This window comes from Podarcis tiliguerta (assembly GCF_965153285.1).
Source record: "Podarcis tiliguerta genome assembly, chromosome: 2".
Lineage (NCBI taxonomy): Eukaryota > Metazoa > Chordata > Lepidosauria > Squamata > Lacertidae > Podarcis > Podarcis tiliguerta.
In genome coordinates, this window is record NC_139535.1 from 112753859 (window position 1) to 112898037 (window position 144179).

Consider the following 144179-nt stretch of genomic DNA (forward strand, 5'->3'; position numbering starts at 1 on the left):
GTTCTGGAATTATCTCAAAAATGGTTCCACCCTGTTGCAAACGATCCCCTGAAAGGTTTTTCGATGGAAACAGATGGGTTTTTATCATTACAAACAGAATTAGCCCTCGACGTCTGAACAACTTTTTTTTGAAAAAATCCCTAAGCCGCGCGGTCAGAATTTCAGCAAAAATCTGACGTTCTGCAATTCACTCAAAAATTGTGCCAAAGTGTTGCAAACGATCCCCTGAAAGCTTTTTCGGTGGAAACAGATGGGTTTTTATCATTACAAACCGAATTAGCCCTCCACGTCTGAACAACTTTTTTTTGAAAAAATCCCTAAGCCGCGCGGTCAGAATTTCAGCAAAAATCTGACGTTCTGGAATTCACTCAAAAATGGTGCCAAACGGTTGCAAACGATCCCCTGAAGGGTTTTTCGGTGGAAACAGATGGGTTTTTATCATCGGAAACAGAATTAGCCCTCGACGTCTGAACAACGTTTTTTTGAAAAAATGCCTAAGCCGCGCGGTCAGAATTTCAGCAAAAATCTGACGTTCTGCAATTCACTCCAAAATTGTGCCAAAGTGTTGCAAACGATCCCCTGAAAGGTTTTTTGGTGGAAACAGATGGGTTTTTATAATCAGAAACAGAATTAGCCCTCGAGGTCTGAACAACTTTTTTTTGAAAAAATGCCTAAGCCGCGCGGTCAGAATTTCAGCAAAAATCTGACGTTCTGGAATTATCTCAAAAATAGTTCCACCCTGTTGCAAACCATCCCCTGAAGGGTTTTTCGGTGGAAACAGATGGGTTTTTATCATCGGAAACAGAATTAGCCCTCGACGTCTGAACAACGTTTTTTTGAAAAAATGCCTAAGCCGCGCGGTCAGAATTTCAGCAAAAATCTGACGTTCTGCAATTCACTCCAAAATTGTGCCAAAGTGTTGCAAACGATCCCCTAAAAGGTTTTTCGGTGGAAACAGATGGGTTTTTATCATTAGAAACAGAATTAGCCCTCGACGTCTGAACAACGTTTTTTTGAAAAAATCCCTAAGCCGCGCGGTCAGAATTTCAGCAAAAATCTGACGTTCTGGAATTATCTCAACAATGGTTCCACCCTGTTGCAAACGATCCCCTGAAAGGTTTTTCGGTGGAAACAGATGGGTTTTTATAATCAGAAACAGAATTAGCCCTCGAGGTCTGAACAACTTTTTTTTGAAAAAATGCCTAAGCCGCACGGTCAGAATTTCAGCAAAAATCTGACGTTCTGGAATTATCTCAAAAATGGTTCCACCCTGTTGCAAACGATCCCCTGAAAGGTTTTTCGATGGAAACAGATGGGTTTTTATCATTACAAACAGAATTAGCCCTCGACGTCTGAACAACTTTTTTTTGAAAAAATCCCTAAGCCGCGCGGTCAGAATTTCAGCAAAAATCTGACGTTCTGCAATTCACTCAAAAATTGTGCCAAAGTGTTGCAAACGATCCCCTGAAAGCTTTTTCGGTGGAAACAGATGGGTTTTTATCATTACAAACCGAATTAGCCCTCCACGTCTGAACAACTTTTTTTTGAAAAAATCCCTAAGCCGCGCGGTCAGAATTTCAGCAAAAATCTGACGTTCTGGAATTCACTCAAAAATGGTGCCAAACGGTTGCAAACGATCCCCTGAAGGGTTTTTCGGTGGAAACAGATGGGTTTTTATCATCGGAAACAGAATTAGCCCTCGACGTCTGAACAACGTTTTTTTGAAAAAATGCCTAAAGCCGCGCGGTCAGAATTTCAGCAAAAATCTGACGTTCTGCAATTCACTCCAAAATTGTGCCAAAGTGTTGCAAACGATCCCCTGAAAGGTTTTTGGTGGAAACAGATGGGTTTTTATAATCAGAAACAGAATTAGCCCTCGAGGTCTGAACAACTTTTTTTTGAAAAAATGCCTAAGCCGCGCGGTCAGAATTTCAGCAAAAATCTGACGTTCTGGAATTATCTCAAAAATAGTTCCACCCTGTTGCAAACCATCCCTTGAAAGGTTTTTCGATGGAAACAGATGGGTTTTTATCATTACAAACAGAATTAGCCCTCCACGTCTGAACAACTTTTTTTGGAAAAAATCCCTAAGCCGCGCGGTCAGAATTTCAGCAAAAATCTGACGTTCTGCAATTCATTCCAAAATTGTGCCAAAGTGTTGCAAACGATCCCCTGAAAGGTTTTTCGGTGGAAACAGATGGGTTTTTATCATTGGAAACAGAATTAGCCCTCGAGGTCTGAATAACTTTTTTTTGAAAAAATGCCTAAGCCGCGCAGTCAGAATTTCAGCAAAAATCTGACGTTCTGCAATTCAATCAAAAATGGTTCCACCCTGTTGCAAACGATCCCCTGAAAGGTTTTTCGATGGAAACAGATGGGTTTTTATCATTACAAACAGAATTAGCCCTCGACGTCTGAACAACTTTTTTTTGAAAAAATGCCTAAGCCGCGCGGTCAGAATTTCAGCAAAAAATCTGACGTTCTGGAATTATCTCGAAAATGTTTCCACCCTGTTGCACACGATCCCCTGAAAGGTTTTTCGATGGAAACAGATGGGTTTTTATCATTACAAACAGAATTAGCCCTCGACGTCTGAACAACTTTTTTTTGAAAAAATCCCTAAGCCGCGCGGTCAGAATTTCAGCAAAAATCTGACGTTCTGGAATTCACTCAAAAATGGTTCCAATCTGATGCAAACGATCCCCTGAAAGGTTTTTCGGTGGAAACAGATGTTTTTTTATCATCGGAAACAGAATTAGCCCTCGACGTCTGAACAACTTTTTTGAAAAAATCCCTAAGCCGCGCGGTCAGAATTTCGGCAAAAATCTGACGTTCTGGAATTCACTCAAAAATGGTGCCAAACGGTTGCAAACGATCCCCTGAAAGGTTTTTCGGTGGAAACAGATGGTTTTTTATCATCGGAAACAGAATTAGCCCTCGACGTCTGAACAACGTTTTTTTGAAAACATCCCTAAGCCGCGCGGTCAGAATTTCAGCAAAAATCTGACGTTCTGGAATTATCTCAAAAATGGTTCCACCCTGTTGCAAACGATCCCCTGAAAGGTTTTTCGATGGAAACAGATGGGTTTTTATCATTACAAACAGAATTAGCCCTCGACGTCTGAACAACTTTTTTTTGAAAAAATCCCTAAGCCGCGCGGTCAGAATTTCAGCAAAAATCTGACGTTCTGCAATTCACTCCAAAATTGTGCCAAAGTGTTGCAAACGATCCCCTGAAAGCTTTTTCGGTGGAAACAGATGGGTTTTTATCATTACAAACAGAATTAGCCCTCCACGTCTGAACAACTTTTTTTTTAAAAAATCCCTAAGCCGCGCGGTCAGAATTTCAGCAAAAATCTGACGTTCTGGAATTCACTCAAAAATGGTGCCAAACGGTTGCAAACGATCCCCTGAAGGATTTTTCGGTGGAAACAGATGGGTTTTTATCATCGGAAACAGAATTAGCCCTCGACGTCTGAACAACGTTTTTTTGAAAAAATCCCTAAGCCGCGCGGTCAGAATTTCAGCAAAAAATCTGACGTTCTGGAATTATCTCAAAAATGGTTCCACCCTGTTGCACACGATCCCCTGAAAGGTTTTTCGATGGAAACAGATGGGTTTTTATCATTACAAACAGAATTAGCCCTCGACGTCTGAACAATTTTTTTTGAAAAAATCCCTAAGCCGCGCGGTCAGAATTTCAGCAAATATCTGACGTTCTGGAATTCACTCAAAAATGGTTCCAATCTGATGCAAACGATCCCCTGAAAGGTTTTTCGGTGGAAACAGATGGTTTTTTATCATCGGAAACAGAATTAGCCCTCGACGTCTGAACAACTTTTTTTGAAAAAATCCCTAAGCCGCGCGGTCAGAATTTCGGCAAAAATCTGACGTTCTGCAATTCAATCAAAAATGGTTCCAATCTGATGCAAACGATCCCCTGAAAGGCTTTTCGGTTGAAGCAGATGGGTTTTTATAATCAGAAACACAATTAGCCCTCGAGGTCTGAACAACTTTTTTTTGAAAAAATGCCTAAGCCGCGCGGTCAGAATTTCAGCAAAAATCTGACGTTCTGTAATTCACTCCAAAATTGTGACAAAGTGTTGCAAACGATCCCCTGAAAGGTTTTTCGATGGAAACAGATGGGTTTTTATCATTACAAACAGAATTAGCCCTCGACGTCTGAACAACTTTTTTTTGAAAAAATCCCTTAGCCGCGCGGTCAGAATTTCAGCAAAAATCTGACGTTCTGGAATTATCTCAAAAATGGTTCCACCCTGTTGCAAACGATCCCCTGAAAGGTTTTTCGATGCAAACAGATGGGTTTTTATCATTACAAACAGAATTAGCCCTCGACGTCTGAACAACTTTTTTTTGAAAAAATGCCTAAGCCGCGCGGTCAGAATTTCAGCAAAAATCTGACGTTCTGGAATTCACTCAAAAATGGTTCCACCCTGTTGCAAACGATCCCCTAAAAGGTTTTTCGGTGGAAACAGATGGGTTTTTATCATGAGAAACAGAATTAGCCCTCCACGTCTGAACAACTTTTTTTTCAAAAAATCCCTAAGCCGCGCGGTCAGAATTTCAGCAAAAATCTGACGTTCTGCAATTCACTCCAAAATTGTGCCAAAGTGTTGCAAACGATCCCCTGAAAGCTTTTTCGGTGGAAACAGATGGGTTTTTATCATTACAAACAGAATTAGCCCTCCACGTCTGAACAACTTTTTTTTTAAAAAATCCCTAAGCCGCGCGGTCAGAATTTCAGCAAAAATCTGACGTTCTGGAATTCACTCAAAAATGGTGCCAAACGGTTGCAAACGATCCCCTGAAGGATTTTTCGGTGGAAACAGATGGGTTTTTATCATCGGAAACAGAATTAGCCCTCGACGTCTGAACAACGTTTTTTTGAAAAAATCCCTAAGCCGCGCGGTCAGAATTTCAGCAAAAAATCTGACGTTCTGGAATTATCTCAAAAATGGTTCCACCCTGTTGCACACGATCCCCTGAAAGGTTTTTCGATGGAAACAGATGGGTTTTTATCATTACAAACAGAATTAGCCCTCGACGTCTGAACAATTTTTTTTGAAAAAATCCCTAAGCCGCGCGGTCAGAATTTCAGCAAATATCTGACGTTCTGGAATTCACTCAAAAATGGTTCCAATCTGATGCAAACGATCCCCTGAAAGGTTTTTCGGTGGAAACAGATGGTTTTTTATCATCGGAAACAGAATTAGCCCTCGACGTCTGAACAACTTTTTTTGAAAAAATCCCTAAGCCGCGCGGTCAGAATTTCGGCAAAAATCTGACGTTCTGCAATTCAATCAAAAATGGTTCCAATCTGATGCAAACGATCCCCTGAAAGGCTTTTCGGTTGAAGCAGATGGGTTTTTATAATCAGAAACACAATTAGCCCTCGAGGTCTGAACAACTTTTTTTTGAAAAAATGCCTAAGCCGCGCGGTCAGAATTTCAGCAAAAATCTGACGTTCTGTAATTCACTCCAAAATTGTGACAAAGTGTTGCAAACGATCCCCTGAAAGGTTTTTCGATGGAAACAGATGGGTTTTTATCATTACAAACAGAATTAGCCCTCGACGTCTGAAGAACTTTTTTTTGAAAAAATCCCTTAGCCGCGCGGTCAGAATTTCAGCAAAAATCTGACGTTCTGGAATTATCTCAAAAATGGTTCCACCCTGTTGCAAACGATCCCCTGAAAGGTTTTTCGATGCAAACAGATGGGTTTTTATCATTACAAACAGAATTAGCCCTCGACGTCTGAACAACTTTTTTTTGAAAAAATGCCTAAGCCGCGCGGTCAGAATTTCAGCAAAAATCTGACGTTCTGGAATTCACTCAAAAATGGTTCCACCCTGTTGCAAACGATCCCCTAAAAGGTTTTTCGGTGGAAACAGATGGGTTTTTATCATTAGAAACAGAATTAGCCCTCCACGTCTGAACAACTTTTTTTTCAAAAAATCCCTAAGCCGCGCGGTCAGAATTTCAGCAAAAATCTGACGTTCTGGAATTCACTCAAAAATGGTGCCAAACGGTTGCAAACGATCCCCTGAAAGGTTTTTCGGTGGAAACAGATGGTTTTTTATCATCGGAAACAGAATTAGCCCTCGACGTCTGAACAACGTTTTTTTGAAAACATCCCTAAGCCGCGCGGTCAGAATTTCAGCAAAAATCTGACGTTCTGGAATTATCTCAAAAATGGTTCCACCCTGTTGCAAACGATCCCCTGAAAGGTTTTTCGATGGAAACAGATGGGTTTTTATCATTACAAACAGAATTAGCCCTCGACGTCTGAAAAACTTTTTTTTGAAAAAATCCCTAAGCCGCGCGGTCGGAATTTCAGCAAAAATCTGACGTTCTGGAATTATCTCAAAAATGGTTCCACCCTGTTGCAAACGATCCCCTAAAAGGTTTTTCGGTGGAAACAGATGGGTTTTTATCATTAGAAACAGAATTAGCCCTCGACGTCTGAACAACGTTTTTTTGAAAAAATCCCTAAGCCGCGCGGTCAGAATTTCAGCAAAAATCTGACGTTCTGGAATTATCTCAACAATGGTTCCACCCTGTTGCAAACGATCCCCTGAAAGGTTTTTCGGTGGAAACAGATGGGTTTTTATAATCAGAAACAGAATTAGCCCTCGAGGTCTGAACAACTTTTTTTTGAAAAAATGCCTAAGCCGCACGGTCAGAATTTCAGCAAAAATCTGACGTTCTGGAATTATCTCAAAAATGGTTCCACCCTGTTGCAAACGATCCCCTGAAAGGTTTTTCGATGGAAACAGATGGGTTTTTATCATTACAAACAGAATTAGCCCTCGACGTCTGAACAACTTTTTTTTGAAAAAATCCCTAAGCCGCGCGGTCAGAATTTCAGCAAAAATCTGACGTTCTGCAATTCACTCAAAAATTGTGCCAAAGTGTTGCAAACGATCCCCTGAAAGCTTTTTCGGTGCAAACAGATGGGTTTTTATCATTACAAACAGAATTAGCCCTCCACGTCTGAACAACTTTTTTTTGAAAAAATCCCTAAGCCGCGCGGTCAGAATTTCAGCAAAAATCTGACGTTCTGGAATTCACTCAAAAATGGTGCCAAACGGTTGCAAACGATCCCCTGAAGGGTTTTTCGGTGGAAACAGATGGGTTTTTATCATCGGAAACAGAATTAGCCCTCGACGTCTGAACAACGTTTTTTTGAAAAAATCCCTAAGCCGCGCGGTCAGAATTTCAGCAAAAATCTGACGTTCTGGAATTATCTCAAAAATGGTTCCACCCTGTTGCAAACGATCCCCTGAAAGGTTTTTTGGTGGAAACAGATGGGTTTTTATAATCAGAAACAGAATTAGCCCTCGAGGTCTGAACAACTTTTTTTTGAAAAAATGTCTAAGCCGCGCGGTCAGAATTTCAGCAAAAATCTGACGTTCTGGAATTATCTCAAAAATAGTTCCACCCTGTTGCAAACCATCCCTTGAAAGGTTTTTCGATGGAAACAGATGGGTTTTTATCATTACAAACAGAATTAGCCCTCGACGTCTGAACAACTTTTTTTGGAAAAAATCCCTAAGCCGCGCGGTCAGAATTTCAGCAAAAATCTGACATTCTGCAATTCATTCCAAAATTGTGCCAAAGTGTTGCAAACGATCCCCTGAAAGGTTTTTCGGTGGAAACAGATGGGTTTTTATCATTGGAAACAGAATTAGCCCTCGAGGTCTGAATAACTTTTTTTTGAAAAAATGCCTAAGCCGCGCAGTCAGAATTTCAGCAAAAATCTGACGTTCTGCAATTCAATCAAAAATGGTTCCACCCTGTTGCAAACGATCCCCTGAAAGGTTTTTCGATGGAAACAGATGGGTTTTTATCATTACAAACAGAATTAGCCCTCGACGTCTGAACAACTTTTTTTTGAAAAAATGCCTAAGCCGCGCGGTCAGAATTTCAGCAAAAAATCTGACGTTCTGGAATTATCTCGAAAATGGTTCCACCCTGTTGCACACGATCCCCTGAAAGGTTTTTCGATGGAAACAGATGGGTTTTTATCATTACAAACAGAATTAGCCCTCGACGTCTGAACAACTTTTTTTTGAAAAAATCCCTAAGCCGCGCGGTCAGAATTTCAGCAAAAATCTGACGTTCTGGAATTCACTCAAAAATGGTTCCAATCTGATGCAAACGATCCCCTGAAAGGTTTTTCGGTGGAAACAGATGGTTTTTTATCATCGGAAACAGAATTAGCCCTCGACGTCTGAACAACTTTTTTGAAAAAATCCCTAAGCCGCGCGGTCAGAATTTCGGCAAAAATCTGACGTTCTGCAATTCAATCAAAAATGGTTCCAATCTGATGCAAACGATCCCCTGAAAGGCTTTTCGGTTGAAGCAGATGGGTTTTTATAATCAGAAACAGAATTAGCCCTCGAGGTCTGAACAATTTTTTTTTGAAAAAATGCCTAATCCACGCGCTCAGAATTTCAGCAAAAATCTGACGTTCTGGAATTATCTCAAAAATGGTTCCACCCTGTTGCAAACGATCCCCTGAAAGGTTTTTCGATGGAAACAGATGGGTTTTTATCATTACAAACAGAATTAGCCCTCGACGTCTGAACAACTTTTTTTTGAAAAAATCCCTAAGCCGCGCGGTCGGAATTTCAGCAAAAATCTGACGTTCTGGAATTATCTCAAAAATGGTTCCACCCTGTTGCAAACGATCCCCTGAAAGGTTTTTCGATGGAAACAGATGGGTTTTTATCATTACAAACAGAATTAGCCCTCGACGTCTGAACAACTTTTTTTTCAAAAAATCCCTAAGCCGCGTGGTCAGAATTTCAGCAAAAATCTGACGTTCTGGAATTCACTCAAAAATGGTGCCAAACGGTTGCAAACGATCCCCTGAAAGGTTTTTCGGTGGAAACAGATGGTTTTTTATCATCGGAAACAGAATTAGCCCTCGACGTCTGAACAACGTTTTTTTGAAAAAATCCCTAAGCCGCGCGGTCAGAATTTCAGCAAAAATCTGACGTTCTGGAATTATCTCAAAAATGGTTCCACCCTGTTGCAAACGATCCCCTGAAAGGTTTTTCGATGGAAACAGATGGGTTTTTATCATTACAAACAGAATTAGCCCTCGACGTCTGAACAACTTTTTTTGGAAAAAATCCCTAAGCCGCGCGGTCAGAATTTCAGCAAAAATCTGACGTTCTGCAATTCATTCCAAAATTGTGCCAAAGTGTTGCAAACGATCCCCTGAAAGGTTTTTCGGTGGAAACAGATGGGTTTTTATCATTGGAAACAGAATTAGCCCTCGAGGTCTGAATAACTTTTTTTTGAAAAAATGCCTAAGCCGCGCAGTCAGAATTTCAGCAAAAATCTGACGTTCTGCAATTCAATCAAAAATGGTTCCACCCTGTTGCAAACGATCCCCTGAAAGGTTTTTCGATGGAAACAGATGGGTTTTTATCATTACAAACAGAATTAGCCCTCGACGTCTGAACAACTTTTTTTTGAAAAAATGCCTAAGCCGCGCGGTCAGAATTTCAGCAAAAAATCTGACGTTCTGGAATTATCTCGAAAATGGTTCCACCCTGTTGCACACGATCCCCTGAAAGGTTTTTCGATGGAAACAGATGGGTTTTTATCATTACAAACAGAATTAGCCCTCGACGTCTGAACAACTTTTTTTTGAAAAAATCCCTAAGCCGCGCGGTCAGAATTTCAGCAAAAATCTGACGTTCTGGAATTCACTCAAAAATGGTTCCAATCTGATGCAAACGATCCCCTGAAAGGTTTTTCGGTGGAAACAGATGGTTTTTTATCATCGGAAACAGAATTAGCCCTCGACGTCTGAACAACTTTTTTGAAAAAATCCCTAAGCCGCGCGGTCAGAATTTCGGCAAAAATCTGACGTTCTGCAATTCAATCAAAAATGGTTCCAATCTGATGCAAACGATCCCCTGAAAGGCTTTTCGGTTGAAGCAGATGGGTTTTTATAATCAGAAACAGAATTAGCCCTCGAGGTCTGAACAATTTTTTTTTGAAAAAATGCCTAATCCACGCGCTCAGAATTTCAGCAAAAATCTGACGTTCTGGAATTATCTCAAAAATGGTTCCACCCTGTTGCAAACGATCCCCTGAAAGGTTTTTCGATGGAAACAGATGGGTTTTTATCATTACAAACAGAATTAGCCCTCGACGTCTGAACAACTTTTTTTTGAAAAAATCCCTAAGCCGCGCGGTCGGAATTTCAGCAAAAATCTGACGTTCTGGAATTATCTCAAAAATGGTTCCACCCTGTTGCAAACGATCCCCTGAAAGGTTTTTCGATGGAAACAGATGGGTTTTTATCATTACAAACAGAATTAGCCCTCGACGTCTGAACAACTTTTTTTTCAAAAAATCCCTAAGCCGCGTGGTCAGAATTTCAGCAAAAATCTGACGTTCTGGAATTCACTCAAAAATGGTGCCAAACGGTTGCAAACGATCCCCTGAAAGGTTTTTCGGTGGAAACAGATGGTTTTTTATCATCGGAAACAGAATTAGCCCTCGACGTCTGAACAACGTTTTTTTGAAAAAATCCCTAAGCCGCGCGGTCAGAATTTCAGCAAAAATCTGACGTTCTGGAATTATCTCAAAAATGGTTCCACCCTGTTGCAAACGATCCCCTGAAAGGTTTTTCGATGGAAACAGATGGGTTTTTATCATTACAAACAGAATTAGCCCTCGACGTCTGAACAACTTTTTTTGGAAAAAATCCCTAAGCCGCGCGGTCAGAATTTCAGCAAAAATCTGACGTTCTGCAATTCATTCCAAAATTGTGCCAAAGTGTTGCAAACGATCCCCTGAAAGGTTTTTCGGTGGAAACAGATGGGTTTTTATCATTGGAAACAGAATTAGCCCTCGAGGTCTGAATAACTTTTTTTTGAAAAAATGCCTAAGCCGCGCAGTCAGAATTTCAGCAAAAATCTGACGTTCTGCAATTCAATCAAAAATGGTTCCACCCTGTTGCAAACGATCCCCTGAAAGGTTTTTCGATGGAAACAGATGGGTTTTTATCATTACAAACAGAATTAGCCCTCGACGTCTGAACAACTTTTTTTTGAAAAAATGCCTAAGCCGCGCGGTCAGAATTTCAGCAAAAAATCTGACGTTCTGGAATTATCTCGAAAATGGTTCCACCCTGTTGCACACGATCCCCTGAAAGGTTTTTCGATGGAAACAGATGGGTTTTTATCATTACAAACAGAATTAGCCCTCGACGTCTGAACAACTTTTTTTTGAAAAAATCCCTAAGCCGCGCGGTCAGAATTTCAGCAAAAATCTGACGTTCTGGAATTCACTCAAAAATGGTTCCAATCTGATGCAAACGATCCCCTGAAAGGTTTTTCGGTGGAAACAGATGGTTTTTTATCATCGGAAACAGAATTAGCCCTCGACGTCTGAACAACTTTTTTGAAAAAATCCCTAAGCCGCGCGGTCAGAATTTCGGCAAAAATCTGACGTTCTGCAATTCAATCAAAAATGGTTCCAATCTGATGCAAACGATCCCCTGAAAGGCTTTTCGGTTGAAGCAGATGGGTTTTTATAATCAGAAACAGAATTAGCCCTCGAGGTCTGAACAATTTTTTTTTGAAAAAATGCCTAATCCACGCGCTCAGAATTTCAGCAAAAATCTGACGTTCTGGAATTATCTCAAAAATGGTTCCACCCTGTTGCAAACGATCCCCTGAAAGGTTTTTCGATGGAAACAGATGGGTTTTTATCATTACAAACAGAATTAGCCCTCGACGTCTGAACAACTTTTTTTTGAAAAAATCCCTAAGCCGCGCGGTCGGAATTTCAGCAAAAATCTGACGTTCTGGAATTATCTCAAAAATGGTTCCACCCTGTTGCAAACGATCCCCTGAAAGGTTTTTCGATGGAAACAGATGGGTTTTTATCATTACAAACAGAATTAGCCCTCGACGTCTGAACAACTTTTTTTTCAAAAAATCCCTAAGCCGCGTGGTCAGAATTTCAGCAAAAATCTGACGTTCTGGAATTCACTCAAAAATGGTGCCAAACGGTTGCAAACGATCCCCTGAAAGGTTTTTCGGTGGAAACAGATGGTTTTTTATCATCGGAAACAGAATTAGCCCTCGACGTCTGAACAACGTTTTTTTGAAAAAATCCCTAAGCCGCGCGGTCAGAATTTCAGCAAAAATCTGACGTTCTGGAATTATCTCAAAAATGGTTCCACCCTGTTGCAAACGATCCCCTGAAAGGTTTTTCGATGGAAACAGATGGGTTTTTATCATTACAAACAGAATTAGCCCTCGACGTCTGAACAACTTTTTTTTGAAAAAATCCCTAAGCCGCGCGGTCAGAATTTCAGCAAAAATCTGACGTTCTGCAATTCACTCCAAAATTGTGCCAAAGTGTTGCAAACGATCCCCTGAAAGCTTTTTCGGTGGAAACAGATGGGTTTTTATCATTACAAACAGAATTAGCCCTCCACGTCTGAACAACTTTTTTTTGAAAAAATCCCTAAGCCGCGCGGTCAGAATTTCAGCAAAAATCTGACGTTCTGGAATTCACTCAAAAATGGTGCCAAACGGTTGCAAACGATCCCCTGAAGGGTTTTTCGGTGGAAACAGATGGGTTTTTATCATCGGAAACAGAATTAGCCCTCGACGTCTGAACAACGTTTTTTTGAAAAAATGCCTAAGCCGCGCGGTCAGAATTTCAGCAAAAATCTGACGTTCTGCAATTCACTCCAAAATTGTGCCAAAGTGTTGCAAACGATCCCCTGAAAGGTTTTTCGGTGGAAACAGATGGGTTTTTATCATTGGAAACAGAATTAGCCCTTGAGGTCTGAATAACTTTTTTTTGAAAAAATGCCTAAGCCGCGCGGTCAGAATTTCAGCAAAAATCTGACGTTCTGGAATTCACTCAAAAATGGTGCCAAACGGTTGCAAACGATCCCCTGAAGGGTTTTTCGGTGGAAACAGATGGGTTTTTATCATCGGAAACAGAATTAGCCCTCGACGTCTGAACAACGTTTTTTTGAAAAAATCCCTAAGCCGCGCGGTCAGAATTTCAGCAAAAATCTGACGTTCTGGAATTGTCTCAAAAATGGTTCCACCCTGTTGCAAACGATCCCCTAAAAGGTTTTTCGGTGGAAACAGATGGGTTTTTATCATTACAAACAGAATTAGCCCTCGACGTCTGAACAACTTTTTTTTGAAAAAATCCCTAAGCCGCGCGGTCAGAATTTCAGCAAAAATCTGACGTTCTGGAATTCACTCAAAAATGGTTCCAATCTGATGCAAACGATCCCCTGAAAGGTTTTTCGGTGGAAACAGATGGTTTTTTATCATCGGAAACAGAATTAGCCCTCGACGTCTGAACAAATTTTTGAAAAAATCCCTAAGCCGCGCGGTCAGAATTTCGGCAAAAATCTGACGTTCTGCAATTCAATCAAAAATGGTTCCAATCTGATGCAAACGATCCCCTGAAAGGCTTTTCGGTTGAAGCAGATGGGTTTTTATAATCAGAAACAGAATTAGCCCTCGAGGTCTGAACAATTTTTTTTTGAAAAAATGCCTAATCCGCGCGCTCAGAATTTCAGCAAAAATCTGACGTTCTGGAATTATCTCAAAAATGGTTCCACCCTGTTGCAAACGATCCCCTGAAAGGTTTTTCGATGGAAACAGATGGGTTTTTATCATTACAAACAGATTTAGCCCTCGACGTCTGAACAACTTTTTTTTGAAAAAATCCCTAAGCCGCGCGGTCGGAATTTCAGCAAAAATCTGACGTTCTGGAATTATCTCAAAAATGGTTCCACCCTGTTGCAAACGATCCCCTGAAAGGTTTTTCGATGGAAACAGATGGGTTTTTATCCTTACAAACAGAATTAGCCCTCGACGTCTGAACAACTTTTTTTTGAAAAAATGGCTAAGCCGCGCGGTCAGAATTTCAGCAAAAATCTGACATTCTGGAATTCACTCAAAAATGGTTCCACCCTGTTGCAAACGATCCCCTAAAAGGTTTTTCGGTGGAAACAGATGGGTTTTTATCATTAGAAACAGAATTAGCCCTCCACGTCTGAACAACTTTTGTTTCAAAAAATCCCTAAGCCGCGCGGTCAGAATTTCAGCAAAAATCTGACGTTCTGGAATTCACTCAAAAATGGTGCCAAACGGTTGCAAACGATCCCCTGAAAGGTTTTTCGGTGGAAACAGATGGTTTTTTATCATCGGAAACAGAATTAGCCCTCGACGTCTGAACAACGTTTTTTTGAAAACATCCCTAAGCCGCGCGGTCAGAATTTCAGCAAAAATCTGACTTTCTGGAATTATCTCAAAAATGGTTCCACCCTGTTGCAAACGATCCCCTGAAAGGTTTTTCGATGGAAACAGATGGGTTTTTATCATTACAAACAGAATTAGCCCTCGACGTCTGAAAAACTTTTTTTTGAAAAAATCCCTAAGCCGCGCGGTCCGAATTTCAGCAAAAATCTGACGTGATGGAATTATCTCAAAAATGGTTCCACCCTGTTGCAAACGATCCCCTAAAAGGTTTTTCGGTGGAAACAGATGGGTTTTTATCATTAGAAACAGAATTAGCCCTCGACGTCTGAACAACGTTTTTTTGAAAAAATCCCTAAGCCGCGCAGTCAGAATTTCAGCAAAAATCTGACGTTCTGGAATTATCTCAAAAATGGTTCCACCCTGTTGCAAACGATCCCCTGAAAGGTTTTTCGGTGGAAACAGATGGGTTTTTATAATCAGAAACAGAATTAGCCCTCGAGGTCTCAACAACTTTTTTTTGAAAAAATGCGTAAGCCGCGCGGTCAGAATTTCAGCAAAAATCTGACGTTCTGGAATTATCTCAAAAATGGTTCCACCCTGTTGCAAACGATCCCCTGAAAGGTTTTTCGATGGAAACAGATGGGTTTTTATCATTACAAACAGAATTAGCCCTCGACGTCTGAACAACTTTTTTTTGAAAAAATCCCTAAGCCGCGCGGTCAGAATTTCAGCAAAAATCTGACGTTCTGCAATTCACTCAAAAATGGTGCCAAACGGTTGCAAACGATCCCCTGAAGGGTTTTTCGGTGGAAACAGATGGGTTTTTATCATCGGAAACAGAATTAGCCCTCGACGTCTGAACAACGTTTTTTTGAAAAAATCCCTAAGCCGCGCGGTCAGAATTTCAGCAAAAATCTGACGTTCTGGAATTATCTCAAAAATGGTTCCACCCTGTTGCAAACGATCCCCTGAAAGGTTTTTCGATGGAAACAGATGGGTTTTTATCATTACAAAGAGAATTAGCCCTCGACGTCTGAACAACTTTTTTTTGAAAAAATCCCTAAGCCGCGCGGTCAGAATTTCAGCAAAAATCTGACGTTCTGGAATTCACTCAAAAATGGTGCCAAACGGTTGCAAACGATCCCCTGAAGGGTTTTTCGGTGGAAACAGATGTGTTTTTATCATCGGAAACAGAATTAGCCCTCGACGTCTGAACAACGTTTTTTTGAAAAAATCCCTAAGCTGCGCGGTCAGAATTTCGGCAAAAATCTGACGTTCTGCAATTCAATCAAAAATGGTTCCAATCTGATGCAAACGATCCCCTGAAAGGCTTTTCAGTTGAAGCAGATGGGTTTTTATAATCAGAAACAGAATTAGCCCTCGAGGTCTGAACAACTTTTTTTTGAAAAAATGCCTAAGCCGCGCGGTCAGAATTTCAGCAAAAATCTGACGTTCTGGAATTATCTCAAAAATGGTTCCACCCTGTTGCAAACGATCCCCTGAAAGGTTTTTCGATGGAAACAGATGGGTTTTTATCATTACAAACAGAATTAGCCCTCGACGTCTGAACAACTTTTTTTTGAAAAAATGCCTAAGCCGCGCGGTCAGAATTTCAGCAAAAATCTGACGTTCTGGAATTCACTCAAAAATGGTGCCAAACGGTTGCAAACGATCCCCTGAAGGGTTTTTCGGTGGAAACAGATGGGTTTTTATCATCGGAAACAGAATTAGCCCTCGACGTCTGAACAACGTTTTTTTGAAAAAATCCCTAAGCCGCGCGGTCAGAATTTCAGCAAAAATCTGACGTTCTGGAATTATCTCAAAAATGGTTCCACCCTGTTGCAAACGATCCCCTGAAAGGTTTTTTGGTGGAAACAGATGGGTTTTTATAATCAGAAACAGAATTAGCCCTCGAGGTCTGAACAACTTTTTTTTTGAAAAAATGCCTAAGCCGCGCGGTCAGAATTTCAGCAAAAATCTGACGTTCTGGAATTGTCTCAAAAATGGTTCCACCCTGTTGCAAACGATCCCCTAAAAGGTTTTTCGGTGGAAACAGATGGGTTTTTATCATTACAAACAGAATTAGCCCTCGACGTCTGAACAACTTTTTTTTGAAAAAATCCCTAAGCCGCGCGGTCAGAATTTCAGCAAAAATCTGACGTTCTGGAATTCACTCAAAAATGGTTCCAATATGATGCAAACGATCCCCTGAAAGGTTTTTCGGTGGAAACAGATGGTTTTTTATCATCGGAAACAGAATTAGCCCTCGACGTCTGAACAAATTTTTGAAAAAATCCCTAAGCCGCGCGGTCAGAATTTCGGCAAAAATCTGACGTTCTGCAATTCAATCAAAAATGGTTCCAATCTGATGCAAACGATCCCCTGAAAGGCTTTTCGGTTGAAGCAGATGGGTTTTTATAATCAGAAACAGAATTAGCCCTCGAGGTCTGAACAATTTTTTTTTGAAAAAATGCCTAATCCGCGCGCTCAGAATTTCAGCAAAAATCTGACGTTCTGGAATTATCTCAAAAATGGTTCCACCCTGTTGCAAACGATCCCCTGAAAGGTTTTTCGATGGAAACAGATGGGTTTTTATCATTACAAACAGATTTAGCCCTCGACGTCTGAACAACTTTTTTTTGAAAAAATCCCTAAGCCGCGCGGTCGGAATTTCAGCAAAAATCTGACGTTCTGGAATTATCTCAAAAATGGTTCCACCCTGTTGCAAACGATCCCCTGAAAGGTTTTTCGATGGAAACAGATGGGTTTTTATCCTTACAAACAGAATTAGCCCTCGACGACTGAACAACTTTTCTTTGAAAAAATGGCTAAGCCGCGCGGTCAGAATTTCAGCAAAAATCTGACATTCTGGAATTCACTCAAAAATGGTTCCACCCTGTTGCAAACGATCCCCTAAAAGGTTTTTCGGTGGAAACAGATGGGTTTTTATCATTAGAAACAGAATTAGCCCTCCACGTCTGAACAACTTTTTTTTCAAAAAATCCCTAAGCCGCGCGGTCAGAATTTCAGCAAAAATCTGACGTTCTGGAATTCACTCAACAATGGTGCCAAACGGTTGCAAACGATCCCCTGAAAGGTTTTTCGGTGGAAACAGATGGTTTTTTATCATCGGAAACAGAATTAGCCCTCGACGTCTGAACAACGTTTTTTTGAAAACATCCCTAAGCCGCGCGGTCAGAATTTCAGCAAAAATCTGACTTTCTGGAATTATCTCAAAAATGGTTCCACCCTGTTGCAAACGATCCCCTGAAAGGTTTTTCGATGGAAACAGATGGGTTTTTATCATTACAAACAGAATTAGCCCTCGACGTCTGAACAACTTTTTTTTGAAAAAATCCCTAAGCCGCGCGGTCCGAATTTCAGCAAAAATCTGACGTGATGGAATTATCTCAAAAATGGTTCCACCCTGTTGCAAACGATCCCCTAAAAGGTTTTTCGGTGGAAACAGATGGGTTTTTATCATTAGAAACAGAATTAGCCCTCGACGTCTGAACAACGTTTTTTTGAAAAAATCCCTAAGCCGCGCAGTCAGAATTTCAGCAAAAATCTGACGTTCTGGAATTATCTCAAAAATGGTTCCACCCTGTTGCAAACGATCCCCTGAAAGGTTTTTCGGTGGAAACAGATGGGTTTTTATAATCAGAAACAGAATTAGCCCTCGAGGTCTCAACAACTTTTTTTTGAAAAAATGCGTAAGCCGCGCGGTCAGAATTTCAGCAAAAATCTGACGTTCTGGAATTATCTCAAAAATGGTTCCACCCTGTTGCAAACGATCCCCTGAAAGGTTTTTCGATGGAAACAGATGGGTTTTTATCATTACAAACAGAATTAGCCCTCGACGTCTGAACAACTTTTTTTAAAAAATCCCTAAGCCGCGCGGTCAGAATTTCAGCAAAAATCTGACGTTCTGCAATTCACTCAAAAATGGTGCCAAACGGTTGCAAACGATCCCCTGAAGGGTTTTTCGGTGGAAACAGATGGGTTTTTATCATCGGAAACAGAATTAGCCCTCGACGTCTGAACAACGTTTTTTTGAAAAAATCCCTAAGCCGCGCGGTCAGAATTTCAGCAAAAATCTGACGTTCTGGAATTATCTCAAAAATGGTTCCACCCTGTTGCAAACGATCCCCTGAAAGGTTTTTCGATGGAAACAGATGGGTTTTTATCATTAGAAACAGAATTAGCCCTCGACGTCTGAACAACGTTTTTTTGAAAAAATCCCTAAGCCGCGCGGTCAGAATTTCAGCAAAAATCTGACGTTCTGGAATTCACTCAAAAATGGTGCCAAACGGTTGCAAACGATCCCCTGAAGGGTTTTTCGGTGGAAACAGATGGGTTTTTATCATCGGAAACAGAATTAGCCCTCGACGTCTGAACAACGTTTTTTTGAAAAAATCCCTAAGCTGCGCGGTCAGAATTTCGGCAAAAATCTGACGTTCTGCAATTCAATCAAAAATGGTTCCAATCTGATGCAAACGATCCCCTGAAAGGCTTTTCAGTTGAAGCAGATGGGTTTTTATAATCAGAAACAGAATTAGCCCTCGAGGTCTGAACAACTTTTTTTTGAAAAAATGCCTAAGCCGCGCGGTCAGAATTTCAGCAAAAATCTGACGTTCTGGAATTATCTCAAAAATGGTTCCACCCTGTTGCAAACGATCCCCTGAAAGGTTTTTCGATGGAAACAGATGGGTTTTTATCATTACAAACAGAATTAGCCCTCGACGTCTGAACAACTTTTTTTTGAAAAAATCCCTAAGCCGCACGGTGGGAATTTCAGCAAAAATCTGACGTTCTGGAATTATCTCAAAAATGGTTCCACCCTGTTGCAAACGATCCCCTGAAAGGTTTTTCGATGGAAACAGATGGGTTTTTATCATTACAAACAGAATTAGCCCTCGACGTCTGAACAACTTTTTTTTGAAAAAATGCCTAAGCCGCGCGGTCAGAATTTCAGCAAAAATCTGACGTTCTGGAATTCACTCAAAAATGGTTCCACCCTGTTGCAAACGATCCCCTAAAAGGTTTTTCGGTGGAAACAGATGGGTTTTTATCATTAGAAACAGAATTAGCCCTCCACGTCTGAACAACTTTTTTTTCAAAAAATCCCTAAGCCGCGCGGTCAGAATTTCAGCAAAAATCTGACGTTCTGGAATTCACTCAAAAATGGTGCCAAACGGTTGCAAACGATCCCCTGAAAGGTTTTTCGGTGGAAACAGATGGTTTTTTATCATCGGAAACAGAATTAGCCCTCGACGTCTGAACAACGTTTTTTTGAAAACATCCCTAAGCCGCGCGGTCAGAATTTCAGCAAAAATCTGACGTTCTGGAATTATCTCAAAAATGGTTCCACCCTGTTGCAAACGATCCCCTGAAAGGTTTTTCGGTGGAAACAGATGGGTTTTTATCATGGGACAAACAGAATTAGCCCTCGACATCTGAACAACTTTTTTTGAAAAAATCCCTAAGCCGCGCGGTCACAATTTCATCAAAAATCTGACGTTCTGCAATTCACTCAAAAAGGGTGCCAAAGTGTTGCAAACGATCTCCTGAAAGCTTTTTCGGTGGAAACAGATGGGTTTTTACTATGGGAAACAGAATTAGCCCTCAAAGTCAGAACAACTTTTTTTGATAAAATCCCTAAGCCGCGCGGTCACAATTTCAGCAAAAATCTGACGTTCTGCAATTCACTCAAAAATGTTGCCAAAGTGCTGCAAACGATCTCCTGAAAGCTTTTTCGGTGGAAACAGGAGGGTTTTTATCATGGGAAACAGAATTAGCCCTTTACATCTGAACAACTTTTTTTGAAAAAATCCCTAAGCCGCGCGGTCACACGTTCAGCAAAAATCTGACGTTCTGCAATTCACTCAAAAATGGTGCCAAAGTGTTGCAAACGATCCCCTGAAAGCTTTTTCAGTGGAAACAGATGGGTTTTTACTATGGGAAACAGAATTAGCCCTCAAAGTCAGAACAACTTTTTTTGAAAAAATCCCTAAGCCCCGCGGTCACAATTTCAGCAAAAATCTGACGTTCTGCAATTTACTCAAAAATGGTGCCAAAGTGCTGCAAACAATCTCCTGAAAGCTTTTTCGGTGGAAACAGATGGGTTTTTATCATGGGAAACAGAATTAGCCCTCGACGTCTGAACAACTTTTTTTGAAAAAATCCCTAAGCCGCGCGGTCACAATTTCAGCAAAAATCTGACGTTCTGCAATTCACTCAAAAATGGTGCCAAACTGTTGCAAATGATCCCCTGAAAGCTTTTTCGGTGGAAACAGATGGGTTTTTACTATGGGAAACAGAATTAGCCCTCAAAGTCAGAACAACTTTTTTTGAAAAAATCCCTAAACCGCGCGGTCACAATTTCAGCAAAAATCTGACGTTCTGCAATTCACTCAAAAATGGTGCCAAAGTGTTGCAAACGATCTCCTGAAAGCTTTTTCGGTGGAAACAGATGGGTTTTTATCATGGGAAACAGAATAAGCCTTAGCCCTCGAGGTCTGAACAACTTTTTTTTTAAAAAATGCCTAAGCTGCGCGGTCAGAATTTCAGCAAAAATCTGACGTTCTGGAATTATCTCAAAAATGGTTCCACCCTGTTGCAAACGATCCCCTGAAAGGTTTTTCGATGGAAACAGATGGGTTTTTATCATTACAAACAGAATTAGCCCTCGACGTCTGAACAACTTTTTTTTGAAAAAATCCCTAAGCCGCGCGGTCGGAATTTCAGCAAAAATCTGACGTTCTGGAATTATCTCAAAAATGGTTCCAACCTGTTGCAAACGATCCCCTGAAAGGTTTTTCGATGGAAACAGATGGGTTTTTATCATTACAAACAGAATTAGCCCTCGACGTCTGAACAACTTTTTTTTGAAAAAATGCCTAAGCCGCGCGGTCAGAATTTCAGCAAAAATCTGACGTTCTGGAATTCACTCAAAAATGGTTCCACCCTGTTGCAAACGATCCCCTAAAAGGTTTTTCGGTGGAAACAGATGGGTTTTTATCATTAGAAACAGAATTAGCCCTCCACGTCTGAACAACTTTCTTTCAAAAAATCCCTAAGCCGCGCGGTCAGAATTTCAGCAAAAATCTGACGTTCTGGAATTCACTCAAAAATGGTGCCAAACGGTTGCAAACGATCCCCTGAAAGGTTTTTCGGTGGAAACAGATGGTTTTTTATCATCGGAAACAGAATTAGCCCTCGACGTCTGAACAACGTTTTTTTGAAAACATCCCTAAGCCGCGCGGTCAGAATTTCAGCAAAAATCTGACGTTCTGGAATTATCTCAAAAATGGTTCCACCCTGTTGCAAACGATCCCCTGAAAGGTTTTTCGATGGAAACAGATGGGTTTTTATCATTACAAACAGAATTAGCCCTCGACGTCTGAACAACTTTTTTTTGAAAAAATCCCTAAGCCGCGCGGTCAGAATTTCAGCAAAAATCTGACGTTCTGCAATTCACTCCAAAATTGTGCCAAAGTGTTGCAAACGATCCCCTGAAAGCTTTTTCGGTGGAAACAGATGGGTTTTTATCATTACAAACAGAATTAGCCCTCCACGTCTGAACAACTTTTTTTTTAAAAAATCCCTAAGCCGCGCGGTCAGAATTTCAGCAAAAATCTGACGTTCTGGAATTCACTCAAAAATGGTGCCAAACGGTTGCAAACGATCCCCTGAAAGGTTTTTCGGTGGAAACAGATGGTTTTTTATCATCGGAAACAGAATTAGCCCTCGACGTCTGAACAACGTTTTTTTGAAAACATCCCTAAGCCGCGCGGTCAGAATTTCAGCAAAAATCTGACGTTCTGGAATTATCTCAAAAATGGTTCCACCCTGTTGCAAACGATCCCCTGAAAGGTTTTTCGGTGGAAACAGATGGGTTTTTATAATCAGAAACAGAATTAGCCCTGGAGGTCTGAACAACTTTTTTTTGAAAAAATGCCTAAGCCGCGCGGTCAGAATTTCAGCAAAAATCTGACGTTCTGGAATTATCTCAAAAATGGTTCCACCCTGTTGCAAACGATCCCTTGAAAGGTTTTTCGGTGGAAACAGATGGGTTTTTATAATCAGAAACAGAATTAGCCCTCGACGTCTGAACAACTTTTTTTTGAAAAAATGCCTAAGCCGCGCGGTCAGAATTTCAGCAAAAATCTGACGTTCTGTAATTCACTCCAAAATTGTGACAAAGTGTTGCAAACGATCCCCTGAAAGGTTTTTCGATGGAAACAGATGGGTTTTTATCATTACAAACAGAATTAGCCCTCGAAGTCTGAACAACTTTTTTTTGAAAAAATCCCTAAGCCGCGCGGTCAGAATTTCAGCAAAAATCTGACGTTCTGCAATTCAATCAAAAATGGTTCCAATCTGTTGCTAACGATCCCCTGAAAGGTTTTTCGGTGGAAACAGATGGGTTTTTATAATCAGAAACAGAATTAGCCCTCGAGGTCTGAACAACTTTTTTTTGAAAAAATGCCTAAGCTGCGCGGTCAGAATTTCAGCAAAAATCTGACGTTCTGGAATTATCTCAAAAATGGTTCCACCCTGTTGCAAACGATCCCCTGAAAGGTTTTTCGATGGAAACAGATGGGTTTTTATCATTACAAACAGAATTAGCCCTCGACGTCTGAACAACTTTTTTTTGAAAAAATCCCTAAGCCGCGCCGTCGGAATTTCAGCAAAAATCTGACGTTCTGGAATTATCTCAAAAATGGTTCCAACCTGTTGCAAACAATCCCCTGAAAGGTTTTTCGATGGAAACAGATGGGTTTTTATCATTACAAACAGAATTAGCCCTCGACGTCTGAACAACTTTTTTTTGAAAAAATGCCTAAGCCGCGCGGTCAGAATTTCAGCAAAAATCTGACGTTCTGGAATTATCTCAAAAATGGTTCCACCCTGTTGCAAACGATCCCCTAAAAGGTTTTTCGGTGGAAACAGATGGGTTTTTATCATTAGAAACAGAATTAGCCCTCCACGTCTGAACAACTTTCTTTCAAAAAATCCCTAAGCCGCGCGGTCAGAATTTCAGCAAAAATCTGACGTTCTGGAATTCACTCAAAAATGGTGCCAAACGGTTGCAAACGATCCCCTGAAAGGTTTTTCGGTGGAAACAGATGGTTTTTTATCATCGGAAACAGAATTAGCCCTCGACGTCTGAACAACGTTTTTTTGAAAACATCCCTAAGCCGCGCGGTCAGAATTTCAGCAAAAATCTGACGTTCTGGAATTATCTCAAAAATGGTTCCACCCTGTTGCAAACGATCCCCTGAAAGGTTTTTCGATGGAAACAGATGGGTTTTTATCATTACAAACAGAATTAGCCCTCGACGTCTGAACAACTTTTTTTTGAAAAAATCCCTAAGCCGCGCGGTCAGAATTTCAGCAAAAATCTGACGTTCTGCAATTCACTCCAAAATTGTGCCAAAGTGTTGCAAACGATCCCCTGAAAGCTTTTTCGGTGGAAACAGATGGGTTTTTATCATTACAAACAGAATTAGCCCTCCACGTCTGAACAACTTTTTTTTAAAAAAATCCCTAAGCCGCGCGGTCAGAATTTCAGCAAAAATCTGACGTTCTGGAATTCACTCAAAAATGGTGCCAAACGGTTGGAAACGATCCCCTGAAGGATTTTTCGGTGGAAACAGATGGGTTTTTATCATCGGAAACAGAATTAGCCCTCGACGTCTGAACAACGTTTTTTTGAAAAAATCCCTAAGCCGCGCGGTCAGAATTTCAGCAAAAAATCTGACGTTCTGGAATTATCTCAAAAATGGTTCCACCCTGTTGCACACGATCCCCTGAAAGGTTTTTCGATGGAAACAGATGGGTTTTTATCATTACAAACAGAATTAGCCCTCGACGTCTGAACAATTTTTTTTGAAAAAATCCCTAAGCCGCGCGGTCAGAATTTCAGCAAATATCTGACGTTCTGGAATTCACTCAAAAATGGTTCCAATCTGATGCAAACGATCCCCTGAAAGGTTTTTCGGTGGAAACAGATGGTTTTTTATCATCGGAAACAGAATTAGCCCTCGACGTCTGAACAACTTTTTTTGAAAAAAGCCCTAAGCCGCGCGGTCAGAATTTCGGCAAAAATCTGACGTTCTGCAATTCAATCAAAAATGGTTCCAATCTGATGCAAACGATCCCCTGAAAGGCTTTTCGGTTGAAGCAGATGGGTTTTTATAATCAGAAACAGAATTAGCCCTCGAGGTCTGAACAACTTTTTTTTGAAAAAATGCCTAAGCCGCGCGGTCAGAATTTCAGCAAAAATCTGACGTTCTGTAATTCACTCCAAAATTGTGACAAAGTGTTGCAAACGATCCCCTGAAAGGTTTTTCGATGGAAACAGATGGGTTTTTATCATTACAAACAGAATTAGCCCTCGACGTCTGAACAACTTTTTTTTGAAAAAATCCCTAAGCCGCGCGGTCAGAATTTCAGCAAAAATCTGACGTTCTGGAATTATCTCAAAAATGGTTCCACCCTGTTGCAAACGATCCCCTGAAAGGTTTTTCGATGCAAACAGATGGGTTTTTATCATTACAAACAGAATTAGCCCTCCACGTCTGAACAACTTTTTTTTGAAAAAATGCCTAAGCCGCGCGGTCAGAATTTCAGCAAAAATCTGACGTTCTGGAATTATCTCAAAAATGGTTCCACCCTGTTGCACACGATCCCCTGAAAGGTTTTTCGATGGAAACAGATGGGTTTTTATCATTACAAACAGAATTAGCCCTCGACGTCTGAACAATTTTTTTTGAAAAAATCCCTAAGCCGCGCGGTCAGAATTTCAGCAAATATCTGACGTTCTGGAATTCACTCAAAAATGGTTCCAATCTGATGCAAACGATCCCCTGAAAGGTTTTTCGGTGGAAACAGATGGTTTTTTATCATCGGAAACAGAATTAGCCCTCGACGTCTGAACAACTTTTTTTGAAAAAAGCCCTAAGCCGCGCGGTCAGAATTTCGGCAAAAATCTGACGTTCTGCAATTCAATCAAAAATGGTTCCAATCTGATGCAAACGATCCCCTGAAAGGCTTTTCGGTTGAAGCAGATGGGTTTTTATAATCAGAAACAGAATTAGCCCTCGAGGTCTGAACAACTTTTTTTTGAAAAAATGCCTAAGCCGCGCGGTCAGAATTTCAGCAAAAATCTGACGTTCTGTAATTCACTCCAAAATTGTGACAAAGTGTTGCAAACGATCCCCTGAAAGGTTTTTCGATGGAAACAGATGGGTTTTTATCATTACAAACAGAATTAGCCCTCGACGTCTGAACAACTTTTTTTTGAAAAAATCCCTAAGCCGCGCGGTCAGAATTTCAGCAAAAATCTGACGTTCTGGAATTATCTCAAAAATGGTTCCACCCTGTTGCAAACGATCCCCTGAAAGGTTTTTCGATGCAAACAGATGGGTTTTTATCATTACAAACAGAATTAGCCCTCCACGTCTGAACAACTTTTTTTTGAAAAAATGCCTAAGCCGCGCGGTCAGAATTTCAGCAAAAATCTGACGTTCTGGAATTCACTCAAAAATGGTTCCACCCTGTTGCAAACGATCCCCTAAAAGGTTTTTCGGTGGAAACAGATGGGTTTTTATCATTAGAAACAGAATTAGCCCTCCACGTCTGAACAACTTTTTTTTCAAAAAATCCCTAAGCCGCGCGGTCAGAATTTCAGCAAAAATCTGACGTTCTGGAATTCACTCAAAAATGGTGCCAAACGGTTGCAAACGATCCCCTGAAAGGTTTTTCGGTGGAAACAGATGGTTTTTTATCATCGGAAACAGAATTAGCCCTCGACGTCTGAACAACGTTTTTTTGAAAACATCCCTAAGCCGCGCGGTCAGAATTTCAGCAAAAATCTGACGTTCTGGAATTATCTCAAAAATGGTTCCACCCTGTTGCAAACGATCCCCTGAAAGGTTTTTCGATGGAAACAGATGGGTTTTTATCATTACAAACAGAATTAGCCCTCGACGTCTGAAAAACTTTTTTTTGAAAAAACCCCTAAGCCGCGCGGTCCGAATTTCAGCAAAAATCTGACGTTCTGGAATTATCTCAAAAATGGTTCCACCCTGTTGCAAACGATCCCCTAAAAGGTTTTTCGGTGGAAACAGATGGGTTTTTATCATTAGAAACAGAATTAGCCCTCGACGTCTGAACAACGTTTTTTTGAAAAAATCCCTAAGCCGCGCGGTCAGAATTTCAGCAAAAATCTGACGTTCTGGAATTATCTCAACAATGGTTCCACCCTGTTGCAAACGATCCCCTGAAAGGTTTTTCGGTGGAAACAGATGGGTTTTTATAATCAGAAACAGAATTAGCCCTCGAGGTCTGAACAACTTTTTTTTGAAAAAATGCCTAAGCCGCACGGTCAGAATTTCAGCAAAAATCTGACGTTCTGGAATTATCTCAAAAATGGTTCCACCCTGTTGCAAACGATCCCCTGAAAGGTTTTTCGATGGAAACAGATGGGTTTTTATCATTACAAACAGAATTAGCCCTCGACGTCTGAACAACTTTTTTTTGAAAAAATCCCTAAGCCGCGCGGTCAGAATTTCAGCAAAAATCTGACGTTCTGCAATTCACTCAAAAATTGTGCCAAAGTGTTGCAAACGATCCCCTGAAAGCTTTTTCGGTGGAAACAGATGGGTTTTTATCATTACAAACAGAATTAGCCCTCCACGTCTGAACAACTTTTTTTTGAAAAAATCCCTAAGCCGCGCGGTCAGAATTTCAGCAAAAATCTGACGTTCTGGAATTCACTCAAAAATGGTGCCAAACGGTTGCAAACGATCCCCTGAAGGGTTTTTCGGTGGAAACAGATGGGTTTTTATCATCGGAAACAGAATTAGCCCTCGACGTCTGAACAACGTTTTTTTGAAAAAATCCCTAAGCCGCGCGGTCAGAATTTCAGCAAAAATCTGACGTTCTGGAATTATCTCAAAAATGGTTCCACCCTGTTGCAAACGATCCCCTGAAAGGTTTTTTGGTGGAAACAGATGGGTTTTTATAATCAGAAACAGAATTAGCCCTCGAGGTCTGAACAACTTTTTTTTGAAAAAATGCCTAAGCCGCGCGGTCAGAATTTCAGCAAAAATCTGACGTTCTGGAATTATCTCAAAAATAGTTCCACCCTGTTGCAAACCATCCCTTGAAAGGTTTTTCGATGGAAACAGATGGGTTTTTATCATTACAAACAGAATTAGCCCTCGACGTCTGAACAACTTTTTTTGGAAAAAATCCCTAAGCCGCGCGGTCAGAATTTCAGCAAAAAATCTGACGTTCTGGAATTATCTCGAAAATGGTTCCACCCTGTTGCACACGATCCCCTGAAAGGTTTTTCGATGGAAACAGATGGGTTTTTATCATTACAAACAGAATTAGCCCTCGACGTCTGAACAACTTTTTTTTGAAAAAATCCCTAAGCCGCGCGGTCAGAATTTCAGCAAAAATCTGACGTTCTGCAATTCAATCAAAAATGGTTCCACCCTGTTGCAAACGATCCCCTGAAAGGCTTTTCGATGGAAACAGATGGGTTTTTATCATTACAAACAGAATTAGCCCTCGACGTCTGAACAACTTTTTTTTGAAAAAATGCCTAAGCCGCGCGGTCAGAATTTCAGCAAAAAATCTGACGTTCTGGAATTATCTCGAAAATGGTTCCACCCTGTTGCACACGATCCCCTGAAAGGTTTTTCGATGGAAACAGATGGGTTTTTATCATTACAAACAGAATTAGCCCTCGACGTCTGAACAACTTTTTTTTGAAAAAATCCCTAAGCCGCGCGGTCAGAATTTCAGCAAAAATCTGACGTTCTGGAATTCACTCAAAAATGGTTCCAATTTGATGCAAACGATCCCCTGAAAGGTTTTTCGGTGGAAACAGATGGTTTTTTATCATCGGAAACAGAATTAGCCCTCGACGTCTGAACAACTTTTTTGAAAAAATCCCTAAGCCGCGCGGTCAGAATTTCGGCAAAAATCTGACGTTCTGCAATTCAATCAAAAATGGTTCCAATCTGATGCAAACGATCCCCTGAAAGGCTTTTCGGTTGAAGCAGATGGGTTTTTATAATCAGAAACAGAATTAGCCCTCGAGGTCTGAACAATTTTTTTTTGAAAAAATGCCTAATCCGCGCGCTCAGAATTTCAGCAAAAATCTGACGTTCTGGAATTATCTCAAAAATGGTTCCACCCTGTTGCAAACGATCCCCTGAAAGGTTTTTCGATGGAAACAGATGGGTTTTTATCATTACAAACAGAATTAGCCCTCGACGTCTGAACAACTTTTTTTTGAAAAAATCCCTAAGCCGCGCGGTCGGAATTTCAGCAAAAATCTGACGTTCTGGAATTATCTCAAAAATGGTTCCACCCTGTTGCAAACGATCCCCTGAAAGGTTTTTCGGTGGAAACAGATGGGTTTTTATCATTAGAAACAGAATTAGCCCTCCACGTCTGAACAACTTTTTTTTCAAAAAATCCCTAAGCCGCGTGGTCAGAATTTCAGCAAAAATCTGACGTTCTGGAATTCACTCAAAAATGGTGCCAAACGGTTGCAAACGATCCCCTGAAAGGTTTTTCGGTGGAAACAGATGGTTTTTTATCATCGGAAACAGAATTAGCCCTCGACGTCTGAACAACGTTTTTTTGAAAAAATCCCTAAGCCGCGCGGTCAGAATTTCAGCAAAAATCTGACGTTCTGGAATTATCTCAAAAATGGTTCCACCCTGTTGCAAACGATCCCCTGAAAGGTTTTTCGATGGAAACAGATGGGTTTTTATCATTACAAACAGAATTAGCCCTCGACGTCTGAACAACTTTTTTTTGAAAAAATCCCTAAGCCGCGCGGTCAGAATTTCAGCAAAAATCTGACGTTCTGCAATTCACTCAAAAATGGTGCCAAACGGTTGCAAACGATCCCCTGAAGGGTTTTTCGGTGGAAACAGATGGGTTTTTATCATCGGAAACAGAATTAGCCCTCGACGTCTGAACAACGTTTTTTTGAAAAAATCCCTAAGCCGCGCGGTCAGAATTTCAGCAAAAATCTGACGTTCTGGAATTATCTCAAAAATGGTTCCACCCTGTTGCAAACGATCCCCTGAAAGGTTTTTCGATGGAAACAGATGGGTTTTTATCATTGCAAACAGAATTAGCCCTCGACGTCTGAACAACTTTTTTTTGAAAAAATCCCTAAGCCGCGCGGTCGGAATTTCAGCAAAAATCTGACGTTCTGGAATTATCTCAAAAATGGTTCCACCCTGTTGCAAACGATCCTCTGAAAGGTTTTTCGATGGAAACAGATGGGTTTTTATCCTTACAAACAGAATTAGCCCTCGACGTCTGAACAACTTTTTTTTGAAAAAATGGCTAAGCCGCGCGGTCAGAATTTCAGCAAAAATCTGACATTCTGGAATTCACTCAAAAATGGTTCCACCCTGTTGCAAACGATCCCCTAAAAGGTTTTTCGGTGGAAACAGATGGGTTTTTATCATTAGAAACAGAATTAGCCCTCCACGTCTGAACAACTTTTTTTTCAAAAAATCCCTAAGCCGCGCGGTCAGAATTTCAGCAAAAATCTGACGTTCTGGAATTCACTCAAAAATGGTGCCAAACGGTTGCAAACGATCCCCTGAAAGGTTTTTCGGTGGAAACAGATGGTTTTTTATCATCGGAAACAGAATTAGCCCTCGACGTCTGAACAACGTTTTTTTGAAAACATCCCTAAGCCGCGCGGTCAGAATTTCAGCAAAAATCTGACTTTCTGGAATTATCTCAAAAATGGTTCCACCCTGTTGCAAACGATCCCCTGAAAGGTTTTTCGATGGAAACAGATGGGTTTTTATCATTACAAACAGAATTAGCCCTCGACGTCTGAAAAACTTTTTTTTGAAAAAATCCCTAAGCCGCGCGGTCCGAATTTCAGCAAAAATCTGACGTTATGGAATTATCTCAAAAATGGTTCCACCCTGTTGCAAACGATCCCCTAAAAGGTTTTTCGGTGGAAACAGATGGGTTTTTATCATTAGAAACAGAATTAGCCCTCGACGTCTGAACAACGTTTTTTTGAAAAAATCCCTAAGCCGCGCAGTCAGAATTTCAGCAAAAATCTGACGTTCTGGAATTATCTCAAAAATGGTTCCACCCTGTTGCAAACGATCCCCTGAAAGGTTTTTCGGTGGAAACAGATGGGTTTTTATAATCAGAAACAGAATTAGCCCTCGAGGTCTCAACAACTTTTTTTTGAAAAAATGCGAAAGCCGCGCGGTCAGAATTTCAGCAAAAATCTGATGTTCTGGAATTATCTCAAAAATGGTTCCACCCTGTTGCAAACGATCCCCTGAAAGGTTTTTCGATGGAAACAGATGGGTTTTTATCATTACAAACAGAATTAGCCCTCGACGTCTGAACAACTTTTTTTTGAAAAAATGCCTAAGCCGCGCGGTCAGAATTTCAGCAAAAATCTGACGTTCTGCAATTCACTCCAAAATTGTGCCAAAGTGTTGCAAACGATCCCCTGAAAGGTTTTTCGGTGGAAACAGATGGGTTTTTATCATTGGAAACAGAATTAGCCCTCGAGGTCTGAATAACTTTTTTTTGAAAAAATGCCTAAGCCGCGCGGTCAGAATTTCAGCAAAAATCTGACGTTCTGGAATTCACTCAAAAATGGTGCCAAACGGTTGCAAACGATCCCCTGAAGGGTTTTTCGGTGGAAACAGATGGGTTTTTATCATCGGAAACAGAATTAGCCCTCGACGTCTGAACAACGTTTTTTTGAAAAAATGCCTAAGCCGCGCGGTCAGAATTTCAGCAAAAATCTGACGTTCTGGAATTATCTCGAAAATGGTTCCACCCTGTTGCAAACGATCCCCTGAAAGGTTTTTCGATGGAAACAGATGGGTTTTTATCATTACAAACAGAATTAGCCCTCGACGTCTGAACAACTTTTTTTTGAAAAAATGGCTAAGCCGCGCGGTCAGAATTTCAGCAAAAATCTGACATTCTGGAATTCACTCAAAAATGGTTCCACCCTGTTGCAAACGATCCCCTAAAAGGTTTTTCGGTGGAAACAGATGGGTTTTTATCATTAGAAACAGAATTAGCCCTCCACGTCTGAACAACTTTTTTTTCAAAAAATCCCTAAGCCGCGCGGTCAGAATTTCAGCAAAAATCTGACGTTCTGGAATTCACTCAAAAATGGTGCCAAACGGTTGCAAACGATCCCCTGAAAGGTTTTTCGGTGGAAACAGATGGTTTTTTATCATCGGAAACAGAATTAGCCCTCGACGTCTGAACAACGTTTTTTTGAAAACATCCCTAAGCCGCGCGGTCAGAATTTCAGCAAAAATCTGACTTTCTGGAATTATCTCAAAAATGGTTCCACCCTGTTGCAAACGATCCCCTGAAAGGTTTTTCGATGGAAACAGATGGGTTTTTATCATTACATACAGAATTAGCCCTCGACGTCTGAAAAACTTTTTTTTGAAAAAATCCCTAAGCCGCGCGGTCCGAATTTCAGCAAAAATTTGACGTTATGGAATTATCTCAAAAATGGTTCCACCCTGTTGCAAACGATCCCCTAAAAGGTTTTTCGGTGGAAACAGATGGGTTTTTATCATTAGAAACAGAATTAGCCCTCGACGTCTGAACAACGTTTTTTTGAAAAAATCCCTAAGCCGCGCAGTCAGAATTTCAGCAAAAATCTGACGTTCTGGAATTATCTCAAAAATGGTTCCACCCTGTTGCAAACGATCCCCTGAAAGGTTTTTCGGTGGAAACAGATGGGTTTTTATAATCAGAAACAGAATTAGCCCTCGAGGTCTCAACAACTTTTTTTTGAAAAAATGCGTAAGCCGCGCGGTCAGAATTTCAGCAAAAATCTGACGTTCTGGAATTATCTCAAAAATGGTTCCACCCTGTTGCAAACGATCCCCTGAAAGGTTTTTCGATGGAAACAGATGGGTTTTTATCATTACAAACAGAATTAGCCCTCGACGTCTGAACAACTTTTTTTTGAAAAAATGCCTAAGCCGCGCGGTCAGAATTTCAGCAAAAATCTGACGTTCTGGAATTATCTCAAAAATGGTTCCGCCCTGTTACAAACGATCCCCTGAAAGGTTTTTCGATGGAAACAGATGGGTTTTTATCATTAGAAACAGAATTAGCCCTCCACGTCTGAAAAACCTTTTTTTGAAAAAATCCCTAAGCCGCGCGCGCAGAATTTCAGCAAAAATCTGACGTTCTGGAATTCACTCAAAAATGGTGCCAAACGGTTGCAAACGATCCCCTGAAGGGTTTTTCGGTGGAAACAGATGGGTTTTTATCATCGGAAACAGAATTAGCCCTCGACGTCTGAACAACGTTTTTTTGAAAAAATCCCTAAGCCGCGCGGTCAGAATTTCAGCAAAAATCTGACGTTCTGGAATTATCTCAAAAATGGTTCCACCCTGTTGCAAACGATCCCCTGAAAGGTTTTTTGGTGGAAACAGATGGGTTTTTATAATCAGAAACAGAATTAGCCCTCGAGGTCTGAACAACTTTTTTTTGAAAAAATGCCTAAGCCGCGCGGTCAGAATTTCAGCAAAAATCTGACGTTCTGGAATTATCTCGAAAATGGTTCCACCCTGTTGCAAACGATCCCCTGAAAGGTTTTTTGATGGAAACAGATGGGTTTTTATCATTACAAACAGAATTAGCCCTCGACGTCTGAACAACTTTTTTTTGAAAAAATCCCTAAGCCGCGCGGTCAGAATTTCAGCAAAAATCTGACGTTCTGGAATTCACTCAAAAATGGTTCCAATCTGATGCAAACGATCCCCTGAAAGGTTTTTCGGTGGAAACAGATGGTTTTTTATCATCGGAAACAGAATTAGCCCTCGACGTCTGAACAACTTTTTTTGAAAAAATCCCTAAGCCGCGCGGTCAGAATTTCGGGAAAAATCTGACGTTCTGCAATTCAATCAAAAATGGTTCCAATCTGATGCAAACGATCCCCTGAAAGGCTTTTCGGTTGAAGCAGATGGGTTTTTATAATCAGAAACAGAATTAGCCCTCGAGGTCTGAACAATTTTTTTTTGAAAAAATGCCTAATCCGCGCGCTCAGAATTTCAGCAAAAATCTGACGTTCTGGAATTATCTCAAAAATGGTTCCACCCTGTTGCAAACGATCCCCTGAAAGGTTTTTCGATGGAAACAGATGGGTTTTTATCATTGCAAACAGAATTAGCCCTCGACGTCTGAACAACTTTTTTTTGAAAAAATCCCTAAGCCGCGCGGTCGGAATTTCAGCAAAAATCTGACGTTCTGGAATTATCTCAAAAATGGTTCCACCCTGTTGCAAACGATCCCCTGAAAGGTTTTTCGATGGAAACAGATGGGTTTTTATCCTTACAAACAGAATTAGCCCTCGACGTCTGAACAACTTTTTTTTGAAAAAATAGCTAAGCCGCGCGGTCAGAATTTCAGCAAAAATCTGACATTCTGGAATTCACTCAAAAATGGTTCCACCCTGTTGCAAACGATCCCCTAAAAGGTTTTTCGGTGGAAACAGATGGGTTTTTATCATTAGAAACAGAATTAGCCCTCCACGTATGAACAACTTTTTTTTCAAAAAATCCCTAAGCCGCGCGGTCAGAATTTCAGCAAAAATCTGACGTTCTGGAATTCACTCAAAAATGGTGCCAAACGGTTGCAAACGATCCCCTGAAAGGTTTTTCGGTGGAAACAGATGGTTTTTTATCATCGGAAACAGAATTAGCCCTCGACGTCTGAACAACCTTTTTTTGAAAACATCCTGAGCCGCGCGGTCAGAATTTCAGCAAAAATCTGACTTTCTGGAATTATCTCAAAAATGGTTCCACCCTGTTGCAAACGATCCCCTGAAAGGCTTTTCGATGGAAACAGATGGGTTTTTATCATTACAAACAGAATTAGCCCTCGACGTCTGAAAAACTTTTTTTTGAAAAAATCCCTAAGACGCGCGGTCCGAATTTCAGCAAAAATCTGACGTTATGGAATTATCTCAAAAATGGTTCCACCCTGTTGCAAACGATCCCCTAAAAGGTTTTTCGGTGGAAACAGATGGGTTTTTATCATTAGAAACAGAATTAGCCCTCGACGTCTGAACAACGTTTTTTTGAAAAAATCCCTAAGCCGCGCAGTCAGAATTTCAGCAAAAATCTGACGTTCTGGAATTATCTCAAAAATGGTTCCACCCTGTTGCAAACGATCCCCTGAAAGGTTTTTCGGTGGAAACAGATGGGTTTTTATAATCAGAAACAGAATTAGCCCTCGAGGTCTCAACAACTTTTTTTTGAAAAAATGCGTAAGCCGCGCGGTCAGAATTTCAGCAAAAATCTGACGTTCTGGAATTATCTCAAAAATGGTTCCACCCTGTTGCAAACGATCCCCTGAAAGGTTTTTCGATGGAAACAGATGGGTTTTTATCATTACAAACAGAATTAGCCCTCGACGTCTGAAAAACCTTTTTTTGAAAAAATCCCTAAGCCGCGCGGTCAGAATTTCAGCAAAAATCTGACGTTCTGGAATTCACTCAAAAATGGTGCCAAACGGTTGCAAACGATCCCCTGAAGGGTTTTTCGGTGGAAACAGATGGGTTTTTATCATCGGAAACAGAATTAGCCCTCGACGTCTGAACAACGTTTTTTTGAAAAAATCCCTAAGCCGCGCGGTCAGAATTTCAGCAAAAATCTGACGTTCTGGAATTATCTCAAAAATGGTTCCACCCTGTTGCAAACGATCCCCTGAAAGGTTTTTCAGTGGAAACAGATGGGTTTTTATAATCAGAAACAGAATTAGCCCTCGAGGTCTGAACAACTTTTTTTTGAAAAAATCCCTAAGCCGCGCGGTCAGAATTTCAGCAAAAATCTGACGTTCTGCAATTCACTCCAAAATTGTGCCAAAGTGTTGCAAACGATCCCCTGAAAGGTTTTTCGGTGGAAACAGATGGGTTTTTATCATTACAAACAGAATTAGCCCTCGACGTCTGAACAACTTTTTTTTGAAAAAATCCCTAAGCCGCGCGGTCAGAATTTCAGCAAAAATCTGACGTTCTGCAATTCACTCAAAAATGGTGCCAAACGGTTGCAAACGATCTCCTGAAGGGTTTTTCGGTGGAAACAGATGGGTTTTTATCATCGGAAACAGAATTAGCCCTCGACGTCTGAACAACGTTTTTTTGAAAAAATGCCTAAGCCGCGCGGTCAGAATTTCAGCAAAAATCTGACGTTCTGCAATTCACTCCAAAATTGTGCCAAAGTGTTGCAAACGATCCCCTGAAAGGTTTTTCGGTGGAAACAGATGGGTTTTTATCATTGGAAACAGAATTAGCCCTCGAGGTCTGAATAACTTTTTTTTGAAAAAATGCCTAAGCCGCGCGGTCAGAATTTCAGCAAAAATCTGACGTTCTGGAATTCACTCAAAAATGGTGCCAAACGGTTGCAAACGATCCCCTGAAAGGTTTTTTGGTGGAAACAGATGGGTTTTTATAATCAGAAACAGAATTAGCCCTCGAGGTCTGAACAACTTTTTTTTGAAAAAATGCCTAAGCCGCGCGGTCAGAATTTCAGCAAAAATCTGACGTTCTGGAATTATCTCGAAAATGGTTCCACCCTGTTGCAAACGATCCCCTGAAAGGTTTTTCGATGGAAACAGATGGGTTTTTATCATTACAAACAGAATTAGCCCTCGACGTCTGAACAACTTTTTTTTGAAAAAATCCCTAAGCCGCGCGGTCAGAATTTCAGCAAAAATCTGACGTTCTGGAATTCACTCAAAAATGGTTCCAATCTGATGCAAACGATCCCCTGAAAGGTTTTTCGGTGGAAACAGATGGTTTTTTATCATCGGAAACAGAATTAGCCCTCGACGTCTGAACACCTTTTTTTCAAAAAATCCCTAAGCCGCGCGGTCAGAATTTCGGCAAAAATCTGACGTTCTGCAATTGAATCAAAAATGGTTCCAATCTGATGCAAACGATCCCCTGAAAGGCTTTTCGGTTGAAGCAGATGGGTTTTTATAATCAGAAACAGAATTAGCCCTCGAGGTCTGAACAATTTTTTTTTGAAAAAATGCCTAATCCGCGCGCTCAGAATTTCAGCAAAAATCTGACGTTCTGGAATTATCTCAAAAATGGTTCCACCCTGTTGCAAACGATCCCCTGAAAGGTTTTTCGATGGAAACAGATGGGTTTTTATCATTGCAAACAGAATTAGCCCTCGACGTCTGAACAACTTTTTTTTGAAAAAATCCCTAAGCCGCGCGGTCGGAATTTCAGCAAAAATCTGACGTTCTGGAATTATCTCAAAAATGGTTCCACCCTGTTGCAAACGATCCCCTGAAAGGTTTTTCGATGGAAACAGATGGGTTTTTATCCTTACAAACAGAATTAGCCCTCGACGTCTGAACAACTTTTTTTTGAAAAAATGGCTAAGCCGCGCGGTCAGAATTTCAGCAAAAATCTGACATTCTGGAATTCACTCAAAAATGGTTCCACCCTGTTGCAAACGATCCCCTAAAAGGTTTTTCGGTGGAAACAGATGGGTTTTTATCATTAGAAACAGAATTAGCCCTCCACGTCTGAACAACTTTTTTTTCAAAAAATCCCTAAGCCGCGCGGTCAGAATTTCAGCAAAAATCTGACGTTCTGGAATTCACTCAAAAATGGTTCCACCCTGTTGCAAACGATCCCCTAAAAGGTTTTTCGGTGGAAACAGATGGTTTTTTATCATCGGAAACAGAATTAGCCCTCGACGTCTGAACAACGTTTTTTTGAAAACATCCCTAAGCCGCGCGGTCAGAATTTCAGCAAAAATCTGACTTTCTGGAATTATCTCAAAAATGGTTCCACCCTGTTGCAAACGATCCCCTGAAAGGTTTTTCGATGGAAACAGATGGGTTTTTATCATTACAAACAGAATTAGCCCTCGACGTCTGAAAAACTTTTTTTTGAAAAAATCCCTAAGCCGCGCGGTCCGAATTTCAGCAAAAATCTGACGTTATGGAATTATCTCAAAAATGGTTCCACCCTGTTGCAAACGATCCCCTAAAAGGTTTTTCGGTGGAAACAGATGGGTTTTTATCATTAGAAACAGAATTAGCCCTCGACGTCTGAACAACGTTTTTTTGAAAAAATCCCTAAGCCGCGCAGTCAGAATTTCAGCAAAAATCTGACGTTCTGGAATTATCTCAAAAATGGTTCCACCCTGTTGCAAACGATCCCCTGAAAGGTTTTTCGGTGGAAACAGATGGGTTTTTATAATCAGAAACAGAATTAGCCCTCGAGGTCTCAACAACTTTTTTTTGAAAAAATGCGTAAGCCGCGCGGTCAGAATTTCAGCAAAAATCTGACGTTCTGGAATTATCTCAAAAATGGTTCCACCCTGTTGCAAACGATCCCCTGAAAGGTTTTTCGATGGAAACAGATGGGTTTTTATCATTACAAACAGAATTAGCCCTCGACGTCTGAACAACTTTTTTTTGAAAAAATGCCTAAGCCGCGCGGTCAGAATTTCAGCAAAAATCTGACGTTCTGGAATTATCTCAAAAATGGTTCCGCCCTGTTACAAACGATCCCCTAAAAGGTTTTTCGATGGAAACAGATGGGTTTTTATCATTAGAAACAGAATTAGCCCTCCACGTCTGAAAAACCTTTTTTTGAAAAAATCCCTAAGCCGCGCGGTCAGAATTTCAGCAAAAATCTGACGTTCTGGAATTCACTCAAAAATGGTGCCAAACGGTTGCAAACGATCCCCTGAAGGGTTTTTCGGTGGAAACAGATGGGTTTTTATCATCGGAAACAGAATTAGCCCTCGACGTCTGAACAACGTTTTTTTGAAAAAATCCCTAAGCCCCGCGGTCAGAATTTCAGCAAAAATCTGACGTTCTGGAATTATCTCAAAAATGGTTCCACCCTGTTGCAAACGATCCCCTGAAAGGTTTTTTGGTGGAAACAGATGGGTTTTTATAATCAGAAACAGAATTAGCCCTCGAGGTCTGAACAACTTTTTTTTGAAAAAATGCCTAAGCCGCGCGGTCAGAATTTCAGCAAAAATCTGACGTTCTGGAATTATCTCGAAAATGGTTCCACCCTGTTGCAAACGATCCCCTGAAAGGTTTTTCGATGGAAACAGATGGGTTTTTATCATTACAAACAGAATTAGCCCTCGAGGTCTGAACAACGTTTTTTTGAAAAAATCCCTAAGCCGCGCAGTCAGAATTTCAGCAAAAATCTGACGTTCTGGAATTATCTCAAAAATGGTTCCACCCTGTTGCAAACGATCCCCTGAAAGGTTTTTCGGTGGAAACAGATGGGTTTTTATAATCAGAAACAGAATTAGCCCTCGAGGTCTCAACAACTTTTTTTTGAAAAAATGCGTAAGCCGCGCGGTCAGAATTTCAGCAAAAATCTGATGTTCTGGAATTATCTCAAAAATGGTTCCACCCTGTTGCAAACGATCCCCTGAAAGGTTTTTCGATGGAAACAGATGGGTTTTTATCATTACAAACAGAATTAGCCCTCGACGTCTGAACAACTTTTTTTTGAAAAAATGCCTAAGCCGCGCGGTCAGAATTTCAGCAAAAATCTGACGTTCTGGAATTATCTCAAAAATGGTTCCGCCCTGTTACAAACGATCCCCTAAAAGGTTTTTCGATGGAAACAGATGGGTTTTTATCATTAGAAACAGAATTAGCCCTCCACGTCTGAACAACCTTTTTTTGAAAAAATCCCTAAGCCGCGCGGTCAGAATTTCAGCAAAAATCTGACGTTCTGGAATTCACTCAAAAATGGTGCCAAACGGTTGCAAACGATCCCCTGAAGGGTTTTTCGGTGGAAACAGATGGGTTTTTATCATCGGAAACAGAATTAGCCCTCGACGTCTGAACAACGTTTTTTTGAAAAAATCCCTAAGCCGCGCGGTCAGAATTTCAGCAAAAATCTGACGTTCTGGAATTATCTCAAAAATGGTTCCACCCTGTTGCAAACGATCCCCTGAAAGGTTTTTTGGTGGAAACAGATGGGTTTTTATAATCAGAAACAGAATTAGCCCTCGAGGTCTGAACAACTTTTTTTTGAAAAAATGCCTAAGCCGCGCGGTCAGAATTTCAGCAAAAATCTGACGTTCTGGAATTATCTCGAAAATGGTTCCACCCTGTTGCAAACGATCCCCTGAAAGGTTTTTCGATGGAAACAGATGGGTTTTTATCATTACAAACAGAATTAGCCCTCGACGTCTGAACAACTTTTTTTTGAAAAAATCCCTAAGCCGCGCGGTCAGAATTTCAGCAAAAATCTGACGTTCTGGAATTCACTCAAAAATGGTTCCAATCTGATGCAAACGATCCCCTGAAAGGTTTTTCGGTGGAAACAGATGGTTTTTTATCATCGGAAACAGAATTAGCCCTCGACGTCTGAACAACTTTTTTTGAAAAAATCCCTAAGCCGCGCGGTCAGAATTTCGGCAAAAATCTGACGTTCTGCAATTCAATCAAAAATGGTTCCAATCTGATGCAAACGATCCCCTGAAAGGCTTTTCGGTTGAAGCAGATGGGTTTTTATAATCAGAAACAGAATTAGCCCTCGAGGTCTGAACAATTTTTTTTTGAAAAAATGCCTAATCCGCGCGCTCAGAATTTCAGCAAAAATCTGACGTTCTGGAATTATCTCAAAAATGGTTCCACCCTGTTGCAAACGATCCCCTGAAAGGTTTTTCGATGGAAACAGATGGGTTTTTATCATTACAAACAGAATTAGCCCTCGACGTCTGAACAACTTTTTTTTGAAAAAATCCCTAAGCCGCGCGGTCGGAATTTCAGCAAAAATCTGACGTTCTGGAATTATCTCAAAAATGGTTCCACCCTGTTGCAAACGATCCCCTGAAAGGTTTTTCGATGGAAACAGATGGGTTTTTATCCTTACAAACAAAATTAGCCCTCGACGTCTGAACAACTTTTTTTTGAAAAAATGGCTAAGCCGCGCGGTCAGAATTTCAGCAAAAATCTGACATTCTGGAATTCACTCAAAAATGGTTCCACCCTGTTGCAAACGATCCCCTAAAAGGTTTTTCGGTGGAAACAGATGGGTTTTTATCATTAGAAACAGAATTTGCCCTCCACGTCTGAACAACTTTTTTTTCAAAAAATCCCTAAGCCGCGCGGTCAGAATTTCAGCAAAAATCTGACGTTCTGGAATTCACTCAAAAATGGTGCCAAACGGTTGCAAACGATCCCCTGAAAGGTTTTTCGGTGGAAACAGATGGTTTTTTATCATCGGAAACAGAATTAGCCCTCGACGTCTGAACAACGTTTTTTTGAAAACATCCCTAAGCCGCGCGGTCAGAATTTCAGCAAAAATCTGACGTTCTGGAATTATCTCAAAAATGGTTCCACCCTGTTGCAAACGATCCCCTGAAAGGTTTTTCGATGGAAACAGATGGGTTTTTATCATTACAAACAGAATTAGCCCTCGACGTCTGAAAAACTTTTTTTGGAAAAAATCCCTAAGCCGCGCGGTCCGAATTTCAGCAAAAATCTGACGTTATGGAATTATCTCAAAAATGGTTCCACCCTGTTGCAAACGATCCCCTAAAAGGTTTTTCGGTGGAAACAGATGGGTTTTTATCATTAGAAACAGAATTAGCCCTCGACGTCTGAACAACGTTTTTTTGAAAAAATCCCTAAGCCGCGCAGTCAGAATTTCAGCAAAAATCTGACGTTCTGGAATTATCTCAAAAATGGTTCCACCCTGTTGCAAACGATCCCCTGAAAGGTTTTTCGGTGGAAACAGATGGGTTTTTATAATCAGAAACAGAATTAGCCCTCGAGGTCTCAACAACTTTTTTTTGAAAAAATGCCTAAGCCGCGCGGTCAGAATTTCAGCAAAAATCTGACGTTCTGGAATTATCTCGAAAATGGTTCCACCCTGTTGCAAACGATCCCCTGAAAGGTTTTTCGATGGAAACAGATGGGTTTTTATCATTACAAACAGAATTAGCCCTCGAGGTCTGAACAACGTTTTTTTGAAAAAATCCCTAAGCCGCGCAGTCAGAATTTCAGCAAAAATCTGACGTTCTGGAATTATCTCAAAAATGGTTCCACCCTGTTGCAAACGATCCCCTGAAAGGTTTTTCGGTGGAAACAGATGGGTTATTATAATCAGAAACAGAATTAGCCCTCGAGGTCTCAACAACTTTTTTTTGAAAAAATGCGTAAGCCGCGCGGTCAGAATTTCAGCAAAAATCTGATGTTCTGGAATTATCTCAAAAATGGTTCCACCCTGTTGCAAACGATCCCCTGAAAGGTTTTTCGATGGAAACAGATGGGTTTTTATCATTACAAACAGAATTAGCCCTCGACGTCTGAACAACTTTTTTTTGAAAAAATGCCTAAGCCGCGCGGTCAGAATTTCAGCAAAAATCTGACGTTCTGGAATTATCTCAAAAATGGTTCCGCCCTGTTACAAACGATCCCCTAAAAGGTTTTTCGATGGAAACAGATGGGTTTTTATCATTAGAAACAGAATTAGCCCTCCACGTCTGAACAACCTTTTTTTGAAAAAATCCCTAAGCCGCGCGGTCAGAATTTCAGCAAAAATCTGACGTTCTGGAATTCACTCAAAAATGGTGCCAAACGGTTGCAAACGATCCCCTGAAGGGTTTTTCGGTGGAAACAGATGGGTTTTTATCATCGGAAACAGAATTAGCCCTCGACGTCTGAACAACGTTTTTTTGAAAAAATCCCTAAGCCGCGCGGTCAGAATTTCAGCAAAAATCTGACGTTCTGGAATTATCTCAAAAATGGTTCCACCCTGTTGCAAACGATCCCCTGAAAGGTTTTTTGGTGGAAACAGATGGGTTTTTATAATCAGAAACAGAATTAGCCCTCGAGGTCTGAACAACTTTTTTTTGAAAAAATGCCTAAGCCGCGCGGTCAGAATTTCAGCAAAAATCTGACGTTCTGGAATTATCTCGAAAATGGTTCCACCCTGTTGCAAACGATCCCCTGAAAGGTTTTTCGATGGAAACAGATGGGTTTTTATCATTACAAACAGAATTAGCCCTCGACGTCTGAACAACTTTTTTTTGAAAAAATCCCTAAGCCGCGCGGTCAGAATTTCAGCAAAAATCTGACGTTCTGGAATTCACTCAAAAATGGTTCCAATCTGATGCAAACGATCCCCTGAAAGGTTTTTCGGTGGAAACAGATGGTTTTTTATCATCGGAAACAGAATTAGCCCTCGACGTCTGAACAACTTTTTTTGAAAAAATCCCTAAGCCGCGCGGTCAGAATTTCGGCAAAAATCTGACGTTCTGCAATTCAATCAAAAATGGTTCCAATCTGATGCAAACGATCCCCTGAAAGGCTTTTCGGTTGAAGCAGATGGGTTTTTATAATCAGAAACAGAATTAGCCCTCGAGGTCTGAACAATTTTTTTTTGAAAAAATGCCTAATCCGCGCGCTCAGAATTTCAGCAAAAATATGACGTTCTGGAATTATCTCAAAAATGGTTCCACCCTGTTGCAAACGATCCCCTGAAAGGTTTTTCGATGGAAACAGATGGGTTTTTATCATTACAAACAGAATTAGCCCTCGACGTCTGAACAACTTTTTTTTGAAAAAATCCCTAAGCCGCGCGGTCGGAATTTCAGCAAAAATCTGACGTTCTGGAATTATCTCAAAAATGGTTCCACCCTGTTGCAAACGATCCCCTGAAAGGTTTTTCGATGGAAACAGATGGGTTTTTATCCTTACAAACAGAATTAGCCCTCGACGTCTGAACAACTTTTTTTTGAAAAAATGGCTAAGCCGCGCGGTCAGAATTTCAGCAAAAATCTGACATTCTGGAATTCACTCAAAAATGGTTCCACCCTGTTGCAAACGATCCCCTAAAAGGTTTTTCGGTGGAAACAGATGGGTTTTTATCATTAGAAACAGAATTTGCCCTCCACGTCTGAACAACTTTTTTTTCAAAAAATCCCTAAGCCGCGCGGTCAGAATTTCAGCAAAAATCTGACATTCTGGAATTCACTCAAAAATGGTGCCAAACGGTTGCAAACGATCCCCTGAAAGGTTTTTCGGTGGAAACAGATGGTTTTTTATCATCGGAAACAGAATTAGCCCTCGACGTCTGAACAACGTTTTTTTGAAAACATCCCTAAGCCGCGCGGTCAGAATTTCAGCAAAAATCTGACTTTCTGGAATTATCTCAAAAATGGTTCCACCCTGTTGCAAACGATCCCCTGAAAGGTTTTTCGATGGAAACAGATGGGTTTTTATCATTACAAACAAAATTAGCCCTCGACGTCTGAAAAACTTTTTTTTGAAAAAATCCCTAAGCCGCGCGGTCCGAATTTCAGCAAAAATCTGACGTTATGGAATTATCTCAAAAATGGTTCCACCCTGTTGCAAACGATCCCCTAAAAGGTTTTTCGGTGGAAACAGATGGGTTTTTATCATTAGAAACAGAATTAGCCCTCGATGTCTGAACAACGTTTTTTTGAAAAAATCCCTAAGCCGCGCAGTCAGAATTTCAGCAAAAATCTGACGTTCTGGAATTATCTCAAAAATGGTTCCACCCTGTTGCAAACGATCCCCTGAAAGGTTTTTCGGTGGAAACAGATGGGTTTTTATAATCAGAAACAGAATTAGCCCTCGAGGTCTCAACAACTTTTTTTTGAAAAAATGCCTAAGCCGCGCGGTCAGAATTTCAGCAAAAATCTGACGTTCTGGAATTATCTCAAAAATGGTTCCACCCTGTTGCAAACGATCCCCTGAAAGGTTTTTCGATGGAAACAGATGGGTTTTTATCATTACAAACAGAATTAGCCCTCGACGTCTGAACAACTTTTTTTTGAAAAAATGCCTAAGCCGCGCGGTCAGAATTTCAGCAAAAATCTGACGTTCTGGAATTATCTCAAAAATGGTTCCACCCTGTTACAAACGATCCCCTAAAAGGTTTTTCGATGGAAACAGATGGGTTTTTATCATTAGAAACAGAATTAGCCCTCCACGTCTGAAAAACCTTTTTTTGAAAAAATCCCTAAGCCGCGCGGTCAGAATTTCAGCAAAAATCTGACGTTCTGGAATTCACTCAAAAATGGTGCCAAACGGTTGCAAACGATCCCCTGAAGGGTTTTTCGGTGGAAACAGATGGGTTTTTATCATCGGAAACAGAATTAGCCCTCGACGTCTGAACAACGTTTTTTTGAAAAAATCTCTAAGCCGCGCGGTCAGAATTTCAGCAAAAATCTGACGTTCTGCAATTCACTCCAAAATTGTGCCAAAGTGTTGCAAACGATCCCCTGAAAGGTTTTTCGGTGGAAACAGATGGGTTTTTATAATCAGAAACAGAATTAGCCCTCGAGGTCTGAACAACTTTTTTTTGAAAAAATGCCTAAGCCGCGCGGTCAGAATTTCAGCAAAAATCTGACGTTCTGGAATTATCTCAAAAATGGTTCCACCCTGTTGCAAACGATCCCTTGAAAGGTTTTTCGATGGAAACAGATGGGTTTTTATCATTACAAAGAGAATTAGCCCTCGACGTCTGAACAACGTTTTTTTTGAAAAAATGCCTAAGCCGCGCGGTCAGAATTTCAGCAAAAATCTGACGTTCTGCAATTCACTCCAAAATTGTGCCAAAGTGTTGCAAACGATCCCCTGAAAGGTTTTTCGGTGGAAACAGATGGGTTTTTATCATTACAAACAGAATTAGCCCTCGACGTCTGAACAACGTTTTTTTGAAAAAATCCCTAAGCCGCGCGGTCAGAATTTCAGCAAAAATCTGACGTTCTGGAATTATCTCAAAAATGGTTCCACCCTGTTGCAAACGATCCCCTGAAAGGTTTTTCGGTGGAAACAGATGGGTTTTTATAATCAGAAACAGAATTAGCCCTCGGGGTCTGAACAACTTTTTTTTTGAAAAAATCCCTAAGCCGCGCGGTCAGAATTTCAGCAAAAATCTGACGTTCTGGAATTATCTCAAAAATGGTTCCACCCTGTTGCAAACGATCCCCTGAAAGGTTTTTCGATGGAAACAGATGGGTTTTTATCATTACAAAGAGAATTAGCCCTCGACGTCTGAACAACTTTTTTTTGAAAAAATGCCTAAGCCGCGCGGTCAAAATTTCAGCAAAAATCTGACGTTCTGGAATTGTCTCAAAAATGGTTCCACGCTGTTGCAAACGATCCCCTGAAAGGTTTTTCGGTGGAAAAAGAAGGGTTTTTATCATTACAAACAGAATTAGCCCTCGACGTCTGAACAACTTTTTTTTGAAAAAATCCCTAAGCCGCGCGGTCAGAATTTCAGCAAAAATCTGAAGTTCTGGAATTCACTCAAAAATGGTGCCAAACGGTTGCAAACGATCCCCTGAAGGGTTTTTCGGTGGAAACAGAGGGGTTTTTATCATCGGAAACAGAATTAGCCCTCGACGTCTGAACAACGTTTTTTTGAAAAAATCCCTAAGCTGCGCGGTCAGAATTTCAGCAAAAATCTGACGTTCTGGAATTATCTCAAAAATGGTTCCACCCTGTTGCAAACGATCCCCTGAAAGGTTTTTCGATGGAAACAGATGCGTTTTTATCATTACAAACAGAATTAGCCCTCGACGTCTGAACAACTTTTTTTTGAAAAAATGCCTAAGCCGCGCGGTCAGAATTTCAGCAAAAATCTGACGTTCTGGAATTATCTCAAAAATGGTTCCGCCCTGTTGCAAACGATCCCCTAAAAGGTTTTTCGATGGAAACAGATGGGTTTTTATCATTAGAAACAGAATTAGCCCTCCACGTCTGAAAAACCTTTTTTTGAAAAAATCCCTAAGCCGCGCGGTCAGAATTTCAGCAAAAATCTGACGTTCTGGAATTCACTCAAAAATGGTGCCAAACGGTTGCAAACGATCCCCTGAAGGGTTTTTCGGTGGAAACAGATGGGTTTTTATCATCGGAAACAGAATTAGCCCTCGACGTCTGAACAACGTTTTTTTGAAAAAATCTCTAAGCCGCGCGGTCAGAATTTCAGCAAAAATCTGACGTTCTGCAATTCACTCCAAAATTGTGCCAAAGTGTTGCAAACGATCCCCTGAAAGGTTTTTCAGTGGAAACAGATGGGTTTTTATCATTGGAAACAGAATTATCCCTCGAGGTCTGAATAACGTTTTTTTGAAAAAATGCCTAAGCCGCGCGGTCAGAATTTCAGCAAAAATCTGACGTTCTGGAATTATCTCAAAAATGGTTCCACCCTGTTGCAAACGATCCCCTGAAAGGTTTTTCGATGGAAACAGATGGGTTTTTATCATTACAAAGAGAATTAGCCCTCGACGTCTGAACAACTTTTTTTTGAAAAAATGCCTAAGCCGCGCGGTCAAAATTTCAGCAAAAATCTGACGTTCTGGAATTGTCTCAAAAATGGTTCCACGCTGTTGCAAACGATCCCCTAAAAGGTTTTTCGGTGGAAACAGATGGGTTTTTATCATTACAAACAGAATTACCCCTCGACGTCTGAACAACGTTTTTTTGAAAAAATCCCTAAGCCGCGCGGTCAGAATTTCAGCAAAAATCTGACGTTCTGGAATTCACTCAAAAATGGTGCCAAACGGTTGCAAACGATCCCCTGAAGGGTTTTTCGGTGGAAACAGATGGGTTTTTATCATCGGAAACAGAATTAGCCCTTGACGTCTGAACAACGTTTTTTTGAAAAAATCCCTAAGCCGCGCGGTCAGAATTTCAGCAAAAATCTGACGTTCTGCAATTCACTCAAAAATGGTGCCAAACGGTTGCAAACGATCCCCTGAAGGGTTTTTCGGTGGAAACAGATGGGTTTTTATCATCGGAAACAGAATTAGCCCTCGAAGTCTGAACAACGTTTTTTTGAAAAAATCCCTAAGCCGCGCGGTCAGAATTTCAGCAAAAATCTGACGTTCTGGAATTATCTCAAAAATGGTTCCACCCTGTTGCAAACGATCCCCTGAAAGGTTTTTCGGTGGAAACAGATGGGTTTTTATAATCAGAAACAGAATTAGCCCTCGAGGTCTGAACAACTTTTTTTTGAAAAAATGCCTAAGCCGCGCGGTCAGAATTTCAGCAAAAATCTGACGTTCTGGAATTATCTCAAAAATGGTTCCACCCTGTTGCAAACGATCCCTTGAAAGGTTTTTCGATGGAAACAGATGGGTTTTTATCATTACAAACAGAATTAGCCCTCGACGTCTGAACAACTTTTTTTTGAAAAAATGCCTAAGCCGCGCGGTCAAAATTTCAGCAAAAATCTGACGTTCTGGAATTGTCTCAAAAATGGTTCCACCCTGTTGCAAACGATCCCCTAAAAGGTTTTTAGGTGGAAACAGATGGGTTTTTATCATTACAAACAGAATTAGCCCTCGACGTCTGAAAAACTTTTTTTTGAAAAAATCCCTAAGCCGCGCGGTCCGAATTTCAGCAAAAATCTGACGTTCTGGAATTATCTCAAAAATGGTTCCACCCTGTTGCAAACGATCCCCTAAAAGGTTTTTCGGTGGAAACAGATGGGTTTTTATCATTAGAAACAGAATTAGCCCTCGACGTCTGAACAACGTTTTTTTGAAAAAATCCCTAAGCCGCGCGGTCAGAATTTCAGCAAAAATCTGACGTTCTGGAATTATCTCAAAAATGGTTCCACCCTGTTGCAAACGATCCCCTAAAAGGTTTTTCGGTGGAAACAGATGGGTTTTTATAATCAGAAACAGAATTAGCCCTCGAGGTCTCAACAACTTTTTTTTGAAAAAATGCGTAAGCCGCGCGGTCAGAATTTCAGCAAAAATCTGACGTTCTGGAATTATCTCAAAAATGGTTCCACCCTGTTGCAAACGATCCCCTGAAAGGTTTTTCGATGGAAACAGATGGGTTTTTATCATTACAAACAGAATTAGCCCTCGACGTCTGAACAACTTTTTTTTGAAAAAATGCCTAAGCCGCGCGGTCAGAATTTCAGCAAAAATCTGACGTTCTGGAATTATCTCAAAAATGGTTCCGCCCTGTTACAAACGATCCCCTAAAAGGTTTTTCAATGGAAACAGATGGGTTTTTATCATTAGAAACAGAATTAGCCCTCCACGTCTGAAAAACCTTTTTTTGAAAAAATCCCTAAGCCGCGCGGTCAGAATTTCAGCAAAAATCTGACGTTCTGGAATTCACTCAAAAATGGTGCCAAACGGTTGCAAACGATCCCCTGAAGGGTTTTTCGGTGGAAACAGATGGGTTTTTATCATCGGAAACAGAATTAGCCCTCGACGTCTGAACAACGTTTTTTTGAAAAAATCCCTAAGCCGCGCGGTCAGAATTTCAGCAAAAATCTGACGTTCTGGAATTATCTCAAAAATGGTTCCACCCTGTTGCAAACGATCCCCTGAAAGGTTTTTTGGTGGAAACAGATGGGTTTTTATCATTACAAACAGAATTAGCCCTCGACGTCTGAAAAACTTTTTTTTGAAAAAATCCCTAAGCCGCGCGGTCCGAATTTCAGCAAAAATCTGACGTTCTGGAATTATCTCAAAAATGGTTCCACCCTGTTGCAAACGATCCCCTAAAAGGTTTTTCGGTGGAAACAGATGGGTTTTTATCATTAGAAACAGAATTAGCCCTCGACCTCTGAACAACGTTTTTTTGAAAAAATCCCTAAGCCGCGCGGTCAGAATTTCAGCAAAAATCTGACGTTCTGGAATTATCTCAAAAATGGTTCCACCCTGTTGCAAACGATCCCCTGAAAGGTTTTTCGGTGGAAACAGATGGGTTTTTATAATCAGAAACAGAATTAGCCCTCGAGGTCTGAACAACTTTTTTTTGAAAAAATGCGTAAGCCGCGCGGTCAGAATTTCAGCAAAAATCTGACGTTCTGTAATTATCTCAAAAATGGTTCCACCCTGTTGCAAACGATCCCCTGAAAGGTTTTTCGATGGAAACAGATGCGTTTTTATCATTACAAACAGAATTAGCCCTCGACGTCTGAACAACTTTTTTTTGAAAAAATCCCTAAGCCGCGCGGTCAGAATTTCAGCAAAAATCTGACGTTCTGGAATTATCTCAAAAATGGTTCCGCCCTGTTGCAAACGATCCCCTGAAAGGTTTTTCGGTGGAAACAGATGGGTTTTTATAATCAGAAACAGAATTAGCCCTCGACGTCTGAACAACTTTTTTTTGAAAAAATGCCTAAGCCGCGCGGTCAGAATTTCAGCAAAAATCTGACGTTCTGGAATTATCTCAAAAATGGTTCCACCCTGTTGCAAACGATCCCTTGAAAGGTTTTTCGATGGAAACAGATGGGTTTTTATCATTACAAACAGAATTAGCCCTCGACGTCTGAACAACTTTTTTTTGAAAAAATCCCTAAGCCGCGCGGTCAGAATTTCAACAAAAATCTGACGTTCTGCAATTCACTCAAAAATGGTGCCAAACGGTTGCAAACGATCCCCTGAAGGGTTTTTCGGTGGAAACAGATGGGTTTTTATCATCGGAAACAGAATTAGCCCTCGACGTCTGAACAACGTTTTTTTGAAAAAATGCCTAAGCCGCGCGGTCAGAATTTCAGCAAAAATCTGACGTTCTGGAATTATCTCAAAAATGGTTCCACCCTGTTGCAAACGATCCCCTGAAAGGTTTTTCGGTGGAAACAGATGGGTTTTTATCATCGGAAACAGAATTAGCCCTCGACGTCTGAACAACGTTTTTTTGAAAAAATCTCTAAGCCGCGCGGTCAGAATTTCAGCAAAAATCTGACGTTCTGCAATTCACTCCAAAATTGTGCCAAAGTGTTGCAAACGATCCCCTGAAAGGTTTTTCGGTGGAAACAGATGGGTTTTTATCATTGGAAACAGAATTATCCCTCGAGGTCTGAATAACGTTTTTTTGAAAAAATGCCTAAGCCGCGCGGTCAGAATTTCAGCAAAAATCTGACGTTCTGGAATTATCTCAAAAATGGTTCCACCCTGTTGCAAACGATCCCCTGAAAGGTTTTTCGATGGAAACAGATGGGTTTTTATCATTACAAAGAGAATTAGCCCTCGACGTCCGAACAACTTTTTTTTGAAAAAATGCCTAAGCCGCGCGGTCAAAATTTCAGCAAAAATCTGACGTTCTGGAATTGTCTCAAAAATGGTTCCACGCTGTTGCAAACGATCCCCTAAAAGGTTTTTCGGTGGAAACAGATGGGTTTTTATCATTACAAACAGAATTAGCCCTCGACGTCTGAACAACTTTTTTTTGAAAAAATCCCTAAGCCGCGCGGTCAGAATTTCAGCAAAAATCTGACGTTCTGGAATTCACTCAAAAATGGTGCCAAACGGTTGCAAACGATCCCCTGAAGGGTTTTTCGGTGGAAACAGATGGGTTTTTATCATCGGAAACAGAATTAGCCCTCGACGTCTGAACAACGTTTTTTTGAAAAAATCCCTAAGCCGCGCGGTCAGAATTTCAGCAAAAATCTGACGTTCTGGAATTATCTCAAAAATGGTTCCACCCTGTTGCAAACGATCCCCTGAAAGGTTTTTCGGTGGAAACAGATGGGTTTTTATAATCAGAAACAGAATTAGCCCTCGAGGTCTGAACAACTTTTTTTTGAAAAAATGCCTAAGCCGCGCGGTCAGAATTTCAGCAAAAATCTGACGTTCTGGAATTATCTCAAAAATGGTTCCACCCTGTTGCAAACGATCCCTTGAAAGGTTTTTCGATGGAAACAGATGGGTTTTTATCATTACAAACAGAATTAGCCCTCGACGTCTGAACAACTTTTTTTTGAAAAAATCCCTAAGCCGCGCGGTCAGAATTTCAGCAAAAATCTGACGTTCTGCAATTCACTCAAAAATGGTGCCAAACGGTTGCAAACGATCCCCTGAAGGGTTTTTCGGTGGAAACAGATGGGTTTTTATCATCGGAAACAGAATTAGCCCTCGACGTCTGAACAACGTTTTTTTGAAAAAATCCCTAAGCCGCGCGGTCAGAATTTCAGCAAAAATCTGACGTTCTGGAATTATCTCAAAAATGGTTCCACCCTGTTGCAAACGATCCCCTGAAAGGTTTTTCGGTGGAAACAGATGGGTTTTTATAATCAGAATCAGAATTAGCCCTCGAGGTCTGAACAACTTTTTTTTGAAAAAATCCCTAAGCCGCGCGGTCAGAATTTCAGCAAAAATCTGACGTTCTGGAATTATCTCAAAAATGGTTCCACCCTGTTGCAAACGATCCCCTGAAAGGTTTTTCGATGGAAACAGATGGGTTTTTATCATTACAAAGAGAATTAGCCCTCGACGTCTGAACAACTTTTTTTTGAAAAAATGCCTAAGCCGCACGGTCAAAATTTCAGCAAAAATCTGACGTTCTGGAATTGTCTCAAAAATGGTTCCACGCTGTTGCAAACGATCCCCTAAAAGGTTTTTCGGTGGAAACAGATGGGTTTTTATCATTACAAACAGAATTACCCCTCGACGTCTGAACAACGTTTTTTTGAAAAAATCCCTAAGCCGCGCGGTCAGAATTTCAGCAAAAATCTGACGTTCTGGAATTCACTCAAAAATGGTGCCAAACGGTTGCAAACGATCCCCTGAAGGGTTTTTCGGTGGAAACAGATGGGTTTTTATCATCGGAAACAGAATTAGCCCTCGACGTCTGAACAACGTTTTTTTGAAAAAATCCCTAAGCCGCGCGGTCAGAATTTCAGCAAAAATCTGACGTTCTGGAATTATCTCAAAAATGGTTCCACCCTGTTGCAAACGATCCCCTGAAAGGTTTTTCGGTGGAAACAGATGGGTTTTTATAATCAGAAACAGAATTAGCCCTCGACGTCTGAACAACTTTTTTTTGAAAAAATGCCTAAGCCGCGCGGTCAGAATTTCAGCAAAAATCTGACGTTCTGGAATTATCTCAAAAATGGTTCCACCCTGTTGCAAACGATCCCTTGAAAGGTTTTTCGATGGAAACAGATGGGTTTTTATCATTACAAAGAGAATTAGCCCTCGACGTCTGAACAACTTTTTTTTGAAAAAATGCCTAAGCCGCACGGTCAAAATTTCAGCAAAAATCTGACGTTCTGGAATTGTCTCAAAAATGGTTCCACGCTGTTGCAAACGATCCCCTAAAAGGTTTTTCGGTGGAAACAGATGGGTTTTTATCATTACAAACAGAATTACCCCTCGACGTCTGAACAACGTTTTTTTGAAAAAATCCCTAAGCCGCGCGGTCAGAATTTCAGCAAAAATCTGACGTTCTGGAATTCACTCAAAAATGGTGCCAAACGGTTGCAAACTATCCCCTGAAGGGTTTTTCGGTGGAAACAGATGGGTTTTTATCATCGGAAACAGAATTAGCCCTCGACGTCTGAACAACGTTTTTTTGAAAAAATCCCTAAGCCGCGCGGTCAGAATTTCAGCAAAAATCTGACGTTCTGGAATTATCTCAAAAATGGTTCCACCCTGTTGCAAACGATCCCCTGAAAGGTTTTTCGGTGGAAACAGATGGGTTTTTATAATCAGAAACAGAATTAGCCCTCGACGTCTGAACAACTTTTTTTTGAAAAAATGCCTAAGCCGCGCGGTCAGAATTTCAGCAAAAATCTGACGTTCTGGAATTATCTCAAAAATGGTTCCACCCTGTTGCAAACGATCCCTTGAAAGGTTTTTCGATGGAAACAGATGGGTTTTTATCATTACAAACAGAATTAGCCCTCGACGTCTGAACAACGTTTTTTTGAAAAAATCCCTAAGCCGCGCGGTCAGAATTTCAGCAAAAATCTGACGTTCTGGAATTCACTCAAAAATGGTGCCAAACGGTTGCAAACTATCCCCTGAAGGGTTTTTCGGTGGAAACAGATGGGTTTTTATCATCGGAAACAGAATTAGCCCTCGACGTCTGAACAACGTTTTTTTGAAAAAATCCCTAAGCCGCGCGGTCAGAATTTCAGCAAAAATCTGACGTTCTGGAATTATCTCAAAAATGGTTCCACCCTGTTGCAAACGATCCCCTGAAAGGTTTTTCGGTGGAAACAGATGGGTTTTTATAATCAGAAACAGAATTAGCCCTCGAGGTCTGAACAACTTTTTTTTGAAAAAATGCCTAAGCCGCGCGGTCAGAATTTCAGCAAAAATCTGACGTTCTGGAATTATCTCAAAAATGGTTCCACCCTGTTGCAAACGATCCCTTGAAAGGTTTTTCGATGGAAACAGATGGGTTTTTATCATTACAAACAGAATTAGCCCTCGACGTCTGAACAACTTTTTTTTGAAAAAATCCCTAAGCCGCGCGGTCAGAATTTCAGCAAAAATCTGACGTTCTGCAATTCACTCAAAAATGGTGCCAAACGGTTGCAAACGATCCCCTGAAGGGTTTTTCGGTGGAAACAGATGGGTTTTTATCATCGGAAACAGAATTAGCCCTCGACGTCTGAACAACGTTTTTTTGAAAAAATCCCTAAGCCGCGCGGTCAGAATTTCAGCAAAAATCTGACGTTCTGGAATTATCTCAAAAATGGTTCCACCCTGTTGCAAACGATCCCCTGAAAGGTTTTTCGGTGGAAACAGATGGGTTTTTATAATCAGAAACAGAATTAGCCCTCGAGGTCTGAACAACTTTTTTTTGAAAAAATCCCTAAGCCGCGCGGTCAGAATTTCAGCAAAAATCTGACGTTCTGGAATTATATCAAAAATGGTTCCACCCTGTTGCAAACGATCCCCTGAAAGGTTTTTCGATGGAAACAGATGGGTTTTTATCATTACAAAGAGAATTAGCCCTCGACGTCTGAACAACTTTTTTTTGAAAAAATGCCTAAGCCGCACGGTCAAAATTTCAGCAAAAATCTGACGTTCTGGAATTGTCTCAAAAATGGTTCCACGCTGTTGCAAACGATCCCCTAAAAGGTTTTTCGGTGGAAACAGATGGGTTTTTATCATTACAAACAGAATTAGCCCTCGACGTCTGAACAACTTTTTTTTGAAAAAATCCCTAAGCCGCGCGGTCAGAATTTCAGCAAAAATCTGACGTTCTGGAATTCACTCAAAAATGGTGCCAAACGGTTGCAAACGATCCCCTGAAGGGTTTGTCGGTGGAAACAGATGGGTTTTTATCATCGGAAACAGAATTAGCCCTCGACGTCTGAACAACGATTTTTTGAAAAAATCCCTAAGCCGCGCGGTCAGAATTTCAGCAAAAATCTGACGTTCTGGAATTATCTCAAAAATGGTTCCACCCTGTTGCAAACGATCCCTTGAAAGGTTTTTCGATGGAAACAGATGGGTTTTTATCATTACAAACAGAATTAGCCCTCGACGTCTGAACAACTTTTTTTTGAAAAAATCCCTAAGCCGCGCGGTCAGAATTTCAGCAAAAATCTGACGTTCTGCAATTCACTCCAAAATTGTGCCAAAGTGTTGCAAACGATCCCCTGAAAGGTTTTTCGGTGGAAACAGATGGGTTTTTATCATTGGAAACAGAATTAGCCCTCGAGGTCTGAATAACTTTTTTTTGAAAAAATGCCTAAGCCGCGCGGTCAGAATTTCAGCAAAAATCTGACGTTCTGGAATTCACTCAAAAATGGTTCCAATCTGATGCAAACGATCCCCTGAAAGGCTTTTCGGTTGAAGCAGATGGGTTTTTATAATCAGAAACAGAATTAGCCCTCGAGGTCTGAACAACTTTTTTTTGAAAAAATGCCTAAGCCGCGCGGTCAGAATTTCAGCAAAAATCTGACGTTCTGTAATTCACTCCAAAATTGTGACAAAGTGTTGCAAACGATTCCCTGAAAGGTTTTTCGATGGAAACAGATGGGTTTTTATCATTACAAACAGAATTAGCCCTCGACGTCTGAACAACTTTTTTTTGAAAAAATCCCTAAGCCGCGCGGTCAGAATTTCAGCAAAAATCTGACGTTCTGCAATTCAATCAAAAATGGTTCCAATCTGTTGCAAACGATCCCCTGAAAGGTTTTTCGGTGGAAACAGATGGGTTTTTATAATCAGAAACAGAATTAGCCCTCGAGGTCTGAACAACTTTTTTTGGAAAAAATGCCTTAGCCGCGCGGTCAGAATTTCAGCAAAAATCTGACGTTCTGGAATTATCTCAAAAATGGTTCCACCCTGTTGCAAACGATCCCCTGAAAGGTTTTTCGATGGAAACAGATGGGTTTTTATCATTACAAACAGAATTAGCCCTCGACGTCTGAACAACTTTTTTTTGAAAAAATGCCTAAGCCGCGCGGTCAGAATTTCAGCAAAAATCTGCCGTTCTGGAATTCACTCAAAAATGGTTCCACCCTGTTGCAAACGATCCCCTAAAAGGTTTTTCGGTGGAAACAGATGGGTTTTTATCATTAGAAACAGAATTAGCCCTCCACGTCTGAACAACTTTTTTTTCAAAAAATCCCTAAGCCGCGCGGTCAGAATTTCAGCAAAAATCTGACGTTCTGGAATTCACTCAAAAATGGTGCCAAACGGTTGCAAACGATCCCCTGAAAGGTTTTTCGGTGGAAACAGATGGTTTTTTATCATTGGAAACAGAATTAGCCCTCGACATCTGAACAACGTTTTTTTGAAAACATCCCTAAGCCGCGCGGTCAGAATTTCAGCAAAAATCTGACGTTCTGGAATTATCTCAAAAATGGTTCCACCCTGTTGCAAACGATCCCCTAAAAGGTTTTTCGATGGAAACAGATGGGATTTTATCATTACAAACAGAATTAGCCCTCGACGTCTGAAAAACTTTTTTTTGAAAAAATCCCTAAGCCGCGCGGTCCGAATTTCAGCAAAAATCTGACGTTCTGCAATTCACTCAAAAATGGTGCCAAACGGTTGCAAACGATCCCCTGAAGGGTTTTTCGGTGGAAACAGATGGGTTTTTATCATCGGAAACAGAATTAGCCCTCGACGTCTGAACAACGTTTTTTTGAAAAAATCCCTAAGCCGCGCGGTCAGAATTTCAGCAAAAATCTGACGTTCTGGAATTATCTCAAAAATGGTTCCACCCTGTTGCAAACGATCCCCTGAAAGGTTTTTCGGTGGAAACAGATGGGTTTTTATAATCAGAAACAGAATTAGCCCTCGAGGTCTGAACAACTTTTTTTTGAAAAAATCCCTAAGCCGCGCGGTCAGAATTTCAGCAAAAATCTGAAGTTCTGGAATTATCTCAAAAATGGTTCCACCCTGTTGCAAACGATCCCCTGAAAGGTTTTTCGATGGAAACAGATGGGTTTTTATCATTACAAAGAGAATTAGCCCTCGACGTCTGAACAACTTTTTTGTGAAAAAATGCCTAAGCCGCACGGTCAAAATTTCAGCAAAAATCTGACGTTCTGGAATTGTCTCAAAAATGGTTCCACGCTGTTGCAAACGATCCCCTAAAAGGTTTTTCGGTGGAAACAGATGGGTTTTTATCATTACAAACAGAATTAGCCCTCGACGTCTGAACAACTTTTTTTTGAAAAAATCCCTAAGCCGCGCGGTCAGAATTTCAGCAAAAATCTGACGTTCTGTAATTCACTCAAAAATGGTGCCAAACGGTTGCAAACGATCCCCTGAAGGGTTTGTCGGTGGAAACAGATGGGTTTTTATCATCGGAAACAGAATTAGCCCTCGACGTCTGAACAACGATTTTTTGAAAAAATCCCTAAGCCGCGCGGTCAGAATTTCAGCAAAAATCTGACGTTCTGGAATTATCTCAAAAATGGTTCCACCCTGTTGCAAACGATCCCTTGAAAGGTTTTTCGATGGAAACAGATGGGTTTTTATCATTACAAACAGAATTAGCCCTCGACGTCTGAACAACTTTTTTTTGAAAAAATCCCTAAGCCGCGCGGTCAGAATTTCAGCAAAAATCTGACGTTCTGCAATTCACTCCAAAATTGTGCCAAAGTGTTGCAAACGATCCCCTGAAAGGTTTTTCGGTGGAAACAGATGGGTTTTTATCATTGGAAACAGAATTAGCCCTCGAGGTCTGAATAACTTTTTTTTGAAAAAATGCCTAAGCCGCGCGGTCAGAATTTCAGCAAAAATCTGACGTTCTGGAATTCACTCAAAAATGGTTCCAATCTGATGCAAACGATCCCCTGAAAGGCTTTTCGGTTGAAGCAGATGGGTTTTTATAATCAGAAACAGAATTAGCCCTCGAGGTCTGAACAACTTTTTTTTGAAAAAATGCCTAAGCCGCGCGGTCAGAATTTCAGCAAAAATCTGACGTTCTGTAATTCACTCCAAAATTGTGACAAAGTGTTGCAAACGATTCCCTGAAAGGTTTTTCGATGGAAACAGATGGGTTTTTATCATTACAAACAGAATTAGCCCTCGACGTCTGAACAACTTTTTTTTGAAAAAATCCCTAAGCCGCGCGGTCAGAATTTCAGCAAAAATCTGACGTTCTGCAATTCAATCAAAAATGGTTCCAATCTGTTGCAAACGATCCCCTGAAAGGTTTTTCGGTGGAAACAGATGGGTTTTTATAATCAGAAACAGAATTAGCCCTCGAGGTCTGAACAACTTTTTTTGGAAAAAATGCCTTAGCCGCGCGGTCAGAATTTCAGCAAAAATCTGACGTTCTGGAATTATCTCAAAAATGGTTCCACCCTGTTGCAAACGATCCCCTGAAAGGTTTTTCGATGGAAACAGATGGGTTTTTATCATTACAAACAGAATTAGCCCTCGACGTCTGAACAACTTTTTTTTGAAAAAATGCCTAAGCCGCGCGGTCAGAATTTCAGCAAAAATCTGCCGTTCTGGAATTCACTCAAAAATGGTTCCACCCTGTTGCAAACGATCCCCTAAAAGGTTTTTCGGTGGAAACAGATGGGTTTTTATCATTAGAAACAGAATTAGCCCTCCACGTCTGAACAACTTTTTTTTCAAAAAATCCCTAAGCCGCGCGGTCCGAATTTCAGCAAAAATCTGACGTTCTGGAATTCACTCAAAAATGGTGCCAAACGGTTGCAAACGATCCCCTGAAAGGTTTTTCGGTGGAAACAGATGGTTTTTTATCATCGGAAACAGAATTAGCCCTCGACATCTGAACAACGTTTTTTTGAAAACATCCCTAAGCCGCGCGGTCAGAATTTCAGCAAAAATCTGACGTTCTGGAATTATCTCAAAAATGGTTCCACCCTGTTGCAAACGATCCCCTAAAAGGTTTTTCGATGGAAACAGATGGGATTTTATCATTACAAACAGAATTAGCCCTCGACGTCTGAAAAACTTTTTTTTGAAAAAATCCCTAAGCCGCGCGGTCCGAATTTCAGCAAAAATCTGACGTTCTGGAATTATCTCAAAAATGGTTCCACCCTGTTGCAAACGATCCCCTAAAAGGTTTTTCGGTGGAAACAGATGGGTTTTTATCATTAGAAACAGAATTAGCCCTCGACATCTGAACAACGTTTTTTTGAAAAAATCCCTAAGCCGCGCGGTCAGAATTTCAGCAAAAATCTGACGTTCTGGAATTATCTCAAAAATGGTTCCACCCTGTTGCAAACGATCCCCTGAAAGGTTTTTCGGTGGAAACAGATGGGATTTTATCATTACAAACAGAATTAGCCCTCGACGTCTGAAAAACTTTTTTTTGAAAAAATCCCTAAGCCGCGCGGTCAGAATTTCAGCAAAAATCTGACGTTCTGCAATTCAATCAAAAATGGTTCCACCCTGTTGCAAACGATCCCCTAAAAGGTTTTTCGGTGGAAACAGATGGGTTTTTATCATTAGAAACAGAATTAGCCCTCGACATCTGAACAACGTTTTTTTGAAAAAATCCCTAAGCCGCGCGGTCAGAATTTCAGCAAAAATCTGACGTTCTGGAATTATCTCAAAAATGGTTCCACCCTGTTGCAAACGATCCCCTGAAAGGTTTTTCGATGGAAACAGATGGGTTTTTATCATTACAAACAGAATTAGCCCTCGACGTCTGAAAAACTTTTTTTTGAAAAAATGCCTAAGCCGCACGGTCAGAATTTCAGCAAAAATCTGACGTTCTGGAATTCACTCAAAAATGGTTCCAATCTGATGCAAACGATCCCCTGAAAGGCTTTTCGGTTGAAGCAGATGGGTTTTTATAATCAGAAACAGAATTAGCCCTCGAGGTCTGAACAACTTTTTTTTGAAAAAATGCCTAAGCCGCGCGGTCAGAATTTCAGCAAAAATCTGACGTTCTGTAATTCACTCCAAAATTGTGACAAAGTGTTGCAAACGATTCCCTGAAAGGTTTTTCGATGGAAACAGATGGGTTTTTATCATTACAAACAGAATTAGCCCTCGACGTCTGAACAACTTTTTTTTGAAAAAATCCCTAAGCCGCGCGGTCAGGATTTCAGCAAAAATCTGACGTTCTGCAATTCAATCAAAAATGGTTCCAATCTGTTGCAAACGATCCCCTGAAAGGTTTTTCGGTGGAAACAGATGGGTTTTTATAATCAGAAACAGAATTAGCCCTCGAGGTCTGAACAACTTTTTTTGGAAAAAATGCCTTAGCCGCGCGGTCAGAATTTCAGCAAAAATCTGACGTTCTGGAATTATCTCAAAAATGGTTCCACCCTGTTGCAAACGATCCCCTGAAAGGTTTTTCGATGGAAACAGATGGGTTTTTATCATTACAAACAGAATTAGCCCTCGACGTCTGAACAACTTTTTTTTGAAAAAATGCCTAAGCCGCGCGGTCAGAATTTCAGCAAAAATCTGCCGTTCTGGAATTCACTCAAAAATGGTTCCACCCTGTTGCAAACGATCCCCTAAAAGGTTTTTCGATGGAAACAGATGGGTTTTTATCATTAGAAACAGAATTAGCCCTCCACGTCTGAACAACTTTTTTTTCAAAAAATCCCTAAGCCGCGCGGTCAGAATTTCAGCAAAAATCTGACGTTCTGGAATTAACTCAAAAATGGTGCCAAACGGTTGCAAACGATCCCCTGAAAGGTTTTTCGGTGGAAACAGATGGTTTTTTATCATCGGAAACAGAATTAGCCCTCGACATCTGAACAACGTTTTTTTGAAAACATCCCTAAGCCGCGCGGTCAGAATTTCAGCAAAAATCTGACGTTCTGGAATTATCTCAAAAATGGTTCCACCCTGTTGCAAACGATCCCCTAAAAGGTTTTTCGATGGAAACAGATGGGATTTTATCATTACAAACAGAATTAGCCCTCGACGTCTGAAAAACTTTTTTTTGAAAAAATCCCTAAGCCGCGCGGTCCGAATTTCAGCAAAAATCTGACGTTCTGGAATTATCTCAAAAATGGTTCCACCCTGTTGCAAACGATCCCCTAAAAGGTTTTTCGGTGGAAACAGATGGGTTTTTATCATTAGAAACAGAATTAGCCCTCGACATCTGAACAACGTTTTTTTGAAAAAATCCCTAAGCCGCGCGGTCAGAATTTCAGCAAAAATCTGACGTTCTGGAATTATCTCAAAAATGGTTCCACCCTGTTGCAAACGATCCCCTGAAAGGTTTTTCGGTGGAAACAGATGGGATTTTATCATTACAAACAGAATTAGCCCTCGACGTCTGAACAACGTTTTTTTGAAAAAATCCCTAAGCCGCGCGGTCCGAATTTCAGCAAAAATCTGACGTTCTGGAATTATCTCAAAAATGGTTCCACCCTGTTGCAAACGATCCCCTAAAAGGTTTTTCGGTGGAAACAGATGGGTTTTTATCATTAGAAACAGAATTAGCCCTCGACATCTGAACAACGTTTTTTTGAAAAAATCCCTAAGCCGCGCGGTCAGAATTTCAGCAAAAATCTGACGTTCTGGAATTATCTCAAAAATGGTTCCACCCTGTTGCAAACGATCCCCTGAAAGCTTTTTCGATGGAAACAGATGGGTTTTTATCATTACAAACAGAATTAGCCCTCGACGTCTGAACAACTTTTTTTTGAAAAAATCCCTAAGCCGCGCGGTCAGAATTTCAGCAAAAATCTGACGTTCTGCAATTCACTCCAAAATTGTGCCAAAGTGTTGCAAACGATCCCCTGAAAGGTTTTTCGGTGGAAACAGATGGGTTTTTATCATTACAAACAGAATTAGCCCTCCACGTCTGAACAACTTTTTTTTGAAAAAATGCCTAAGCCGCACGGTCAAAATTTCAGCAAAAATCTGACGTTCTGGAATTATCTCAAAAATGGTTCCACCCTGTTGCAAACGATCCCCTAAAAGGTTTTTCGGTGGAAACAGATGGGTTTTTATCATTACAAACAGAATTAGCCCTCGACGTCTGAACAACTTTTTTTTGAAAAAATCCCTAAGCCGCGCGGTCAGAATTTCAGCAAAAATCTGACGTTCTGCAATTCACTCAAAAATGGTGCCAAACGGTTGCAAACGATCCCCTGAAGGGTTTTTCGGTGGAAACAGATGGGCTTTTATAATCAGAAACAGAATTAGCCCTCGACGTCTGAACAACTTTTTTTTGAAAAAATGCCTAAGCCGCGCGGTCAAAATTTCAGCAAAAATCTGACGTTCTGGAATTGTCTCAAAAATGGTTCCACCCTGTTGCAAACGATCCCCTAAAAGGTTTTTAGGTGGAAACAGATGGGTTTTTATCATTACAAACAGAATTAGCCCTCGACGTCTGAACAACTTTTTTTAAAAAAAATCCCTAAGCCGCGCGGTCAGAATTTCAGCAAAAATCTGACGTTCTGGAATTCACTCAAAAATGGTGCCAAACGGTTGCAAATGATCCCCTGAAGGGTTTTTCGGTGGAAACAGATGGGTTTTTATCATCGGAAACAGAATTAGCCCTCGACGTCTGAACAACGTTTTTTTGAAAAAATCCCTAAGCCGCGCGGTCAGAATTTCAGCAAAAATCTGACGTTCTGGAATTATCTCAAAAATGGTTCCACCCTGTTGCAAACGATCCCCTGAAAGGTTTTTCGGTGGAAACAGATGGGTTTTTATAATCAGAAACAGAATTAGCCCTCGAGGTCTGAACAACTTTTTTTTGAAAAAATGCCTAAGCCGCGCGGTCAAAATTTCAGCAAAAATCTGACGTTCTGGAATTGTCTCAAAAATGGTTCCACCCTGTTGCAAACGATCCCCTAAAAGGTTTTTAGGTGGAAACAGATGGGTTTTTATCATTACAAACAGAATTAGCCCTCGACGTCTGAACAACTTTTTTTTGAAAAAATCCCTAAGCCGCGCGGTCAGAATTTCAACAAAAATCTGACGTTCTGCAATTCACTCAAAAATGGTGCCAAACGGTTGCAAACGATCCCCTGAAGGGTTTTTCGGTGGAAACAGATGGGTTTTTATCATCGGAAACAGAATTAGCCCTCGACGTCTGAACAACGTTTTTTTGAAAAAATGCCTAAGCCGCGCGGTCAGAATTTCAGCAAAAATCTGACGTTCTGGAATTATCTCAAAAATGGTTCCACCCTGTTGCAAACGATCCCCTGAAAGGTTTTTCGGTGGAAACAGATGGGTTTTTATCATCGGAAACAGAATTAGCCCTCGACGTCTGAACAACGTTTTTTTGAAAAAATCTCTAAGCCGCGCGGTCAGAATTTCAGCAAAAATCTGACGTTCTGCAATTCACTCCAAAATTGTGCCAAAGTGTTGCAAACGATCCCCTGAAAGGTTTTTCGGTGGAAACAGATGGGTTTTTATCATTGGAAACAGAATTATCCCTCGAGGTCTGAATAACGTTTTTTTGAAAAAATGCCTAAGCCGCGCGGTCAGAATTTCAGCAAAAATCTGACGTTCTGGAATTATCTCAAAAATGGTTCCACCCTGTTGCAAACGATCCCCTGAAAGGTTTTTCGATGGAAACAGATGGGTTTTTATCATTACAAAGAGAATTAGCCCTCGACGTCCGAACAACTTTTTTTTGAAAAAATGCCTAAGCCGCGCGGTCAAAATTTCAGCAAAAATCTGACGTTCTGGAATTGTCTCAAAAATGGTTCCACGCTGTTGCAAACGATCCCCTAAAAGGTTTTTCGGTGGAAACAGATGGGTTTTTATCATTACAAACAGAATTAGCCCTCGACGTCTGAACACCTTTTTTTTGAAAAAATCCCTAAGCCGCGCGGTCAGAATTTCAGCAAAAATCTGACGTTCTGGAATTCACTCAAAAATGGTGCCAAACGGTTGCAAACGATCCCCTGAAGGGTTTTTCGGTGGAAACAGATGGGTTTTTATCATCGGAAACAGAATTAGCCCTCAACGTCTGAACAACGTTTTTTTGAAAAAATCCCTAAGCCGCGCGGTCAGAATTTCAGCAAAAATCTGACGTTCTGGAATTATCTCAAAAATGGTTCCACCCTGTTGCAAACGATCCCCTGAAAGGTTTTTCGGTGGAAACAGATGGGTTTTTATAATCAGAAACAGAATTAGCCCTCGAGGTCTGAACAACTTTTTTTTGAAAAAATGCCTAAGCCGCGCGGTCAGAATTTCAGCAAAAATCTGACGTTCTGGAATTATCTCAAAAATGGTTCCACCCTGTTGCAAACGATCCCTTGAAAGGTTTTTCGATGGAAACAGATGGGTTTTTATCATTACAAACAGAATTAGCCCTCGACGTCTGAACAACTTTTTTTTGAAAAAATCCCTAAGCCGCGCGGTCAGAATTTCAGCAAAAATCTGACGTTCTGCAATTCACTCAAAAATGGTGCCAAACGGTTGCAAACGATCCCCTGAAGGGTTTTTCGGTGGAAACAGATGGGTTTTTATCATCGGAAACAGAATTAGCCCTCGACGTCTGAACAACGTTTTTTTGAAAAAATCCCTAAGCCGCGCGGTCAGAATTTCAGCAAAAATCTGACGTTCTGGAATTATCTCAAAAATGGTTCCACCCTGTTGCAAACGATCCCCTGAAAGGTTTTTCGGTGGAAACAGATGGGTTTTTATAATCAGAATCAGAATTAGCCCTCGAGGTCTGAACAACTTTTTTTTGAAAAAATCCCTAAGCCGCGCGGTCAGAATTTCAGCAAAAATCTGACGTTCTGGAATTATCTCAAAAATGGTTCCACCCTGTTGCAAACGATCCCCTGAAAGGTTTTTCGATGGAAACAGATGGGTTTTTATCATTACAAAGAGAATTAGCCCTCGACGTCTGAACAACTTTTTTTTGAAAAAATGCCTAAGCCGCACGGTCAAAATTTCAGCAAAAATCTGACGTTCTGGAATTGTCTCAAAAATGGTTCCACGCTGTTGCAAACGATCCCCTAAAAGGTTTTTCGGTGGAAACAGATGGGTTTTTATCATTACAAACAGAATTACCCCTCGACGTCTGAACAACGTTTTTTTGAAAAAATCCCTAAGCCGCGCGGTCAGAATTTCAGCAAAAATCTGACGTTCTGGAATTCACTCAAAAATGGTGCCAAACGGTTGCAAACGATCCCCTGAAGGGTTTTTCGGTGGAAACAGATGGGTTTTTATCATCGGAAACAGAATTAGCCCTCGACGTCTGAACAACGTTTTTTTGAAAAAATCCCTAAGCCGCGCGGTCAGAATTTCAGCAAAAATCTGACGTTCTGGAATTATCTCAAAAATGGTTCCACCCTGTTGCAAACGATCCCCTGAAAGGTTTTTCGGTGGAAACAGATGGGTTTTTATAATCAGAAACAGAATTAGCCCTCGACGTCTGAACAACTTTTTTTTGAAAAAATGCCTAAGCCGCGCGGTCAGAATTTCAGCAAAAATCTGACGTTCTGGAATTATCTCAAAAATGGTTCCACCCTGTTGCAAACGATCCCTTGAAAGGTTTTTCGATGGAAACAGATGGGTTTTTATCATTACAAACAGAATTAGCCCTCGACGTCTGAACAACTTTTTTTTGAAAAAATCCCTAAGCCGCGCGGTCAGAATTTCAGCAAAAATCTGACGTTCTGCAATTCACTCAAAAATGGTGCCAAACAGTTGCAAACGATCCCCTGAAGGGTTTTTCGGTGGAAACAGATGGGTTTTTATCATCGGAAACAGAATTAGCCCTCGACGTCTGAACAACGTTTTTTTGAAAAAATCCCTAAGCCGCGCGGTCAGAATTTCAGCAAAAATCTGACGTTCTGGAATTATCTCAAAAATGGTTCCACCCTGTTGCAAACGATCCCCTGAAAGGTTTTTCGGTGGAAACAGATGGGTTTTTATCATCGGAAACAGAATTAGCCCTCGACGTCTGAACAACGTTTTTTTGAAAAAATCTCTAAGCCGCGCGGTCAGAATTTCAGCAAAAATCTGACGTTCTGCAATTCACTCCAAAATTGTGCCAAAGTGTTGCAAACGATCCCCTGAAAGGTTTTTCGGTGGAAACAGATGGGTTTTTATCATTGGAAACAGAATTATCCCTCGAGGTCTGAATAACGTTTTTTTGAAAAAATGCCTAAGCCGCGCGGTCAGAATTTCAGCAAAAGCTGACGTTCTGGAATTATCTCAAAAATGGTTCCACCCTGTTGCAAACGATCCCCTGAAAGGTTTTTCGATGGAAACAGATGGGTTTTTATCATTACAAAGAGAATTAGCCCTCGACGTCCGAACAACTTTTTTTTGAAAAAATGCCTAAGCCGCGCGGTCAAAATTTCAGCAAAAATCTGACGTTCTGGAATTGTCTCAAAAATGGTTCCACGCTGTTGCAAACGATCCCCTAAAAGGTTTTTCGGTGGAAACAGATGGGTTTTTATCATTACAAACAGAATTAGCCCTCGACGTCTGAACACCTTTTTTTTGAAAAAATCCCTAAGCCGCGCGGTCAGAATTTCAGCAAAAATCTGACGTTCTGGAATTCACTCAAAAATGGTGCCAAACGGTTGCAAACGATCCCCTGAAGGGTTTTTCGGTGGAAACAGATGGGTTTTTATCATCGGAAACAGAATTAGCCCTCGACGTCTGAACAACGTTTTTTTGAAAAAATCCCTAAGCCGCGCGGTCAGAATTTCAGCAAAAATCTGACGTTCTGGAATTATCTCAAAAATGGTTCCACCCTGTTGCAAACGATCCCCTGAAAGGTTTTTCGGTGGAAACAGATGGGTTTTTATAATCAGAAACAGAATTAGCCCTCGAGGTCTGAACAACTTTTTTTTGAAAAAATGCCTAAGCCGCGCGGTCAGAATTTCAGCAAAAATCTGACGTTCTGGAATTATCTCAAAAATGGTTCCACCCTGTTGCAAACGATCCCTTGAAAGGTTTTTCGATGGAAACAGATGGGTTTTTATCATTACAAACAGAATTAGCCCTCGACGTCTGAACAACTTTTTTTTGAAAAAATCCCTAAGCCGCGCGGTCAGAATTTCAGCAAAAATCTGACGTTCTGCAATTCACTCAAAAATGGTGCCAAACGGTTGCAAACGATCCCCTGAAGGGTTTTTCGGTGGAAACAGATGGGTTTTTATCATCGGAAACAGAATTAGCCCTCGACGTCTGAACAACGTTTTTTGAAAAAATCCCTAAGCCGCGCGGTCAGAATTTCAGCAAAAATCTGACGTTCTGGAATTATCTCAAAAATGGTTCCACCCTGTTGCAAACGATCCCCTGAAAGGTTTTTCGGTGGAAACAGATGGGTTTTTATAATCAGAATCAGAATTAGCCCTCGAGGTCTGAACAACTTTTTTTTGAAAAAATCCCTAAGCCGCGCGGTCAGAATTTCAGCAAAAATCTGACGTTCTGGAATTATCTCAAAAATGGTTCCACCCTGTTGCAAACGATCCCCTGAAAGGTTTTTCGATGGAAACAGATGGGTTTTTATCATTACAAAGAGAATTAGCCCTCGACGTCTGAACAACTTTTTTTTGAAAAAATGCCTAAGCCGCACAGTCAAAATTTCAGCAAAAATCTGACGTTCTGGAATTGTCTCAAAAATGGTTCCACGCTGTTGCAAACGATCCCCTAAAAGGTTTTTCGGTGGAAACAGATGGGTTTTTATCATTACAAACAGAATTACCCCTCGACGTCTGAACAACGTTTTTTTGAAAAAATCCCTAAGCCGCGCGGTCAGAATTTCAGCAAAAATCTGACGTTCTGGAATTCACTCAAAAATGGTGCCAAACGGTTGCAAACGATCCCCTGAAGGGTTTTTCGGTGGAAACAGATGGGTTTTTATCATCGGAAACAGAATTAGCCCTCGACGTCTGAACAACGTTTTTTTGAAAAAATCCCTAAGCCGCGCGGTCAGAATTTCAGCAAAAATCTGACGTTCTGGAATTATCTCAAAAATGGTTCCACCCTGTTGCAAACGATCCCCTGAAAGGTTTTTCGGTGGAAACAGATGGGTTTTTATAATCAGAAACAGAATTAGCCCTCGACGTCTGAACAACTTTTTTTTGAAAAAATGCCTAAGCCGCGCGGTCAGAATTTCAGCAAAAATCTGACGTTCTGGAATTATCTCAAAAATGGTTCCACCCTGTTGCAAACGATCCCTTGAAAGGTTTTTCGATGGAAACAGATGGGTTTTTATCATTACAAACAGAATTAGCCCTCGACGTCTGAACAACTTTTTTTTGAAAAAATCCCTAAGCCGCGCGGTCAGAATTTCAGCAAAAATCTGACGTTCTGCAATTCACTCAAAAATGGTGCCAAACGGTTGCAAACGATCCCCTGAAGGGTTTTTCGGTGGAAACAGATGGGTTTTTATCATCGGAAACAGAATTAGCCCTCGACGTCTGAACAACGTTTTTTTGAAAAAATCCCTAAGCCGCGCGGTCAGAATTTCAGCAAAAATCTGACGTTCTGGAATTATCTCAAAAATGGTTCCACCCTGTTGCAAACGATCCCCTGAAAGGTTTTTCGGTGGAAACAGATGGGTTTTTATCATCGGAAACAGAATTAGCCCTCGACGTCTGAACAACGTTTTTTTGAAAAAATCTCTAAGCCGCGCGGTCAGAATTTCAGCAAAAATCTGACGTTCTGCAATTCACTCCAAAATTGTGCCAAAGTGTTGCAAACGATCCCCTGAAAGGTTTTTCGGTGGAAACAGATGGGTTTTTATCATTGGAAACAGAATTATCCCTCGAGGTCTGAATAACGTTTTTTTGAAAAAATGCCTAAGCCGCGCGGTCAGAATTTCAGCAAAAATCTGACGTTCTGGAATTATCTCAAAAATGGTTCCACCCTGTTGCAAACGATCCCCTGAAAGGTTTTTCGATGGAAACAGATGGGTTTTTATCATTACAAAGAGAATTAGCCCTCGACGTCCGAACAACTTTTTTTTGAAAAAATGCCTAAGCCGCGCGGTCAAAATTTCAGCAAAAATCTGACGTTCTGGAATTGTCTCAAAAATGGTTCCACGCTGTTGCAAACGATCCCCTAAAAGGTTTTTCGGTGGAAACAGATGGGTTTTTATCATTACAAACAGAATTAGCCCTCGACGTCTGAACAACTTTTTTTTGAAAAAATCCCTAAGCCGCGCGGTCAGAATTTCAGCAAAAATCTGACGTTCTGGAATTCACTCAAAAATGGTGCCAAACAGTTGCAAACGATCCCCTGAAGGGTTTTTCGGTGGAAACAGATGGGTTTTTATCATCGGAAACAGAATTAGCCCTCGACGTCTGAACAACGTTTTTTTGAAAAAATCCCTAAGCCGCGCGGTCAGAATTTCAGCAAAAATCTGACGTTCTGGAATTATCTCAAAAATGGTTCCACCCTGTTGCAAACGATCCCCTGAAAGGTTTTTCGGTGGAAACAGATGGGTTTTTATAATCAGAAACAGAATTAGCCCTCGAGGTCTGAACAACTTTTTTTTGAAAAAATGCCTAAGCCGCGCGGTCAGAATTTCAGCAAAAATCTGACGTTCTGGAATTATCTCAAAAATGGTTCCACCCTGTTGCAAACGATCCCTTGAAAGGTTTTTCGATGGAAACAGATGGGTTTTTATCATTACAAACAGAATTAGCCCTCGACGTCTGAACAACTTTTTTTTGAAAAAATCCCTAAGCCGCGCGGTCAGAATTTCAGCAAAAATCTGACGTTCTGCAATTCACTCAAAAATGGTGCCAAACGGTTGCAAACGATCCCCTGAAGGGTTTTTCGGTGGAAACAGATGGGTTTTTATCATCGGAAACAGAATTAGCCCTCGACGTCTGAACAACGTTTTTTTGAAAAAATCCCTAAGCCGCGCGGTCAGAATTTCAGCAAAAATCTGACGTTCTGGAATTATCTCAAAAATGGTTCCACCCTGTTGCAAACGATCCCCTGAAAGGTTTTTCGGTGGAAACAGATGGGTTTTTATAATCAGAAACAGAATTAGCCCTCGAGGTCTGAACAACTTTTTTTTGAAAAAATCCCTAAGCCGCGCGGTCAGAATTTCAGCAAAAATCTGACGTTCTGGAATTATATCAAAAATGGTTCCACCCTGTTGCAAACGATCCCCTGAAAGGTTTTTCGATGGAAACAGATGGGTTTTTTTCATTACAAAGAGAATTAGCCCTCGACGTCTGAACAACTTTTTTTTGAAAAAATGCCTAAGCCGCACGGTCAAAATTTCAGCAAAAATCTGACGTTCTGGAATTGTCTCAAAAATGGTTCCACGCTGTTGCAAACGATCCCCTAAAAGGTTTTTCGGTGGAAACAGATGGGTTTTTATCATTACAAACAGAATTAGCCCTCGACGTCTGAACAACTTTTTTTTGAAAAAATCCCTAAGCCGCGCGGTCAGAATTTCAGCAAAAATCTGACGTTCTGGAATTCACTCAAAAATGGTGCCAAACGGTTGCAAACGATCCCCTGAAGGGTTTGTCGGTGGAAACAGATGGGTTTTTATCATCGGAAACAGAATTAGCCCTCGACGTCTGAACAACGATTTTTTGAAAAAATCCCTAAGCCGCGCGGTCAGAATTTCAGCAAAAATCTGACGTTCTGGAATTATCTCAAAAATGGTTCCACCCTGTTGCAAACGATCCCTTGAAAGGTTTTTCGATGGAAACAGATGGGTTTTTATCATTACAAACAGAATTAGCCCTCGACGTCTGAACAACTTTTTTTTGAAAAAATCCCTAAGCCGCGCGGTCAGAATTTCAGCAAAAATCTGACGTTCTGCAATTCACTCCAAAATTGTGCCAAAGTGTTGCAAACGATCCCCTGAAAGGTTTTTCGGTGGAAACAGATGGGTTTTTATCATTGGAAACAGAATTAGCCCTCGAGGTCTGAATAACTTTTTTTTGAAAAAATGCCTAAGCCGCGCGGTCAGAATTTCAGCAAAAATCTGACGTTCTGGAATTCACTCAAAAATGGTTCCAATCTGATGCAAACGATCCCCTGAAAGGCTTTTCGGTTGAAGCAGATGGGTTTTTATAATCAGAAACAGAATTAGCCCTCGAGGTCTGAACAACTTTTTTTTGAAAAAATGCCTAAGCCGCGCGGTCAGAATTTCAGCAAAAATCTGACGTTCTGTAATTCACTCCAAAATTGTGACAAAGTGTTGCAAACGATTCCCTGAAAGGTTTTTCGATGGAAACAGATGGGTTTTTATCATTACAGACAGAATTAGCCCTCGACGTCTGAACAACTTTTTTTTGAAAAAATCCCTAAGCCGCGCGGTCAGAATTTCAGCAAAAATCTGACGTTCTGCAATTCAATCAAAAATGGTTCCAATCTGTTGCAAACGATCCCCTGAAAGGTTTTTCGGTGGAAACAGATGGGTTTTTATAATCAGAAACAGAATTAGCCCTCGAGGTCTGAACAACTTTTTTTGGAAAAAATGCCTTAGCCGCGCGGTCAGAATTTCAGCAAAAATCTGACGTTCTGGAATTATCTCAAAAATGGTTCCACCCTGTTGCAAACGATCCCCTGAAAGGTTTTTCGATGGAAACAGATGGGTTTTTATCATTACAAACAGAATTAGCCCTCGACGTCTGAACAACTTTTTTTTGAAAAAATGCCTAAGCCGCGCGGTCAGAATTTCAGCAAAAATCTGCCGTTCTGGAATTCACTCAAAAATGGTTCCACCCTGTTGCAAACGATCCCCTAAAAGGTTTTTCGGTGGAAACAGATGGGTTTTTATCATTAGAAACAGAATTAGCCCTCAACGTCTGAACAACTTTTTTTTCAAAAAATCCCTAAGCCGCGCGGTCAGAATTTCAGCAAAAATCTGACGTTCTGGAATTCACTCAAAAATGGTGCCAAACGGTTGCAAACGATCCCCTGAAAGGTTTTTCGGTGGAAACAGATGGTTTTTTATCATTGGAAACAGAATTAGCCCTCGACATCTGAACAACGTTTTTTTGAAAACATCCCTAAGCCGTGCGGTCAGAATTTCAGCAAAAATCTGACGTTCTGGAATTATCTCAAAAATGGTTCCACCCTGTTGCAAACGATCCCCTAAAAGGTTTTTCGATGGAAACAGATGGGATTTTATCATTACAAACAGAATTAGCCCTCGACGTCTGAAAAACTTTTTTTTGAAAAAATCCCTAAGCCGCGCGGTCCGAATTTCAGCAAAAATCTGACGTTCTGCAATTCACTCAAAAATGGTGCCAAACGGTTGCAAACGATCCCCTGAAGGGTTTTTCGGTGGAAACAGATGGGTTTTTATCATCGGAAACAGAATTAGCCCTCGACGTCTGAACAACGTTTTTTTGAAAAAATCCCTAAGCCGCGCGGTCAGAATTTCAGCAAAAATCTGACGTTCTGGAATTATCTCAAAAATGGTTCCACCCTGTTGCAAACGATCCCCTGAAAGGTTTTTCGGTGGAAACAGATGGGTTTTTATAATCAGAAACAGAATTAGCCCTCGAGGTCTGAACAACTTTTTTTTGAAAAAATCCCTAAGCCGCGCGGTCAGAATTTCAGCAAAAATCTGACGTTCTGGAATTATCTCAAAAATGGTTCCACCCTGTTGCAAACGATCCCCTGAAAGGTTTTTCGATGGAAACAGATGGGTTTTTATCATTACAAAGAGAATTAGCCCTCGACGTCTGAACAACTTTTTTTTGAAAAAATGCCTAAGCCGCACGGTCAAAATTTCAGCAAAAATCTGACGTTCTGGAATTGTCTCAAAAATGGTTCCACGCTGTTGCAAACGATCCCCTAAAAGGTTTTTCGGTGGAAACAGATGGGTTTTTATCATTACAAACAGAATTAGCCCTCGACGTCTGAACAACTTTTTTTTGAAAAAATCCCTAAGCCGCGCGGTCAGAATTTCAGCAAAAATCTGACGTTCTGTAATTCACTCAAAAATGGTGCCAAACGGTTGCAAACGATCCCCTGAAGGGTTTGTCGGTGGAAACAGATGGGTTTTTATCATCGGAAACAGAATTAGCCCTCGACGTCTGAACAACGATTTTTTGAAAAAATCCCTAAGCCGCGCGGTCAGAATTTCAGCAAAAATCTGACGTTCTGGAATTATCTCAAAAATGGTTCCACCCTGTTGCAAACGATCCCTTGAAAGGTTTTTCGATGGAAACAGATGGGTTTTTATCATTACAAACAGAATTAGCCCTCGACGTCTGAACAACTTTTTTTTGAAAAAATCCCTAAGCCGCGCGGTCAGAATTTCAGCAAAAATCTGACGTTCTGCAATTCACTCCAAAATTGTGCCAAAGTGTTGCAAACGATCCCCTGAAAGGTTTTTCGGTGGAAACAGATGGGTTTTTATCATTGGAAACAGAATTAGCCCTCGAGGTCTGAATAACTTTTTTTTGAAAAAATGCCTAAGCCGCGCGGTCAGAATTTCAGCAAAAATCTGACGTTCTGGAATTCACTCAAAAATGGTTCCAATCTGATGCAAACGATCCCCTGAAAGGCTTTTCGGTTGAAGCAGATGGGTTTTTATAATCAGAAACAGAATTAGCCCTCGAGGTCTGAACAACTTTTTTTTGAAAAAATGCCTAAGCCGCGCGGTCAGAATTTCAGCAAAAATCTGACGTTCTGTAATTCACTCCAAAATTGTGACAAAGTGTTGCAAACGATTCCCTGAAAGGTTTTTCGATGGAAACAGATGGGTTTTTATCATTACAAACAGAATTAGCCCTCGACGTCTGAACAACTTTTTTTTGAAAAAATCCCTAAGCCGCGCGGTCAGAATTTCAGCAAAAATCTGACGTTCTGCAATTCAATCAAAAATGGTTCCAATCTGTTGCAAACGATCCCCTGAAAGGTTTTTCGGTGGAAACAGATGGGTTTTTATAATCAGAAACAGAATTAGCCCTCGAGGTCTGAACAACTTTTTTTGGAAAAAATGCCTTAGCCGCGCGGTCAGAATTTCAGCAAAAATCTGACGTTCTGGAATTATCTCAAAAATGGTTCCACCCTGTTGCAAACGATCCCCTGAAAGGTTTTTCGATGGAAACAGATGGGTTTTTATCATTACAAACAGAATTAGCCCTCGACGTCTGAACAACTTTTTTTTGAAAAAATGCCTAAGCCGCGCGGTCAGAATTTCAGCAAAAATCTGCCGTTCTGGAATTCACTCAAAAATGGTTCCACCCTGTTGCAAACGATCCCCTAAAAGGTTTTTCGGTGGAAACAGATGGGTTTTTATCATTAGAAACAGAATTAGCCCTCCACGTCTGAACAACTTTTTTTTCAAAAAATCCCTAAGCCGCGCGGTCAGAATTTCAGCAAAAATCTGACGTTCTGGAATTCACTCAAAAATGGTGCCAAACGGTTGCAAACGATCCCCTGAAAGGTTTTTCGGTGGAAACAGATGGTTTTTTATCATTGGAAACAGAATTAGCCCTCGACATCTGAACAACGTTTTTTTGAAAACATCCCTAAGCCGTGCGGTCAGAATTTCAGCAAAAATCTGACGTTCTGGAATTATCTCAAAAATGGTTCCACCCTGTTGCAAACGATCCCCTAAAAGGTTTTTCGATGGAAACAGATGGGATTTTATCATTACAAACAGAATTAGCCCTCGACGTCTGAAAAACTTTTTTTTGAAAAAATCCCTAAGCCGCGCGGTCCGAATTTCAGCAAAAATCTGACGTTCTGCAATTCACTCAAAAATGGTGCCAAACGGTTGCAAACGATCCCCTGAAGGGTTTTTCGGTGGAAACAGATGGGTTTTTATCATCGGAAACAGAATTAGCCCTCGACGTCTGAACAACGTTTTTTTGAAAAAATCCCTAAGCCGCGCGGTCAGAATTTCAGCAAAAATCTGACGTTCTGGAATTATCTCAAAAATGGTTCCACCCTGTTGCAAACGATCCCCTGAAAGGTTTTTCGGTGGAAACAGATGGGTTTTTATAATCAGAAACAGAATTAGCCCTCGAGGTCTGAACAACTTTTTTTTGAAAAAATCCCTAAGCCGCGCGGTCAGAATTTCAGCAAAAATCTGACGTTCTGGAATTATCTCAAAAATGGTTCCACCCTGTTGCAAACGATCCCCTGAAAGGTTTTTCGATGGAAACAGATGGGTTTTTATCATTACAAAGAGAATTAGCCCTCGACGTCTGAACAACTTTTTTTTGAAAAAATGCCTAAGCCGCACGGTCAAAATTTCAGCAAAAATCTGACGTTCTGGAATTGTCTCAAAAATGGTTCCACGCTGTTGCAAACGATCCCCTAAAAGGTTTTTCGGTGGAAACAGATGGGTTTTTATCATTACAAACAGAATTAGCCCTCGACGTCTGAACAACTTTTTTTTGAAAAAATCCCTAAGCCGCGCGGTCAGAATTTCAGCAAAAATCTGACGTTCTGTAATTCACTCAAAAATGGTGCCAAACGGTTGCAAACGATCCCCTGAAGGGTTTGTCGGTGGAAACAGATGGGTTTTTATCATCGGAAACAGAATTAGCCCTCGACGTCTGAACAACGATTTTTTGAAAAAATCCCTAAGCCGCGCGGTCAGAATTTCAGCAAAAATCTGACGTTCTGGAATTATCTCAAAAATGGTTCCACCCTGTTGCAAACGATCCCTTGAAAGGTTTTTCGATGGAAACAGATGGGTTTTTATCATTACAAACAGAATTAGCCCTCGACGTCTGAACAACTTTTTTTTGAAAAAATCCCTAAGCCGCGCGGTCAGAATTTCAGCAAAAATCTGACGTTCTGCAATTCACTCCAAAATTGTGCCAAAGTGTTGCAAACGATCCCCTGAAAGGTTTTTCGGTGGAAACAGATGGGTTTTTATCATTGGAAACAGAATTAGCCCTCGAGGTCTGAATAACTTTTTTTTGAAAAAATGCCTAAGCCGCGCGGTCAGAATTTCAGCAAAAATCTGACGTTCTGGAATTCACTCAAAAATGGTTCCAATCTGATGCAAACGATCCCCTGAAAGGCTTTTCGGTTGAAGCAGATGGGTTTTTATAATCAGAAACAGAATTAGCCCTCGAGGTCTGAACAACTTTTTTTTGAAAAAATGCCTAAGCCGCGCGGTCAGAATTTCAGCAAAAATCTGACGTTCTGTAATTCACTCCAAAATTGTGACAAAGTGTTGCAAACGATTCCCTGAAAGGTTTTTCGATGGAAACAGATGGGTTTTTATCATTACAAACAGAATTAGCCCTCGACGTCTGAACAACTTTTTTTTGAAAAAATCCCTAAGCCGCGCGGTCAGAATTTCAGCAAAAATCTGACGTTCTGCAATTCAATCAAAAATGGTTCCAATCTGTTGCAAACGATCCCCTGAAAGGTTTTTCGGTGGAAACAGATGGGTTTTTATAATCAGAAACAGAATTAGCCCTCGAGGTCTGAACAACTTTTTTTGGAAAAAATGCCTTAGCCGCGCGGTCAGAATTTCAGCAAAAATCTGACGTTCTGGAATTATCTCAAAAATGGTTCCACCCTGTTGCAAACGATCCCCTGAAAGGTTTTTCGATGGAAACAGATGGGTTTTTATCATTACAAACAGAATTAGCCCTCGACGTCTGAACAACTTTTTTTTGAAAAAATGCCTAAGCCGCGCGGTCAGAATTTCAGCAAAAATCTGCCGTTCTGGAATTCACTCAAAAATGGTTCCACCCTGTTGCAAACGATCCCCTAAAAGGTTTTTCGGTGGAAACAGATGGGTTTTTATCATTAGAAACAGAATTAGCCCTCCACGTCTGAACAACTTTTTTTTCAAAAAATCCCTAAGCCGCGCGGTCAGAATTTCAGCAAAAATCTGACGTTCTGGAATTCACTCAAAAATGGTGCCAAACGGTTGCAAACGATCCCCTGAAAGGTTTTTCGGTAGAAACAGATGGTTTTTTATCATCGGAAACAGAATTAGCCCTCGACATCTGAACAACGTTTTTTTGAAAACATCCCTAAGCCGCGCGGTCAGAATTTCAGCAAAAATCTGACGTTCTGGAATTATCTCAAAAATGGTTCCACCCTGTTGCAAACGATCCCCTAAAAGGTTTTTCGATGGAAACAGATGGGATTTTATCATTACAAACAGAATTAGCCCTCGACGTCTGAAAAACTTTTTTTTGAAAAAATCCCTAAGCCGCGCGGTCCGAATTTCAGCAAAAATCTGACGTTCTGGAATTATCTCAAAAATGGTTCCACCCTGTTGCAAACGATCCCCTAAAAGGTTTTTCGGTGGAAACAGATGGGTTTTTATCAATAGAAACAGAATTAGCCCTCGACATCTGAACAACGTTTTTTTGAAAAAATCCCTAAGCCGCGCGGTCAGAATTTCAGCAAAAATCTGACGTTCTGGAATTATCTCAAAAATGGTTCCACCCTGTTGCAAACGATCCCCTGAAAGGTTTTTCGGTGGAAACAGATGGGATTTTATCATTACAAACAGAATTAGCCCTCGACGTCTGAAAAACTTTTTTTTGAAAAAATCCCTAAGCCGCGCGGTCAGAATTTCAGCAAAAATCTGACGTTCTGCAATTCAATCAAAAATGGTTCCACCCTGTTGCAAACGATCCCCTAAAAGGTTTTTCGGTGGAAACAGATGGGTTTTTATCATTAGAAACAGAATTAGCCCTCGACATCTGAACAACGTTTTTTTGAAAAAATCCCTAAGCCGCGCGGTCAGAATTTCAGCAAAAATCTGACGTTCTGGAATTATCTCAAAAATGGTTCCACCCTGTTGCAAACGATCCCCTGAAAGGTTTTTCGATGGAAACAGATGGGTTTTTATCATTACAAACAGAATTAGCCCTCGACGTCTGAACAACTTTTTTTTGAAAAAATCCCTAAGCCGCGCGGTCAGAATTTCAGCAAAAATCTGACGTTCTGCAATTCACTCCAAAATTGTGCCAAAGTGTTGCAAACGATCCCCTGAAAGGTTTTTCGGTGGAAACAGATGGGTTTTTATCATTACAAACAGAATTAGCCCTCCACGTCTGAACAACTTTTTTTTGAAAAAATGCCTAAGCCGCACGGTCAGAATTTCAGCAAAAATCTGACGTTCTGGAATTCACTCAAAAATGGTTCCAATCTGATGCAAACGATCCCCTGAAAGGCTTTTCGGTTGAAGCAGATGGGTTTTTATAATCAGAAACAGAATTAGCCCTCGAGGTCTGAACAACTTTTTTTTGAAAAAATGCCTAAGCCGCGCGGTCAGAATTTCAGCAAAAATCTGACGTTCTGTAATTCACTCCAAAATTGTGACAAAGTGTTGCAAACGATTCCCTGAAAGGTTTTTCGATGGAAACAGATGGGTTTTTATCATTACAAACAGAATTAGCCCTCGACGTCTGAACAACTTTTTTTTGAAAAAATCCCTAAGCCGCGCGGTCAGGATTTCAGCAAAAATCTGACGTTCTGCAATTCAATCAAAAATGGTTCCAATCTGTTGCAAACGATCCCCTGAAAGGTTTTTCGGTGGAAACAGATGGGTTTTTATAATCAGAAACAGAATTAGCCCTCGAGGTCTGAACAACTTTTTTTGGAAAAAATGCCTTAGCCGCGCGGTCAGAATTTCAGCAAAAATCTGACGTTCTGGAATTATCTCAAAAATGGTTCCACCCTGTTGCAAACGATCCCCTGAAAGGTTTTTCGATGGAAACAGATGGGTTTTTATCATTACAAACAGAATTAGCCCTCGACGTCTGAACAACTTTTTTTTTGAAAAAATGCCTAAGCCGCGCGGTCAGAATTTCAGCAAAAATCTGCCGTTCTGGAATTCACTCAAAAATGGTTCCACCCTGTTGCAAACGATCCCCTAAAAGGTTTTTCGGTGGAAACAGATGGGTTTTTATCATTAGAAACAGAATTAGCCCTCCACGTCTGAACAACTTTTTTTTCAAAAAATCCCTAAGCCGCGCGGTCAGAATTTCAGCAAAAATCTGACGTTCTGGAATTAACTCAAAAATGGTGCCAAACGGTTGCAAACGATCCCCTGAAAGGTTTTTCGGTGGAAACAGATGGTTTTTTATCATCGGAAACAGAATTAGCCCTCGACATCTGAACAACGTTTTTTTGAAAACATCCCTAAGCCGCGCGGTCAGAATTTCAGCAAAAATCTGACGTTCTGGAATTATCTCAAAAATGGTTCCACCCTGTTGCAAACGATCCCCTAAAAGGTTTTTCGATGGAAACAGATGGGATTTTATCATTACAAACAGAATTAGCCCTCGACGTCTGAAAAACTTTTTTTTGAAAAAATCCCTAAGCCGCGCGGTCCGAATTTCAGCAAAAATCTGACGTTCTGGAATTATCTCAAAAATGGTTCCACCCTGTTGCAAACGATCCCCTAAAAGGTTTTTCGGTGGAAACAGATGGGTTTTTATCATTAGAAACAGAATTAGCCCTCGACATCTGAACAACGTTTTTTTGAAAAAATCCCTAAGCCGCGCGGTCAGAATTTCAGCAAAAATCTGACGTTCTGGAATTATCTCAAAAATGGTTCCACCCTGTTGCAAACGATCCCCTGAAAGGTTTTTCGGTGGAAACAGATGGGATTTTATCATTACAAACAGAATTAGCCCTCGACGTCTGAACAACGTTTTTTTGAAAAAATCCCTAAGCCGCGCGGTCCGAATTTCAGCAAAAATCTGACGTTCTGGAATTATCTCAAAAATGGTTCCACCCTGTTGCAAACGATCCCCTAAAAGGTTTTTCGGTGGAAACAGATGGGTTTTTATCATTAGAAACAGAATTAGCCCTCGACATCTGAACAACGTTTTTTTGAAAAAATCCCTAAGCCGCGCGGTCAGAATTTCAGCAAAAATCTGACGTTCTGGAATTATCTCAAAAATGGTTCCACCCTGTTGCAAACGATCCCCTGAAAGGTTTTTCGATGGAAACAGATGGGTTTTTATCATTACAAACAGAATTAGCCCTCGACGTCTGAACAACTTTTTTTTGAAAAAATCCCTAAGCCGCGCGGTCAGAATTTCAGCAAAAATCTGACGTTCTGCAATTCACTCCAAAATTGTGCCAAAGTGTTGCAAACGATCCCCTGAAAGGTTTTTCGGTGGAAACAGATGGGTTTTTATCATTACAAACAGAATTAGCCCTCCACGTCTGAACAACTTTTTTTTGAAAAAATGCCTAAGCCGCACGGTCAAAATTTCAGCAAAAATCTGACGTTCTGGAATTATCTCAAAAATGGTTCCACCCTGTTGCAAACGATCCCCTAAAAGGTTTTTCGGTGGAAACAGATGGGTTTTTATCATTACAAACAGAATTAGCCCTCGACGTCTGAACAACTTTTTTTTGAAAAAATCCCTAAGCCGCGCGGTCAGAATTTCAGCAAAAATCTGACGTTCTGCAATTCACTCAAAAATGGTGCCAAACGGTTGCAAACGATCCCCTGAAGGGTTTTTCGGTGGAAACAGATGGGTTTTTTTCATCGGAAAGAGAATTAGCCCTCGACGTCTGAACAACGTTTTTTTGAAAAAATCCCTAAGCCGCGCGGTCAGAATTTCAGCAAAAATCTGACGTTCTGGAATTATCTCAAAAATGGTTCCACCCTGTTGCAAACGATCCCCTGAAAGGTTTTTCGGTGGAAACAGATGGGCTTTTATAATCAGAAACAGAATTAGCCCTCGACGTCTGAACAACTTTTTTTTGAAAAAATGCCTAAGCCGCGCGGTCAAAATTTCAGCAAAAATCTGACGTTCTGGAATTGTCTCAAAAATGGTTCCACCCTGTTGCAAACGATCCCCTAAAAGGTTTTTAGGTGGAAACAGATGGGTTTTTATCATTACAAACAGAATTAGCCCTCGACGTCTGAACAACTTTTTTTTAAAAAAATCCCTAAGCCGCGCGGTCAGAATTTCAGCAAAAATCTGACGTTCTGGAATTCACTCAAAAATGGTGCCAAACGGTTGCAAATGATCCCCTGAAGGGTTTTTCGGTGGAAACAGATGGGTTTTTATCATCGGAAACAGAATTAGCCCTCGACGTCTGAACAACGTTTTTTTGAAAAAATCCCTAAGCCGCGCGGTCAGAATTTCAGCAAAAATCTGACGTTCTGGAATTATCTCAAAAATGGTTCCACCCTGTTGCAAACGATCCCCTGAAAGGTTTTTCGGTGGAAACAGATGGGTTTTTATAATCAGAAACAGAATTAGCCCTCGAGGTCTGAACAACTTTTTTTTGAAAAAATGCCTAAGCCGCGCGGTCAAAATTTCAGCAAAAATCTGACGTTCTGGAATTGTCTCAAAAATGGTTCCACCCTGTTGCAAACGATCCCCTAAAAGGTTTTTAGGTGGAAACAGATGGGTTTTTATCATTACAAACAGAATTAGCCCTCGACGTCTGAACAACTTTTTTTTAAAAAAATCCCTAAGCCGCGCGGTCAGAATTTCAGCAAAAATCTGACGTTCTGGAATTATCTCAAAAATGGTTCCACCCTGTTGCAAACGATCCCCTGAAGGGTTTTTCGGTGGAAACAGATGGGTTTTTATCATCGGAAAGAGAATTAGCCCTCGACGTCTGAACAACGTTTTTTTGAAAAAATCCCTAAGCCGCGCGGTCAGAATTTCAGCAAAAATCTGACGTTCTGGAATTATCTCAAAAATGGTTCCACCCTGTTGCAAACGATCCCCTGAAAGGTTTTTCGGTGGAAACAGATGGGCTTTTATAATCAGAAACAGAATTAGCCCTCGACGTCTGAACAACTTTTTTTTGAAAAAATGCCTAAGCCGCGCGGTCAAAATTTCAGCAAAAATCTGACGTTCTGGAATTGTCTCAAAAATGGTTCCACCCTGTTGCAAACGATCCCCTAAAAGGTTTTTAGGTGGAAACAGATGGGTTTTTATCATTACAAACAGAATTAGCCCTCGACGTCTGAACAACTTTTTTTTTAAAAAATCCCTAAGCCGCGCGGTCAGAATTTCAGCAAAAATCTGACGTTCTGGAATTCACTCAAAAATGGTGCCAAACGGTTGCAAACGATCCCCTGAAGGGTTTTTCGGTGGAAACAGATGGGTTTTTATCATCGGAAACAGAATTAGCCCTCGACGTCTGAACAACGTTTTTTTGAAAAAATCCCTAAGCCGCGCGGTCAGAATTTCAGCAAAAATCTGACGTTCTGGAATTATCTCAAAAATGGTTCCACCCTGTTGCAAACGATCCCCTGAAAGGTTTTTCGGTGGAAACAGATGGGTTTTTATAATCAGAAACAGAATTAGCCCTCGAGGTCTGAACAACTTTTTTTTGAAAAAATGCCTAAGCCGCGCGGTCAGAATTACAGCAAAAATCTGACGTTCTGGAATTATCTCAAAAATGGTTCCACCCTGTTGCAAACGATCCCTTGAAAGGTTTTTCGATGGAAACAGATGGGTTTTTATCATTACAAGCAGAATTAGCCCTCGAGGTCTGAACAACTTTTTTTTGAAAAAATGCCTAAGCCGCGCGGTCAGAATTTCAGCAAAAATCTGACGTTCTGCAATTCACTCCAAAATTGCGCCAAAGTGTTGCAAACGATCCCCTGAAAGGTTTTTCGGTGGAAACAGATGGGTTTTTATCATTACAAACAGAATTAGCCCTCGAGGTCTGAATAACTTTTTTTTGAAAAAATGCCTAAGCCGCGCGGTCAGAATTTCAGCAAAAATCTGACGTTCTAGAATTCACTCAAAAATGGTGCCAAACGGTTGCAAACGATCCCCTGAAGGGTTTTTCGGTGGAAACAGATGGGTTTTTATCATCGGAAACAGAATTAGCCCTCGACGTCTGAACAACGTTTTTTTGAAAAAATCCCTAAGCCGCGCGGTCAGAATTTCAGCAAAAATCTGACGTTCTGGAAATATCTCAAAAATGGTTCCACCCTGTTGCAAACGATCCCCTGAAAGGTTTTTCGGTGGAAACAGATGGGTTTTTATCATTACAAACAGAATTAGCCCTCGACGTCTGAACAACTTTTTTTTGAAAAAATCCCTAAGCCGCGCGGTCAGAATTTCAGCAAAAATCTGACGTTCTGGAATTATCTCAAAAATGGTTCCACCCTGTTGCAAACGATCCCCTGAAAGGTTTTTCGGTGGAAACAGATGGGCTTTTATAATCAGAAACAGAATTAGCCCTCGACGTCTGAACAACTTTTTTTTGAAAAAATGCCTAAGCCGCGCGGTCAAAATTTCAGCAAAAATCTGACGTTCTGGAATTGTCTCAAAAATGGTTCCACCCTGTTGCAAACGATCCCCTAAAAGGTTTTTAGGTGGAAACAGATGGGTTTTTATCATTACAAACAGAATTAGCCCTCGACGTCTGAACAACTTTTTTTTTAAAAAATCCCTAAGCCGCGCGGTCAGAATTTCAGCAAAAATCTGACGTTCTGGAATTCACTCAAAAATGGTGCCAAACGGTTGCAAACGATCCCCTGAAGGGTTTTTCGGTGGAAACAGATGGGTTTTTATCATCGGAAACAGAATTAGCCCTCGACGTCTGAACAACGTTTTTTTGAAAAAATCCCTAAGCCGCGCGGTCAGAATTTCAGCAAAAATCTGACGTTCTGGAATTATCTCAAAAATGGTTCCACCCTGTTGCAAACGATCCCCTGAAAGGTTTTTCGGTGGAAACAGATGGGTTTTTATAATCAGAAACAGAATTAGCCCTCGAGGTCTGAACAACTTTTTTTTGAAAAAATGCCTAAGCCGCGCGGTCAGAATTACAGCAAAAATCTGACGTTCTGGAATTATCTCAAAAATGGTTCCACCCTGTTGCAAACGATCCCTTGAAAGGTTTTTCGATGGAAACAGATGGGTTTTTATCATTACAAGCAGAATTAGCCCTCGAGGTCTGAACAACTTTTTTTTGAAAAAATGCCTAAGCCGCGCGGTCAGAATTTCAGCAAAAATCTGACGTTCTGCAATTCACTCCAAAATTGTGCCAAAGTGTTGCAAACGATCCCCTGAAAGGTTTTTCGGTGGAAACAGATGGGTTTTTATCATTACAAACAGAATTAGCCCTCGAGGTCTGAATAACTTTTTTTTGAAAAAATGCCTAAGCCGCGCGGTCAGAATTTCAGCAAAAATCTGACGTTCTAGAATTCACTCAAAAATGGTGCCAAACGGTTGCAAACGATCCCCTGAAGGGTTTTTCGGTGGAAACAGATGGGTTTTTATCATCGGAAACAGAATTAGCCCTCGACGTCTGAACAACGTTTTTTTGAAAAAATCCCTAAGCCGCGCGGTCAGAATTTCAGCAAAAATCTGACGTTCTGGAAATATCTCAAAAATGGTTCCACCCTGTTGCAAACGATCCCCTGAAAGGTTTTTCGGTGGAAACAGATGGGTTTTTATAATCAGAAACAGAATTAGCCCTCGAGGTCTGAACAACTTTTTTTTGAAAAAATGCCTAAGCCGCGCGGTCAGAATTTCAGCAAAAATCTGACGTTCTGGAATTATCTCAAAAATGGTTCCACCCTGTTGCAAACGATCCCCTGAAAGGTTTTTCGATGGAAACAGATGGGTTTTTATCATTACAAACAGAATTAGCCCTCAACGTCTGAACAACTTTTTTTTGAAAAAATCCCTAAGCCGCGCGGTCAGAATTTCAGCAAAAATCTGACGTTCTGATATTCACTCCAAAATTGTGCCAAAGTGTTGCAAACGATCCCCTGAAAGGTTTTTCGGTGGAAACAGATGGGTTTTTATCATTACAAACAGAATTAGCCCTCCACGTCTGAACAACTTTTTTTTGAAAAAATGCCTAAGCCGCACGGTCAAAATTTCAGCAAAAATCTGACGTTCTGGAATTGTCTCAAAAATGGTTGCACCCTGTTGCAAACGATCCCTTGAAAGGTTTTTCGATGGAAACAGATGGGTTTTTATCATTACAAACAGAATTAGCCCTCGACGTCTGAACAACTTTTTTTTGAAAAAAATCCCTAAGCCGCGCGGTCAGAATTTCAGCAAAAATCTGACGTTCTGCAATTCACTCAAAAATGGTGCCAAACGGTTGCAAACGATCCCCTGAAGGGTTTTTCGGTGGAAACAGATGGGTTTTTATCATCGGAAACAGAATTAGCCCTCGACGTCTGAACAACGTTTTTTTGAAAAAATCCCTAAGCCGCGTGGTCAGAATTTCAGCAAAAATCTGACGTTCTGGAATTATCTCAAAAATGGTTCCACCCTGTTGCAAACGATCCCCTGAAAGGTTTTTCGGTGGAAACAGATGGGTTTTTATAATCAGAAACAGAATTAGCCCTCGAGGTCTGAACAACTTTTTTTTGAAAAAATCCCTAAGCCGCGCGGTCAGAATTTCAGCAAAAATCTGACGTTCTGGAATTATCTCAAAAATGGTTCCACCCTGTTGCAAACGATCCCTTGAAAGGTTTTTCGATGGAAACAGATGGGTTTTTATCATTACAAACAGAATTAGCCCTCGACGTCTGAACAACTTTTTTTTGAAAAAATGCCTAAGCCGCGCGGTCAAAATTTCAGCAAAAATCTAACGTTCTGGAATTGTCTCAAAAATGGTTCCACCCTGTTGCAAACGATCCCCTAAAAGGTTTTTAGGTGGAAACAGATGGGTTTTTATCATTACAAACAGAATTAGCCCTCGACGTCTGAACAACTTTTTTTTTTAAAAATCCCTAAGCCGCGCGGTCAGAATTTCAGCAAAAATCTGACGTTCTGGAATTCACTCAAAAATGGTGCCAAACGGTTGCAAACGATCCCCTGAAGGGTTTTTCGGTGGAAACAGATGGGTTTTTATCATCGGAAACAGAATTAGCCCTCGACGTCTGAACAACGTTTTTTTGAAAAAATCCCTAAGCCGCGCGGTCAGAATTTCAGCAAAAATCTGACGTTCTGGAATTATCTCAAAAATGGTTCCACCCTGTTGCAAACGATCCCCTGAAAGGTTTTTCGGTGGAAATAGATGGGTTTTTATAATCAGAAACAGAATTAGCCCTCGAGGTCTGAACAACTTTTTTTTGAAAAAATGCCTAAGCCGCGCGGTCAGAATTACAGCAAAAATCTGACGTTCTGGAATTAAATCAAAAATGGTTCCACCCTGTTGCAAACGATCCCTTGAAAGGTTTTTCAATGGAAACAGATGGGTTTTTATCATTACAAACAGAATTAGCCCTCGACGTCTGAACAACTTTTTTTTGAAAAAATCCCTAAGCCGCGCGGTCAGAATTTCAGCAAAAATCTGACGTTCTGCAATTCACTCCAAAATTGTGCCAAAGTGTTGCAAACGATCCCCTGAAAGGTTTTTCGGTGGAAACAGATGGGTTTTTATCATTGGAAACAGAATTAGCCCTCGAGGTCTGAATAACTTTTTTTTGAAAAAATGCCTAAGCCGCGCGGTCAGAATTTCAGCAAAAATCTGACGTTCTAGAATTCACTCAAAAATGGTGCCAAACGGTTGCAAACGATCCCCTGAAGGGTTTTTCGGTGGAAACAGATGGGTTTTTATCATCGGAAACAGAATTAGCCCTCGAAGTCTGAACAACTTTTTTTTGAAAAAATCCCTAAGCCGCGCGGTCAGAATTTCAGCAATAATCTGACGTTCTGGAATTATCTCAAAAATGGTTCCACCCTGTTGCAAACGATCCCCTGAAAGGTTTTTCGGTGGAAACAGATGGGTTTTTATAATCAGAAACAGAATTAGCCCTCGAGGTCTGAACAACTTTTTTTTGAAAAAATGCCTAAGCCGCGCGGTCAGAATTTCAGCAAAAATCTGACGTTCTGGAATTATCTCAAAAATAGTTCCACCCTGTTGCAAACGATCCCTTGAAAGGTTTGTCGATGGAAACAGATGGGTTTTTATCATTACAAACAGAATTAGCCCTCGACGTCTGAACAACTTTTTTTTGAAAAAAATCCCTAAGCCGCGCGGTCAGAATTTCAGCAAAAATCTGACGTTCTGCAATTCACTCCAAAATTTTGCCAAAGTGTTGCAAACTATCCCCTGAAAGGTTTTTCGGTGGAAACAGATGGGTTTTTATCATTGGAAACAGAATTAGCCCTCGAGGTCTGAATAACTTTTTTTTGAAAAAATGCCTAAGCCGCGCGGTCAGAATTTCAGCAAAAATCTGACGTTCTGCAATTCAATCAAAAATGGTTCCACCCTGTTGCAAACGATCCCCTGAAAGGTTTTTCGATGGAAACAGATGGGTTTTTATCATTACAAACAGAATTAGCCCTCGACGTCTGAACAACTTTTTTTTGAAAGAATGCCTAAGCCGCGCGGTCAGAATTTCAGCAAAAATCTGACGTTCTGGAATTCACTCAAAAATGGTGCCAAACGGTTGCAAACGATCCCCTGAAGGGTTTTTTGGTGGAAACAGATGGGTTTTTATCATCGGAAACAGAATTAGCCCTCGACGTCTGAACAACGTTTTTTTGAAAAAATCCCTAAGCCGCGCGGTCAGAATTTCAGCAAAAATCTGACGTTCTGGAATTATCTCAAAAATGGTTCCACCCTGTTGCAAACGATCCCCTGAAAGGTTTTTCGGTGGAAACAGATGGGTTTTTATAATCAGAAACAGAATTAGCCCTCGAGGTCTGAACAACTTTTTTTTGAAAAAATCCCTAAGCCGCGCGGTCAGAATTTCAGCAAAAATCTGACGTTCTGGAATTATCTCAAAAATGGTTCCACCCTGTTGCAAACGATCCCTTGAAAGGTTTTTCGATGGAAACAGATGGGTTTTTATCATTACAAACAGAATTAGCCCTCGACGTCTGAACAACTTTTTTTTGAAAAAATGCCTAAGCCGCGCGGTCAAAATTTCAGCAAAAATCTGACGTTCTGGAATTCTCTCAAAAATGGTTCCACCCTGTTGCAAACGATCCCCTAAAAGGTTTTTAGGTGGAAACAGATGGGTTTTTATCATTACAAACAGAATTAGCCCTCGACGTCTGAACAACTTTTTTTTGAAAAAATCCCTAAGCCGCGCGGTCAGAATTTCAGCAAAAATCTGACGTTCTGGAATTCACTCAAAAATGGTGCCAAACGGTTGCAAACGATCCCCTGAAGGGTTTTTCGGTGGAAACAGATGGGTTTTTATCATCGGAAACAGAATTAGCCCTCGACGTCTGAACAACGTTTTTTTGAAAAAATCCCTAAGCCGCGCGGTCAGAATTTCAGCAAAAATCTGACGTTCTGGAATTATCTCAAAAATGGTTCCACCCTGTTGCAAACGATCCCCTGAAAGGTTTTTCGGTGGAAACAGATGGGTTTTTATAATCAGAAACAGAATTAGCCCTCGAGGTCTGAACAACTTTTTTTTGAAAAAATGCCTAAGCCGCGCGGTCAGAATTTCAGCAAAAATCTGACGTTCTGGAATTATCTCAAAAATGGTTCCACCCTGTTGCAAACGATCCCTTGAAAGGTTTTTCGATGGAAACAGATGGGTTTTTATCATTACAAACAGAATTAGCCCTCGAGGTCTGAACAACTTTTTTTTGAAAAAATCCCTAAGCCGCGCGGTCAGAATTTCAGCAAAAATCTGACGTTCTGCAATTCACTCCAAAATTGTGCCAAAGTGTTGCAAACGATCCCCTGAAAGGTTTTTCGGTGGAAACAGATGGGTTTTTATCATTGGAAACAGAATTAGCCCTCGAGGTCTGAATAACTTTTTTTTGAAAAAATGCCTAAGCCGCGCGGTCAGAATTTCAGCAAAAATCTGACGTTCTGGAATTCACTCAAAAATGGTGCCAAACGGTTGCAAACGATCCCCTGAAGGGTTTTTCGGTGGAAACAGATGGGTTTTTATCATCGGAAACAGAATTAGCCCTCGACGTCTGAACAACGTTTTTTTGAAAAAATCCCTAAGCCGCGCGGTCAGAATTTCAGCAAAAATCTGACGTTCTGGAATTATCTCAAAAATGGTTCCACCCTGTTGCAAACGATCCCCTGAAAGGTTTTTCGGTGGAAACAGATGGGTTTTTATAATCAGAAACAGAATTAGCCCTCGAGGTCTGAAGAACTTTTTTTTGAAAAAAATCCCTAAGCCGCGCGGTCAGAATTTCAGCAAAAATCTGACGTTCTGCAATTCACTCCAAAATTGTGCCAAAGTGTTGCAAATGATCCCCTGAAAGGTTTTTCGGTGGAAACAGATGGGTTTTTATCATTGGAAACAGAATTAGCCCTCGAGGTCTGAATAACTTTTTTTTGAAAAAATGCCTAAGCCGCGCGGTCAGAATTTCAGCAAAAATCTGACGTTCTGCAATTCAATCAAAAATGGTTCCACCCTGTTGCAAACGATCCCCTGAAAGGTTTTTCGATGGAAACAGATGGGTTTTTATCATTACAAACAGAATTAGCCCTCGACGTCTGAACAACTTTTTTTTGAAAAAATGCCTAAGCCGCGCGGTCAAAATTTCAGCAAAAATCTGACGTTCTGGAATTGTCTCAAAAATGGTTCCACCCTGTTGCAAACGATCCCCTAAAAGGTTTTTAGGTGGAAACAGATGGGTTTTTATCATTACAAACAGAATTAGCCCTCGACGTCTGATCAACTTTTTTTTGAAAAAATCCCTAAGCCGCGCGGTCAGAATTTCAGCAAAAATCTGACGTTCTGGAATTCACTCAAAAATGGTGCCAAACGGTTGCAAACGATCCCCTGAAGGGTTTTTCGGTGGAAACAGATGGGTTTTTATCATCGGAAACAGAATTAGCCCTCGACGTCTGAACAACGTTTTTTTAAAAAAATCCCTAAGCCGCGCGGTCAGAATTTCAGCAAAAATCTGACGTTCTGGAATTATCTCAAAAATGGTTCCACCCTGTTGCAAACGATCCCCTGAAAGGTTTTTCGGTGGAAACAGATGGGTTTTTATAATCAGAAACAGAATTAGCCCTCGAGGTCTGAATAACTTTTTTTTGAAAAAATGCCTAAGCCGCGCGGTCAGAATTTCAGCAAAAATCTGACGTTCTGGAATTATCTCAAAAATGGTTCCACCCTGTTGCAAACGATCCCTTGAAAGGTTTTTCGATGGAAACAGATGGGTTTTTATCATTACAAACAGAATTAGCCCTCGAGGTCTGAACAACTTTTTTTTGAAAAAATCCCTAAGCCGCGCGGTCAGAATTTCAGCAAAAATCTGACGTTCTGGAATTCACTCCAAAATTGTGCCAAAGTGTTGCAAACGATCCCCTGAAAGGTTTTTCGGTGGAAACAGATGGGTTTTTATCATTGGAAACAGAATTAGCCCTCGAGGTCTGAATAACTTTTTTTTGAAAAAATGCCTAAGCCGCGCGGTCAGAATTTCAGCAAAAATCTGACGTTCTGGATTCACTCAAAAATGGTGCCAAACGGTTGCAAACGATCCCCTGAAGGGTTTTTCGGTGGAAACAGATGGGTTTTTATCATCGGAAACAGAATTAGCCCTCGACGTCTGAACAACGTTTTTTTGAAAAAATCCCTAAGCCGCGCGGTCAGAATTTCAGCAAAAATCTGACGTTCTGGAATTATCTCAAAAATGGTTGCACCCTGTTGCAAACGATCCCTTGAAAGGTTTTTCGATGGAAACAGATGGGTTTTTATCATTACAAACAGAATTAGCCCTCGACGTCTGAACAACTTTTTTTTGAAAAAAATCCCTAAGCCGCGCGGTCAGAATTTCAGCAAAAATCTGACGTTCTGCAATTCACTCAAAAATGGTGCCAAACGGTTGCAAACGATCCCCTTAAGGGTTTTTCGGTGGAAACAGATGGGTTTTTATCATCGGAAACAGAATTAGCCCTCGACGTCTGAACAACGTTTTTTTGAAAAAATCCCTAAGCCGCGCGGTCAGAATTTCAGCAAAAATCTGACGTTCTGGAATTATCTCAAAAATGGTTGCACCCTGTTGCAAACGATCCCTTGAAAGGTTTTTCGATGGAAACAGATGGGTTTTTATCATTACAAACAGAATTAGCCCTCGACGTCTGAACAACTTTTTTTTGAAAAAAATCCCTAAGCCGCGCGGTCAGAATTTCAGCAAAAATCTGACGTTCTGCAATTCACTCAAAAATGGTGCCAAACGGTTGCAAACGATCCCCTGAAGGGTTTTTCGGTGGAAACAGATGGGTTTTTATCATCGGAAACAGAATTAGCCCTCGACGTCTGAACAACGTTTTTTTGAAAAAATCCCTAAGCCGCGCGGTCAGAATTTCAGCAAAAATCTGACGTTCTGGAATTATCTCAAAAATGGTTGCACCCTGTTGCAAACGATCCCTTGAAAGGTTTTTCGATGGAAACAGATGGGTTTTTATCATTACAAACAGAATTAGCCCTCGACGTCTGAACAACTTTTTTTTGAAAAAAATCCCTAAGCCGCGCGGTCAGAATTTCAGCAAAAATCTGACGTTCTGCAATTCACTCAAAAATGGTGCCAAACGGTTGCAAACGATCCCCTGAAGGGTTTTTCGGTGGAAACAGATGGGTTTTTATCATCGGAAACAGAATTAGCCCTCGACGTCTGAACAACGTTTTTTTGAAAAAATCCCTAAGCCGCGTGGTCAGAATTTCAGCAAAAATCTGACGTTCTGGAATTATCTCAAAAATGGTTCCACCCTGTTGCAAACGATCCCCTGAAAGGTTTTTCGGTGGAAACAGATGGGTTTTTATAATCAGAAACAGAATTAGCCCTCGAGGTCTGAACAACTTTTTTTTGAAAAAATCCCTAAGCCGCGCGGTCAGAATTTCAGCAAAAATCTGACGTTCTGGAATTATCTCAAAAATGGTTCCACCCTGTTGCAAACGATCCCTTGAAAGGTTTTTCGATGGAAACAGATGGGTTTTTATCATTACAAACAGAATTAGCCCTCGACGTCTGAACAACTTTTTTTTGAAAAAATGCCTAAGCCGCGCGGTCAAAATTTCAGCAAAAATCTAACGTTCTGGAATTGTCTCAAAAATGGTTCCACCCTGTTGCAAACGATCCCCTAAAAGGTTTTTAGGTGGAAACAGATGGGTTTTTATCATTACAAACAGAATTAGCCCTCGACGTCTGAACAACTTTTTTTTTTAAAAATCCCTAAGCCGCGCGGTCAGAATTTCAGCAAAAATCTGACGTTCTGGAATTCACTCAAAAATGGTGCCAAACGGTTGCAAACGATCCCCTGAAGGGTTTTTCGGTGGAAACAGATGGGTTTTTATCATCGGAAACAGAATTAGCCCTCGACGTCTGAACAACGTTTTTTTGAAAAAATCCCTAAGCCGCGCGGTCAGAATTTCAGCAAAAATCTGACGTTCTGGAATTATCTCAAAAATGGTTCCACCCTGTTGCAAACGATCCCCTGAAAGGTTTTTCGGTGGAAACAGATGGGTTTTTATAATCAGAAATAGAATTAGCCCTCGAGGTCTGAACAACTTTTTTTTGAAAAAATGCCTAAGCCGCGCGGTCAGAATTTCAGCAAAAATCTGACGTTCTGGAATTATCTCAAAAATGGTTCCACCCTGTTGCAAACGATCCCTTGAAAGGTTTTTCGATGGAAACAGATGGGTTTTTATCATTACAAACAGAATTAGCCCTCGAGGTCTGAACAACTTTTTTTTGAAAAAATCCCTAAGCCGCGCGGTCAGAATTTCAGCAAAAATCTGACGTTCTGGAATTATCTCAAAAATGGTTGCACCCTGTTGCAAACGATCCCTTGAAAGGTTTTTCGATGGAAACAGATGGGTTTTTATCATTACAAACAGAATTAGCCCTCGACGTCTGAACAACTTTTTTTTGAAAAAAATCCCTAAGCCGCGCGGTCAGAATTTCAGCAAAAATCTGACGTTCTGCAATTCACTCAAAAATGGTGCCAAACGGTTGCAAACGATCCCCTGAAGGGTTTTTCGGTGGAAACAGATGGGTTTTTATCATCGGAAACAGAATTAGCCCTCGACGTCTGAACAACGTTTTTTGAAAAAATCCCTAAGCCGCGCGGTCAGAATTTCAGCAAAAATCTGACGTTCTGGAATTATCTCAAAAATGGTTGCACCCTGTTGCAAACGATCCCTTGAAAGGTTTTTCGATGGAAACAGATGGGTTTTTATCATTACAAACAGAATTAGCCCTCGACGTCTGAACAACTTTTTTTTGAAAAAAATCCCTAAGCCGCGCGGTCAGAATTTCAGCAAAAATCTGACGTTCTGCAATTCACTCAAAAATGGTGCCAAACGGTTGCAAACGATCCCCTGAAGGGTTTTTCGGTGGAAACAGATGGGTTTTTATCATCGGAAACAGAATTAGCCCTCGACGTCTGAACAACGTTTTTTTGAAAAAATCCCTAAGCCGCGTGGTCAGAATTTCAGCAAAAATCTGACGTTCTGGAATTATCTCAAAAATGGTTCCACCCTGTTGCAAACGATCCCCTGAAAGGTTTTTCGGTGGAAACAGATGGGTTTTTATAATCAGAAACAGAATTAGCCCTCGAGGTCTGAACAACTTTTTTTTGAAAAAATCCCTAAGCCGCGCGGTCAGAATTTCAGCAAAAATCTGACGTTCTGCAATTCACTCCAAAATTGTGCCAAAGTGTTGCAAACGATCCCCTGAAAGGTTTTTCGGTGGAAACAGATGGGTTTTTATCATTGGAAACAGAATTAGCCCTCGAGGTCTGAATAACTTTTTTTTGAAAAAATGCCTAAGCCGCGCGGTCAGAATTTCAGCAAAAATCTGACGTTCTGGAATTCACTCAAAAATGGTGCCAAACGGTTGCAAACGATCCCCTGAAGGGTTTTTCGGTGGAAACAGATGGGTTTTTATCATCGGAAACAGAATTAGCCCTCGACGTCTGAACAACGTTTTTTTGAAAAAATCCCTAAGCCGCGCGGTCAGAATTTCAGCAAAAATCTGACGTTCTGGAATTATCTCAAAAATGGTTCCACCCTGTTGCAAACAATCCCCTGAAAGGTTTTTCGGTGGAAACAGATGGGTTTTTATAATCAGAAACAGAATTAGCCCTCGAGGTCTGAAGAACTTTTTTTTGAAAAAAATCCCTAAGCCGCGCGGTCAGAATTTCAGCAAAAATCTGACGTTCTGCAATTCACTCCAAAATTGTGCCAAAGTGTTGCAAACGATCCCCTGAAAGGTTTTTCGGTGGAAACAGATGGGTTTTTATCATTGGAAACAGAATTAGCCCTCGAGGTCTGAATAACTTTTTTTTGAAAAAATGCCTAAGCCGCGCGGTCAGAATTTCAGCAAAAATCTGACGTTCTGCAATTCAATCAAAAATGGTTCCACCCTGTTGCAAACGATCCCCTGAAAGGTTTTTCGATGGAAACAGATGGGTTTTTATCATTACAAACAGAATTAGCCCTCGACGTCTGAACAACTTTTTTTGAAAAAATGCCTAAGCCGCGCGGTCAAAATTTCAGCAAAAATCTGACGTTCTGGAATTGTCTCAAAAATGGTTCCACCCTGTTGCAAACGATCCCCTAAAAGGTTTTTAGGTGGAAACAGATGGGTTTTTATCATTACAAACAGAATTAGCCCTCGACGTCTGATCAACTTTTTTTTGAAAAAATCCCTAAGCCGCGCGGTCAGAATTTCAGCAAAAATCTGACGTTCTGGAATTATCTCAAAAATGGTTGCACCCTGTTGCAAACGATCCCTTGAAAGGTTTTTCGATGGAAACAGATGGGTTTTTATCATTACAAACAGAATTAGCCCTCGACGTCTGAACAACTTTTTTTTGAAAAAAATCCCTAAGCCGCGCGGTCAGAATTTCAGCAAAAATCTGACGTTCTGCAATTCACTCAAAAATGGTGCCAAACGGTTGCAAACGATCCCCTGAAGGGTTTTTCGGTGGAAACAGATGGGTTTTTATCATCGGAAACAGAATTAGCCCTCGACGTCTGAACAACGTTTTTTTGAAAAAATCCCTAAGCCGCGCGGTCAGAATTTCAGCAAAAATCTGACGTTCTGGAATTATCTCAAAAATGGTTGCACCCTGTTGCAAACGATCCCTTGAAAGGTTTTTCGATGGAAACAGATGGGTTTTTATCATTACAAACAGAATTAGCCCTCGACGTCTGAACAACTTTTTTTTGAAAAAAATCCCTAAGCCGCGCGGTCAGAATTTCAGCAAAAATCTGACGTTCTGCAATTCACTCAAAAATGGTGCCAAACGGTTGCAAACGATCCCCTGAAGGGTTTTTCGGTGGAAACAGATGGGTTTTTATCATCGGAAACAGAATTAGCCCTCGACGTCTGAACAACGTTTTTTTGAAAAAATCCCTAAGCCGCGTGGTCAGAATTTCAGCAAAAATCTGACGTTCTGGAATTATCTCAAAAATGGTTCCACCCTGTTGCAAACGATCCCCTGAAAGGTTTTTCGGTGGAAACAGATGGGTTTTTATAATCAGAAACAGAATTAGCCCTCGAGGTCTGAACAACTTTTTTTTGAAAAAATCCCTAAGCCGCGCGGTCAGAATTTCAGCAAAAATCTGACGTTCTGGAATTATCTCAAAAATGGTTCCACCCTGTTGCAAACGATCCCTTGAAAGGTTTTTCGATGGAAACAGATGGGTTTTTATCATTACAAACAGAATTAGCCCTCGACGTCTGAACAACTTTTTTTTGAAAAAATGCCTAAGCCGCGCGGTCAAAATTTCAGCAAAAATCTAACGTTCTGGAATTGTCTCAAAAATGGTTCCACCCTGTTGCAAACGATCCCCTAAAAGGTTTTTAGGTGGAAACAGATGGGTTTTTATCATTACAAACAGAATTAGCCCTCGACGTCTGAACAACTTTTTTTTTTAAAAATCCCTAAGCCGCGCGGTCAGAATTTCAGCAAAAATCTGACGTTCTGGAATTCACTCAAAAATGGTGCCAAACGGTTGCAAACGATCCCCTGAAGGGTTTTTCGGTGGAAACAGATGGGTTTTTATCATCGGAAACAGAATTAGCCCTCGACGTCTGAACAACGTTTTTTTGAAAAAATCCCTAAGCCGCGCGGTCAGAATTTCAGCAAAAATCTGACGTTCTGGAATTATCTCAAAAATGGTTCCACCCTGTTGCAAACGATCCCCTGAAAGGTTTTTCGGTGGAAACAGATGGGTTTTTATAATCAGAAATAGAATTAGCCCTCGAGGTCTGAACAACTTTTTTTTGAAAAAATGCCTAAGCCGCGCGGTCAGAATTTCAGCAAAAATCTGACGTTCTGGAATTATCTCAAAAATGGTTCCACCCTGTTGCAAACGATCCCTTGAAAGGTTTTTCGATGGAAACAGATGGGTTTTTATCATTACAAACAGAATTAGCCCTCGAGGTCTGAACAACTTTTTTTTGAAAAAATCCCTAAGCCGCGCGGTCAGAATTTCAGCAAAAATCTGACGTTCTGGAATTATCTCAAAAATGGTTGCACCCTGTTGCAAACGATCCCTTGAAAGGTTTTTCGATGGAAACAGATGGGTTTTTATCATTACAAACAGAATTAGCCCTCGACGTCTGAACAACTTTTTTTTGAAAAAAATCCCTAAGCCGCGCGGTCAGAATTTCAGCAAAAATCTGACGTTCTGCAATTCACTCAAAAATGGTGCCAAACGGTTGCAAACGATCCCCTGAAGGGTTTTTCGGTGGAAACAGATGGGTTTTTATCATCGGAAACAGAATTAGCCCTCGACGTCTGAACAACGTTTTTTTGAAAAAATCCCTAAGCCGCGCGGTCAGAATTTCAGCAAAAATCTGACGTTCTGGAATTATCTCAAAAATGGTTGCACCCTGTTGCAAACGATCCCTTGAAAGGTTTTTCGATGGAAACAGATGGGTTTTTATCATTACAAACAGAATTAGCCCTCGACGTCTGAACAACTTTTTTTTGAAAAAAATCCCTAAGCCGCGCGGTCAGAATTTCAGCAAAAATCTGACGTTCTGCAATTCACTCAAAAATGGTGCCAAACGGTTGCAAACGATCCCCTGAAGGGTTTTTCGGTGGAAACAGATGGGTTTTTATCATCGGAAACAGAATTAGCCCTCGACGTCTGAAGAACGTTTTTTTGAAAAAATCCCTAAGCCGCGTGGTCAGAATTTCAGCAAAAATCTGACGTTCTGGAATTATCTCAAAAATGGTTCCACCCTGTTGCAAACGATCCCCTGAAAGGTTTTTCGGTGGAAACAGATGGGTTTTTATAATCAGAAACAGAATTAGCCCTCGAGGTCTGAACAACTTTTTTTTGAAAAAATCCCTAAGCCGCGCGGTCAGAATTTCAGCAAAAATCTGACGTTCTGCAATTCACTCCAAAATTGTGCCAAAGTGTTGCAAACGATCCCCTGAAAGGTTTTTCGGTGGAAACAGATGGGTTTTTATCATTGGAAACAGAATTAGCCCTCGAGGTCTGAATAACTTTTTTTTGAAAAAATGCCTAAGCCGCGCGGTCAGAATTTCAGCAAAAATCTGACGTTCTGGAATTCACTCAAAAATGGTGCCAAACGGTTGCAAACGATCCCCTGAAGGGTTTTTCGGTGGAAACAGATGGGTTTTTATCATCGGAAACAGAATTAGCCCTCGACGTCTGAACAACGTTTTTTTGAAAAAATCCCTAAGCCGCGCGGTCAGAATTTCAGCAAAAATCTGACGTTCTGGAATTATCTCAAAAATGGTTCCACCCTGTTGCAAACAATCCCCTGAAAGGTTTTTCGGTGGAAACAGATGGGTTTTTATAATCAGAAACAGAATTAGCCCTCGAGGTCTGAAGAACTTTTTTTTGAAAAAAATCCCTAAGCCGCGCGGTCAGAATTTCAGCAAAAATCTGACGTTCTGCAATTCACTCCAAAATTGTGCCAAAGTGTTGCAAACGATCCCCTGAAAGGTTTTTCGGTGGAAACAGATGGGTTTTTATCATTGGAAACAGAATTAGCCCTCGAGGTCTGAATAACTTTTTTTTGAAAAAATGCCTAAGCCGCGCGGTCAGAATTTCAGCAAAAATCTGACGTTCTGCAATTCAATCAAAAATGGTTCCACCCTGTTGCAAACGATCCCCTGAAAGGTTTTTCGATGGAAACAGATGGGTTTTTATCATTACAAACAGAATTAGCCCTCGACGTCTGAACAACTTTTTTTTGAAAAAATGCCTAAGCCGCGCGGTCAAAATTTCAGCAAAAATCTGACGTTCTGGAATTGTCTCAAAAATGGTTCCACCCTGTTGCAAACGATCCCCTAAAAGGTTTTTAGGTGGAAACAGATGGGTTTTTATCATTACAAACAGAATTAGCCCTCGACGTCTGATCAACTTTTTTTTGAAAAAATCCCTAAGCCGCGCGGTCAGAATTTCAGCAAAAATCTGACGTTCTGCAATTCACTCAAAAATGGTGCCAAACGGTTGCAAACGATCCCCTGAAGGGTTTTTCGGTGGAAACAGATGGGTTTTTATCATCGGAAACAGAATTAGCCCTCGACGTCTGAACAACGTTTTTTTAAAAAAATCCCTAAGCCGCGCGGTCAGAATTTCAGCAAAAATCTGACGTTCTGGAATTATCTCAAAAATGGTTCCACCCTCTTGCAAACGATCCCCTGAAAGGTTTTTCGGTGGAAACAGATGGGTTTTTATAATCAGAAACAGAATTAGCCCTCGAGGTCTGAACAACTTTTTTTTGAAAAAATCCCTAAGCCGCGCGGTCAGAATTTCAGCAAAAATCTGACGTTCTGGAATTATCTCAAAAATGGTTCCACCCTGTTGCAAACGATCCCTTGAAAGGTTTTTCGATGGAAACAGATGGGTTTTTATCATTACAAACAGAATTAGCCCTCGACGTCTGAACAACTTTTTTTTGAAAAAATGCCTAAGCCGCGCGGTCAAAATTTCAGCAAAAATCTGACGTTCTGGAATTCTCTCAAAAATGGTTCCACCCTGTTGCAAACGATCCCCTAAAAGGTTTTTAGGTGGAAACAGATGGGTTTTTATCATTACAAACAGAATTAGCCCTCGACGTCTGAACAACTTTTTTTTGAAAAAATCCCTAAGCCGCGCGGTCAGAATTTCAGCAAAAATCTGACGTTCTGGAATTCACTCAAAAATGGTGCCAAACGGGTGCAAACGATCCCCTGAAGGGTTTTTCGGTGGAAACAGATGGGTTTTTATCATCGGAAACAGAATTAGCCCTCGACGTCTGAACAACGTTTTTTTGAAAAAATCCCTAAGCCGCGCGGTCAGAATTTCAGCAAAAATCTGACGTTCTGGAATTATCTCAAAAATGGTTCCACCCTGTTGCAAACGATCCCCTGAAAGGTTTTTCGGTGGAAACAGATGGGTTTTTATAATCAGAAACAGAATTAGCCCTCGAGGTCTGAACAACTTTTTTTTGAAAAAATCCCTAAGCCGCGCGGTCAGAATTTCAGGAAAAATCTGACGTTCTGGAATTATCTCAAAAATGGTTCCACCCTGTTGCAAACGATCCCTTGAAAGGTTTTTCGATGGAAACAGATGGGTTTTTATCATTACAAACAGAATTAGCCCTCGAGGTCTGAACAACTTTTTTTTGAAAAAATCCCTAAGCCGCGCGGTCAGAATTTCAGCAAAAATCTGACGTTCTGCAATTCACTCCAAAATTGTGCCAAAGTGTTGCAAACGATCCCCTGAAAGGTTTTTCGGTGGAAACAGATGGGTTTTTATCATTGGAAACAGAATTAGCCCTCGAGGTCTGAATAACTTTTTTTTGAAAAAATCCCTAAGCCGCGCGGTCAGAATTTCAGCAAAAATCTGACGTTCTGGAATTATCTCAAAAATGGTTCCACCCTGTTGCAAACGATCCCTTGAAAGGTTTTTCGATGGAAACAGATGGGTTTTTATCATTACAAACAGAATTAGCCCTCGACGTCTGAACAACTTTTTTTTGAAAAAATGCCTAAGCCGCGCGGTCAAAATTTCAGCAAAAATCTGACGTTCTGGAATTCTCTCAAAAATGGTTCCACCCTGTTGCAAACGATCCCCTAAAAGGTTTTTAGGTGGAAACAGATGGGTTTTTATCATTACAAACAGAATTAGCCCTCGACGTCTGAACAACTTTTTTTTGAAAAAATCCCTAAGCCGCGCGGTCAGAATTTCAGCAAAAATCTGACGTTCTGGAATTCACTCAAAAATGGTGCCAAACGGTTGCAAACGATCCCCTGAAGGGTTTTTCGGTGGAAACAGATGGGTTTTTATCATCGGAAACAGAATTAGCCCTCGACGTCTGAACAACGTTTTTTTGAAAAAATCCCTAAGCCGCGCGGTCAGAATTTCAGCAAAAATCTGACGTTCTGGAATTATCTCAAAAATGGTTCCACCCTGTTGCAAACGATCCCCTGAAAGGTTTTTCGGTGGAAACAGATGGGTTTTTATAATCAGAAACAGAATTAGCCCTCGAGGTCTGAACAACTTTTTTTTGAAAAAATGCCTAAGCCGCGCGGTCAGAATTTCAGCAAAAATCTGACGTTCTGGAATTATCTCAAAAATGGTTCCACCCTGTTGCAAACGATCCCTTGAAAGGTTTTTCGATGGAAACAGATGGGTTTTTATCATTACAAACAGAATTAGCCCTCGAGGTCTGAACAACTTTTTTTTGAAAAAATCCCTAAGCCGCGCGGTCAGAATTTCAGCAAAAATCTGACGTTCTGCAATTCACTCAAAAATGGTGCCAAACGGTTGCAAACGATCCCCTGAAGGGTTTTTCGGTGGAAACAGATGGGTTTTTATCATCGGAAACAGAATTAGCCCTCGACGTCTGAACAACGTTTTTTTAAAAAAATCCCTAAGCCGCGCGGTCAGAATTTCAGCAAAAATCTGACGTTCTGGAATTATCTCAAAAATGGTTCCACCCTCTTGCAAACGATCCCCTGAAAGGTTTTTCGGTGGAAACAGATGGGTTTTTATAATCAGAAACAGAATTAGCCCTCGAGGTCTGAACAACTTTTTTTTGAAAAAATCCCTAAGCCGCGCGGTCAGAATTTCAGCAAAAATCTGACGTTCTGGAATTATCTCAAAAATGGTTCCACCCTGTTGCAAACGATCCCTTGAAAGGTTTTTCGATGGAAACAGATGGGTTTTTATCATTACAAACAGAATTAGCCCTCGACGTCTGAACAACTTTTTTTTGAAAAAATGCCTAAGCCGCGCGGTCAAAATTTCAGCAAAAATCTGACGTTCTGGAATTCTCTCAAAAATGGTTCCACCCTGTTGCAAACGATCCCCTAAAAGGTTTTTAGGTGGAAACAGATGGGTTTTTATCATTACAAACAGAATTAGCCCTCGACGTCTGAACAACTTTTTTTTGAAAAAATCCCTAAGCCGCGCGGTCAGAATTTCAGCAAAAATCTGACGTTCTGGAATTCACTCAAAAATGGTGCCAAACGGGTGCAAACGATCCCCTGAAGGGTTTTTCGGTGGAAACAGATGGGTTTTTATCATCGGAAACAGAATTAGCCCTCGACGTCTGAACAACGTTTTTTTGAAAAAATCCCTAAGCCGCGCGGTCAGAATTTCAGCAAAAATCTGACGTTCTGGAATTATCTCAAAAATGGTTCCACCCTGTTGCAAACGATCCCCTGAAAGGTTTTTCGGTGGAAACAGATGGGTTTTTATAATCAGAAACAGAATTAGCCCTCGAGGTCTGAACAACTTTTTTTTGAAAAAATCCCTAAGCCGCGCGGTCAGAATTTCAGGAAAAATCTGACGTTCTGGAATTATCTCAAAAATGGTTCCACCCTGTTGCAAACGATCCCTTGAAAGGTTTTTCGATGGAAACAGATGGGTTTTTATCATTACAAACAGAATTAGCCCTCGAGGTCTGAACAACTTTTTTTTGAAAAAATCCCTAAGCCGCGCGGTCAGAATTTCAGCAAAAATCTGACGTTCTGCAATTCACTCCAAAATTGTGCCAAAGTGTTGCAAACGATCCCCTGAAAGGTTTTTCGGTGGAAACAGATGGGTTTTTATCATTGGAAACAGAATTAGCCCTCGAGGTCTGAATAACTTTTTTTTGAAAAAATCCCTAAGCCGCGCGGTCAGAATTTCAGCAAAAATCTGACGTTCTGGAATTATCTCAAAAATGGTTCCACCCTGTTGCAAACGATCCCTTGAAAGGTTTTTCGATGGAAACAGATGGGTTTTTATCATTACAAACAGAATTAGCCCTCGACGTCTGAACAACTTTTTTTTGAAAAAATGCCTAAGCCGCGCGGTCAAAATTTCAGCAAAAATCTGACGTTCTGGAATTCTCTCAAAAATGGTTCCACCCTGTTGCAAACGATCCCCTAAAAGGTTTTTAGGTGGAAACAGATGGGTTTTTATCATTACAAACAGAATTAGCCCTCGACGTCTGAACAACTTTTTTTTGAAAAAATCCCTAAGCCGCGCGGTCAGAATTTCAGCAAAAATCTGACGTTCTGGAATTCACTCAAAAATGGTGCCAAACGGTTGCAAACGATCCCCTGAAGGGTTTTTCGGTGGAAACAGATGGGTTTTTATCATCGGAAACAGAATTAGCCCTCGACGTCTGAACAACGTTTTTTTGAAAAAATCCCTAAGCCGCGCGGTCAGAATTTCAGCAAAAATCTGACGTTCTGGAATTATCTCAAAAATGGTTCCACCCTGTTGCAAACGATCCCCTGAAAGGTTTTTCGGTGGAAACAGATGGGTTTTTATAATCAGAAACAGAATTAGCCCTCGAGGTCTGAACAACTTTTTTTTGAAAAAATGCCTAAGCCGCGCGGTCAGAATTTCAGCAAAAATCTGACGTTCTGGAATTATCTCAAAAATGGTTCCACCCTGTTGCAAACGATCCCTTGAAAGGTTTTTCGATGGAAACAGATGGGTTTTTATCATTACAAACAGAATTAGCCCTCGAGGTCTGAACAACTTTTTTTTGAAAAAATCCCTAAGCCGCGCGGTCAGAATTTCAGCAAAAATCTGACGTTCTGCAATTCACTCCAAAATTGTGCCAAAGTGTTGCAAACGATCCCCTGAAAGGTTTTTCGGTGGAAACAGATGGGTTTTTATCATTGGAAACAGAATTAGCCCTCGAGGTCTGAATAACTTTTTTTTGAAAAAATGCCTAAGCCGCGCGGTCAGAATTTCAGCAAAAATCTGACGTTCTGGAATTCACTCAAAAATGGTGCCAAACGGTTGCAAACGATCCCCTGAAGGGTTTTTCGGTGGAAACAGATGGGTTTTTATCATCGGAAACAGAATTAGCCCTCGACGTCTGAACAACGTTTTTTTGAAAAAAACCCTAAGCCGCGCGGTCAGAATTTCAGCAAAAATCTGACGTTCTGGAATTATCTCAAAAATGGTTCCACCCTGTTGCAAACGATCCCCTGAAAGGTTTTTCGGTGGAAACAGATGGGTTTTTATAATCAGAAACAGAATTAGCCCTCGAGGTCTGAAGAACTTTTTTTTGAAAAAATGCCTAAGCCGCGCGGTCAGAATTTCAGCAAAAATCTGACGTTCTGGAATTATCTCAAAAATGGTTCCACCCTGTTGCAAACGATCCCTTGAAAGGTTTTTCGATGGAAACAGATGGGTTTTTATCATTACAAACAGAATTAGCCCTCGAGGTCTGAACAACTTTTTTTTGAAAAAATCCCTAAGCCGCGCGGTCAGAATTTCAGCAAAAATCTGACGTTCTGCAATTCACTCCAAAATTGTGCCAAAGTGTTGCAAACGATCCCCTGAAAGGTTTTTCGGTGGAAACAGATGGGTTTTTATCATTGGAAACAGAATTAGCCCTCGAGGTCTGAATAACTTTTTTTTGAAAAAATGCCTAAGCCGCGCGGTCAGAATTTCAGCAAAAATCTGACGTTCTGGAATTCACTCAAAAATGGTGCCAAACGGTTGCAAACGATCCCCTGAAGGGTTTTTCGGTGGAAACAGATGGGTTTTTATCATCGGAAACAGAATTAGCCCTCGACGTCTGAACAACGTTTTTTTGAAAAAAACCCTAAGCCGCGCGGTCAGAATTTCAGCAAAAATCTGACGTTCTGGAATTATCTCAAAAATGGTTCCACCCTGTTGCAAACGATCCCCTGAAAGGTTTTTCGGTGGAAACAGATGGGTTTTTATAATCAGAAACAGAATTAGCCCTCGAGGTCTGAAGAACTTTTTTTTGAAAAAAATCCCTAAGCCGCGCGGTCAGAATTTCAGCAAAAATCTGACGTTCTGCAATTCACTCCAAAATTGTGCCAAAGTGTTGCAAACGATCCCCTGAAAGGTTTTTCGGTGGAAACAGATGGGTTTTTATCATTGGAAACAGAATTAGCCCTCGAGGTCTGAATAACTTTTTTTTGAAAAAATGCCTAAGCCGCGCGGTCAGAATTTCAGCAAAAATCTGACGTTCTGCAATTCAATCAAAAATGGTTCCACCCTGTTGCAAACGATCCCCTGAAAGGTTTTTCGATGGAAACAGATGGGTTTTTATCATTACAAACAGAATTAGCCCTCGACGTCTGAACAACTTTTTTTTGAAAAAATGCCTAAGCCGCGCGGTCAAAATTTCAGCAAAAATCTGACGTTCTGGAATTGTCTCAAAAATGGTTCCACCCTGTTGCAAACGATCCCCTAAAAGGTTTTTAGGTGGAAACAGATGGGTTTTTATCATTACAAACAGAATTAGCCCTCGACGTCTGATCAACTTTTTTTTGAAAAAATCCCTAAGCCGCGCGGTCAGAATTTCAGCAAAAATCTGACGTTCTGGAATTCACTCAAAAATGGTGCCAAACGGTTGCAAACGATCCCCTGAAGGGTTTTTCGGTGGAAACAGATGGGTTTTTATCATCGGAAACAGAATTAGCCCTCGACGTCTGAACAACGTTTTTTTAAAAAAATCCCTAAGCCGCGCGGTCAGAATTTCAGCAAAAATCTGACGTTCTGGAATTATCTCAAAAATGGTTCCACCCTGTTGCAAACGATCCCCTGAAAGGTTTTTCGGTGGAAACAGATGGGTTTTTATAATCAGAAACAGAATTAGCCCTCGAGGTCTGAACAACTTTTTTTTGAAAAAATGCCTAAGCCGCGCGGTCAGAATTTCAGCAAAAATCTGACGTTCTGGAATTATCTCAAAAATGGTTCCACCCTGTTGCAAACGATCCCTTGAAAGGTTTTTCGATGGAAACAGATGGGTTTTTATCATTACAAACAGAATTAGCCCTCGACGTCTGAACAACTTTTTTTTGAAAAAATCCCTAAGCCGCGCGGTCAGAATTTCAGCAAAAATCTGACGTTCTGCAATTCACTCCAAAATTGTGCCAAAGTGTTGCAAACGATCCCCTGAAAGGTTTTTCGGTGGAAACAGATGGGTTTTTATCATTGGAAACAGAATTAGCCCTCGAGGTCTGAATAACTTTTTTTTGAAAAAATGCCTAAGCCGCGCGGTCAGAATTTCAGCAAAAATCTGACGTTCTGGAATTCACTCAAAAATGGTTCCAATCTGATGCAAACGATCCCCTGAAAGGCTTTTCGGTTGAAGCAGATGGGTTTTTATAATCAGAAACAGAATTAGCCCTCGAGGTCTGAACAACTTTTTTTTGAAAAAATGCCTAAGCCGCGCGGTCAGAATTTCAGCAAAAATCTGACGTTCTGTAATTCACTCCAAAATTGTGACAAAGTGTTGCAAACGATTCCCTGAAAGGTTTTTCGATGGAAACAGATGGGTTTTTATCATTACAAACAGAATTAGCCCTCGACGTCTGAACAACTTTTTTTTGAAAAAATCCCTAAGCCGCGCGGTCAGAATTTCAGCAAAAATCTGACGTTCTGCAATTCAATCAAAAATGGTTCCAATCTGTTGCAAACGATCCCCTGAAAGGTTTTTCGGTGGAAACAGATGGGTTTTTATAATCAGAAACAGAATTAGCCCTCGAGGTCTGAACAACTTTTTTTTGAAAAAATGCCTTAGCCGCGCGGTCAGAATTTCAGCAAAAATCTGACGTTCTGGAATTATCTCAAAAATGGTTCCACCCTGTTGCAAACGATCCCCTGAAAGGTTTTTCGATGGAAACAGATGGGTTTTTATCATTACAAACAGAATTAGCCCTCGACGTCTGAACAACTTTTTTTTGAAAAAATGCCTAAGTCGCGCGGTCAGAATTTCAGCAAAAATCTGACGTTCTGGAATTCACTCAAAAATGGTTCCACCCTGTTGCAAACGATCCCCTAAAAGGTTTTTCGGTGGAAACAGATGGGTTTTTATCATTAGAAACAGAATTAGCCCTCCACGTCTGAACAACTTTTTTTTCAAAAAATCCCTAAGCCGCGCGGTCAGAATTTCAGCAAAAATCTGACGTTCTGGAATTCACTCAAAAATGGTGCCAAACGGTTGCAAACGATCCCCTGAAAGGTTTTTCGGTGGAAACAGATGGTTTTTTATCATCGGAAACAGAATTAGCCCTCGACGTCTGAACAACGTTTTTTTGAAAACATCCCTAAGCCGCGCGGTCAGAATTTCAGCAAAAATCTGACGTTCTGGAATTATCTCAAAAGTGGTTCCACCCTGTTGCAAACGATCCCCTGAAAGGTTTTTCGATGGAAACAGATGGGATTTTATCATTACAAACAGAATTAGCCCTCGACGTCTGAAAAACTTTTTTTTGAAAAAATCCCTAAGCCGCGCGGTCCGAATTTCAGCAAAAATCTGACGTTCTGGAATTATCTCAAAAATGGTTCCACCCTGTTGCAAACGATCCCCTAAAAGGTTTTTCGGTGGAAACAGATGGGTTTTTATCATTAGAAACAGAATTAGCCCTCGACATCTGAACAACGTTTTTTTGAAAAAATCCCTAAGCCGCGCGGTCAGAATTTCAGCAAAAATCTGACGTTCTGGAATTATCTCAAAAATGATTCCACCCTGTTGCAAACGTTCCCCTGAAAGGTTTTTCGATGGAAACAGATGGGTTTTTATCATTACAAACAGAATTAGCCCTCGACGTCTGAACAACTTTTTTTTGAAAAAATCCCTAAGCCGCGCGGTCAGAATTTCAGCAAAAATCTGACGTTCTGGAATTCACTCAAAAATGGTGCCAAACGGTTGCAAACGATCCCCTGAAGGGTTTTTCGGTGGAAACAGATGGGTTTTTATCATCGGAAACAGAATTAGCCCTCGACGTCTGAACAACGTTTTTTTGAAAAAATCCCTAAGCCGCGCGGTCAGAATTTCAGCAAAAATCTGACGTTCTGGAATTATCTCAAAAATGGTTCCACCCTGTTGCAAACGATCCCCTGAAAGGTTTTTCGGTGGAAACAGATGGGTTTTTATAATCAGAAACAGAATTAGCCCTCGAGGTCTGAACAACTTTTTTTTGAAAAAATGCCTAAGCCGCGCGGTCAGAATTACAGCAAAAATCTGACGTTCTGGAATTATCTCAAAAATGGTTCCACCCTGTTGCAAACGATCCCTTGAAAGGTTTTTCGATGGAAACAGATGGGTTTTTATCATTACAAGCAGAATTAGCCCTCGAGGTCTGAACAACTTTTTTTTGAAAAAATGCCTAAGCCGCGCGGTCAGAATTTCAGCAAAAATCTGACGTTCTGTAATTCACTCCAAAATTGTGACAAAGTGTTGCAAACGATTCCCTGAAAGGTTTTTCGATGGAAACAGATGGGTTTTTATCATTACAAACAGAATTAGCCCTCGACGTCTGAACAACTTTTTTTTGAAAAAATCCCTAAGCCGCGCGGTCAGAATTTCAGCAAAAATCTGACGTTCTGCAATTCAATCAAAAATGTTTCCAATCTGTTGCAAACGATCCCCTGAAAGGTTTTTCGGTGGAAACAGATGGGTTTTTATAATCAGAAACAGAATTAGCCCTCGAGGTCTGAACAACTTTTTTTTGAAAAAATGCCTTAGCCGCGCGGTCAGAATTTCAGCAAAAATCTGACGTTCTGGAATTATCTCAAAAATGGTTCCACCCTGTTGCAAACGATCCCCTGAAAGGTTTTTCGATGGAAACAGATGGGTTTTTATCATTACAAACAGAATTAGCCCTCGACGTCTGAACAACTTTTTTTTGAAAAAATCCCTAAGCCGCGCGGTCAGAATTTCAGCAAAAATCTGACGTTCTGGAATTATCTCAAAAATGGTTCCACCCTGTTGCAAACGATCCCCTGAAAGGTTTTTCGATGGAAACAGATGGGTTTTTATCATTACAAACAGAATTAGCCCTCGACGTCTGAACAACTTTTTTTTGAAAAAATCCCTAAGCCGCGCGGTCAGAATTTCAGCAAAAATCTGACGTTCTGCAATTCACTCCAAAATTGTGCCAAAGTGTTGCAAACGATCCCCTGAAAGGTTTTTCGGTGGAAACAGATGGGTTTTTATCATTACAAACAGAATTAGCCCTCCACGTCTGAACAACTTTTTTTTGAAAAAATGCCTAAGCCGCACGGTCAAAATTTCAGCAAAAATCTGACGTTCTGGAATTATCTCAAAAATGGTTCCACCCTATTGCAAACGATCCCCTAAAAGGTTTTTCGGTGGAAACAGATGGGTTTTTATCGTTACAAACAGAATTAGCCCTCGACGTCTGAACAACTTTTTTTTGAAAAAATCCCTAAGCCGCGCGGTCAGAATTTCAGCAAAAATCTGACGTTCTGCAATTCACTCAAAAATGGTGCCAAACGGTTGCAAACGATCCCCTGAAGGGTTTTTCGGTGGAAACAGATGGGTTTTTATCATCGGAAACAGAATTAGCCCTCGACGTCTGAACAACTTTTTTTTGAAAAAATGCCTAAGCCGCGCGGTCAGAATTTCAGCAAAAATCTGACGTTCTGAAATTATCTCAAAAATGGTTCCACCCTGTTGCAAACGATCCCCTGAAAGGTTTTTCGGTGGAAACAGATGGGTTTTTATCATTAGAAACAGAATTAGCCCTCCACGTCTGAACAACCTTTTTTTGAAAAAATCCCTAAGCCGCGCGGTCAGAATTTCAGCAAAAATCTGACGTTCTGGAATTCACTCAAAAATGGTGCCAAACGGTTGCAAACGATCCCCTGAAAGGTTTTTCGGTGGAAACAGATGGTTTTTTATCATCGGAAACAGAATTAGCCCTCAACGTCTGAACAACGTTTTTTTGAAAAAATCCCTAAGCCGCGCGGTCAGAATTTCAGCAAAAATCTGACGTTCTGGAATTATCTCAAAAATGGTTCCACCCTGTTGCAAACGATCCCCTGAAAGGTTTTTCGATGGAAACAGATGGGTTTTTATCATTACAAACAGAATTAGCCCTCGACGTCTGAACAACTTTTTTTTGAAAAAATCCCTAAGCCGCGCGGTCAGAATTTCAGCAAAAATCTGACGTTCTGCAATTCACTCCAAAATTGTGCCAAAGTGTTGCAAACGATCCCCTGAAAGGTTTTTCGGTGGAAACAGATGGGTTTTTATCATTACAAACAGAATTAGCCCTCGACGTCTGAACAACTTTTTTTTGAAAAAATCCCTAAGCCGCGCGGTCAGAATTTCAGCAAAAATCTGACGTTCTGCAATTCACTCCAAAATTGTGCCAAAGTGTTGCAAACGATCCCCTGAAAGGTTTTTCGGTGGAAACAGATGGGTTTTTATCATTACAAACAGAATTAGCCCTCCACGTCTGAACAACTTTTTTTTGAAAAAATGCCTAAGCCGCACGGTCAAAATTTCAGCAAAAATCTGACGTTCTGGAATTATCTCAAAAATGGTTCCACCCTATTGCAAACGATCCCCTAAAAGGTTTTTCGGTGGAAACAGATGGGTTTTTATCGTTACAAACAGAATTAGCCCTCGACGTCTGAACAACTTTTTTTTGAAAAAATCCCTAAGCCGCGCGGTCAGAATTTCAGCAAAAATCTGACGTTCTGCAATTCACTCAAAAATGGTGCCAAACGGTTGCAAACGATCCCCTGAAGGGTTTTTCGGTGGAAACAGATGGGTTTTTATCATCGGAAACAGAATTAGCCCTCGACGTCTGAACAACTTTTTTTTGAAAAAATGCCTAAGCCGCGCGGTCAGAATTTCAGCAAAAATCTGACGTTCTGAAATTATCTCAAAAATGGTTCCACCCTGTTGCAAACGATCCCCTGAAAGGTTTTTCGGTGGAAACAGATGGGTTTTTATCATTAGAAACAGAATTAGCCCTCCACGTCTGAACAACCTTTTTTTGAAAAAATCCCTAAGCCGCGCGGTCAGAATTTCAGCAAAAATCTGACGTTCTGGAATTCACTCAAAAATGGTGCCAAACGGTTGCAAACGATCCCCTGAAAGGTTTTTCGGTGGAAACAGATGGTTTTTTATCATCGGAAACAGAATTAGCCCTCAACGTCTGAACAACGTTTTTTTGAAAAAATCCCTAAGCCGCGCGGTCAGAATTTCAGCAAAAATCTGACGTTCTGGAATTATCTCAAAAATGGTTCCACCCTGTTGCAAACGATCCCCTGAAAGGTTTTTCGATGGAAACAGATGGGTTTTTATCATTACAAACAGAATTAGCCCTCGACGTCTGAACAACTTTTTTTTGAAAAAATCCCTAAGCCGCGCGGTCAGAATTTCAGCAAAAATCTGACGTTCTGCAATTCACTCCAAAATTGTGCCAAAGTGTTGCAAACGATCCCCTGAAAGGTTTTTCGGTGGAAACAGATGGGTTTTTATCATTACAAACAGAATTAGCCCTCCACGTCTGAACAACTTTTTTTTGAAAAAATGCCTAAGCCGCACGGTCAAAATTTCAGCAAAAATCTGACGTTCTGGAATTATCTCAAAAATGGTTCCACCCTATTGCAAACGATCCCCTAAAAGGTTTTTCGGTGGAAACAGATGGGTTTTTATCGTTACAAACAGAATTAGCCCTCGACGTCTGAACAACTTTTTTTTGAAAAAATCCCTAAGCCGCGCGGTCAGAATTTCAGCAAAAATCTGACGTTCTGCAATTCACTCAAAAATGGTGCCAAACGGTTGCAAACGATCCCCTGAAGGGTTTTTCGGTGGAAACAGATGGGTTTTTATCATCGGAAACAGAATTAGCCCTCGACGTCTGAACAACGTTTTTTTGAAAAAAACCCTAAGCCGCGCGGTCAGAATTTCAGCAAAAATCTGACGTTCTGGAATTATCTCAAAAATGGTTCCACCCTGTTGCAAACGATCCCCTGAAAGGTTTTTCGGTGGAAACAGATGGGTTTTTATAATCAGAAACAGAATTAGCCCTCGAGGTCTGAAGAACTTTTTTTTGAAAAAAATCCCTAAGCCGCGCGGTCAGAATTTCAGCAAAAATCTGACGTTCTGCAATTCACTCCAAAATTGTGCCAAAGTGTTGCAAACGATCCCCTGAAAGGTTTTTCGGTGGAAACAGATGGGTTTTTATCATTGGAAACAGAATTAGCCCTCGAGGTCTGAATAACTTTTTTTTGAAAAAATGCCTAAGCCGCGCGGTCAGAATTTCAGCAAAAATCTGACGTTCTGCAATTCAATCAAAAATGGTTCCACCCTGTTGCAAACGATCCCCTGAAAGGTTTTTCGATGGAAACAGATGGGTTTTTATCATTACAAACAGAATTAGCCCTCGACGTCTGAACAACTTTTTTTTGAAAAAATGCCTAAGCCGCGCGGTCAAAATTTCAGCAAAAATCTGACGTTCTGGAATTGTCTCAAAAATGGTTCCACCCTGTTGCAAACGATCCCCTAAAAGGTTTTTAGGTGGAAACAGATGGGTTTTTATCATTACAAACAGAATTAGCCCTCGACGTCTGATCAACTTTTTTTTGAAAAAATCCCTAAGCCGCGCGGTCAGAATTTCAGCAAAAATCTGACGTTCTGGAATTCACTCAAAAATGGTGCCAAACGGTTGCAAACGATCCCCTGAAGGGTTTTTCGGTGGAAACAGATGGGTTTTTATCATCGGAAACAGAATTAGCCCTCGACGTCTGAACAACGTTTTTTTAAAAAAATCCCTAAGCCGCGCGGTCAGAATTTCAGCAAAAATCTGACGTTCTGGAATTATCTCAAAAATGGTTCCACCCTGTTGCAAACGATCCCCTGAAAGGTTTTTCGGTGGAAACAGATGGGTTTTTATAATCAGAAACAGAATTAGCCCTCGAGGTCTGAACAACTTTTTTTTGAAAAAATGCCTAAGCCGCGCGGTCAGAATTTCAGCAAAAATCTGACGTTCTGGAATTATCTCAAAAATGGTTCCACCCTGTTGCAAACGATCCCTTGAAAGGTTTTTCGATGGAAACAGATGGGTTTTTATCATTACAAACAGAATTAGCCCTCGACGTCTGAACAACTTTTTTTTGAAAAAATCCCTAAGCCGCGCGGTCAGAATTTCAGCAAAAATCTGACGTTCTGCAATTCACTCCAAAATTGTGCCAAAGTGTTGCAAACGATCCCCTGAAAGGTTTTTCGGTGGAAACAGATGGGTTTTTATCATTGGAAACAGAATTAGCCCTCGAGGTCTGAATAACTTTTTTTTGAAAAAATGCCTAAGCCGCGCGGTCAGAATTTCAGCAAAAATCTGACGTTCTGGAATTCACTCAAAAATGGTTCCAATCTGATGCAAACGATCCCCTGAAAGGCTTTTCGGTTGAAGCAGATGGGTTTTTATAATCAGAAACAGAATTAGCCCTCGAGGTCTGAACAACTTTTTTTTGAAAAAATGCCTAAGCCGCGCGGTCAGAATTTCAGCAAAAATCTGACGTTCTGTAATTCACTCCAAAATTGTGACAAAGTGTTGCAAACGATTCCCTGAAAGGTTTTTCGATGGAAACAGATGGGTTTTTATCATTACAAACAGAATTAGCCCTCGACGTCTGAACAACTTTTTTTTGAAAAAATCCCTAAGCCGCGCGGTCAGAATTTCAGCAAAAATCTGACGTTCTGCAATTCAATCAAAAATGGTTCCAATCTGTTGCAAACGATCCCCTGAAAGGTTTTTCGGTGGAAACAGATGGGTTTTTATAATCAGAAACAGAATTAGCCCTCGAGGTCTGAACAACTTTTTTTTGAAAAAATGCCTTAGCCGCGCGGTCAGAATTTCAGCAAAAATCTGACGTTCTGGAATTATCTCAAAAATGGTTCCACCCTGTTGCAAACGATCCCCTGAAAGGTTTTTCGATGGAAACAGATGGGTTTTTATCATTACAAACAGAATTAGCCCTCGACGTCTGAACAACTTTTTTTTGAAAAAATGCCTAAGTCGCGCGGTCAGAATTTCAGCAAAAATCTGACGTTCTGGAATTCACTCAAAAATGGTTCCACCCTGTTGCAAACGATCCCCTAAAAGGTTTTTCGGTGGAAACAGATGGGTTTTTATCATTAGAAACAGAATTAGCCCTCCACGTCTGAACAACTTTTTTTTCAAAAAATCCCTAAGCCGCGCGGTCAGAATTTCAGCAAAAATCTGACGTTCTGGAATTCACTCAAAAATGGTGCCAAACGGTTGCAAACGATCCCCTGAAAGGTTTTTCGGTGGAAACAGATGGTTTTTTATCATCGGAAACAGAATTAGCCCTCGACGTCTGAACAACGTTTTTTTGAAAACATCCCTAAGCCGCGCGGTCAGAATTTCAGCAAAAATCTGACGTTCTGGAATTATCTCAAAAGTGGTTCCACCCTGTTGCAAACGATCCCCTGAAAGGTTTTTCGATGGAAACAGATGGGATTTTATCATTACAAACAGAATTAGCCCTCGACGTCTGAAAAACTTTTTTTTGAAAAAATCCCTAAGCCGCGCGGTCCGAATTTCAGCAAAAATCTGACGTTCTGGAATTATCTCAAAAATGGTTCCACCCTGTTGCAAACGATCCCCTAAAAGGTTTTTCGGTGGAAACAGATGGGTTTTTATCATTAGAAACAGAATTAGCCCTCGACATCTGAACAACGTTTTTTTGAAAAAATCCCTAAGCCGCGCGGTCAGAATTTCAGCAAAAATCTGACGTTCTGGAATTATCTCAAAAATGATTCCACCCTGTTGCAAACGTTCCCCTGAAAGGTTTTTCGATGGAAACAGATGGGTTTTTATCATTACAAACAGAATTAGCCCTCGACGTCTGAACAACTTTTTTTTGAAAAAATCCCTAAGCCGCGCGGTCAGAATTTCAGCAAAAATCTGACGTTCTGGAATTCACTCAAAAATGGTGCCAAACGGTTGCAAACGATCCCCTGAAGGGTTTTTCGGTGGAAACAGATGGGTTTTTATCATCGGAAACAGAATTAGCCCTCGACGTCTGAACAACGTTTTTTTGAAAAAATCCCTAAGCCGCGCGGTCAGAATTTCAGCAAAAATCTGACGTTCTGGAATTATCTCAAAAATGGTTCCACCCTGTTGCAAACGATCCCCTGAAAGGTTTTTCGGTGGAAACAGATGGGTTTTTATAATCAGAAACAGAATTAGCCCTCGAGGTCTGAACAACTTTTTTTTGAAAAAATGCCTAAGCCGCGCGGTCAGAATTACAGCAAAAATCTGACGTTCTGGAATTATCTCAAAAATGGTTCCACCCTGTTGCAAACGATCCCTTGAAAGGTTTTTCGATGGAAACAGATGGGTTTTTATCATTACAAGCAGAATTAGCCCTCGAGGTCTGAACAACTTTTTTTTGAAAAAATGCCTAAGCCGCGCGGTCAGAATTTCAGCAAAAATCTGACGTTCTGTAATTCACTCCAAAATTGTGACAAAGTGTTGCAAACGATTCCCTGAAAGGTTTTTCGATGGAAACAGATGGGTTTTTATCATTACAAACAGAATTAGCCCTCGACGTCTGAACAACTTTTTTTTGAAAAAATCCCTAAGCCGCGCGGTCAGAATTTCAGCAAAAATCTGACGTTCTGCAATTCAATCAAAAATGTTTCCAATCTGTTGCAAACGATCCCCTGAAAGGTTTTTCGGTGGAAACAGATGGGTTTTTATAATCAGAAACAGAATTAGCCCTCGAGGTCTGAACAACTTTTTTTTGAAAAAATGCCTTAGCCGCGCGGTCAGAATTTCAGCAAAAATCTGACGTTCTGGAATTATCTCAAAAATGGTTCCACCCTGTTGCAAACGATCCCCTGAAAGGTTTTTCGATGGAAACAGATGGGTTTTTATCATTACAAACAGAATTAGCCCTCGACGTCTGAACAACTTTTTTTTGAAAAAATCCCTAAGCCGCGCGGTCAGAATTTCAGCAAAAATCTGACGTTCTGGAATTATCTCAAAAATGGTTCCACCCTGTTGCAAACGATCCCCTGAAAGGTTTTTCGATGGAAACAGATGGGTTTTTATCATTACAAACAGAATTAGCCCTCGACGTCTGAACAACTTTTTTTTGAAAAAATCCCTAAGCCGCGCGGTCAGAATTTCAGCAAAAATCTGACGTTCTGCAATTCACTCCAAAATTGTGCCAAAGTGTTGCAAACGATCCCCTGAAAGGTTTTTCGGTGGAAACAGATGGGTTTTTATCATTACAAACAGAATTAGCCCTCCACGTCTGAACAACTTTTTTTTGAAAAAATGCCTAAGCCGCACGGTCAAAATTTCAGCAAAAATCTGACGTTCTGGAATTATCTCAAAAATGGTTCCACCCTATTGCAAACGATCCCCTAAAAGGTTTTTCGGTGGAAACAGATGGGTTTTTATCGTTACAAACAGAATTAGCCCTCGACGTCTGAACAACTTTTTTTTGAAAAAATCCCTAAGCCGCGCGGTCAGAATTTCAGCAAAAATCTGACGTTCTGCAATTCACTCAAAAATGGTGCCAAACGGTTGCAAACGATCCCCTGAAGGGTTTTTCGGTGGAAACAGATGGGTTTTTATCATCGGAAACAGAATTAGCCCTCGACGTCTGAACAACTTTTTTTTGAAAAAATGCCTAAGCCGCGCGGTCAGAATTTCAGCAAAAATCTGACGTTCTGAAATTATCTCAAAAATGGTTCCACCCTGTTGCAAACGATCCCCTGAAAGGTTTTTCGGTGGAAACAGATGGGTTTTTATCATTAGAAACAGAATTAGCCCTCCACGTCTGAACAACCTTTTTTTGAAAAAATCCCTAAGCCGCGCGGTCAGAATTTCAGCAAAAATCTGACGTTCTGGAATTCACTCAAAAATGGTGCCAAACGGTTGCAAACGATCCCCTGAAAGGTTTTTCGGTGGAAACAGATGGTTTTTTATCATCGGAAACAGAATTAGCCCTCAACGTCTGAACAACGTTTTTTTGAAAAAATCCCTAAGCCGCGCGGTCAGAATTTCAGCAAAAATCTGACGTTCTGGAATTATCTCAAAAATGGTTCCACCCTGTTGCAAACGATCCCCTGAAAGGTTTTTCGATGGAAACAGATGGGTTTTTATCATTACAAACAGAATTAGCCCTCGACGTCTGAACAACTTTTTTTTGAAAAAATCCCTAAGCCGCGCGGTCAGAATTTCAGCAAAAATCTGACGTTCTGCAATTCACTCCAAAATTGTGCCAAAGTGTTGCAAACGATCCCCTGAAAGGTTTTTCGGTGGAAACAGATGGGTTTTTATCATTACAAACAGAATTAGCCCTCGACGTCTGAACAACTTTTTTTTGAAAAAATCCCTAAGCCGCGCGGTCAGAATTTCAGCAAAAATCTGACGTTCTGCAATTCACTCCAAAATTGTGCCAAAGTGTTGCAAACGATCCCCTGAAAGGTTTTTCGGTGGAAACAGATGGGTTTTTATCATTACAAACAGAATTAGCCCTCCACGTCTGAACAACTTTTTTTTGAAAAAATGCCTAAGCCGCACGGTCAAAATTTCAGCAAAAATCTGACGTTCTGGAATTATCTCAAAAATGGTTCCACCCTATTGCAAACGATCCCCTAAAAGGTTTTTCGGTGGAAACAGATGGGTTTTTATCGTTACAAACAGAATTAGCCCTCGACGTCTGAACAACTTTTTTTTGAAAAAATCCCTAAGCCGCGCGGTCAGAATTTCAGCAAAAATCTGACGTTCTGCAATTCACTCAAAAATGGTGCCAAACGGTTGCAAACGATCCCCTGAAGGGTTTTTCGGTGGAAACAGATGGGTTTTTATCATCGGAAACAGAATTAGCCCTCGACGTCTGAACAACTTTTTTTTGAAAAAATGCCTAAGCCGCGCGGTCAGAATTTCAGCAAAAATCTGACGTTCTGAAATTATCTCAAAAATGGTTCCACCCTGTTGCAAACGATCCCCTGAAAGGTTTTTCGGTGGAAACAGATGGGTTTTTATCATTAGAAACAGAATTAGCCCTCCACGTCTGAACAACCTTTTTTTGAAAAAATCCCTAAGCCGCGCGGTCAGAATTTCAGCAAAAATCTGACGTTCTGGAATTCACTCAAAAATGGTGCCAAACGGTTGCAAACGATCCCCTGAAAGGTTTTTCGGTGGAAACAGATGGTTTTTTATCATCGGAAACAGAATTAGCCCTCAACGTCTGAACAACGTTTTTTTGAAAAAATCCCTAAGCCGCGCGGTCAGAATTTCAGCAAAAATCTGACGTTCTGGAATTATCTCAAAAATGGTTCCACCCTGTTGCAAACGATCCCCTGAAAGGTTTTTCGATGGAAACAGATGGGTTTTTATCATTACAAACAGAATTAGCCCTCGACGTCTGAACAACTTTTTTTTGAAAAAATCCCTAAGCCGCGCGGTCAGAATTTCAGCAAAAATCTGACGTTCTGCAATTCACTCCAAAATTGTGCCAAAGTGTTGCAAACGATCCCCTGAAAGGTTTTTCGGTGGAAACAGATGGGTTTTTATCATTACAAACAGAATTAGCCCTCCACGTCTGAACAACTTTTTTTTGAAAAAATGCCTAAGCCGCACGGTCAAAATTTCAGCAAAAATCTGACGTTCTGGAATTATCTCAAAAATGGTTCCACCCTATTGCAAACGATCCCCTAAAAGGTTTTTCGGTGGAAACAGATGGGTTTTTATCGTTACAAACAGAATTAGCCCTCGACGTCTGAACAACTTTTTTTTGAAAAAATCCCTAAGCCGCGCGGTCAGAATTTCAGCAAAAATCTGACGTTCTGCAATTCACTCAAAAATGGTGCCAAACGGTTGCAAACGATCCCCTGAAGGGTTTTTCGGTGGAAACAGATGGGTTTTTATCATCGGAAACAGAATTAGCCCTCGACGTCTGAACAACGTTTTTTTGAAAAAATCCCTAAGCCGCGCGGTCAGAATTTCAGCAAAAATCTGACGTTCTGAAATTATCTCAAAAATGGTTCCACCCTGTTGCAAACGATCCCCTGAAAGGTTTTTCGGTGGAAACAGATGGGTTTTTATAATCAGAAACAGAATTAGCCCTCGAGGTCTGAACAACTTTTTTTTGAAAAAATCCCTAAGCCGCGCGGTCAGAATTTCAGCAAAAATCTGACGTTCTGGAATTATCTCAAAAATGGTTCCACCCTGTTGCAAACGATCCCTTGAAAGGTTTTTCGATGGAAACAGATGGGTTTTTATCATTACAAACAGAATTAGCCCTCGACGTCTGAACAACTTTTTTTTGAAAAAATCCCTAAGCCGCGCGGTCAAAATTTCAGCAAAAATCTGACGTTCTGGAATTGTCTCAAAAATGGTTCCACCCTGTTGCAAACGATCCCCTAAAAGGTTTTTAGGTGGAAACAGATGGGTTTTTATCATTACAAACAGAATTAGCCCTCGACGTCTGAACAACTTTTTTTTGAAAAAATCCCTAAGCCGCGCGGTCCGAATTTCAGCAAAAATCTGACGTTCTGGAATTATCTCAAAAATGGTTCCACCCTGTTGCAAACGATCCCCTAAAAGGTTTTTCGGTGGAAACAGATGGGTTTTTATCATTAGAAACAGAATTAGCCCTCGACATCTGAACAACGTTTTTTTGAAAAAATCCCTAAGCCGCGCGGTCCGAATTTCAGCAAAAATCTGACGTTCTGGAATTATCTCAAAAATGGTTCCACCCTGTTGCAAACGATCCCCTGAAAGGTTTTTCGGTGGAAACAGATGGGTTTTTATAATCAGAAACAGAATTAGCCCTCGAGGTCTGAACAACTTTTTTTTGAAAAAATGCCTAAGCCGCGCGGTCAGAATTTCAGCAAAAATCTGACGTTCTGGAATTATCTCAAAAATGGTTCCACCCTGTTGCAAACGATCCCCTGAAAGGTTTTTCGATGGAAACAGATGGGTTTTTATCATTACAAACAGAATTAGCCCTCGACGTCTGAACAACTTTTTTTTGAAAAAATCCCTAAGCCGCGCGGTCAGAATTTCAGCAAAAATCTGACGTTCTGCAATTCACTCCAAAATTGTGCCAAAGTGTTGCAAACGATCCCCTGAAAGGTTTTTCGGTGGAAACAGATGGGTTTTTATCATTACAAACAGAATTAGCCCTCCACGTCTGAACAACTTTTTTTTGAAAAAATGCCTAAGCCGCACGGTCAAAATTTCAGCAAAAATCTGACGTTCTGGAATTATCTCAAAAATGGTTCCACCCTGTTGCAAACGATCCCCTAAAAGGTTTTTCGGTGGAAACAGATGGGTTTTTATCATTACAAACAGAATTAGCCCTCGACGTCTGAACAACTTTTTTTTGAAAAAATCCCTAAGCCGCGCGGTCAGAATTTCAGCAAAAATCTGACGTTCTGCAATTCACTCAAAAATGGTGCCAAACGGTTGCAAACGATCCCCTGAAGGGTTTTTCGGTGGAAACAGATGGGTTTTTATCATCGGAAACAGAATTAGCCCTCGACGTCTGAACAACGTTTTTTTGAAAAAATCCCTAAGCCGCGCGGTCAGAATTTCAGCAAAAATCTGACGTTCTGGAATTATCTCAAAAATGGTTCCACCCTGTTGCAAACGATCCCCTGAAAGGTTTTTCGGTGGAAACAGATGGGTTTTTATAATCAGAAACAGAATTAGCCCTCGAGGTCTGAACAACTTTTTTTTGAAAAAATCCCTAAGCCGCGCGGTCAGAATTTCAGCAAAAATCTGACGTTCTGGAATTATCTCAAAAATGGTTCCACCCTGTTGCAAACGATCCCTTGAAAGGTTTTTCGATGGAAACAGATGGGTTTTTATCATTACAAACAGAATTAGCCCTCGACGTCTGAACAACTTTTTTTTGAAAAAATGCCTAAGCCGCGCGGTCAAAATTTCAGCAAAAATCTGACGTTCTGGAATTGTCTCAAAAATGGTTCCACCCTGTTGCAAACGATCCCCTAAAAGGTTTTTAGGTGGAAACAGATGGGTTTTTATAATCAGAAACAGAATTAGCCCTCGAGGTCTGAACAACTTTTTTTTGAAAAAATGCCTAAGCCGCGCGGTCAGAATTACAGCAAAAATCTGACGTTCTGGAATTATCTCAAAAAAGGTTCCACCCTGTTGCAAACGATCCCTTGAAAGGTTTTTCGATGGAAACAGATGGGTTTTTATCATTACAAACAGAATTAGCCCTCGACGTCTGAACAACTTTTTTTTGAAAAAATCCCTAAGCCGCGCGGTCAGAATTTCAGCAAAAATCTGACGTTCTGCAATTCACTCCAAAATTGTGCCAAAGTGTTGCAAACGATCCCCTGAAAGGTTTTTCGGTGGAAACAGATGGGTTTTTATCATTACAAACAGAATTAGCCCTCCACGTCTGAACAACTTTTTTTTGAAAAAATGCCTAAGCCGCACGGTCAAAATTTCAGCAAAAATCTGACGTTCTGGAATTATCTCAAAAATGGTTCCACCCTATTGCAAACGATCCCCTAAAAGGTTTTTCGGTGGAAACAGATGGGTTTTTATCGTTACAAACAGAATTAGCCCTCGACGTCTGAACAACTTTTTTTTGAAAAAATCCCTAAGCCGCGCGGTCAGAATTTCAGCAAAAATCTGACGTCCTGCAATTCACTCAAAAATGGTGCCAAACGGTTGCAAACGATCCCCTGAAGGGTTTTTCGGTGGAAACAGATGGGTTTTTATCATCGGAAACAGAATTAGCCCTCGACGTCTGAACAACGTTTTTTTGAAAAAATCCCTAAGCCGCGCGGTCAGAATTTCAGCAAAAATCTGACGTTCTGAAATTATCTCAAAAATGGTTCCACCCTGTTGCAAACGATCCCCTGAAAGGTTTTTCGGTGGAAACAGATGGGTTTTTATAATCAGAAACAGAATTAGCCCTCGAGGTCTGAACAACTTTTTTTTGAAAAAATCCCTAAGCCGCGCGGTCAGAATTTCAGCAAAAATCTGACGTTCTGGAATTATCTCAAAAATGGTTCCACCCTGTTGCAAACGATCCCTTGAAAGGTTTTTCGATGGAAACAGATGGGTTTTTATCATTACAAACAGAATTAGCCCTCGACGTCTGAACAACTTTTTTTTGAAAAAATCCCTAAGCCGCGCGGTCAAAATTTCAGCAAAAATCTGACGTTCTGGAATTGTCTCAAAAATGGTTCCACCCTGTTGCAAACGATCCCCTAAAAGGTTTTTAGGTGGAAACAGATGGGTTTTTATCATTACAAACAGAATTAGCCCTCGACGTCTGAACAACTTTTTTTTGAAAAAATCCCTAAGCCGCGCGGTCCGAATTTCAGCAAAAATCTGACGTTCTGGAATTATCTCAAACATGGTTCCACCCTGTTGCAAACGATCCCTTGAAAGGTTTTTCGATGGAAACAGATGGGTTTTTATCATTACAAACAGAATTAGCCCTCGACGTCTGAACAACTTTTTTTTGAAAAAATGCCTAAGCCGCGCGGTCAAAATTTCAGCAAAAATCTGACGTTCTGGAATTGTCTCAAAAATGGTTCCACCCTGTTGCAAACGATCCCCTAAAAGGTTTTTCGGTGGAAACAGATGGGTTTTTATAATCAGAAACAGAATTAGCCCTCGAGGTCTGAACAACTTTTTTTTGAAAAAATGCCTAAGCCGCGCGGTCAGAATTACAGCAAAAATCTGACGTTCTGGAATTATCTCAAAAAAGGTTCCACCCTGTTGCAAACGATCCCTTGAAAGGTTTTTCGATGGAAACAGATGGGTTTTTATCATTACAAACAGAATTAGCCCTCGACGTCTGAACAACTTTTTTTTGAAAAAATCCCTAAGCCGCGCGGTCAGAATTTCAGCAAAAATCTGACGTTCTGCAATTCACTCAAAAATGGTGCCAAACGGTTGCAAACGATCCCCTGAAGGGTTTTTCGGTGGAAACAGATGGGTTTTTATCATCGGAAACAGAATTAGCCCTCGACGTCTGAACAACGTTTTTTTGAAAAAATCCCTAAGCCGCGCGGTCAGAATTTCAGCAAAAATCTGACGTTCTGGAATTATCTCAAAAATGGTTCCACCCTGTTGCAAACGATCCCCTGAAAGGTTTTTCGGTGGAAACAGATGGGTTTTTATAATCAGAAACAGAATTAGCCCTCGAGGTCTGAACAACTTTTTTTTGAAAAAATCCCTAAGCCGCGCGGTCAGAATTTCAGCAAAAATCTGACGTTCTGGAATTATCTCAAAAATGGTTCCACCCTGTTGCAAACGATCCCTTGAAAGGTTTTTCGATGGAAACAGATGGGTTTTTATCATTACAAACAGAATTAGCCCTCGACGTCTGAACAACTTTTTTTTGAAAAAATGCCTAAGCCGCGCGGTCAAAATTTCAGCAAAAATCTGACGTTCTGGAATTGTCTCAAAAATGGTTCCACCCTGTTGCAAACGATCCCCTAAAAGGTTTTTAGGTGGAAACAGATGGGTTTTTATAATCAGAAACAGAATTAGCCCTCGAGGTCTGAACAACTTTTTTTTGAAAAAATGCCTAAGCCGCGCGGTCAGAATTACAGCAAAAATCTGACGTTCTGGAATTATCTCAAAAAAGGTTCCACCCTGTTGCAAACGATCCCTTGAAAGGTTTTTCGATGGAAACAGATGGGTTTTTATCATTACAAACAGAATTAGCCCTCGACGTCTGAACAACTTTTTTTTGAAAAAATCCCTAAGCCGCGCGGTCAGAATTTCAGCAAAAATCTGACGTTCTGCAATTCACTCCAAAATTGTGCCAAAGTGTTGCAAACGATCCCCTGAAAGGTTTTTCGGTGGAAACAGATGGGTTTTTATCATTACAAACAGAATTAGCCCTCCACGTCTGAACAACTTTTTTTTGAAAAAATGCCTAAGCCGCACGGTCAAAATTTCAGCAAAAATCTGACGTTCTGGAATTATCTCAAAAATGGTTCCACCCTATTGCAAACGATCCCCTAAAAGGTTTTTCGGTGGAAACAGATGGGTTTTTATCGTTACAAACAGAATTAGCCCTCGACGTCTGAACAACTTTTTTTTGAAAAAATCCCTAAGCCGCGCGGTCAGAATTTCAGCAAAAATCTGACGTCCTGCAATTCACTCAAAAATGGTGCCAAACGGTTGCAAACGATCCCCTGAAGGGTTTTTCGGTGGAAACAGATGGGTTTTTATCATCGGAAACAGAATTAGCCCTCGACGTCTGAACAACGTTTTTTTGAAAAAATCCCTAAGCCGCGCGGTCAGAATTTCAGCAAAAATCTGACGTTCTGAAATTATCTCAAAAATGGTTCCACCCTGTTGCAAACGATCCCCTGAAAGGTTTTTCGGTGGAAACAGATGGGTTTTTATAATCAGAAACAGAATTAGCCCTCGAGGTCTGAAAAACTTTTTTTTGAAAAAATCCCTAAGCCGCGCGGTCAGAATTTCAGCAAAAATCTGACGTTCTGGAATTATCTCAAAAATGGTTCCACCCTGTTGCAAACGATCCCTTGAAAGGTTTTTCGATGGAAACAGATGGGTTTTTATCATTACAAACAGAATTAGCCCTCGACGTCTGAACAACTTTTTTTTGAAAAAATCCCTAAGCCGCGCGGTCAAAATTTCAGCAAAAATCTGACGTTCTGGAATTGTCTCAAAAATGGTTCCACCCTGTTGCAAACGATCCCCTAAAAGGTTTTTAGGTGGAAACAGATGGGTTTTTATCATTACAAACAGAATTAGCCCTCGACGTCTGAACAACTTTTTTTTGAAAAAATCCCTAAGCCGCGCGGTCCGAATTTCAGCAAAAATCTGACGTTCTGGAATTATCTCAAAAATGGTTCCACCCTGTTGCAAACGATCCCTTGAAAGGTTTTTCGATGGAAACAGATGGGTTTTTATCATTACAAACAGAATTAGCCCTCGACGTCTGAACAACTTTTTTTTGAAAAAATGCCTAAGCCGCGCGGTCAAAATTTCAGCAAAAATCTGACGTTCTGGAATTGTCTCAAAAATGGTTCCACCCTGTTGCAAACGATCCCCTAAAAGGTTTTTCGGTGGAAACAGATGGGTTTTTATAATCAGAAACAGAATTAGCCCTCGAGGTCTGAACAACTTTTTTTTGAAAAAATGCCTAAGCCGCGCGGTCAGAATTACAGCAAAAATCTGACGTTCTGGAATTATCTCAAAAAAGGTTCCACCCTGTTGCAAACGATCCCTTGAAAGGTTTTTCGATGGAAAAAGATGGGTTTTTATCATTACAAACAGAATTAGCCCTCGACGTCTGAACAACTTTTTTTTGAAAAAATCCCTAAGCCGCGCGGTCAGAATTTCAGCAAAAATCTGACGTTCTGCAATTCACTCCAAAATTGTGCCAAAGTGTTGCAAACGATCCCCTGAAAGGTTTTTCGGTGGAAACAGATGGGTTTTTATCATTGGAAACAGAATTAGCCCTCGAGGTCTGAATAACTTTTTTTTGAAAAAATGCCTAAGCCGCGCGGTCAGAATTTCAGCAAAAATCTGACGTTCTAGAATTCACTCAAAAATGGTGCCAAACGGTTGCAAACGATCCCCTGAAGGGTTTTTCGGTGGAAACAGATGGGTTTTTATCATCGGAAACAGAATTAGCCCTCGACGTCTGAACAACGTTTTTTTGAAAAAATCCCTAAGCCGCGCGGTCAGAATTTCAGCAAAAATCTGACGTTCTGGAAATATCTCAAAAATGGTTCCACCCTGTTGCAAACGATCCCCTGAAAGGTTTTTCGGTGGAAACAGATGGGTTTTTATAATCAGAAACAGAATTAGCCCTCGAGGTCTGAACAACTTTTTTTTGAAAAAATGCCTAAGCCGCGCGGTCAGAATTTCAGGAAAAATCTGACGTTCTGGAATTATCTCAAAAATGGTTCCACCCTGTTGCATACGATCCCTTGAAAGGTTTTTCGATGGAAACAGATGGGTTTTTATCATTACAAACAGAATTAGCCCTCGACGTCTGAACAACTTTTTTTTGAAAAAATGCCTAAGCCGCGCGGTCAAAATTTCAGCAAAAATCTGACGTTCTGGAATTGTCTCAAAAATGGTTCCACCCTGTTGCAAACGATCCCCTAAAAGGTTTTTAGGTGGAAACAGATGGGTTTTTATCATTACGAACAGAATTAGCCCTCGACGTCTGAACAACTTTTTTTTGAAAAAATCCCTAAGCCGCGCGGTCAGAATTTCAGCAAAAATCTGACGTTCTGGAATTCACTCAAAAATGGTGCCAAACGGTTGCAAACGATCCCCTGAAGGGTTTTTCGGTGGAAACAGATGGGTTTTTATCATCGGAAACAGAATTAGCCCTCGACGTCTGAACAACTTTTTTTTGAAAAAATCCCTAAGCCGCGCGGTCAGAATTTCAGCAAAAATCTGACGTTCTGCAATTCACTCCAAAATTGTGCCAAAGTGTTGCAAACGATCCCCTGAAAGGTTTTTAGGTGGAAACAGATGGGTTTTTATCATTGGAAACAGAATTAGCCCTCGAGGTCTGAATAACTTTTTTTTGAAAAAATGCCTAAGCCGCGCGGTCAGAATTTCAGCAAAAATCTGACGTTCTAGAATTCACTCAAAAATGGTGCCAAACGGTTGCAAACGATCCCCTGAAGGGTTTTTCGGTGGAAACAGATGGGTTTTTATCATCGGAAACAGAATTAGCCCTCGACGTCTGAACAACGTTTTTTTGAAAAAATCCCTAAGCCGCGCGGTCAGAATTTCAGCAAAAATCTGACGTTCTGGAAATATCTCAAAAATGGTTCCACCCTGTTGCAAACGATCCCCTGAAAGGTTTTTCGGTGGAAACAGATGGGTTTTTATAATCAGAAACAGAATTAGCCCTCGAGGTCTGAACAACTTTTTTTTGAAAAAATCCCTAAGCCGCGCGGTCAGAATTTCAGCAAAAATCTGACGTTCTGGAATTATCTCAAAAATGGTTCCACCCTGTTGCAAACGATCCCCTGAAAGGTTTTTCGATGGAAACAGATGGGTTTTTATCATTACAAACAGAATTAGCCCTCGACGTCTGAACAACTTTTTTTTGAAAAAATCCCTAAGCCGCGCGGTCAGAATTTCAGCAAAAATCTGACGTTCTGCAATTCACTCCAAAATTGTGCCAAAGTGTTGCAAACGATCCCCTGAAAGGTTTTTCGGTGGAAACAGATGGGTTTTTATCATTACAAACAGAATTAGCCCTCCACGTCTGAACAACTTTTTTTTGAAAAAATGCCTAAGCCGCACGGTCAAAATTTCAGCAAAAATCTGACGTTCTGGAATTATCTCAAAAATGGTTCCACCCTGTTGCAAACGATCCCCTAAAAGGTTTTTCGGTGGAAACAGATGGGTTTTTATCATTACAAACAGAATTAGCCCTCGACGTCTGAACAACTTTTTTTTGAAAAAATCCCTAAGCCGCGCGGTCAGTATTTCAGCAAAAATCTGACGTTCTGGAATTCACTCAAAAATGGTGCCAAACGGTTGCAAACGATCCCCTGAAGGGTTTTTCGGTGGAAACAGATGGGTTTTTATCATCGGAAACAGAATTAGCCCTCGACGTCTGAACAACGTTTTTTTGAAAAAATCCCTAAGCCGCGCGGTCAGAATTTCAGCAAAAATCTGACGTTCTGGAATTATCTCAAAAATGGTTCCACCCTGTTGCAAACGATCCCCTGAAAGGTTTTTCGGTGGAAACAGATGGGTTTTTATAATCAGAAACAGAATTAGCCCTCGAGGTCTGAACAACTTTTTTTTGAAAAAATCCCTAAGCCGCGTGGTCAGAATTTCAGCAAAAATCTGACGTTCTGGAATTATCTCAAAAATGGTTCCACCCTGTTGCAAACGATCCCTTGAAAGGTTTTTCGATGGAAACAGATGGGTTTTTATCATTACAAACAGAATTAGCCCTCGACGTCTGAACAACTTTTTTTTGAAAAAATGCCTAAGCCGCGCGGTCAAAATTTCAGCAAAAATCTGACGTTCTGGAATTGTCTCAAAAATGGTTCCACCCTGTTGCAAACGATCCCCTAAAAGGTTTTTAGGTGGAAACAGATGGGTTTTTATCATTACAAACAGAATTAGCCCTCGACGTCTGAACAACTTTTTTTTGAAAAAATCCCTAAGCCGCGCGGTCAGAATTTCAGCAAAAATCTGACGTTCTGGAATTCACTCAAAAATGGTGCCAAACGGTTGCAAACGATCCCCTGAAGGGTTTTTCGGTGGAAACAGATGGGTTTTTATCATCGGAAACAGAATTAGCCCTCGACGTCTGAACAACGTTTTTTTGAAAAAATCCCTAAGCCGCGCGGTCAGAATTTCAGCAAAAATCTGACGTTCTGGAATTATCTCAAAAATGGTTCCACCCTGTTGCAAACGATCCCCTGAAAGGTTTTTCGGTGGAAACAGATGGGTTTTTATAATCAGAAACAGAATTAGCCCTCGAGGTCTGAACAACTTTTTTTTGAAAAAATGCCTAAGCCGCGCGGTCAGAATTACAGCAAAAATCTGACGTTCTGGAATTATCTCAAAAATGGTTCCACCCTGTTGCAAACGATCCCTTGAAAGGTTTTTCGATGGAAACAGATGGGTTTTTATCATTACAAACAGAATTAGCCCTCGAGGTCTGAACAACTTTTTTTTGAAAAAATCCCTAAGCCGCGCGGTCAGAATTTCAGCAAAAATCTGACGTTCTGCAATTCACTCCAAAATTGTGCCAAAGTGTTGCAAACGATCCCCTGAAAGGTTTTTCGGTGGAAACAGATGGGTTTTTATCATTGGAAACAGAATTAGCCCTCGAGGTCTGAATAACTTTTTTTTGAAAAAATGCCTAAGCCGCGCGGTCAGAATTTCAGCAAAAATCTGACTTTCTAGAATTCACTCAAAAATGGTGCCAAACGGTTGCAAACGATCCCCTGAAGGGTTTTTCGGTGGAAACAGATGGGTTTTTATCATCGGAAACAGAATTAGCCCTTGACGTCTGAACAACGTTTTTTTGAAAAAATCCCTAAGCCGCGCGGTCAGAATTTCAGCAAAAATCTGACGTTCTGGAATTATCTCAAAAATGGTTCCACCCTGTTGCAAACGATCCCCTGAAAGGTTTTTCGGTGGAAACAGATGGGTTTTTATCATTACAAACAGAATTAGCCCTCGACGTCTGAACAACTTTTTTTTGAAAAAATCCCTAAGCCGCGCGGTCAGAATTTCAGCAAAAATCTGACGTTCTGCAATTCACTCCAAAATTGTGCCAAAGTGTTGCAAACGATCCCCTGAAGGGTTTTTCGGTGGAAACAGATGGGTTTTTATCATCGGAAACAGAATTAGCCCTCGACGTCTGAACAACGTTTTTTTGAAAAAAACCCTAAGCCGCGCGGTCAGAATTTCAGCAAAAATCTGACGTTCTGGAATTATCTCAAAAATGGTTCCACCCTGTTTCAAACGATCCCCTGAAAGGTTTTTCGATGGAAACAGATGGGTTTTTATCATTACAAACAGAATTAGCCCTCGACGTCTGAACAACGTTTTTTTGAAAAAATCCCTAAGCCGCGCGGTCAGAATTTCAGCAAAAATCTGACGTTCCGCAATTCAAACAAAAATGGTTCCAATCTGATGCAAACGATCCCCTGAAAGGCTTTTCAGTTGAAACAGATGGGTTTTTATAATCAGAAACAGAATTAGCCCTCGAGGTCTGAACAACTTTTTTTTGAGAAAATGCCTAAGCCGCGCGGTCAGAATTTCAGCAAAAATCTGACGTTCTGGAATTATCTCAAAAATGGTTCCACCCTGTTGCAAACGATCCCTTGAAAGGTTTTTCGATGGAAACAGATGGGTTTTTATCATTACAAACAGAATTAGCCCTCGACGTCTGAACAACTTTTTTTTGAAAAAATGCCTAAGCCGCGCGGTCAAAATTTCAGCAAAAATCTGACGTTCTGGAATTGTCTCAAAAATGGTTCCACCCTGTTGCAAACGATCCCCTAAAAGGTTTTTAGGTGGAAACAGATGCGTTTTTATCATTACAAACAGAATTAGCCCTCGACGTCTGAACAACTTTTTTTTGAAAAAATCCCTAAGCCGCGCGGTCAGAATTTCAGCAAAAATCTGACGTTCTGCAATTCACTCAAAAATGGTGCCAAACGGTTACAAACGATCCCCTGAAGGGTTTTTCGGTGGAAACAGATGGGTTTTTATCATCGGAAACAGAATTAGCCCTCGACGTCTGAACAACGTTTTTTTGAAAAAATCCCTAAGCCGCGCGGTCAGAATTTCAGCAAAAATCTGACGTTCTGGAATTATCTCAAAAATGGTTCCACCCTGTTGCAAACGATCCCCTGAAAGGTTTTTCGGTGGAAACAGATGGGTTTTTATAATCAGAAACAGAATTAGCCCTCGAGGTCTGAACAACTTTTTTTTGAGAAAATGCCTAAGCCGCGCGGTCAGAATTTCAGCAAAAATCTGACGTTCTGCAATTCACTCCAAAATTGTGCCAAAGTGTTGCAAACGATCCCTTGAAAGGTTTTTCGGTGGAAACAGATGGGTTTTTATCATTACAAACAGAATTAGCCCTCGACGTCTGAACAACTTTTTTTTGAAAAAATCCCTAAGCCGCGCGGTCAGAATTTCAGCAAAAATCTGACGTTCTGCAATTCACTCCAAAATTGTGCCAAAGTGTTGCAAACGATCCCCTGAAAGGTTTTTCGGTGGAAACAGATGGGTTTTTATCATTGGAAACAGAATTAGCCCTCGAGGTCTGAATAACGTTTTTTTGAAAAAATGCCTAAGCCGCGCGGTCAGAATTTCAGCAAAAATCTGACGTTCTAGAATTCACTCAAAAATGGTGCCAAACGGTTGCAAACGATCCCCTGAAGGGTTTTTCGGTGGAAACAGATGGGTTTTTATCATCGGAAACAGAATTAGCCCTCGACGTCTGAACAACGTTTTTTTGAAAAAATCCCTAAGCCGCGCGGTCAGAATTTCAGCAAAAATCTGACGTTCTGGAATTATCTCAAAAATGGTTCCACCCTGTTGCAAACGATCCCCTGAAAGGTTTTTCGGTGGAAACAGATGGGTTTTTATAATCAGAAACAGAATTAGCCCTCGAGGTCTGAACAACTTTTTTTTGAAAAAATGCCTAAGCCGCGCGGTCAGAATTTCAGCAAAAATCTGACGTTCTGGAATTATCTCAAAAATAGTTCCACCCTGTTGCAAACGATCCCTTGAAAGGTTTTTCGCTGGAAACAGATGGGTTTTTATCATTACAAACAGAATTAGCCCTCGACGTCTGAACAACTTTTTTTTGAAAAAAATCCCTAAGCCGCGCGGTCAGAATTTCAGCAAAGATCTGACGTTTTGCAATTCACTCCAAAATTGTGCCAAAGTGTTGCAAACGATCCCCTGAAAGGTTTTTCGGTGGAAACAGATGGTTTTTTTATCATCGGAAACAGAATTAGCCCTCGAGGTCTGAACAACTTTTTTTTGAAAAAATGCCTAAGCCGCGCGGTCAGAATTTCAGCAAAAATCTGACGTTCTGGAATTATCTCAAAAATGGTTCCACCCTGTTGCAAACGATCCCCTGAAAGGTTTTTCGGTGGAAACAGATGGGTTTTTATCATTACAAACAGAATTAGCCCTCGACGTCTGAACAACGTTTTTTTGAAAAAATCCCTAAGCCGCGCGGTCAGAATTTCAGCAAAAATCTGACGTTCCGCAATTCAAACAAAAATGGTTCCAATCTGATGCAAACGATCCCCTGAAAGGCTTTTCAGTTGAAACAGATGGGTTTTTATAATCAGAAACAGAATTAGCCCTCGAGGTCTGACCACCTTTTTTTTGAGAAAATGCCTAAGCCGCGCGGTCAGAATTTCAGCAAAAATCTGACGTTCTGCAATTCACTCCAAAATTGTGCCAAAGTGTTGCAAACGATCCCCTGAAAGGTTTTTCGGTGGAAACAGATGGGTTTTTATCATTGCAAACAGAATTAGCCCTTGACGTCTGAACAACGTTTTTTTGAAAAAATCCCTAAGCCGCGCGGTCAGAATTTCAGCAAAAATCTGACGTTCTGCATTTCAATCAAAAATTGTTCCAATCTGTTGCAAACGATCCCCTGAAAGGTTTTTCGGTGGAAACAGATGGGTTTTTATAATCAGAAACAGAATTAGCCCTCGAGGTCTGAACAACTTTTTTTTGAAAAAATCCCTAAGCCGCGCGGTCAGAATTTCAGCAAAAATCTAACGTTCTGGAATTATCTCAAAAATGGTGCCAAATGGTTGCAAACGATCCCCTGAAAGGTTTTTTGGTGGAAACAGATGGGTTTTTATAATCAGAAACAGAATTAGCCCTCGAGGTCTGAACAACTTTTTTATGAAAAAATGCCTAAACCGCGCGGTCAGAATTTCAGCAAAAATCTGACGCTCTGGAATTATCTCAAAAACGGCTCCACCCTGTTGCAAACGATCCCCTAAAAGGCTTTTCGGTGGAAACAGATGGGTTTTTATAATCAGAAACAGAATTAGCCCTCGACGTCAGAACAACTTTTTTTTAAAAAAATGCCTAAGCCGCGCGGTCTGAATTTCAGCAAAAATCTGATGTTCTGGAATTCACTCAATAATGGTGCCAAACGGTTGCAAACGATCCCCTGAAAGGTTTTTCGGTGGAAACAGATGGTTTCTTATCATCGGAAACAGAATTAGCCCTCGAGGTCTGAACAACGTTTTTTTTGAAAAAATCCCTAAGCCGCGCGGTCAGAAATTCAGCAAAAATCTGACGTTCTGGAATTATCTCAAAAATGGTTCCAACCTGTTGCAAATGATCCCCTGAAAGGTTTTTCGATGGAAACAGATGGGTTTTTATCATTACAAACAGAATTAGCCCTCGACGTCTGAACAATGTTTTTTTGAAAAAATCCCTAAGCCGCGCGGTCAGAATTTCAGCAAAAATCTGACGTTCTGGAATTCACTCAAAAATGGTTCCAATCTGATGCAAACGATGCCCTGAAAGGCTTTTCGGTTGAAACAGATGGGTTTTTTTAATCAGAAACAGAATTAGCCCTCGAGGTCTGAACAACTTTTTTATGAAAAAATGCCTAAACCGCGCGGTCAGAATTTCAGCAAAAATCTGACATTCTGGAATTATCTCAAAAATGGTTCCAACCTGTTGCAAATGATCCCCTGAAAGGTTTTTCGATGGAAACAGATGGGTTTTTATCATTACAAACAGAATTAGCCCTCGACGTCTGAACAATGTTTTTTTGAAAAAAACCCTAAGCCGCGCGGTCAGAATTTCAGCAAAAATCTGACGTTCTGGAATTCACTCAAAAATGGTGCCAAACGGTTGCAAACGATCCCCTGAAAGGTTTTTCGGTGGAAACAGATGGGTTTTTATCATTGGAAACAGAATTAGCCCTCGACGTCTGAACAACGTTTTTTTGAAAAAATCCCTAAGCCGCGCGGTCAGAATTTCAGCAAAAATCTGACGTTCTGGAATTATCTCAGAAATGGTTCCACCGTGTTGCAAACGGTCCCCTGAAAGGTTTTTCGATGGTAACAGATGGGTTTTTATCATTACAAACAGAATTAGCCCTCGACGTCTGAACAACTTTTTTTTGAAAAAATGCCTAAGCCGCGCGGTCAGAATTTCAGCAAAAATCTGACGTTCTGCAATTCACTCCAAAATTGTGACAAAGTGTTGCAAACGATCCCCTGAAAGGTTTTTCGGTGGAAACAGATGGGTTTTTATAATCAGAAACAGAATTAGCCCTCGAGGTCTGAACAACTTTTTTTTAAAAAAATGCCTAAGCCGCGCGGTCAGAATTTCAGCAAAAATCTGCCGTTCTGGAATTATCTCAAAAATGGTTCCAATCTGTTGAAAACGATCCCCTGAAAGGTTTTTCGGTGGAAACAGATGGGTTTTTATAATCAGAAACAGAATTAGCCCTCGAGGTCTGAACAACTTTTTTTTTAAAAAAATGCCTAAGCCGCGCGGTCAGAATTTCAGCAAAAATCTGACGATCTGGAATTATCTCAAAAATGGTTCCACCCAGTTGCAAACGATCCCCTAAAAGGTTTTTCGGTGGAAACAGATGGGTTTTTATCATTGGAAACAGAATTAGCCCTCAAGGTCTGAACAACGTTTTTTTGAAAAAATCCCTAAGCCGCGCGGTCAGAATTTCAGCAAAAATCTGACGTTCTGGAATTATCTCAAAAATGGTTCCAACCTGTTGCAAATGATCCCCTGAAAGGTTTTTCGATGGAAACAGATGGGTTTTTATCATTACAAACAGAATTAGCCCTCGACGTCTGAACAACTTTTTTTTGAAAAAATGCCTAAGCCGCGCGGTCAGAATTTCAGCAAAAATCTGACGTTCTGGAATTATCTCAAAAATGGTTCCACCCTGTTGCAAACGATCCCCTAAAAGGCTTTTCGGTGGAAACAGATGGTTTTTATCATCGGAAACAGAATTAGCCCTCGACGTCAGAACAACTTTTTTTTGAAAAAATCCCTAAGCCGCGCGGTCAGAATTTCAACAAAAATCTAACGTTCTGGAATTATCTCAAAAAAGGTGCCAAACGGTTGCAAACGATCCCCTGAAAGGTTTTTCGGTGGAAACAGATGGTTTTTTATAATCAGAAACAGAATTAGCCCTCGAGGTCTGAACAACGTTTTTTTGAAAAAATCCCTAAGCCGCGCGGTCAGAATTTCAGCAAAAATCTGACGTTCTGGAATTATCTCAAAAATGGTTCCAACCTGTTGCAAATGATCCCCTGAAAGGTTTTTCGATGGAAACAGATGGGTTTTTATCATTACAAACAGAATTAGCCCTCGGCGTCTGAACAACTTTTTTTTGAAAAAAATCCCTAAGCCGCGCGGTCAGAATTTCAGCAAAAATCTGACGTTCTGCAATTCACTCCAAAATTGTGACAAAGTGTTGCAAACGATCCCCTGAAAGGTTTTTCAGTGGAAACAGATGGGTTTTTATCATTGGAAACAGAATTAGCCCTCGACGTCTGAACAACGTTTTTTTGAAAAAATCCCTAAGCCGCGCGGTCAGAATTTCAGCAAAAATCTGACGTTCTGCAATTCAATCAAAAATGGTTCCAATCTGTTGCAAACGATCCCCTGAAAGGTTTTTCGGTGGAAACAGATGGGTTTTTATAATCAGACACAGAATTAGCCCTCGAGGTCTGAACAACTTTTTTTTAAAAAAATGCCTAAGCCGCGCGGTCAGAATTTCAGTAAAAATCTGACGTTCTGGAATTATCTCAAAAATGGTTCCACCCAGTTGCAAACGATCCCCTAAAAGGTTTTTCGGTGGAAACAGATGGGTTTTTATCATTGGAAACAGAATTAGCCCTCGAGGTCTGAACAACTTTTTTTTGAAAAAATGCCTAAGCCGCGCGGTCAGAATTTCAGCAAAAATCTGACGTTCTGGAATTCACTCAAAAATGGTTCCACCCTGTTGCAAACGATCCCCTGAAAGGTTTTTCGCTGGAAACAGATGGGTTTTTATCATTACAAACAGAATTAGCCCTCGACGTCTGAACAACGTTTTTTTGAAAAAATCCCTAAGCCGCGCGGTCAAAATTTCAGGAAAAAACTGACGTTCTGCAATTCAATCAAAAATGCTTCCAATCTGATGCAAATGATCCCCTGAAAGGTTTTTCGATGGAATCAGATGGGTTTTTATCATTAGAAACAGAATTAGCCCTCGACGTCTGAACAACTTTTTTTTGAAAAAATCCCTAAGCCGCGCGGTCAGAATTTCAGCAAAAATCTGACGTTCTGGAATTCACTCAAAAATGGTTCCAATCTGATGCAAACGATCCCCTGAAAGGTTTTTCGGTGGAAACAGATGGGTTTTTATAATCAGAAACAGAATTAGCCCTCGAGGTCTGAACAACTTTTTTTTGAAAAAATGCCTAAGCCGCGCGGTCAGAATTTCAGCAAAAATCTGACGTTCTGGAATTATCTCAAAAATGGTTCCACACTGTTGCAAACGATCCCCTGAAAGGGTTTTCGATGGAAACAGATGGGTTTTTATCATTACAAACAGAATTAGCCCTCGAGGTCTGAACAACTTTTTTTTGAAAAAATGCCTAAGCAGCGCGGTCAGAATTTCAGCAAAAATCTGACGTTCTGGAATTATCTCAAAAATGGTTACAACCTGTTGCAAATGATCCCCTGAAAGGTTTTTCGATGGAAACAGATGGGTTTTTATGATTACAAACAGAATTAGCCCTCGACGTCTGAAAAACTTTTTTTTGAAAAAATCCCTAAGCCGCGCGGTCAGAATTTCAGCAAAAATCTGACGTTCTGCAATTCACTCCAAAATTGTGCCAAAGTGTTCCAAACGATCCCCTAAAAGGTTTTTCGGTGGAAACAGATGGGTTTTTATAATCAGAAACAGAATTAGCCCTCGACGTCTGAACAACTTTTTTTTGAAAAAATCCCTAAGCCGCGCGGTCAGAATTTCAGCAAAAATCTGACGTTCTGGAATTCACTCAAAAATGGTTCCAATCTGATGCAAACGATCCCCTGAAAGGTTTTTCGGTGGAAACAGATGGGTTTTTATAATCAGAAACAGAATTAGCCCTCGAGGTCTAAACAACTTTTTTTTGAAAAAATGCCTAAGCCGCGCGGTCAGAATTTCAGCAAAAATCTGACGTTCTGGAATTATCTCAAAAATGGTTCCACCCTGTTGCAAACGATCCCCTGAAAGGGTTTTCGATGGAAACAGATGGGTTTTTATCATTACAAACAGAATTAGCCCTCGACGTCTGAACAACGTTTTTTTGAAAAAATGCCTAAGCCGCGCGGTCAGAATTTCAGCAAAAATCTGACGTTCTGGAATTATCTCAAAAATGGTTCCACCCTGTTGCAAATGATCCCCTGAAAGGTTTTTCGGTGGAAACAGATGGGTTTTTGTCATTAGAAACAGAATTCGGCCTCGACGTCTGAACAACTTTTTTTTTAAAAGAATCCCTAAGCCGCGAGGTCACAATTTCAGAAAAAATCTGACGTTCTGGAAAAACTTTAAAAATGGTGTCAAACTGTTGCAAACAACCCCCTGAAAGGTTTTTCGGTGGAACCAGATGGGTTTTTATCATCGGAAACAGAATTAGCCCTCGACGTCTGAACAACTTTTTTTAAAAAAATCCCTAAGCCGCGGGGTCAGAATTTCAGCAAAAATCTGACGTTATGCAATTCACTCAAAAATGGTGCCAAAGTTTTGCAAACCATCCCCTGAAAGGTTTTTTGGTGGAAACAGATGGGTTTTTATCATCGGAAACAGAATTAGCCCTCGACGTCTGAGCAACTGTTTTGTGAAAGAATCCCTAAGTCAGAATTTCAGCAGAAATCTGACGTTCTGGAATTAACTCAAAAATGGTGTCAAACTGTTTCAAACGATCCCCTGAAAGGTTTTTCGGTGGAAACAGATGGGTTTTTATCATCGGAAACAGAATTAGCCCTCGGCGTCTGAACACCTTTAAAAAAAAAAATCTCTAAGCCGCGCGGTCACAATTTCAGCAAAAATCTGGCGTTCTGGAATTCACTCAAAAATGGTTCCAAACTGTTGCAAACCACCCCCTGAAAGGTTTATCGGCGGAAACAGATGGGTTTTTATCATCAGAAACAGAATTTGCCCTCGGTGTCTGAACAATTTGTTTAGAAAAAAATATCTAAGCCGCGCGGTCGCAATTTAAGCAAAAATCTGGCGTTCTGGAATTCACTCAAAAATGGTTCCAAACTGTTGCAAACCATCCCCTGAAAGGTTTTTCAGTGGAAACAGATGGGTTTTTATCATCAGAAACAGAATTTGCCCTCAACGTCTGAACAACTTTTTTTTTGAAAAAATCCCTAAGTCGCGCAGTCAGAATTTCAGCAAAAATCTGACGTTCTGGAATTATCTCAAAAATGGTTCCACCCTGTTGCAAACGATCCCCTGAAAGGGTTTTCGATGGAAACAGATGGGTTTTTATCATTACAAACAGAATTAGCCCTCGACGTCTGAACAACGTTTTTTTGAAAAAATGCCTAAGCCGCGCGGTCAGAATTTCAGCAAAAATCTGACGTTCTGGAATTATCTCAAAAATGGTTCCACCCTGTTGCAAATGATCCCCTGAAAGGTTTTTCGGTGGAAACAGATGGGTTTTTGTCATTAGAAACAGAATTCGGCCTCGACGTCTGAACAACTTTTTTTTTAAAAGAATCCCTAAGCCGCGAGGTCACAATTTCAGAAAAAATCTGACGTTCTGGAAAAACTTTAAAAATGGTGTCAAACTGTTGCAAACAACCCCCTGAAAGGTTTTTCGGTGGAACCAGATGGGTTTTTATCATCGGAAACAGAATTAGCCCTCGACGTCTGAACAACTTTTTTTAAAAAAATCCCTAAGCCGCGGGGTCAGAATTTCAGCAAAAATCTGACGTTATGCAATTCACTCAAAAATGGTGCCAAAGTTTTGCAAACCATCCCCTGAAAGGTTTTTTGGTGGAAACAGATGGGTTTTTATCATCGGAAACAGAATTAGCCCTCGACGTCTGAGCAACTGTTTTGTGAAATAATCCCTAAGTCAGAATTTCAGCAGAAATCTGACGTTCTGGAATTAACTCAAAAATGGTGTCAAACTGTTTCAAACGATCCCCTGAAAGGTTTTTCGGTGGAAACAGATGGGTTTTTATCATCGGAAACAGAATTAGCCCTCGGCGTCTGAACACCTTTAAAAAAAAAAATCTCTAAGCCGCGCGGTCACAATTTCAGCAAAAATCTGGCGTTCTGGAATTCACTCAAAAATGGTTCCAAACTGTTGCAAACCACCCCCTGAAAGGTTTATCGGCGGAAACAGATGGGTTTTTATCATCAGAAACAGAATTTGCCCTCGGTGTCTGAACAATTTGTTTAGAAAAAAATATCTAAGCCGCGCGGTCGCAATTTAAGCAAAAATCTGGCGTTCTGGAATTCACTCAAAAATGGTTCCAAACTGTTGCAAACCATCCCCTGAAAGGTTTTTCAGTGGAAACAGATGGGTTTTTATCATCAGAAACAGAATTTGCCCTCAACGTCTGAACAACTTTTTTTTTGAAAAAATCCCTAAGTCGCGCAGTCAGAATTTCAGCAAAAATCTGACATTCTGGAATTAACTCAAAAATGGCGCCAAACTGTTGCAAACGATCCCCTGAAAGGTTTTTCGGTGGAAACAGATGAGTTTTTATCATCGGAAACAGAATTACCCCTTGACGTCTCAACAACTTTTTTTTTGAAAAAATCCCTAAGTCGCGCGATCAGAATTTCAGCAAAAATCTGACGTTCTGCAATTCACTCAAAAATGGTGCCAAAGTTTTGCAAACCATCCCCTGAAAGGTTTTTCAGTGGAAACAGATGGGTTTTTATCATCAGAAACAGAATTTGCCCTCGACTTCTGAACAACTTGTTTAGAAAAAAATCTGTATGCCGCGCCGTCACAATTTCAGCAAAAATCTGGCGTTCTGAAATTCACTCAAAAATGGTGCCAAACTGTTGCAAACGATCCCCTGAAAGGTTTTTTGGTGGAAACAGATGGGTTTTTATCATCGGAAACAGAATTAGCCCTCGGCGTCTGAACACCTTTAAAAAAAAAAAATCTCTAAGCCGCGCGGTCACAATTTCAGCAAAAATCTGGCGTTCTGGAATTCACTCAAAAATGGTTCCAAACTGTTGCAAACCATCCCCTGAAAGGTTCATCAGCGGAAACAGATGGGTTTTTATCATCGGAAACAGAATTAGCCCTCAGTGTCTGAACAATTTGTTTAGAAAAAAATCTGTAAGCCGCGCGGTCACAATTTCAGCAAAAATCTGGCATTCTGGAATTCACTCAAAAATGGTGCCAAACTGTTGCAAACCATCCCCTAAAAGGTTTTTCGGTGGAGACAGATGGGTTATTATCATTGGAAACAGAATTAGCCCTCGGGGTCTGAACACCTTTTTTTCAGAAAAAAATCCATAAGCCGCGCGGTCACAATTTCAGCAAAAATCTGGCGTTCTGCATTTCACTCAAAAATGGTGCCAGACTGTTGCAAACGATCCCCTGAAATGTTTTTCGGTGGAAACAGATGGGTTTTTGTCATCGGAAACAGAATTAGCCCTCGACGTCTGAACAACTTTTTAAAAAAACAATCCCTAAGCCGCGGTCACAATTTCAGCAAAAATCTGACGTTCTGCATTTCACTCAAAAATGGTGCCAAACTGTTGCCAACCATCCCCTAAAAGGTTTATCGGCGGAAACAGATGGGTTTTTATCATCGGAAACAGAATTAGCCCTCGGTGTCTGAACAACTTGTTTAGAAAAAAATCTGTAAGCCACGCGGTCACAATTTCAGCAAAAACCTGGCATTCTGGAATTCACTTAAAAATGGTGCCAAACTGTTGCAAACCTTCCCCTGAAAGGTTTTTTGGTGGAAATAGATGGGTTTTTATCATCGGAAACAGAATTACCCCTCAACATCTGAACATTTTTTTGGAAAAAATCCCTAAACCGCGCGGTCACAATTTCATCAAAAATCTGGCGTTCTTCAATTCACTCAAAAATTGTGCCAAACTGTAGGAAACGATCCACTGAAAGGTTTTTCAATGTAAACAGATGGGTTTTTATAATTTGAAACAGAATTAGCCCTCGATATCTGAACTTGCGGAACAACTTGGAAACGCAGTTGTTAGATACTAATGTTAAGAATATGTCTAAAATGTTAAGAATATGTCTAAAACAGCCCTATTTCTCTATTTCTCCTTCCAGACTCAAGACCTCCGACAGAACTTCCCAATATGGCGATGGCATTTTTAACTGCGTCATTCCAAAGCCCTTATACATTCCATGCTCTTCTTAAAACATGCTTTGGTTTGAAAGTTTATCTCCACACAGCCTTAAATCCACAGCTTAATCCCTTAAAATGACATTTCTGACTCGTGAGGGGAGGGGATTCTTGTTTAATCACATAAGGAAAGAAAGGAAAGGTTTTTTTTTCCCTCCCCCATCAGTCATTTGTCATACCGAGTCTTGGCGTGGTCTTCTCATAATCTATGCTTGTTCCTCCGACTCGTCTTGTTTTATCAGAGATCTCTTCTGTTAGCAGTCTTTACTCCCCCTCCTTCCTTGAAATATGTGCATTCCTTCATCCAAATTGTTTCTTTTGAAGTTCTTGCAGTTAGTGGCGCGAATCAGAGTCGGCATCCAGGAGCGCCGAAATCCCACAGGAGGGCTTTGTGTCTAGTGCCCCCATCCCCACAAATTCGGGGGTGGTATAGGGCACAGCAGGCAAGGGCAGTCCCCCCCCCACATCCTGGGGGGGTAGGGAGGCTAATTACTCCCATCATAGCCTCCAAAGTACTTCGTGTGGGTCGGATGTTATTGTCAGCCATCTTCTGATGCGCCCCCTAGTGGCCCCCAATGCCCACAACTTCCCAGGGAACTCTGGGAATGGTAGTTCTGGGAGGGGAATAGGGAGTCTCCAAACGGCTCTCAGCACTACAGCTCCCAGAATCCTTTTGGGGGAAGCGTTTCAAGGTACCATATGGCTTTTAAGTGGATGTTGGGCGGGTAACGTCAGCTGTCATGCGTTCCCCATCCACTGGATGTCAGGATTTCCTAACAAAAACCTCCAAAACAAACCCACGCTCCTTTCTACCCCCTAAAAAAAGACCATCAACTGGAGAAAATGCGGTTTATCTGCTGGTATGATTGGTACAAGCTGAAGCGGGTGTCAGAATTGTAGGCGAAAGAATTGTAGAACAGAAGAGTTGGAAGGGACCCCATGGGTCATCTAGTCCAACCCCCAGGAATGAGGGAATCAAGAAGGGTCAGAAGTGAGAGAATGGACCCAATATTTGTCAGAATGGACCCAATAATAATAGGAAATATGCTTTTAAAAGAATAGATTTGAATGCCAACTCATTCATTCCATGCACATTTTTGAAAGGGGGGTGGGTGGGTGGAAAAAGTGAATTCATCACCAGGGGGCTTCCAAGTCCTGGCAATTCACTGCTTGCTAAGAACCAGAGAACAAAAAAACACCTGGTGGATAAAAACAAAACAAAACTCAAGAGATCCAGCACTTATCCGACACTCATGATGCACAGAGTTTCTTTAAAGCCACACAGACCATCTATGGACCAATAAATCATGGCATATGCCCCCTACGCTCAGCAGATGGTACCACACTTCTAAAAGATAAAGAAGCTATTGCACTGTGCTGGAAAGGACACTACCAACATCTCCTTAACCACAACTCCCCCATAGCTGCTGAGGTCCTCTCACAAATCCCGCAAAAACAAATTAGAGATGAGCTTGCTGTATCTCCAAATCTGGGAGAGTTGTGTACAGCTATTAACCAAGTGAAAAACAACAACGCCAGTGGACCTGATGGGATACCTGCTGAAATCTTCCAAGTGGGTGGAATTGAACTTACACAACAACTTCACAAGCGCATCAAAAAACTCTGGGAGAGAGAAGCGATCCCAGCAGACTTCAGGGATGCCAAAATTATCAATCTCTTTTTTAAAAGGTGACAGAACTGATTGCGGAAACTATCGAGGCATCTCTCTATTAGCTGCGGTCGGCAAAATTCTTGCAAGGATCTTAGCAAACCGTCTCTTAACATTATCCGAGGTGACCCTTCCTGAATCCCAAAATGGTTTCCAGCCTTCTAGGGGGACAGTGGGCATGATTTTCACAGCTCAACAACTTCAGGAAAAATGCAGAGAGCAAAACCAACCTTGGTACTCACACCATGCCGCCAGCTCTAGTGGTGCATCCAGCACCTCAGGGGCTCCCCTTGCTTGCTTATGAGAAGAACTGGCTCTGCATTCCATACAAAATGTTGTTGTGCCTGCTGTTTTCTGCAGAGACTGAAGATTCCTTCCCCCAGGTTTTGGCCCTGCTCAAGAACCAGTTAAGCACTTCCATGCCCCATTCATTTAAACTGCTGAATAAACTTGGCCCTTACATGAATCCCACTGAAATCTATAACATTATTCAGTTGTGTCTCAGCATATTTATGGGAAATGTCACTATTACAAAGTGTTTGGAAGAAGAGTTTGGACTTGATATTTCGCCTTTCACTCCCCTTAAGGAGTCTCAAAGCAGCTAACAATCTCCTTTCCCTTCCTTCCCCACAACAGACACCCTGTGAGGAGCTGCATGTGGAGGAGTGGGGAAGCGAACCCAGCTCACCAGATTACGAGTCCACCGCTCTTACCCACTACACCACACTGGCTCAGAGACTAATAGATGGCAGCTATATATACCCTTTAGCTTAAAAAATAGCAACAATAGCTATCTAATGGAACAGTGCAGCGTACTAGCTAGTGTCATTGAATCATAAAATCATAGAGCTGGAAGAGACCGCAAGGGCCATCTGGTCCAACCCCCTGCCATGCTGGAACACACAAGCAAAGCACTCCTGACAGATGGCCAGCTAGCCTCCACTTAAAAATCTCCAAAGAAGGAGACTCCACCACTCTCCGAGGTGGCATATTCCACTGTCCAACAGCCCTTACTGACAGGAAGTTCTTCTTAATGTTTAGGTGGAATCTCTTTTCCCATAGTTTGAATCCATTATTCTGCATCCTAGTCTCTAGAACAGCAGAAAACAAGCTTGCTCCCTCTTCAACATGACATCCCTTCAAATATTTAAACATGGCTATCATGTCACTCCTTAATCTTCTCTTCTCTAGATTCAACAAATCCAGCTCCCTAAGTCTCTCCTCATAGGGCTTGGATTCCAGACCTTTTACATTTTGGTCACCCTCCTCTGGACATGCTCCAGCTTGGCAAATATCCTTCTTCAACTGTGGTGCCCAGAACTGGACATAGTGTGGTAGCATTCCTTCGCTTGATCTAGACACTATACTCCTATTGATGCAGCCCAGAATTGCATTGGCGTTCTTAGCTGCCACATCACACTGTTGACTCATGTTCAGATTGGGTCGGCTAAGACTCCCAGATCCCTTTCACAGGTACTGTTGTCAAGCCAAGTGTCCCCCACCTGTGCATTTCATTTTTTTCTAGCCAGGTGTAGTACCTTACATTTCTCCCTACTGAACTCCTTATTGTTGGTTTTGGCCCAGCTCTCTAGGCTATTCAGGTCATTTTGAATTCTGACCCTGCCCTTTGGTGTATTAGCAACCCCTCCCAGTTTGCAGTCATTTGCACATTTGATTAGCATGCCCTCTATTCCATCATCCAAATCATTTATAAAAATATTGAATAGCACCAGGCCCAGGGCAGAACCTTGTGGAACCCCAATAGTCATTTTTTTCCAGGATGAAGATGAGCCACTGATGAGCACTCTTTGGGTTCAGCCCGTCAACCAATTACAAATCCACTTAACAGTAGCTTTGTCTAGCCCACATTTTACTAGCTTTTTTGCAATAATATCATGGGGGACTTTTTCAAAGGCCTTACTGAAGTCAAGGTAAGCTGGTACAAGGGAAAGCAGGGTTGTAATTACCGTAAAAATTACTGATCACTTTGGATCAGCAGTCTCAACCTAACCCGCTATGTGGGGAGAGCCACGTGTTCCTTTGGAAGGCAAGTGGAATACAGTGTGATATACTGACAGCTGTTTTAAAAGATGTAACTGTAACTTAAAATCCAGTATCAGGAAAAAATAAAAATAGATGGTCCCTGTGTGGATAGTCAAGTCTGCATGATGGGGCCACCTCCAGTGACCACGTGGCCTGATATAAGAGGGTTCTAAAATCAGTCCTGAAAGTAGACTGATTGAGAATGACGCACACATAGCTTTTGCTCTTCTATTAAGAGGGTGAGATGAAGCAAATTCTTGCCTCCCTTTGGGCTTAGCAATACTTCCTACAGCATTCTTGTTGAAGGGCATTGGAGAGTTAGGTGAGGGTCACTTTTCTGTTTTTCCACCAAGTCCCCAGACAAGAATGCTACAGCATCAGCCCCAAACACTCAGTCTCATAACAAAAAATACTCAACAGAGTTAGGGCTGAGGGTAGGGGAAGAACAATCATGATCTTTCCAGTCCTCTAGAAGCTGACCCTCTTGGTCATTTTGATCATGGAGCCAAATATCTCTTCCCAAGTTTAAAGAGTCTAAACAAGTAAAGAACAAGCTTGCCCTTTACATGCAAAAGCCCTGAAATTCAGCCCATTGGGCAACTGATCATGGGGCTGGGAGGAGGGAGGTAAGGACTAGCACCTTCTTTGCCCTCCACCTCCAACAGCTACACCTGAAAGTTTCATGATGGGGTTCGATTTGAGAAGCTGGATGTTTATAAAGGCACTTAGCCGATTTCTGCAACGGAAATTCTGAACAGAAACACTCTGCAGGTTCAGCCCCCAACAGAAACTGCTCTACGGTCTCTGTGTTGGGAAATGGGAACAGATCTTGCTCATCACCAACCTTCCCTCCGCAAATCAGTATCACTGTGAGGCTGAACTGAACAGCTTGCTCCAGAGTTTTAAGAGGTACGTTTCTGTGGTGTAGTGGTTAAGAGCGGTGGCCTCTAATCTGGTGAGCTGGGTTCGCTTCCCCGCTCCTCCACATGCAGCTGCTGGGTGACCTTGGGCCAGTCACACTTCTCTCTGAACCTTCTCAGCCCCACCTACCTCACAAGGTGTC